Genomic DNA, 121,896 nt, shown 5'->3' on the forward strand with positions numbered 1-121,896 from the left:
GGAGGAAGAGAGGAGGGGAAGGAGAAAGGAAGAGGAAGTAGGGAGAAGAAGAAGGGGGGGAAGAGAAAGTAAGAAGGAAAGAAAAGACAGAGGTGGTAGGTTTGAGGAGAAAGATTGCTGTACAATAAAAAAGATGAAAGGGAAGAAAGCCAACCCCAAACAAATATAAAGATATTAAGATAAAGAATGAATTGTTAAACTTTAAAGAATAAAAGAGAACGAATAGCAATAAATAGCAATAATTAGAAACACACATACAAACATACAGCGTATTTTCTTTGAACAGAGTATTTGGCCGGTCAACAAATTTAAACAGTTGTAGGAGGTTAGCACCCACCCCTTTCCTAGAAGAATGAAATATTTTGGGAAATATTAAAAAGGCAGAATATTATATTTCCCTGGATGAGAAATGGAGAAGCATATTTTACAGACAAAGCAGCTCCCACCTTCCTGCCCCCCACCCTTTGTTAATGGGCCAGAGGCAGAAAGTCAATCCTTTGTCAAAGGACATTTGCAACACAATAGCAACAGAAACTAACACAATGGGCCCCATCAAGCCATGTGATCCTGTCCACCATTAAAACATCTTTCCAAACAGTCTCCATGTTTCCAGTGTCTTTTTCCCCACTTGGAGCAGAACCCAGAAGGATATTTCTTCCAACCCAGTATTTAGTCATTTCAATTAAATTTACAATTTCTATATTTCCTTTTTACCATATTTATTCCTCATCTATTTTTAAAAAAAACCAATATTACCCTTCATCCTCATCTCTAATCTTAATCAAATTCAATTTTCCCCTTCTATTCTATATTATACCCCTTCGCATTGTCATCTATTTTCATATCCATCCTCACATTGGTTAATTATGTAATACAGTTGTTTAATACAAATTCAACATTTTAATATAAATCAATTAGTTATATAACTATCTTTTTTTGTATATTAATCAATATGAACATGAATATTCCAATTATTTCCATGCAATCCAATTTCTTACAAATCAATTAATTATATTTACTAATAATAATAAACCAAATAATTTCCCCCATATATTCCTCCAAACCACAACTTAACCGTTTCTGCTTTCAACACAATATACAATTAATAGTATCTCAATTATTACAATTCCCTAGTTAAATAGAGCTTTTTTTCTTTTGTGTTTTAAAATCTTGAACCTCCTCTTGCCCTAAATTTCCCATTGTTTGCAGTTTTGTACCTACCTTTTTTGGTGAGGAAAAAGAAAAAGAAATCTCTCTGCCTCATTTTGTCACGTTACAGCTAAGACCCTGCTTTCGCTTTCTCTTTTCAGCATAGCTATGGGGGAAAAAATTGCTCCAGGAATTTACCTCTTTGCAGCTAGCTCTTTGAAGCCCCGCGGCAAGAATTTAAAGTTTTTTTTCCCTCTAGCCATCAGCTGGGACTCCGGAGGCAGCAATAGATTGGGAGTGGGCAGGGTAAGCGAACGGCGACCGGGCGATCCAACAGAGGCAGAGGGTGAGGGTGAGTGAAGGCATGGGGGGGGGCGAGAGAGGGCTTTGGCGACCCCTGTGAAATGGCCGTTCGACCCCCAAAGGGGTCGCGACCCCCAGGTTGAGAACCGCTGGTCTAGCCCATCTTAGAATATCAGTGATGTATGGGTTTAGCTCTCTTCTTTTTGCCTTAAAAATCTTAAAACCCAGCAAGTCTTCTTGCAATTATCCATGTGCATAAGTTTATTGACCCATAACATATACAATATAATGTATATAATTTCAATAATCCTTAAGCACCTTGAGGTCTATGTCATGCCCATGTCATGAGCACAAAAACACTGTTAGGTGCTTTCTAGCCAAGTGCCCAACCAAATTACATTGTTTTTCAATTCTTAAAAGAAAACACTGAAAAGCTGACAAGCTGCAGAGCAAAAGTCCAAGCCCTAACATAGTTTCTATATTCAAAAATGCCCCTGGAATTCACAGGAACCCTTAAAAACTAAACATGATATGTAGGTCTAGCTTGGTGCTTTCTTTAAAGAGTGTCAGATGCCCAGAAAAACAATGTACAGTAGATAAATCAGGGTCCTTAAGAACATCCATGAACAACTCCAAACAAGAGGATGGAGTTGTTTGTGGTTGGTCGTGCCAAACAGGGCAGCCAGTTTGGGAAGGTGCAATTCTCCCTGTGGTAACCATTGTGTGAGAACTTCCATGACATCTGCTCAAGTCTCTACATGTGTATATCAAACTCAAAATAATGTCTACTTTTATCTTAAAATAATGATACAACATTGCCCACCATTATTATTTTTTCAAAAATTTGATTTATATGCCACCCTTCTCCAGAGACTCAGGGCGGCTTACAATGCGTTAAGCAATAGCCTTCATACTTTTTGTATATTTATACAAAGTCAGCTTATTGCCCCCACAAACTGGGTCCTCAATTTACCTACCTTAGAAAGGATGGAAGGCTGTCAACCTTGAGCCTGGTGAGATTCAAACTTACAGTAATTGCAGACAGCTGGTGTTAATCACAATGCTATCAGTCTGCTGAGCCACCAGGCCCTTATTTCTCTGTCTTGGATTATAACTATGGGCAAAAATGTACTATAGGTTGTCAGATATGGCTCAAATAAAGCTGAACTTTATGTTTTGAACTAAGCTTTGCTTTTTAACAAATAAATAGGTGGTTTCTTTTCGGTACCAAGTTCACAATTGAAAAGAGATTTTACTAACTAATTCTTTGTATTTTTCCCCCCTCGCAGCCGGCAGTAACATTTCACAATTTCATGTTGGCAAATACTAATAAAGATTACAAACATGACTGTAGCAAAGCTACTTCTTTGGATAAATATTTATAGAAAATGTGAGGTTTTCATACATTAGTCACCTCATTAGCCAACATCATTAGCAGTACAAAAGCATTTATGTAAATAAGAGGCTGAAGGGTAATGATACCAGAGGCAAAAATTTAACAAATTAACCAACTCATTTGATAACCAAATTAAGTTGTACACAACTAGTTGAGAAGGAAAGATTCCTTCCTGCCTATGTTCCACTTAGTGAATTAAAACCTTTTTTAAATGAGGAGCAGTGTCTGTACTTGCATTGATCTTTGATTATTTTGCCAAGAATCTTCTAAAAGTCCATAGCTGAATAATAATGAGCACAGTATAATGCATCTGAAGCCTGGTTCTGTAGCCATTTGTGTCAAGAAAAAGTGGCTGCCATTCTCCCACTATACAACTAAAGCAATTTGTAAACTAGAACTCTTAACAAACATCATTTGAACAATATTGTAGCCCATCTGACACACATAACGTTCCATATAAAGCAAGTGTTTCCACATTATTGACTTCAGATGTATTGAAATTAAACTTTTATTGTTCTATGCTAAAACAGTGATGGTTATGCTAGTTAGGGATTGTAGGAGATGCACACACCTGGAAATCAACAAGTTAGGAGGCACTAATAGAGTTTAACAAATACAGGTACAATATACTATTACTATACTTTGCTGTGCTGTGCTGTGCTTTGTGCTGTGCTGTGCTGTGCTGTGCTGTGCTGTGCTATACTATACTATACTATACTATACTATACTATACTATACTATACTATACTATACTATACTATACTATACTATACTATACCTTAGAGTAGACTCATTCAGTTTCTCATGCACAACTCTTTCCTTTTATATTTAGTTTGTATTAATAAGATTCAAAATCTAGACAATCATTTCACTGTGCCACCAGAAAATCTCAGCACTGGCTGTTGAGACGACCCCAATATGCTTGTCTTTTTACGATACTAGAAAATCTGTTTGCTTTTCAGAAGCTTATGCTATCTCCAGTCTCACAGAGCTGCCCAAATTTTTAAGCCATCCTGTAGGGATGTCCTTTTTTGCACCGACATGTCCAAGGAGTTCATTAGCTCATATGGTCATCATTTTTGTTTATTTACCACTTGCAGGCAGGAGAAAAGATCATAATAGAATGGGCACTTTGGTCACCAGAAAGCACAGCACTATAGCTGTGTTCTTGATTGGATCAGCAAGTATCCCTTCCTTTCTTAGGTAGATAACAGTAGATAAAACAATGATATGCTTATAATTGGCAATAAATTCATTTGCATCTAGCCTCATGTTTGCAAAGTTAGATAGCTTTGTATACCTCCTAGGAAGTGTCTTTTAAACCAAGATAGCCATGAAATGGGTGTAATTGTCCATATGAAACAGGAACATTTTAACTCACTAGATATTATTTCTGTTCTGAATGCAGAATGATTATATGTGTGAGCTAGCTGTAGGTAAGATCTTAGTTGGGTTAAGATTGGACATGATATACCTAGCCTTGTACTTTCAAATATCCATAGGTTGTAAATGTTGGCAACTGTAGTCCCAATTTATCTAAAGCAGGGGTGTCAAATTCGCAGTATCACATTGTCGTCACGTGATGTATTGCGACTTTTTTCCCCTTCACCAAACTGGGGGTGGGTGGCCAGTGATGCGGGCCGCGAATTTGACACCCCTGTTCTAAAGGGCATTTAACTGGGAAAAGTAAATATTGGCTTATTGGAATTCATCCTGTTTCCTCAACATTCTCTGGGAATGAAATGTTGACCTAATGTGTTGATTTCACTGTGTAAAACCTGTGACTTTGTATAATCAGCACAATAATGAAGAACATTTTTCACAGATACTATTTTGTCTTCAAAGGGGACATAAATAGCCAAAGGTCTCTCATTCTGAATAACATTTTAAAATGCAAATTTGTCAGTGTCATCTTGAGAATTAATGCACTGACTGATAAGAAGGTAAAGTCCTCAATTTTGCAAATTGCAGCTCTTGGTATGTAATGTCCCAGGAGAGATGTTCTGAATAGAAAACTGGATTAAACTTTTCTACATTGTAGAAGTGTCTTTGAAAAGAGCTTTATTCCATTTTAAGTGTACTTTCTAAGAAAGGACCAAGTCTGGGTGCTTTGAGTACTGAGGGGGATACATTATTTTAACAAGCACAAAATTGCTTTGGATCCTATTACCTGGATTTCCATAGAATTCACTATACTGAATGCTGGAACCCAGAAGTATTTTGTTACTGACATAATTCTGTTGGTTTTAAAGCTGTACTTACTAGGTCTATCACTAGCCACTCTAAGTAGCAGTATCACCCATATTGAAGAGAGTACATTTGCACTTCAAGTTCTGAAAAGATGACATTAAAGTGTAAACAGAAATATAATGAAGTCCCTGAATGCAAGCTGCCCTTCAAATCAAATGTCAAACTGCTGATCCGATATCTCTTTGCCATACCCATAAGAATGTTTTCATGTTCTACGTCTGTTTGTATATGGCTTTGATTTGTCACACAAGCAACAATCTCATTACAACAGAGATGATAAAGTATTTTTCTATGAATCAGACACAATGCAGTTTCAATCATTTTATTCTGAAGATGATTGTTTTACAACTTTATTTCACAACTTTGTTGTGAAAATCTTAAGGTCAGCACAGCTCTTCAACGTTCAAGTATTTTCTAGATACAGAATTGCTGAATTTCAAGAATGAAAGAAACATGAACAGTATTTATATCACATATCCTGATAGTCAACAAATTCTAGGCAGCTCACACTAAAACAACATAAAGCAACCCCTATGTTAAAAGGTAGCCAAAAAACATAATTAAAATACAAAAAGAAATCTCTTCCATATTTGGGGACTGCTGACATGAACTTTGGTTATTGTAGTGGTACTGTTGTATGCATGTTTACTCAGAGGTAAAGTGTTTACTTCAGTAAAACCCTATTATCAGGATTTGTGGAAGAGTATAGGACTGCATCATAAGAAATATACAGAAAATGAATATTGTGTATGCCTTATTTTTTACATAAAGTACTGTTATATTGCTTTAAAAATATATTTTTAAATATAGCCAATTCCTGAGACAGAAGTGGCTTTTTTGTACATCTTAAACATATAGTTTTGGTTCAAATTTGACATTTTTCTAAAATTATTTTTATTCCTGGCATTAAACACAAACCCACTATTAAATAGTTAATTGACGATCGTTCACCCAATTCCCAGATGTAAACTGATGCAGATTTCATGAACTTGAAAGCATTTTTTGGACCTCACATTATGTGGTAGTGCTGTCCTTTTTTTTTTTTTTTAATAAATCCCAATTCACGACAACTTGCTAGAGAATTAATATTGTAATGTAGAGGCAATAGGTAGCTTGACATTTAATTTGTTTGATTAAATTCCATACTAAAAATGTCTTATAAATAAAAGAAACAATTGAGGCAACTTTTAAATTGCCCCAATTGTTCCAAAATGATGTAGTTAATGATTGCTGAGGGTGGAATTTAAAGTCATTAAAGCTATAAGGAGGCTTTGTGGGGGGGAAGCCATCAATCTAAAAATTGCCATGACTAAGGGCAGCTTTGTTCAGACTACTTTCATTTATTCAGACAAATTCTAAAAGAAAGTTAAAGGGGTGTTTTTTTAGATTGCTATCACTTTCTCCCAATCAAAGCAACAAAGTTAAAAATCTACCTGAAATACTCCCTATCATATTTGCTTTAGAGAGGCATAGGTGATATCACATCCCAAAAGATAACATCTTCTGCTCTCAAAAAAACTTGAGAATTGCAGTGTTTGTTAGGCAAGTGCTAGGTTTCTTCTTTTTCTTTTGAGAAATATTTCACAGGGGGTGCAATGTCTCAGCAGTTAAAGATGCTGGGCTTGTCAGTTGGAAAGCTGACAGCCCAAGTTCGAGACCCGAGTGCCTTGCGATAGGGTGAATTCCCATTACTTGTCCTAGCTCCTGCCCACCTAGCAGTTCAAAAGCATGCAGATGCAAGTAGATACTTTGGTGAAAAGATAATAGCATTGTATGTGCCTCAGGGTATAGTCGTGTTGGCCAAATGACCACAGAATGGGTCTTTGGGCAACCCTGGCTCCCTTGGCTAAGAAATGGAGATAAGTGTCACCCCTTATAGTCATACATGACTGAAAAGGAGAAACCGTTACCTTTAAATGATTTCACATGGAATACCAAAATGGACTAAGAGCAATACTGTTTTGAAGAACGTTCTCCTTTGTTGGCAACATGTCACTTGCTAAATCCTCCTGGTCTGGTGGAACACAAGCATGTAAGGCAGGGGTGAGTTCTACTTACCTTTACTACCGGTTCGCAACAGGAGCGTGCACTCTTCTGCACATGCGCAGATTGTCAATTATGATGTCAGGGCGGGTGGGTGGAGCCTCCCACCGCTTTTACTACTGGTTCTAAAGAACCGGACAGAACCAGGAGCAACCCACCACTGATGTAAGGTCAAAATGGATTTACACTGGCCAATTTGCATGGTGGTAACTTTGAACAGTTCAAAGAGAGAGAGAGAGAATAATGGATCTAGAATCATCGTTCTACTTGTTAGACCATTTATAATGCAGAAGCTCATTTTATATGCCTCTGCATTTGCAAATGTTTCTTTGAAAAAAAAATTCTCTTTGGAGTGTGGTTTAACATAATCACACAGATGAGCTGCCCAATTCCAGACATAGCTCTGCTACTGATCGTTCCGTAATTTCCAAACACTTTATTCCGCAGAAAAAAATAAATTGCTATGAACAAGAGGACATATGGAGATCATACATTATTAAAAATCATCATCAAGATATAAGAGGCTGGAATGTTTCAGCTGGAGGCAACAACTGGCATTCAATGCTTAATTTACCATAGCAGTCATGAGAATTAGATCACAACCCCCATTCACTCCAAATCATGCCTGGGGAACTTTTACTTTCTCCCTTGTCTCCATGACTTTGCCTTCATCTACTTCCTGGCCCATGCGTAAGACAGATGAAAGTCATCTTTAGCTGTACAGGTAGTTGAAGGAGAATTGTTAGCCTCGTTCTAGCTCAGTCCACCAATAACCTCAAAGCATATAAAATCTTTGTCTTCCATTACCTTGAAGGGAAGTTGTGAACCTGGCAGAAGCTGAACAGAAGTAATAAAGGCAAGATAGGCACAAGCAATAAGAAAAGCTCATTTCCTGCTGGTATAAATTTTCTGCCTGGCTCAAGAATGGGTGACAACTGTTTTGCCTCAGTAGTTGGGAAAAGCCCTTAGAGCAGTGGTTCTCAACCTGTGGGTCGGGACCCCTTTGGGGGTCGAACGACCCTTTCAAAGGGGTCGCCTAAGCCCATCCGAAAACACATATTTTCAATGGTTTTAGGAATAATTTTATGGTTGGGGGTCATCACAACATGAGGAACTGTATTAAAGGGTCGTGGCATTAGGAATGTTGAGAACCACTGCCTTAGAGTAATATTTCGTTCCCTTTTCTGGTAAATGATGGCTCCCAAAACTAAACATCCTTGACTTCCAACTTGTTGTGGTCCGCCAGCAGCCTGCGGAGCTGGCAACGGAGTCGGACAGTGAACAGGCTGGGGTGGAACATGGGCCAGTCCTGGAGTCTGGGGAAGGCCCAGACGAGGGCTCTGCGTCAGAGGCAGAGATGGGGCCAGGGCCATCTGGGAGTGATGTGCGGACTCCAGAGCCTCCAGAGTCAGACAGCAGAGAGGTAGAGGAAGAGGAGGAGCCTGTTCCTAGTGCTTGCATGTGCAGAGCTGCCAGAAGGCATGAACAGTTAAAACAAAAGGGACGATTCGGGAGTAAGGCCTGGAGATGATTGGCCCCTTCCATAAGGCTTAAAAGAGGAACAAAGCAGTGGTGAAATCCAAAATTTTTTACTGCCTGTTCTGTGGCTTGGTGGGCGTGGTATGGCTTGGTGGGCATGGCTTGGTGGGCATGGCAGGGGAAGGATAATGCAACATCTCCATTCTCACCCCACAGGAAGGATACTGTAAAATTCCCATTCCCACCCCACTCTGGGGCCAGCCAGAGGTGGTATTTGCCGATTCTCTGAACTACTCAAAATTTCTGTTACCGGTTCTCCAGAACCTGTCAGAACCTGCTGGATTTCACCCCTGGAGCAAAGGCATATGAGCACTTTGCAGGAAAGCAATGTTGTTAATTCTGTTCCCAGTCGGCATCTCTGTTTGATTCTGGAATCCGTGTGGCTTTGCCAAGAAGGTCTTTGGCAGAATGTCAAGGGAGATAAAGGACTTTTTGCAACTAATTGGGACTCAGCTGTGAATGAACGTAATTCACAGCTGTTGCAATAAAAGAGGTTTTGGGGACTACTCTTGTGTTTTAATGATTCAAGAAGCCTAGGTCACAACACAACTGCCATTTGGCAAGATTTATTGCCCTCAACTAAACATAACTTTGTTTATGGATTATGATAAATTGACATTATTAATATTTATGATGCTTGCTAGTTTAATCGTAGAGTTGGCAACATGGTACCAATCTCCAGTTCTGCCTAGTCTTTATAAACATTATTTCAAAATTATAGAAAGAAGAGAGTCAGAGCAGTATGGTGGTGAAGTGGTGAAGACGCTCACTTCCCACTCGGAAGGTTGAGAGTTTAATCCTAGGTAGTGGCAGATGTTTCTCTATTAGGGTGCAAAAGGAAAATATCTGCTGTGAACTCTGTGTAGGCATCACGAAGGGCATCTGGGCAGTACTTGCTCAGCTCCATCCAGTTGTCCCAACTCCAGAAATTACAGGGTCATAAAAAGGGAGAAAGAAGAGACTTGCAATGTAACTTTAAAAAAAGAGATAAGCCTACAGTTACATTTATAATAGCTGTAAAGAACAGAATCCACTTCTTTATATATACACATATATAATTCTTCTACCTTTTTTCTTTTTTATCATTTGCCTTTCTCTTTTATTGCTTTTTCTTTTTCCTTTTTTAATTTTAGCTTGCATTAATTTTTACTTGTTTCTTCAAAGTTTCAATTAAATTACATTAAGAAAATATTAATTTTAAAATTCATGATGGCCAGAATACATTGTTGGCCATTCTTTGGGAAGGAAGGAAGGAAGGAAGGAAGGAAGGAAGGAAGGAAGGAAGGAAGGAAGGAAGGAAGGAAGGATGGATTAAATTGTAGTTTTCTGTTTTAATCCATTGAATACACTTTTATTAGATAATATTTGAAATCCAAAGATTGCTGGCAACAAATCCTGAAATTGAGGCTATTAGCTGCAAAATGACTGTGTAAAAATAGTGTACAGAAAACTGTGCCTTATTGCTGAGTTACATTCTATAGATAAGCAGGAGTCCTTCAATAATGTTTAATGTTAATAGCCAGTCTTAGGCTACTGATTATTTTCCTTCATTCTGTTCTATTTTTCAACCACAGTATCAGTCAGAACCCTCCAGGATTCTCTGGATAGAGGAATAAAGCTGGAAGGTGTAAGTGGCAGTTATTTATATTAATAATCTTGATGGATTTGCAGAAGGCTCTTTAGATTTCTTCACTATTCTTCATTTTATCCCCCTCAAAGAAGTGGATGCTTCTGTGCTCATCCATAGCTTCAAATAATTTACAAATAAAATAAATAAATAAAATATCTGTCCCATTACACCCCTCCACTGAAAAAAAAATACTTCCACTATTTTTTAATTAGATGCTAATTCATAACATAACTCATCCTGTAAGGAACATTTGATTTTTTTTGTCTAATGTTATTTCTAAAGTCCAGACAAACAAGCAAATACTAGCTCATCCTCCCATATATCAAAATCCACAGATTCTTTTTTATTGAAATTTGTCCTTTTATAGGCCTGATCATGTTATTTTTAATGCCGCTTAAACAATTTACTTGGAACAGATACGAAATTCAACTAATCAAAATTTATTTATACCCAGAATCTACCAGAATCCCAGGACTGCTTTTTTAAAAATTAAAAAAAAAACCCACTAGCCACTTTACATTCCTTTGTTAATAATTTTTATAGATACCATGGGGACAATTTGTTTGTTTTCAATTTGCACTAAGCATTATAATAATTTCTTATCATCAGCAGAGACTTCCTAATAAAGCAGACTCTAAACTATATCTCCTACAGTAAATATGGGCACAAAGAATTCATTAATCTCCTCCACAATCTCTTTATTATCCCTTCTTACCTCTTTAAAATTCTTGTCATCTGCCTGTTAATTCTTCATTTCAAATACAATTGTAGCTTTTCTCATAACTAATTAGGGGAAAAAATACCCCATTTTATATTTTTCTACTGAAAGTAGAAAATGCCTTTTCTACTTCTCTTTAATAGGTGTTGTTGTTTTTTTTACATTACCTATTAACCATGCTAATTACAGTGATGGTTTCTTTTTCCTGACCTTCAGTAAAATTCTAACTTAGATTTTCTTATTTTGTTTTTCTGTAATCCCCCTAATATTCTGAAAAGATACAGCTTTCCTTTTGCATTTTCCTTTATACATCCTGATTACTGAATTCAGAAGTGATGGTATTAGACCTCTCTTACAATTCCCACTTATTTGTGTCTTTGGTCCTGGTAAAGTTCAGGGGTTTCTAATCTTGGCAATTTTAAGATGTGTGGACTTCAACTCCAGTTTCCCAGTCAGCCATGATGGCTAGGGAATTCTGGGAGTTGAAGTCTGCATTTTTAAAGTTTCCAAGATTAGAAATCCCTGCTGTGGTATATTCTTAATAAAATGATGTATCTTGAATTCTTACTATCTACTGCACTCTCAATAAATTACCTAGTTCTGTGTTCTTTCTCAATCATTACAGTATAATGAGTTCATTTTGGGGGGGATATTCTCCACTACAATTCCTTTCCGAGAATTTTGCAGCTTTATTTCTTGTTGTTTTTTGGTACAAATCATTTAGCAACCCTCCAAATAAAAAAATTCTCTAACTTATTGCTGTCTGTGTTTCAGAATGGTTTGGAAGAGGTGTCTCAGAGTGCCCAGGAGCACCTCATTAAGACAGCTCTGTCTTTTAATGCAACCAAATTAATCCAGGTTTATCTTTAATTTGAATCATTAAAACAACAATGTCTTTTATCAAGTTTGCATAGAAGCCTAAAGAAAGATGCAGATACTTTAAAGTTATGTATTCCCATTCTCACCCAGTTTTGAAGCAGGCGCAACCCTTGTTGTCAAACTTTTCAGCCAATTTATGAGAACCAAATTATGTCAGTTTTCACATTGTTAGAATAGATTTGTAATGGGTTTGTTGACATGATCTTGGAGGAGAAATCCTATTATGGCTGAGGAGTCAGTCTCAAGTGTCCTGCTCTGGTCTCAAATGCCCTGCAATATCCAATATCAAGAAAGTTACCATTGATATAGCTGTATAAGAATGAATGAGAGGAAGAGAGATTTTAATAGGGATCATACAGTCAAAATGTTATGTTGCATTGTCCTCACAATCATCTGATCTTTCATTTCCTATCAGCTATGTAAGTAGCATGATTACACATAGTCAGGTCTTGAAATATTGCCCTTTTAGTAATCAGTGCATGTATCAGAAACTATCACCATAATGTCCTCTAGAAATTCAGGGTTACAACTTCGAGAATGCCAATGATCAGAAATTATAGAAGTTTATGTAGGCCCAAGTCCAGAGATGACACAGCAAAATTCAATTGAGTCCAATGCTTTATTCACTTACATCTAATGGACAGAATCTTGCCAAATTAAAAATATACCGTATCTTTTTAACCTACTAGTTATGACCTAAGAAAATCTAGGGTATAGCCATCCTGAAGCTTTTCCTCACTCTCCATCCAGTTCAGGATTGCACAGTATCTTAATCTGAGCCTCTCTCTGGGAAAGCTCTGTGTTGCCAAAATTGTCCTCTGCTGCTCATCCAGATGCACATTCTATCACATCTTAAATCCAAAATATTTGGAAGTCAATCTAATAAAATAAATTCTTTATGTGGCTTCACACACAAAGGGAGAAGATAAAAATCCACAGGCTATTCAATTTCTTTCTAGGACTGTTGCATCCCAAAGCAACTTGGCACCCTTGTACCATGCAACCCATAGAATGGCTATCTCTGAGTGTCATGAGAGGGAGCGCAGTGGCTTACATGGCTTACAACATGGATGCTGGGCTGATGATCAGCAGGCTCATGTTTGAGACCCAGATGCTCTCACTTGGCGGGATAAGCTCCCGTCACTCATTCCAACTCTTGCTGATACAGCTGTTCAAAAGTGGGTGACCCTAAGTAAATAGATGAGTACCATTTTGGTGGGCAACTTAACAGAGACATAAAAAGAAGCCCCACAACTGGACATCCCCAGGGCAATAGTGATGTCACCGGCTGATCGTTTCGCCACGGAAATGTTTCAATGCTTCCAACACAGAAGTATAGAATAGTATTGTGCTATGAGAGGTGGTTTGAGAGATGTCCCAGCTGCTAATGTTTTGCCACATTTTTAGATTGCCTCTCTTCTGTTAAAAGCTGGTAATGAACATAATCAAAAAGACTGATGACAAATGCATAGTATTCAAAACACGATGTCATTCATTCAGATTAAATGCCCATCATTTGGAACAATAAGTCATTAGTGAGTTGATTTTGTAGGAGTTTGCTGTACTTTATGTATGTTGCACTTAAACTACCCGTGGTCTTTGTAGATGCTACCTGGTGAAGCAGGCTAAAATCACATTGCTTAAATTTCACATTTGCCATATCCCATTCGACTTATCAAGTTATTTATAATTAAGCAATGATATTTCTTCCAACATGTCTATTCAAAGACAATCAAGTGAAGCCCATCTGAACAGAAGTGCCAGGTTTGAATGATGGATACACCCAAGGAAATCTCACTTTACTTTGTGAATATTCCATGAGTCGTAAGAAAGGCCACTGTTAATGGGATAAATTATTCATTGTAGTTTATTTGCAATTCTGTTTATCTTAATTTGCATAATACTCATTTTCCCTGGGAAAAAAATTAAACTAGATCATTTGTCTTCTTTCCTCTGCTCACTTAAGGGAGACATTTCAAATGTTTTTTTAATTGCTTTGTGCATATCAAGTGTCATTAGGCATCACCATTGCTTTTGCTGCTTGAGAAGCCAGCAGAACATTGTAGCATATAGGAAAGTAAATAAACCTCATTAGTGTCATTATCTCTGACAATCGCAGAGTCAATAACATCAGAATCACCCATAGAGAGACACCCAACAACACTTGAACACAACTAGTCAACATTTCAGGCCAAATACATCCCAAGTGAAACATCATTACTAGCTTCAATGAAATTATATGAGCCATGAATTTATCACCTGCAACTGTCAAACCTAATACAATCTGAGTATATTTTAGGCATTTTTAAAAGTGAAATTAAGCAGCAAAAGAATTTAAAGGGTATTTAAAATACTCAATAACAGTACTGAGCATTCAGCCCCTAGAGCTTTTTACTAAGTAAACGAGAATTGAGAAATGAAACCAAGTAGAAGCTGAAAGAAAAATTGATCAACTTCCTTTTGTTTCACATTTTCTGGATGAAGTGAAGCATTTTTATGAATGGGGCACCATACAAAACTTTAAGACAGTGAGTTTAAGACTGTTGGAGTTTTAAATCTACTGATACAGAGTCTGTCATTCAAGTCTCACCTATGCTTACTCCTAGACCTATGTTATCATTTTGTATAAAGTTGCTTTAAAAAAAAATCTGTTCACTACCTGGCATATAGTCAATTACATTCCTGTCCCATCATGTAAAGGATCTTCCTGGTAGATCACCTCTTTGAATAAGTGCAAGTCATGAGAAATGAATTAATATCCATGTCTATATGAACTAACTTATTATCCAAACACTTGGTTACGTATGAATCTCTTTCCTTTCTGCAATATTTCCAGAAGATTGGTCCAAGACTTTTCACCATCTAAAATGGAATAGCAAATAATGTTTTCTCTATCATCATTCTCCAATATGAGGTCTATAATATACAAAATTGATTAGGATTTTCCTTAGCAATTCAACAACATCTTCTGAAGAAATGTACTGATAACCAGTCCCAATATTTTGGGGAGGTATGGGCTTTGTTCTGTCAAGAGTTGCTAACTTGCTACTCTTTAATCATCTCTAAAGTGAAAGTAGACAGCCAGTTTGTTACAGTGATTAAAGTAGTGGTGAAATCCAATTTTTTTTACTACCAGTTCTGTGGGCATCGCTTGGTGGGCGTGGTGTCGTGTGGCTTGGTGGACGTGGCTTGGTGGGGATGGCAGGGGAAGGATACTGCAAAATCCCCATTCCCTCCCCACTCCTAGAAGAAAGATATTGCAAAATCTCCATTTCCATCCCACTCTGGGGCCAGCCAGAGGTGGTATTTGCTGGTTCTCTGATCTACTCAAAATTTCCACTACCAGTTCTCCAGAACCTGTCAGAACCTGCTGGATTTCACCCCTGGATTAAAGGCACCAGGCTAGAAACTAGGAGTGTATGAATTCTAGTCTTTAGACACAATGCCAGGTGGGTGCCTTTGGGTCAGTCATTTTCTCTGATCCTAGGAAGGCTATGGCAAACCACTTCTGAAAATGTTGTCAAGGAAACTTCATGACTTTTCAAAGGGTCAAAGTTGGGTCCCAAGTTTCACACACAAAATGTGAAAGTTCTCACGCATTGACCTAGACAACCTGATATTAGATCAAGCACCAAAACAAAGGGTACCTAAAAATTCCCCAAAAAAATCCAAGAGTTTCTTAGAATCTGAGCACTGATCTGTATAAATAGCACTCATATTTGAGATATAGCAGTTACTGGAATTCTGTCATAATGGCTTCATGGTTTTGCTGTAATAATTCTACTTCTGGGAAATATATTTTACACTATTTTATCTTGTTAGCAAGGAAAAGGTCTGATGCACCAAACTATCTTTAGATAAAATCAGCTACTTGCAATATGTTTCCATGGCTGCTATTGATTAAGGAAATGACTTCCAGATAATGCCATGTGAGACAATGAATAATGACAATGAATAGCAAATTACCATTGAAAAGTGAAATGTATTATAATCTCAGATAACATTATGCAGAAGTTATTTCACCAAACTCAAAGTATTTCCATAAAGAGGAAGGAAAGTTTGCTAAGCTTAAGCTTTTCTATAATTTCTGCAAACATCTTAAACAGGGGGAAAAACAAACTGTGCTACCTCATATGTAAAAAGCTTTCTCTTCCTGAAGAAATAGTTTCGTTTATTTAAATCATGCTTGCTTTTCAGTGCATTTGAATCCGATGGCATTGTCTGCCATTCGGAACAGTTCCACTCAGCCATTGACTTTACCCCCAAATCCTCAAAGCCCTTTTGGGTTCCTCTGAAAATATCCCCATCATTTCAGCCCCTGAAACTCTCAGTATTGTCAATGAGCCAATGGAATTTGATCAATGGGAGACAGCACGAATCATATTTTGCCCAGAGTCCTGCTCTCTAATGATACTAACACCTGTGTTGTGGTCTCACTATGCTTCTTTTTAGCAGAGGGGAAAAAATAATCACTCACTCTAAAAGGTTTGATACATGTGTAGAAGAATCTGAGATGATGAAGAAAGCTGCTCAGAGGGGCTCCATACAAATACCAGCCTCAAGTGGAGTTTGGCAGTCAGGCACCTGAAGCTCTGATATGGCTGAGGAACATTTGAGTCAGCTGGAGGTAACAGAAGAAGGGCTGGATTCAAGACTGCCTTCCAGTCCTAGAACGTATAGAAAAACTGCAAACCTTTTGCACAACAAGGGCATTCCAACCCTTGAGTGCCTGCTTTTGACACAGACTCCATTTAAAATTCATCACTGCCCTGCAGTTCTCAGTTGAAAATAATTGCTTTGCTTGCTGGAATTCTGTATGTTTGCCTTCTGAACCTGTTGCCTGTGAAAATCTTGCTCTCTGGAATAGGGACTGACACCTCCTGTCCAAATTTTTGGACTTCTGGATTATCCTATGACCTGAGTATGCATTTGCTCCTCTGCTTTGCCCCCTGACTGTTTGGCTCTCTTTACAGGCAAACTCTCTAGGGACTGGGGCTTTGTGGCTCTCTGTGTGTGTTTGTAGACATGCTTTGCCTCCTGCCTCCTGCGTTTGACAAATCCTAGGTAAAACTCCTTGCAGCTGTTCTTCTCCGTGTGTGTGTATATGTGTGGAGTGCAGGACAAAGCATGATAAAATTATGACTAGGCGCCAGAACATTTTGACTTCAAGGAAGTCAAATCTTATTCATTTATTCTATTTATATTGAAATATTGCAGAAACCTGACTTTTACAGATAAGAACCCAGGGAGCTGGGAGATAAAGCAAGGTGAGATATTTTGCCAATGGAAATCCCCTCTGCCTTACAGCTTGAGAACTGTTACTACACCATGAACCACAGAAGAGACAAAAGTCATCAGCCTTGGCTGATTAGTACAGAAACACAAACACAATGGGCGAGTGTGTGCTACAAGAGAAGGAGCAAACATCAAAAGGTCTTGTTTCCTTAAGAGGCCTGTAGATGCCTGATCTATTATCCTTTCCACAGAGTCTTCTTTTAAGAGAAGGATATGTCAGCTGGTAAGAATGGAAGGCTCCCCTGTCATTGCTGAATGTCATCATTCTTCTGTTAACTGTCTAAGCATTTCAGAAATGCAAAACTGAGCTACAAATGGAAATCCTGATGAAACTGCTCTACAATTGTAGTATTGTTGATTCGTGTCACTTCTCCATAAGTTCCCACCACCACAAGGTAGGAATGGTAAGATGAAAATGAGCTATTCCCCTTCTCAATTACCCCCACAGGTTTGCCAAGATGGTGGCCAGGAGCTACTCTGGAGAGTTGGGTTAGGAGACAAGGTCGATTTAGATAGGAAAACTAGGTTGACCATTTTGCATGCACAGGTCGGGCCAATGTGTTTTTATTTTATTTTATTTTTTAATTTGGGGAATTGTTTGGGTTTTAATTGTAATTTTTTTTCCGCAAACTACATTAAAATTAGGGGTTTTCAGAGAGTGTTCGTAGATTTTTCTTTTACTTCAAATGGCAGCAATTAGAATTGGAGGCAATAGTGGGTTTCAATTTCGGTCACTACTGGTACGCTTACACGCGTACTCTCATTCACGCACACATGCAACACTTTTGTGTGCGTGCAATGCTTCTGTGCATGCGCAGAGACATCCGGACGGGTGGGTGGAGCCTCCCGCCACCACTGCTACTGGTTCACCCGGGATAACAACCCACCACTGATTGGAGGGGCCTGGGGGTCACAAAAGAATATGGGAACCAAATACAGATTTAGAGCTACAGTTCACCTATTTTTGCATGATACACTTTGGATTGGCTCATTGTGCCTGAACATTTCTTTAAATTATCCATGTTTACAAGGTTACTGTAACAAAGAGAAATTGGGCAAACTAAAGAAAGCTGACTGAATTGCTTTTTTTTTTTTTTAGATTCCTTTCTACGAGGAGAAGTTAATTTAATTTCCGAAAACATTTCTATGTTGCCCTTGATTATGTTGGGATTTCAGGGTAACATACAAACAATTACATCACAAAAGAGCCAACAACTTCCTTAACAATTAGAAAGTCGGCCACAGATTAAAATGCTTGAGTATACAAGAGCATACTTGCCTAGAGGTGAAAATATTGTAACATATGTCCTTCTATCCAATGCAGCAAGCTTTCTTAGGCAAAGTATCCCATGGGTGGGTCCTGTGGCCCATTGTCCAAGAAATCTTTTCCTCCACTCTCCCGTGTCCCACTGTCTCCAACAAAATTAAAAAGGTCTTGTAGAGCTCAACAAAGAGGCTGATTGAAATGTGCTCTTTTAGGCATTCATTACTGAACATTTCTCAAAGAAAAAATAAGTCTCAAGAGCCATCACTGAAGGTCATTTTTTGGGGGGGGGGACTCTTTCTCATTAATTTTGCTAGGGGAAATTGACTTAACACCAAGGCAAGGAATTCTGAGAAAGAAACCCTGCTACTTCAGTGCAAAAGATAATAACTGTAATATTTTAGTCATTTGTCTTAGCCTCATGACAGGTGAGCTAAGAAACTCTTTATGTTGATCTTTGCTATAATACTTGACAATGGCTTTGAATATTTCTGGAAATAATCCAAAGTCCTAACAGTTAAAAAGTTTGCCACAAATTAAAATTAAAAGTTTCAACCCCTCAGGGGCTGCCACAAAGAAGAGGGAGTCAAGCTATTCTCCAAAGCACCTGAAAGCAGGACAAGAAGCAATGGGTGGAAACTAATCAAGGAGAGAAGCAACTTAGAACTAAGGAGAAATTTCCTGACAGAACAATTAATCAGTGGAATGACTTGCCTGCAGAAGTTGTGACTGCTCCAACACTGGACGTTTTTAAGAAGAGGTTGGACAACCATTTGTCTGAAGTGGTGTAGGGTTTCCTGCTTAAGCAGGGGGTTGGACTAGAAGACTTCCAAGGTCCCTTCCAACTCTGTTATTCTATTCTAAAATGCTCAAGTAAACAACAGCATGTCTGCCTGGAACTGAAAATATTGTTAACGTATGCATTGGTCCATTTGGAACAGTTTAGTAAGACATTACAAGAATAGGATAAATTCCTATAGTAGAAGTGTGTGGATGTGATGGTAGTTGGCTTTCTGGTCAAGGACCCACCAAAACTTATCTGGGGTCATGAAAAACAGCCTTAGCCATGGAAGGAACATCATTGTCCCTGCCCATTGTAACCCTTGGCTCACATCCAAAGAAATAATGTGAAGCCCTGACCATCAAAAGCACTTTCATGGGCTACAGCAAAAAGACAGGAGGCCCCTCTCTATGGTCTTTCTCATATAGACTTTTATCTAAAACAGGGGTGTCAAACTCGTGTTGTCACGGTGGCATCACATGATATATCGCAATTTTTCCCCTTCGCTAAACCAGGCATGGGCGTGGCCAATCCGTGATGCATCCGGCCACTAGCCGCAAGTTTGACGCCCCTGATTTAAAGTATTTTAAAGCTACACCATTGCCATCCTGAGAACATAACCACTTTTTAAAAAGAAAAACAAGTTTCTAGGCTTTATGGTTTTCATTACAGATGGTTTGGATTCTTAATGGCTCCTTGGTCTTCTCGATGATGCATTAGAGAAAGCCATACAAAGTTTGTACACTTTTGAAAGCCTGCTATTCCACCTGGCCAATTTCACATCAGCTCCCTTTGGTGTGTCTTGCATTGCATTTTTCTTGTATGTCTCCTCTCACCTTTCTACTGACTTGAGTAAAATGCATGTGTGCCTTCACCTATGTGTGTGCATATTTGTGTGTAAGTGGGCCAGTGACTCCACAGTGGTTTTATCAAATTCTTCCACTTTTCCAGCCGAACAAGCACACCTTGAATTGTACTCATTTGTCTTTTGTGCCACCGTGTGGGAGAATCTTGAAAGTGCTAGTCTGTGAAATTATACCTTCTCTTGTGATATAAAAATTGGATCAAACGAAATCTCAAGAAGCTTAAATTGGGTGTTTAAACAAATATTTAAATGTCAGATGAAGTGAAATGAACTAGGGAGACTTAAATATTTATTATAATGGACTATGGAAAGTAGCTAAAAGCCTTAGATGTCTGATCAAATCCTATGGGGGTTTTATTATTCCGTCTATAGAAATACCCTTTGTTGTTGGAATACTTAAAACCGTTTTCTTAAATTATATTTGAAGGAGAAGAAAGTATAATCCTATCTTAAAACAAATCTCATTTTATTGACTTGATCATGTCTTTGCATATAAAGGCAAATCCTGCTGATGTTGCAGATTGCACTATTGTAGAACTTTTCCGAAATAGATTTTGCTAATTACTTGTTTGAGCCAACATTTTAAATATTTTTATTAATTTATTTCTATTTTTTATATCTTTGTTCCCCTGAGTCAAGTCAGGTTAGATTAGGCAAGGCAGTGAAAAGAAAGAAGCAAGTCTCTTTTTTAAAATTTATACCTATTCATCATCTTATCATTTTTATGAGCAAACACAAGTCTAAATTGTAGCCTGCCATATTAGACTGACCAGAGCAGAGCAGAAGTCATGTATGGTACATACTCATATTAACATTTTAAAGCCAAGAATGGTTTCTAGTTTAAAACTGAATGGAATAATTTTACCAGGTAAAGCCAGAGAGTATCTTTTTTTTTTTTCCAGAAAGAAGAACAGTTACCTGAGATATTTTTGTAACTGAAACCATAAGTCCAATACAATGTGTTCTCGGAAGTCCACATTCAAGCTTAGCTGGAAAAACGTGATAACAAATTTGCATTGTTTTATATACAGTTGTGTAGCTCTTTCAAATGTAAAAGTTGTTCAGTTGTATGGAACAAGCGGAGCAAAGTAAAATGAAAAACATTACTCTAAAAACAATGTTTTATCCATTGAAACCTGGGACTTTTTCTATTTTTATAGATGTGCACAAGTCCACACACACACACACACAAACATGTGTGTGTGTGTGATATTCACACATATCTGAACATTCACATCAGTAAGTTTTCCTTGGCTCCTTTATTAGATAGTGCAGAATGAAATGCAAGAGCTGATATGGAAGATTTTGATTCTTATAATTCTCATCAGCAATATTGATCCAGCTTGGTGCTTATTAAAGCAAAAGAAGAATTGGAGGAGCAAGAAGAAACCAGGGCTTGCCTGAAATACTTTGCTGCTTAACACAATGGTGGTGATCTTTCCTCCATTTTAGAATAGAATAGAATAGAATAGAATAGAATAGAATAGAATAGAATAGAATAGAATAGAATAGAATAGAATAGAATAGAATAGAATAGAATAGAATTCTTTATTGTCCAAGTGTGTTTGGACACACAAGGAATTTGTCTAAGGTGTATATGCTCTCAGTGTACATAAGGAAAATAAAATACTTTCATCAAGAATAAAAAGATACAACACTTAGTGATAGTCAATATTACTAATAAGCTATCAAATCGTACTAGGAAACAAATAAAAATAATATAATTGAAAGATACAAGCAACATGGTTATAGTAATAAATGGGAAGAAATAGATACTGTGAAATAACCAGGGGAATGGCATAACTGCCTCCTAATAATAGGGCCGTGGAAGATCAGCAATCCTCACAGCTGAAATGTGGAGTCCTTAGTCCTGAAAGCTACTTAAGGAAGCCAAAACAAAAATAAAAAACAGATCGTCTGCAAAGCAGCAGTTCCTGCAGAAATGATCATCTTTATCAGAGTTGGAAGGAATCTTGTCTACAAAATATGTAATACAACCCCCTGCTCAAGCAGGACACCCTGTACCATTTCAGACAAATAGATGTCTAGTCTCTTCTTAAAAGCCTCCAGTGATGGAGCATCCACTACTTCTAAAGGCAAGCCTTGGTACTACAGTGGTTTAAAGCACCCTGTTATTAACACAGCTGCCTGCAATTTACTGCTGGTTCGAATCTCTCCAAGGCTCAAGGTTGACTCAGCCTTCCATCCTTTCTAAGGTAGGTGAAATGAGGACCCAGTTTGTGGGGGCAATAAGCTGACTTTGTATAAATATACAAAAAGTATGAAGGCTATTGCTTAACGCACTGTAAGCCGCCCTGAGTCTCCGGAGAAGGGCGGCATATAAATCAAATTAAAAAAAAAAAAAAAGCCGTTTTACAGGTTGATTTTTTTTCACTGTTCAGGAACTGTCTCCTTCATTCTAGGTTGCTTCTCTCCTTGGTTACTTTCCATCCATTGCTTCTTGTCTTGCCTTCTGATGTTTTGGAAAATAGATTGACCCCTCTTCTTTGTGGCAGCTCCTCAAATATTGGAATACTGCTATCATGTCACCCCTAGTCTTTCTTTTCACTAGACTAGACATAACCCAATTCCCGCAACCATTATTCATAGGTTTAGCCTCCAGTCCCCTAATCATCTTAATTGCTCTTCTCTGCACTCTTGGCAAACATTGTTCATTAGAAAAAGTGGGCAATTAGCCATTAAAATACACAAATGTCACATGAAAGGAACCCTGCCTTTTTATTTTATTTTTTTAAAATTTTAATAGAGCATTTAAATTTATTTGGACATCTGACAGTTTACTAGAAAATAAAGTTTTCTCATTTTTTAGTTGGGAGGACAAAACTTTTTCTTCTTTGCAAGTTTACTATTCATGTAAACAGAGCTGAATATGGACACATTTGTGTATCTTGAACATTGTTACTTATGTCTGTCCAGCAATGGCTAATCCCACTGATTAGGATGAGGCATGATAAAGCCTTTGTGCCAGGCAGTTCCCAGCTGGCAGCATCTCCATCTGAAAGGCTCCACATCAAACAGTATCTCTTTTATTGTTTGTTGGACATCATCAGAAGGAAAGGCAGATACCAAAAACCCTTGTGAGAAAACATTAGGGAAGTGACGGTATTAAAAAGCTTCCCTTCAGTAGAGATTTCAGTTTCCTGTAGAAATAGTCCAATCATCTTGAATTTTATTTATTCTGTTTCTCTCTGCTTAAAGTTTTTTTCTGAGGATAAGCTGTGTGCATGTAATGTCTCATTGGGTCCTTCCCAGTGTAAGCAACTTTTTCCAAATTAAGCTTCATTTTTCATGGCTTTGGGACATAGCAGTGCAGTTTCATAGCAGGAAAACAAGCAATGATTTTCTCTTACCTTTTGCAACTTCCACTTCTATTTTACAGCCCAGGATTTCCTGGTAATCTCACATCTAAATCCTGACGAAGTCCAACCTTTTTCATTTATTGAGGTCAACCAAGGTTAGCTCGGTACTACAACAATAAAAAAGATATCCTATGGAACTGTTTGTTATCATAATGTTGCTACAAATTTGCCATTTTGATTGCAATTTGCCACTCCGCTTGTGAAAGATTGGAAAAATTGGGAAAATTAGAAGACACCATTGCAAGCATTGCTTTCAATTGAATAAAAAAACCCAGTCTCCCCTCCAACTTGCCCCGAAAGCATTAATGTCAGTGGGATGGAATTCCAGATGTACTGCCAGGCAAGTTAATTAATCTATGCTATAAATCAGAGCCACTATACATTTTCGGCTACCTTGACCAAGAGGGAGCTTCCAAATTGATTTAATCAAGGCTAACCAAAGCCTGATCCACTAGCATAACAAAAGTTTATTCTCAAATTCCATTTTATGTAAACAGTGTGTCAAAAACCAGTGATTTTAGATTTTTTCACGTTAACTTTGTTATTGCTTAACGCATTGTAAGCCGCCCTGAGTCTCCGGAGAAGGGTGGCATATAAATCAAATCAAAAAAAAAAAAGAGGAAAAACATATATTTGGACAATGTTTTGCAGGTTCGTTTTAAAAACATAATCTTATTTCTGCGTTAGATAGGGTTTTTTTTAAAGTCTATTGTATTCTTTAAGTGACTAAATGAACAATTAATGAAGAATGTTCTTCCCCAAATTCTTTTGGAATGATGATCATGCTATTGTCTATATTCACAGTATTTCAACTGTGTTTCTTAAGACTAAACTTTGATACTCAGCTCTATAAATTACAGGAAGAGTCTTGAACAAAGCAAATTCAAAACATCTGGAACACCAGTTAAATACCATTGGCATTGACAAAATCACCACCAGTAAATTGCAAAGGCAGCTTTATTTGGAACATGTTAGATACCTTTAACCATTCAACAATAACATCTGTTTATCCCAGCTCATTGAGAAAGACTTGATAAGTGGATAAAAATGCTAATCCAGTCTTAATGTTTGGCTGACAGTGCAACAAACCATAATAATAAAGAAAAAAAGTGTGGATAATTGATATGGCAATACCAGGAAATAGAAGGCAAAGAATTGGAAAAGTTCACAAAATATCAAGATATGAAAGATTATGGACATGATGGCGAACCTATGGCACATGTGCCACAGGTGGCATGCGTAGCCATATCAGTGGGCACATGAGCTCAGCTCCAGCATGCATGTGCGCACCAGCCAGCTGATTTTCAGGCCTTCTAGGTCCACCAGAAGTAGGAAAACAGGCTGTTTCCTACCTCCAGAGGGCCTCGGTGGGTGGTGGGGAAGGCCAGTTGTTCTCTCTCACCTGGCTCCAGAACCTGAAAACAGCCCATTTACCAACTTCTGGTCCCACCGGAGGGCCTCCAAGGGGTGGGGAAAGCTGTTTTCACCCTCCCCAGACTCCTAGGAAGGCTCTGGAGCCAGGTGAGAGAGAAAAACGGGCCTACCGGGCCATCATGTGCCAGGAGCAGGGGGAGCGGGGGGGTCGTGCGCGCATGTGCAGGGTGCGGTGCATAGAATTATGGGTTTCAGCATGCGTGCATGTGCGCACAACCCTCCCTGCACCCCCTTCCTGGCACACGATGGCAAAAAAGGTTAGCCATCACTGGATTATGGCATCAATGGCCATGATGGTTCTAGTGGTTTTAATATGGCACCCAGTGTGGGTGCCATATCAAAAACTCTTGAACAGCACTTTAAAAATTTGGGCATTGACAAAATTTTCATCTGTCAATTACAAAATGCCACATTGCTTAGATCTGCACATATACTATACTGATACATTAAGATTGCCTAGGTTCTTGGGAAGAACTCAATGTGTATGAAGGCCAGCACCAGCTAAAGAAATGGCAGCTATGACTTCATATTGTTGTGAACAGGTTACAGCAGCAGCTGCAACAATAACAGTATCTGTTGCTCCTATTTCTTGGATCCACCTGGGCCTCCTATTAATCTTTTTTTTCCCCTGTACTAAGTTTATTTTTGTACAAATTCTCTATATTTCTGGCCAATTTAGAAATATTTCTCCATAGCTTCACTGCCACATCCCACACCCAAGTTTCAATCTTCTGAAATGATCTCCACATACTTAAGATCATAGCCCACTTATCAAATTTGTATAATATAATTATTTGCAAGCTGTTCTTCACTTAAAATAAGCCTTTCATAAAAATTAAAAGACGACAAACATAACTGCAAATACACTAATAATAATATACCCGCTTCTGCAAGAGTACGAAATGTTATACTTAATGTGATGCACTTCAGAGTAGAATCATATAAAGTTTCCCTGTTCAGAAGCAATAAAAGACCAATTAGCTATCTATTTTTATACCTTAACTGTACTCTTATATAGCAATTTGCAGAACGTATTTTTTTAAACAGATTTCAAAGAATGGTTTCATGGTATCTGAAAAGGTACTATTATATGGTTAGTTCCTCTACAGTTGAAGTCCTCTTATCCTGGAATAGTTTCAGTGTAATTTATAGATAGATAGATGGATGGATGGATGGGAGGGAGGGGGGAGGGAGGGAGGGCGGGGGAGAGAGAGAGTAAGTAGATTTGTAGCAGCAGCTCAAAACATAGGAGAACATTTACTGACATATTTTGTTTAATTGTAAAGATGACACATGATACCCACGTCAGGAGATTGTAGCCTGATTCCAGCCTTCTGAATTCCTTAGATGGTAGGCATCAGACTTTTCCAGTTAGATGCCCCTCACCCCAGTGGTGAAATCTAAAATTTGTTATTACTGGTTCTGTGGGCGTGGCTTGGTGGGGGTAATGTGACTGGGTGGGTGTGGCCGATTTTTTTTTTTTTTTTACTTTTAAAACCATTTTTTCTACAGCCTCTTTGGCAAAGAGGTTGTACAAAAAATGCTTTTAAAAGCCTTTGACGATCCCAGCTGAGCCGTGCATCATCAAAGACTTTTTTCTTTACTTTTAAAAGCATTTTTTCGGTCAAAGTGGTTGTAGAAAAAATGCTTTTAATTTTTTTCTAAAAAGCCTCTGATGATTGTGCGGCTCAGCTGGGCATGGGGGGGGCAGGGATTTTTGTTTCTGGTTCTCTGAACCACCCGCTTCCATCGCTACCAGATCAGGTGATCCGGTCGGAACCGGGAGCATTTCACCCCTGCCTCACCCTCTGCCAAAAGTGGACCCATTACGCAGAATTTGAATCCAGCATAGTCTTTGAAATATGTGTCAAAATGAGAACTGCTGATATACCCACTGCCTAAAATAAAATAATACTTCATTTTTGTTTTTAAAAAGTATAATTAGTATGAAGTTCTTCACAGTTGGAAAAATGAATATGTTCATTAAATCAAAAATATCACAACATGGAAAACTGAGGAGCATCCCCAATGTCAGGGTTCCGAGTAACACATTGAAAGAAATCAGAACTCTGAGGCAGGCAGGTCCCTCAAAGAACATGCTTATTGGATACATCATATTGGCTAGTGAAAGCCAACTCTGAAGTTTCCCATGCTAATAGCATAGTTACAAGAATAACTGTTTCCCTTCCCAATTGTCCCAGGTCACATTGTCTAATTAAAGCAGTCGACAGGTTCCTCAGTCACTCCCCTCCTCCTTCAACTGCCACCTGTTGCGATGACCTTGGTTCCCATGGGAAGACTCGTTGTTGGGTCTGCAGACTGTCTATCTCTCCCACGCACACACACACACCCTTTAGAGTGTGTGGCAACTATAAAGCAACTATGAAACAGCAAAAGATGGCTTCAGTCAGGTTCAATACAGAGTTGACACCCAAGAGAAAACACAACAATAATAATAACAACAATAATGTTCTAGAGGAGTAGTATTAGCTACACTAGACTGGAGCCCCAAATGGTTCATGTTATGATTTCTAGAGCTTTCATGAGCTAGCGTTCACTTTAGCAAATATACAAAATGTTACTGTTAGTTTATACCTGGATGTGGGGAGAAAAACTATACAAGTTTAATGTGGTTAGCAATAAAAATGAAAACCACTATGTGATTATTCCATCAAAGCTAGCAACATCTATGGGTTGGCAAGGGAGGGTCAGACTGATGACAGTGGCATCAGAGTATCATAATGCAAGGCCTATGTTTTTTCAAAACACCAAAGGAACAGAGCTTGGAGCAGTGTTTCCCAACCTTAGCCGCTGGACGATGTGTGGACTTCAACAACTCCCAGAACTGGGAGTTGAAGTCCACACATCGTCCAGCAGCCAAGGTTGAGAAACACTGACTTGGAGCATGACATCCAAATACTGTTTCCTCATTCTGACACAAATAACACCCCATACATGCTGATGATTACTTTTACACAAGATTAGGGACCATTCAGCATAGCTATAATTGTTAATGTCAGCACCCATCTTTGCCCTGCCAGTAAAGTAACATTACAATGGGAGAGGAAACCGATCTCTCTTCAGACCCAAACAAATAGAATGGAATGTTTGGTTATGCTTATTCCTCCTGTTGTATTATAAGTAATATTAATTGTATTCTTTCTCATCAAACATGGTCCACATTGACCGATTTGTTGTTACCACCATCTTACATGGGTCTCTGGCTTGAACATGGGCTTGGACTAGAAGACCTCTAATGTCCCTTCCAAGTCTATTATTCTGTTATGTAGGCATATTCTTAGAGTTCTTAGAGAGAGAATTGCCCCTTTGCAGAGGAGGGGGAGGGGGAGCAGGGAGGAGGAGGAGGTTGTTTTGAGGGCAGCCTCCAGGGGTGAAATCCAGCAGGTTCTGACAGGTTCTGGAGAACCGGTAGAGGAAATTTTGAGTAGTTCAGAGAAACGGCAAATATCACCTCTGGCTGGCCATCCCTCTGGGGTGGGAATGGAGATTTTGCAATATCCTTCCCCTGCCACGCCCACCAAGCCACATCACACCCACCAAGCCACTCCCACAGAACTGGTAGTAAAAAAAATGGATTTCACTACTGGCATCCTCATTTTGAAAGTTCTCTCCAATAAAAATCTGTAAGCCTTTTGATCACAATTAACAAATTTTCACCATTTCTATAATTCACTATTTCTCTATATGGAATGGAGGGATGGCACAGAAAGGGAACTATAATTCTTCCTTCAATAAACATATTTTTATGTACCCTTCTCCCAAACGGATAATTTGTAATGGATTGGGGACACATCCCTATCTGAAAACACTCCATAGAGCAAACTCACCTAGAAAATGAAATAGTGGACTTCAGTGGGTGGGAGTGTTGTCTTCTTTACCCACCTTCCCTATGGAGATTTAACCTGATTCAGATCTTCCTCAGCTTCAGTACCCTATCTCCTGATTTTATTGGATAGAGTACAATCAATAGGGAGAACCCAGGACAATTTGCTATGAGATTTTTACCACTAGACTATTATAATCTAAAACAATTATTTACCTCTGAAAAGTCTGAAACCTTGAGAGAGGTGGAGGCATCAAAATATACGTCAGCATCAGTTAGTATATTTTTGATATTATTTTTGCAGCCCATGTTTTGCCTATTTCGCTATCTACATTGTACATGCCTGGCACATTTACTTCCTCTCTACATTCTGAAAAGGCTAAGCTTCATAAATTCTTTAGGCAGAGATATCCAAACACTCCCACTCCCACACCTGAGTTACAGCCCCTTTGTTGTTTGGTGTGTTTAGAAGTCTAATGATTTCACAAAAAGGTGAGCTAAACATCATTCACACATTTAGGAATGGGGAAAAGAGTTTAATGTCTCCTCAAGGATCTTCCTTCTGACATATTCTTCGAGTCATTCACTGTAAAGGTTTATTTCCCAATAAACCAAGTTATTTCTACAGGACAAGACATTCCCCTGCCTATATATTTCTATTTCAGAGCCTGTTAAGAGCCAACATTCATATCTACATTTGTCTTGCCTCTCCCTGTATCATTTTTATAAATTTCTCCCTCCCACACTTTTTATAATACATGCCAAAATATGGCAAGAGAGGCTCTGATGTGTGCCCTAACCAATATAAAAGAAAAGGCACCAGTGGTTTCCATTTCACATTGCTATACAATTCATTGTTGCATATTACTCACATTAGAGAGGCTAAAAGTAAAGAATTAAAACATGATACATTCCAAACCATCCTGTAGTCTAACAAAGAATATATTTGCACCAACATAAGATAAAGTAGCATGCCTGCATATGTGCCCACACCGACCCACCAAGGCTTCTGTTTGCATTAGCACTGTAGTGGTTTGCAACACATATTTATGACAATCTATTGAACTAATTGGTCTTCCTCAAATGCTGCTGAGTATGTTGTTTTTCTGCCATGTCCCCTTCATTTTTTCACAGTGAGGCAACCTTAAGTTGTACGGAGCTGGACTTGGGTAAAAACTAGTGTTTTCTCCTTATCTTAACCCCACCCAAGAACAGCATCAAGCAATATAAAATGTGTTAGGCATACTTTCCATTCCCTTGAAGACCTCTGAGAAGAATGGCAGGGAGTGGGAAGAAAGGCATTAGAACATAGAATAATAGAGTTTGGAAGGGAACTTGGAGGTCTTTTAGTCCTCAAGCTGATATGTTTTGATACTGAACTGTGCATTGACAAAAGATACGATGAAGGATATGAAGATATTAGATAGAGAAGGTAAGTTGGTTTTTCATACCCTGTTTCCCCCAAAATAAGACATCCCCTGATAATAAGCCCAATTGGACTTTTGAGCCCATGGCAATAAGGCCAAGCAGTTATTTCAGGGTTCAAAAAAAGATAAAACAGGATCTTATTTTCGGGAAAACACGGTACCTATCAAACAGGCGTGGTATTCACTTACCTTCGCTACCGGTTCGCAAATGTGAGCGCACGAGCCTCCTCCATGCATGCGCAGGGCCTTTTGAGTATGCGCAGAGGATGTGATGACCTCCAGGCGGAGCCTCCCGCCACCAGCACTACCATATATTGCTATCCAGATAGAACCAGCTGAATTTCACCACTGCTATCAAATGTTAGCTAAGTGAATATTGGAATTATTGCTTTTTAGGTAACCTGTGAATCACAATGAATTCTTTCAGATGCTCAGTTCTTTCACAACGCAGATACAATAATTCCACTCTAGGACTGAAATTGGAGGCTGGTAAATGATATACAATTCAGAGCCTTTAAAAAAAAATCAACCCTTGTAAATGACTCTCTTCAGCCTGCCAAGAAGAAAAAGTATGACATTATGGAATTGGGCAGAATATGGATGGTACCACCGGCTATCCTAAAACACAAGAATTAACGCTGAGAATTCAGGCATGCCACTGGCCATTTTCTGGTATTAAAGATTAGGATATTGTGGATTTTTGCTTTGAGCACAAAAGACAGACTCAATAAAAATCACACAGTGTGGTCCACTTTGAAGTTGATATTCAAACTGTATTTTAACCAAGTTATGATGAAGCAGGGAACTTGTTCAATCAGTTCAGTCAGCAAGAACACATTTAAACTTCAAAACCTTTTACACCAAATTAGTTCTACTGTTGCTCAAAGCAAGTGGAACCAGCATGATTTCTCTGAATTTTTTACAATCCTGAACAAAACATTAAATTGCTGACTGGTTTTGCAAATCCAACTTTTCTCACAGCAACTTAACACTCTATTGCCTATTTCTCTCTTACAAAATCACTGAAATTAAGAGTGAAGAGTGAAGGATATGTATCTTACAGATAGCACATGAAAATGGGAATTTAAATTAAAAATCTCCTTCCTACCATTTGGCATAAGATAACTATATATGTCACATAACTTTACAAGGGCTAATAATTGGATCTAACAGAATAATACAATATGAGTTGAAAGGGACCTTGGAGGTCTTCTAGTCCAACCTTCTTCAGGAGATCCTATACCAGTGACGGCTGGTATACCGAGTGTTGAAAAGGAAGCAAGCACATGTATGTGTGGATGGCACTAAGTGCCGAAAAGGGAACACTGTGCGCATGCGCACCTGTCAGGGCTGCAACCAGGAAGAGGAGCTGCCAAGGAGGCATGCGCACACCGGGTAAGATACTTCTGGTTTCCGGCACATGCATGCGCACCGGCCAGCAAGTCTTCTGGTTACTGCCATGCATGCGCATGCGCCAATCAGCTGGCCAGCATGCATGCTCACGCCAGAAAATGGAAGACCAGTTCTTCCGGTTTCCAGCATTGCTGCACACACAAAGGCCAGCTGATCGTCACATGCACGCCACAAACCCAGAAGAAGAATGGATTCACACATGCCATACGTTCGCCATCATGGTCCTATGCATTTCAGACAAATGGCTATCCAGTCTTCTTAAAAACCTCCAGTGTTGGAACACCCATAACCTCTGAAGGCAAGCGGTTCCACTGATTAATTGTTCTCCTTGATAGGAAATTGCTCTTTAGTTCTAATTTGGTTCTCTCCTTGATTAGTTTCCATCTATTGATTCTTGTCTTGCCTACTGTATTTAACATCATCCTTGCCTTATACTAGTGGCAAATCCCACAATTATCAATACGTATAATTGAATATGTATAGCTGAGGTAGGTGACTGTCCCTGCTATATTGCAGAAAGCTATATAGGATTGTGACTAGGCTGGAGAAGGCAGCCAACATTGAGGTGAAGCAGTGCAGACAAATGTATAGCTGCGAAGTCCCACCAAATTCTTCCAGCCAGGAGGCTCTGCAGGGCCGAAAGTCACCCTGCAGGAGTGACGAAGACAGAGGGGATGCTTCGGTGGCCATAAGGAGAGCGCAGTCTCCTTGTTTGACCTGAAGAAAGCCCCTTTAACCAGCAGAAGAGAAGATGGCCATTATGGCTGAACCGGAGCTGTGATAGCTGAAACGGAAGAGAAGAAAGGAAAGATCCTGTAACAGTGTGCTCAATCTGGGTAAGAACTTTCTAACTTTTGCCGTGGAATATCTCCTAAGAAAACACCCCCTTTGGAAAGTGGGACTCAATTGAGGTGAATAGCGGAGACTAAGACCTAAGCTATTGTCAGATTTGGAAAAGAAAGAAAAAAATTGCAGATAGAAACAACCTTAAAGATAAAGGATAGGCTGGGTTGGCCAGTTTTTAGCAATTTAAATCATTTCAAAATATTGGATTATACTTCTATTATCACCTTGATTTGAAGGACTTTGGAAATAATAAGAGATGAGATACGTAAATGGGCAAGAGATGAGGGATAGATGTAGAATACTGTTTAATATAGGAGTTGTATTAAAAATGAGTATAAAGATAGAAACTAGAAATGGGGAAAATATTACTTTTTAACTTGAGAACTATGTTATTAATGGTTAGAAAATAGAAGAAGTTAGAAACTTAGAATCAAGGAGGATATGTAAACAAAGATGAAGTAATTGTAATTAAATAATGAATATTGAATAATTAGGATAAGTAAACATTATGATTAGTGGACTTGGAGAATAATGGTTATAAATGTGATGTTTACATGATGTTTATACTGTCTGATATTATTAATTGATTATAGACAAAACTGAACAAAGCGCTTTATTAAACAATAGAAAATGTTTAAACAAGGATAAGTGAAGAATATAGTGAATAGGTTTTGAGAACAACAGTCATAATTATTGTGTGTATAAGTTTTATTATGTGTTTTAAAAGAGATTGTACCCAGACAGTACACTGATATTGTGAATGTGGAAATTTTATATATAACAAAGAAAATTGTAATAATAATAATAATAATAATAACAACAACAACAACAACAACAACAACAACAACAACTTTTGTGCCAGAAGTTTGGATTTGAGTATAGCAAAAACCACTGGGAACATCAGGTTGAGAAAGTTTTATAGAATGAGAAACTCAAGATCGTGTGGGACTTCAGGATTCAGACTGACAGGCACTTGGTCCACAACACACCTGACATAACAATAGTTGAAAAGAAAAAAGTCATTGACATTGCAATACCTGGTGATGCACAGATTGAAAATAAGCAGCAAGAAAAAAATCACAAAGTACCGGGACTTGCAAATTGAAGTTGAGCGACTATGGAAAAAGAAATTGTGTGTTGTCCCGATTGTAATTGGAGCCCTTGGAGCAATACCCAAAGGGCTACCCCGCTGTTTAGAAATTCTAAATTTGCCGGACTTGAACATTTTGACTATACAAAAAACCACCTTACTCGGAACAGCTTACATCCTCCGATGATACCTTAACAGTTCCTAGGTCCTTGGTTAGGACTCGAGCTGCTGAGCTATTAACCAGCCTCAAAGGCTGTGAATTTCACTAAAGATTAACCAATAGTAATAATAATAGTAAAGGATTGTGACTAGGTTGTAAGCTAGACTGGAAAATCAAATAAAAACAATAGAAGGCAGTATTAAACCACTTTGGTACTGTTGCCAAGATCAATTATATGAATGCATCTGTGAAATCATCAGAAGTTGACTTTGACTAGATATTTTGCTTCTTGCACCATCCTGTCTGGCCTTAGTTACACTATCCCGTTCAGTATAGGATGGATTATACAATGAAAATTGGAAAGGAAATATTCACAACACTTTCAGTTGGACCTAGTTTAAAGCAAAATAAATTTTTGTGCCTGAGATATATTGTTTATTTCTTTTATTTGCATTTCTTATATTGATAGCATGAAGGAGCCTCTGTAGGAGAAAGGAGATGAATTCCCCTAGATCACATCTATACATCTTTTAAATGACAGCCACCCCACTTCTCCAAATAGATTTTGTCTCTCCCGCATAGTAGAGTTCAACGAAGCAAACATGGGAAATTGTTCATATTTATAGTGGACTGTCACAGAGAGTGCTGATCTTCATGAATTAGAAGTTGTTCAGGGACACTATAGATAAACACACAAAGGAGATAAGAATAAAAGAACCTAGTAGTTGGATCAATAAATTGTGGGCAGTTGGTAGTATTAACACCCAATAATTAATGCCAATTGGTTCGCCCAGTAGTTTTATATGTCCAACAACTGAATGCACTGAGCTCTCTTTACACACGCTTTGCATGTGCATGCTTTGTTGATCGTTAGATGTTTCTCTTCTTGATCATGTCAGCAATGACACAGTACTGTAGCAAATGGGCATTGCGCCACTACCTGAGAAAATATCTACTGTGGTTTGGCCACATCCTACAAATAGCACCCCATACCATTGCCTGCATCGCCTTCCACACTTTAACACAGGTTGCAAGACACACAATAAATGCAGACATGAAAAATGCCCAGTTGCGCACAGACACTGCATTTGATTGTGCAAGATGGCATTTGTCAACCCCAAAAGTGGATTCTGTACCTGTAGGAACAATGCTAGGAAGATGATGAGTTGGTAGCATTAACCATGACAGATATATAACAGGGTCCCTTGAAAATCAATGATACTGAAGTGGGCCTGAAAGAGGTACTAGAGAGGATGTGGAAAGTAAAGGCCAAAGATGTCCCACTGGTGGTAGGAGCACTTGGGACTGTGACTCATAAGGTGAGAGAATGGCTCCAAGAAATCTCACAAACAACATCAGAGCTGTCTGTCCAGAAGAATGCAGGGCTAGGAACAGCTAAGATCCTGTGCAGGACCTTCAAACAAGGTCAAGGAAGACACATTCCACCCATAGCAGTGAGAAGGGATTTTTAAAAAAATATGTATGTATCAGGGGTGAAATGCTACCGGTTCAGGCCGTTCACCCGAACTGGTAGTAAAAAATGCTGGTAGTAAAAAAGTAGTTAAAAAATATTAAAAAAACAAGTTCCGACAATCAGCTGAGCAACGCGTGATCATCAGAACTTTTTTTTTTTTTTACTTTTTAAGCATTTTTTTTATTACTGGTTCAGGCGAATAGGTAGTAAAAAAAATGCTTTAAAAAAGTTTTTAAAAAGGCTCAGATGATCGCGCGGAACAGCTGTGATCATCCGAGCCTTTTTTTACTTTTTTAAAGCATTTTTTTTACTACCAATTCACCCAAACCAGTGGTAAAAAAAAATGATTTAAGAAGGTTTTTAAAAAGGTTCGCAAGATCACAGCTGTGCCGCGCGATCGTCGAAACCTTTTTTTTTTTTCTACTTTTTTTAAAGCATTCTTTTACTACCGGTTCGGGTGAATAGGTAGTAAAAAAATGCTTTAAAAAAGTAAAAAAAAAAAAAAAAAAAGACTCGGACGATCGTATGGCACAGCTGTGATCATCCGAGCCTTTTTTTTTTTACTTTTTTAAAGCATTTTTACTACCTATTTGCCCAAAAGGATAGTAAAAAATGCTTTTAAAAAGATTTTTAAAAGGTTCCCAAGATTGTGCGCCACAGCTGATTCCCCACCCCCCACCCCCACCCCGCTGTTCTACTTACCTTCCCAAGCCTCCTTTTAGTGTGTACTGCACATGTGCACGCAGCACACATTTGGTGCAAACTGTGCATGCACACACTCAGCGCGCATGCACAGCCAGCAAACCGGTAGCAAACCGGTTCAGATTTCGCCATTGGTATATATGCGTATATGTGTAGATTTAGATTTAGATATGTACATGCATTCCTTCCAGGGATGAGTTCTAAATTTTTTTACTATCGGTTCTGTGGGCGTGGCTTATTTTGTGGGTGTGGCTTGGAGGTCATGTGACTAGGTGGGCGCGGCTAGCTGGTCAGAGTCATTTCTGGAAGGTCCTCGCACTTACAACCAGTCCTCGCACTTACGACCCAACTCATTTGTTTGCTTTTAACACTGATCAGCTGAAGGACAGCCCTTTGAAGACCCACGGCAAGAATTTAAACAGTTTTTCTCCCTCTAGTCATCAGCTGGGACTCAGGAGGCAGCAATAGATTGGGGGTGGGACCAAATAAAAGGTAAGAATAACGTGGGGGGGGAGGCCGGGGGAGAGAACCGGTTCGGTGACGTCATATTGTCACCGCTACCAGCTCGGCCGAACCGGACCGAACCGGGAGGAACCCACCACTGATTCCTTCATGTGGAGATCTCTCCATCAGGCAGGAGATCCAAACAGATCCAGGATCTATGATTTATAGGTTAATGCTCTGGTCACAAATTTGCTTCTGGCAGGGATGGTGGCTCTTGTTATATTAAGCAGAGCTCAAGCACATAACACTGTCGTCCATAAATGCATCAGATGGTTCAACTGGCTTTTCCTCCCTTCAGTCTCTCAGTATTTCCTTCCCTTTCTGTATTCTGCAGCTTCCATTGAAAGAACAAGGGATTTTTTTACTTTCTATGGGTTGAGAGGAACGTTTTCCCTTTTACATGTTCCATGAAAGGATAATGATGCTGTCAATGCTAGAAGGGAATTATTTCAGCTGGAGAAGAATGAATTGCACCAGAACGGGTGTTTATCAAATCTCCTGAGGCTCATTCAACATCTCTCTCTTGCCAGTCCCCTGGCTGCTGATGCAGATAACTCGAGATGGCAACTTTTCAGTGCAAACTGCTCCCTTGAAAAGAAAAAGACTTATTACTGCTCATTTATTTCATCAGCAGTGCTCTGGACCCATCTGCCATAGCAATGTTTTCAATTCCTCCCTGAGAACAGGAGTCCAGTAAGAATTGACTGTAAAATGGAGACAAAAAGTTGCAAAACAATTCTGATGATTCACTGCGTACACAAACAAAGGATTTGATTACTGTATATTGCTTTGTACAGAAACCCTGACAACAATTTCTTCAGTGAAATTGGTGTGTTTTAAAAAGCAAATGGGTCATTCACCAGCACACTACAATTTTCTTCCAATACCTTATTCGTTTCCTTATATCCTTTATACTTGTCACTTTCCACTCTGCCCGTTAATATCAACATGAAGTTGCTAGTAGTTGTAATCCATACATTCCAGATAAGGTATCATCTGTTGAAGGTTGAAGTGTCCCATGTGTATACAAGTAGTCCTCGACTTATGACCATAATTGAGCCCACAATTATGGTTGTAAATTGTGGCAGTCATTAAGCGGGTCACCACGTGCCCATTAACAACTTTACCATTTTTTTTGTACTGGTCATTAACTGAACAACACAGTCCATTAAATGGACACCGTGGTCATTAAGTGAATGCTGTAGTAAACATGTCTGGCAAAAAATGCTAAAAATTGCAGTATGCTGCAAAGGGCCATAAATGTGGGCTGGTTGACAAGTATCCAAAATGTGATCATGTGACCACAGATGGGGCCAACCCTTGGAACTTCAAACCCTTGTCATAAGTATGGAGTCTGTTGTAACTTCAAACAGAAGTAAGTCAAGGACCATCTGTACATCTGAGCTTTTCTGGCAGTAGAAGTCTCACCTGAGCCATAATTAATGAAGCAATTTTAATAGCTTTAACAAAAAGGAGATTAATTTACAGGGGGGAAGCATGATAGAGTTCATCAAAGCCTTACACCTAGCTAATTATATCTCCCATCAGAGTTCATATGCCCTAAAAACAAAGGCAAAGGATAGGATAGGATAGGGTAGGGTAGGGTAGGGTAGGGTAGGGTAGGGTAGGGTAGGGTAGGGTAGGGTAGGGCAGGGCAGGGTAGGGCAGGGCAGGGCAGAATAGAATAGAATTCTTTATTGGCCAAGTGTGATTGGACACATAAGGAATTTGTCTTGGTGCATATGCTCTCAGTGTACATAAAAGAAAAGATACATTCATCATGAGTCATAAGGTACAACACTTAATGATAGTCATAGGGTACAAATAAACAATCAAATCATATTAGGAAACAGTCAATATAAATCGTAAGGATACAAACAACAAGGTTACAGTCATACAGTCATAAGTGGGAGGAGATGGGTGATAGGAACGATGAGAAGATTAATAGTAGTGCAGACTTAGTAACTAGTTTGACAGTGTTGAGGAAGTTATTTGTTTAGCAGAGTGATGGCATTCGGGGGAAAACTGTTCTTGTGTCTAGTTGTTCTGGTGTGCAGTGCTCTATAGCATCGTTTTGAGGGTAGGAGTTGAAACAGTTTATGTCCAGGATGTGAGGGGTCTGTAAATATTTTCACATCCCTCTTTTTGACTTGTGCAATGGTCCTCAATGGAAGGCAGGTTGGTAGCAATTGTTTTTTCTGCAGTTCTAATTATCCTCTGAAGTCTGTGTCTGTCTTGTTGGGTTGCAGAACCAAACCAGACAGTTATAGAGATGCAGATGACAGACTCAATAATTCCTCTGTAGAACTGGATCAGCAGCTCTTGGGCATTTTGAGTTTTTTGAGTTGGCACAGAAAGAACATTCTTTGTTGTGCTTTTTTGATGACGTTTTTGATGTTAGGTGTCCATTTTAGATCTTGTGATATGGTAGAACCTAGAAATTTGAAGGTCTCTACTGTTGATACTGTGTTGTCTAGTATTGTAAGAGGTGGTAGTATGGGAGGGTTTCTCTTAAAGTCTACCACCATTTCTACGGTTTTCAGTGTGTTCAGTTCCAGATTGTTCTGGTCGCACCACAAGGCTAGTTATTCAACCTCCCGTCTGTATGCAGATTCATTATTGTCTCGAATGAGACCGATCAAAGAGTATTAATCAGTGGTGGGATTCAACTAATTTAACAACTGGTTCTCTGCCCTAATGATTTCTTCCAACAACCAGTTCACCAAATTGCTCAGAAAGTTAATAACCGGTTCTCCCGAAGTGGTGCGAACTGGCTGAATCCCACCACAGGTATTAATCTCTGGTTTGGTTTTGTTTTTGGGAGGTTTTTTTAGCATATGGCACATGTTAGCCAGGGATCACTGAGGTGGCTGGCTGCCTCTGTGAAAGGAATTTTTTCGGGCAGTGTTATCTTTACCTGCAGGATGCCTGAATGCCAGTAGGCAATCAGGGGAGGCTCCTTTCTTGTCCCTACATGGTTTATTTGCTCATGGGAATCAAGTCACCAACCTCAGTGGTGCACAGGCCCAGTGTCTTACCATGTGAGCCACCATGGCCCCAATCTCTGGTTATTTTTTATTATGATAAAGATTCTAATTAGCAAATTCTTAGGTAAAGAGGGAACACAGATCTGAATCTTGACTCTTCATCTATACCACACTGTCTCTTAGCCATTAAGTTATGAGGTAAACTGAAGAGTCAGCAGCACTGAATTCACACTTCTAATATCATCAGGACACTGATAATATCCAGCTATGCCTATCCACTCATGGTAAAGCCTGAGGAAAAAATGTAAGTCTTGACCTAGTGCCTGGAAGTTATGTCTAGGAAAAAACAAGCGAAGACTGAATCCTTAATGTAGTGTTATTTGAGCAAAAACCATATGTCACTTTGCTCTCCCATATGTCACTTTGCTTCTCCCACAGGGAAGCGCTGCCTGTCTCTTGAAAAACAACCTATGAATTGGTTAAACTGATTGGCCCAAAATCATCTGGCACATTTCCATAAGTGAGGAACTTCTATGAGAAACTTAAAGCTGGATCTTCTTATTTCTAATCCAATGACTTTCTCTTTACATCACATTGGCTCCAAAATTACAGATTAATTCCAGGATTATCATTAGAGCAAACTTGGTGAAAGCAGTGGCACTAGTTTATTTACAGGTATCAAACTCAGAAATGTATTTGAGCATGTCTCTAAGCACTGTGTGGGTGAACTCTGCACATTCCACTCTATTCTCACAAAGATTATTGGGTTTTGATCAAAAATAAGAACTAGCCATTGAAAGTAACATTTTTAACTAAACATCGTACCATACAATTCAAAAGAGACATATTTTCACAAGCAGATAATAGGACAACATAACTTAAAGTATGAAGAACTCTTTATTTAAATTAGTGCAATCAAGTTCATTGCTGTGATTCCTCCCCCCCCGCCAATAGAAGAGCCAATCTCTCCTTACTGTAAACTCTCTGCCTTTTTTCATACAAGATGCCAGCAAAATGATTTCCAACAGCTGCCCTGTCATTGCTCTGGTATTCCACAGGATGTCCTCATTTACTCACTCCAGAAATGGCAGAGAGGATTCACGGTTTAAAGTACTGTTTTTACCACTCTTTTTATAAATATTATGCGTATCTCCATAGACATCAGTGCCACTGTTTGCAGTGGGCTATCTTCTAAGTAAGAGAATTCAAGATTCACCCTAGCTGCTCACCATTTAGCTTCTTTTATTTGTTTTAATTTATTTATTTCTTAAACTTATTTGCCACCTATCTCACCCTGGTGACTTACAACAATAAAAAGAAAGAAATGAAAAGAGTGTAAACAGAACAGGGGTAAAGTAATTAAAACAATAACATAAGCAATGGAAAAGAACACCACAAGAATACATCACTACGGTATAATAACATTCTTGTTGCATATATTTAAAATATTCTTTAGCAATATACAATCACATCTTAAAATAACTTTCGTTCTCAAATGGAATAGTTAAGGAGTCCCAAATGCTACCTAATTATCAAGAGCACATATGTGTGGATATTTCTAAAGAAAGAAGCATTCGTAGGAGGGAGGAAAGTAAAATATGTGGAGCTATTTTTTCTCATCAAGACAATATACATTCTTGTGCAAGTTGGCAAAAGCTAATTGGATTGCAGTTCAGTGAGGTTGGTCCCATGAGATTTGTCCATTGGGGGGGTATTTAGGTTTAATCAGCACAATCTTGCAGTAATTAAATTAATGCTTCAGCTCACTTCTTCCATCTTGATGGTAAAAGACTTCAGGCATCTTAAGTAAATGTGATCAAACGTAAGTGGAGAAACTTCATATATTAGGACACTAATTGCCTTTTTCTTCATGGGTCTGAAAACTGAAAATGAATGCCAATGTATCAGTGTCCCTGGACAGGGATGGAAGATCATCAAAAGCTCAGAAAGATGGGAGAGAAAGCATCAAGATACAAGGCTTGCCCCATTGGAATATGTGTTGGTGCACATACAAAAGAGACAACTCTGGCATCATGACACTCCATTCACCATTTTCCTGATTTTACTCCTCGCAATACTCCTGCGCTTCTGTGTTACAAAAACGTGTGCAGGTAGTTCTTGATTTACAACTGTACTTAAGCCAGGAATTATGATCATAAGTCATTGTGGTCATTAAGGGGATCACCATGTAACCGGACTTTATGACTTTTTTTTTTTTGCAGTGGTCGTTAAGCAAACAATGCAATTATTAAATGACTCATTATACCCAATCGACGTGGGGGTTTTTTGGGAAACCAGAAATTAACTCTGGAAACTAGGGGCTGAGTGGGAGGGAAGGATAAAAAAATGTGGACAGATGATTGTGGGAAGGTGCAAATAGTCATAAAGGTGAGCTGGTTGCCAAGTACTCAAAATTGTGTGATCAGGAGGTGCAGTTATCATAATTTCAAATTCGGGTCATTTTTCCGTATCTTTGGGGGGGGGTGTCTGCTGTCATTTTGAACAGTCACTAAGTGAGTCATCATATGTCGAGGACTCCCTATATTCTGAATTGAGTTTTCTAGCTCTGAAAAAAAAAAATCAGAACTGCTATTAAGATTTGAATGCGCTACTAAGGTTTATCCATTGGTAAGTAAGACTCAGTCAGACTGTAGGAGGAGAAAAGGCAAAGCCTGGGGGGTGGAATCAAGAGTGGACTCAGCTTAGAATTGTTATGTGACCACAAACACTTCCTGTCCAGCCCCACCTGTGAATTCCATTGACTGTTGTGCAGTCACTAAGTCATATCCAACTCTTCACAATCCCATAGCATGTCAGATCCCCCATCCTCTGTTATCTCCTGGATTTTGCCCAAATTCATTATATCAGTGACACTATCTAATCATCTCATCCTCTGCCATCTCCTTCTCCTTTTGTCTTCAACTTTTTCCCAACATCAGGGTCTTTTCCAATGAGTCCTCTCTTCTCATTTGGTAGCTAAAGTATTTGAGCTTCAGCTTCCATATCTGTTCTTCCACAGAACAGTCAGGGATGACTTTCTTTAGGATTGACAGTTTTGATCTCCTTGCAGTCCAGGGCACTCTCAAGAGTCTTCTCCACGACTACAATTCAAAAGCACCATTGACTGTAATCTAGCACCAATTTAGTGCTGACTGTTAGTTGACTAGATTCTTGTGTCTAGGCTTGAGCAATAAATTTTCTTAAATGGAACTTAACATATGGTCTTGATTCTTTGTGCCTGACACATGCTGGCTTTTAATTTGTATCCAGTACTGCAGCAAATCTGAGTTAGCTATAGGCCAGGTATGATGAACACAGGTATCTCCAACAAAACCATCCGATAGGAGCCTCAGCATCACAGTAGAGACCAGGGGTGAAATCCAGCAGGTTCTGACAGGATCTGGAGAACCAGTAGCGGAAATTTTGAGCAGTTTGGAGAACCGGCAAATACCACCTCTGGCTGGTCCCAGAGTTGGGTGGGAAAGTGGGTTTTGCAGTATCCTTCCCCTGGAGTGGGGTGGAAATGGAGATTTTGCAGTATCCTTCCCCTGCCACGCCCACCAAGCCACGCCCACCAAGCCACACCATGCCCACAGAACCGTTAGTAAAAAAAATTGGATTTCACCACTGTCAAGCAAAGTGGCAGGATTATGCACATCAGGTAAATTGCTCAAAGTGTGCATTCCTGTGCAGGTAGGTTCACCTGCTTTCAAAGCTAATCTGATTCCCAGATAAGAGGAATATGAAAGAAAATCTGCCCTGAATTGGATTATGCTTCAAAGTCTGCAGGAATGTGTCTCTTCCCCCTCCCCCCCCCATTTCTAAAGTCAAAAATCCTAATACATGACTGGACCAAAAAGGTATGAGCACAGAGGGCTTCCATCAGGGGAATTTACATTTTAAATATCAGTATCAGGAAAATCTGTGTGTTCAAGAATGAAAATGACGGGTGGATTACATGAAACACATTAATAATTTACAGTTATGCAATAATTAAAAATTACATAAATACGGAGAAGATGCCTTGAAAGAGACTGGGTGAACTGACCCTGGTTCTGAAATTTGCTTTTTAATTCATTGATGGAGGGAAATGCAAGACAGTAATATTGGACTTGGATGGTGCTGAACGCAGAATGGTCGGGTAACTGGATTACTGTCTTGAACTAGAAAAAAAAATAAAATATAAAGGTAACCAGTAAATAAATAGATACCACTCACTTAATGTACAGACCAGTGTTTCTCAACTATGGCAAATTTAGAGCCTGGATAGCTCAACAGACAGAGCACTGTAATTTAACACCAGCTGTCTGCAATTAAAGTAAGATCGAATCTCGCCAGGCTCAAGGTTGACTCAGCCTTCTATCCTTTTTAAGGTAGGTAAATTGAGGACCCAGTTTGTGGGGGCAATAAGCTGACTTTGTATAAATATACAAAAGTATGAAGGCTATTGCTTAACGCACTGTAAGCTGCCCTGAGTCTCCGGAGAAGGGCGGCATATAAATCAAATTTTTTTAAAAAAATTTAAGATGCTTCCAGAAATCTGCAGCCAGCATTGCTGCTAGGGATTTCTGGAAGTTCAAATTCCCACATCTTTAAGCTGATGAAGTTAGGAAACACTAGTATAGACAGACAGAAACTTTTATTTCAGACACTGACCACTCAATGTATATGTTCTATAGTAAATAAATACCCATAATGGTCTAAATACTTTTAACAGATATCAGGCCTGCTTTGTCATTGTTCTTCTTATTTTAAAAAAAAACATTACTATGGAAACTGTTGGAGATATGTATAATTTATTAATATTAATATGGTATCAGCATACCACTTTATTTTATTGCCAAATCCAAAGTTAGCACAGACCATCTGTCAAGGCAAAATTGTTGTAGCTTTATTGGATGGTGTATTTCTGCCATGGAAATTTAATCTTTGGTAGAAAGGTGCCAGTAGTTGATAAACACAGTGCCTCTGCTGTAGATATTATACAGAACTGAAGAAAAGAGTCATACATTTAAATTTTGCATAGCTAATATAATTATTTTGAAAGCTCTGTGAAGAGAGATGTCAAAATCCTGTTTATATATCAAGGGTCGCTTTTATTATTCAGCTCACAAGCACTATTGCTCCTTCAATATCAATTATACTGACTTTGCAATCAAGGAAGCACTTATATGGATGGATGGATGGATGGATGGATGGATGGAAGGAAGGAAGGAAGGAAGGAAGGAAGGAAGGAAGGAAGGAAGGTAGTCAGTGCATACCTGTCTAAAAACTGTTTGCATCAAGATGCTTGGGGCAGAAAATTTAGGCATATTCATTTTTTTTCAATAAAAGAGATGGAATGTTGTATTATCTATTGTACAATAAAATAAAGAAAAGAAAGACAGCTGTAATGTCCAAGGAAAAAGAAATCAACAGATGGCTGTAAAAGTTTGCTCTTCTACTGGAGCTGGGGGTGGTAGGTGCTCCTGTTTGACGTATCCTCAGATTTCTTAAACTGTTGAAGATAACTGGCAAAGCACAGCAGGTCAAGACCATGAACAAACAAGGCAGTTGTTCCCCATTTTTTGCTGTTTACAATAGAATCTACAGCTTCAAATGGTGACTATTTTTTTCAGAGGCCATGTGTTCAGGTTTAATTTAGGGAAGGGTTAGAAGTGGCAGCCATCAAATAAATTGTAAGTTGTGTCTCTCTCTCTGATGAAATCCAATTCTCTTTATCAAATCCTGACAATTCACTGCATGATATGTCACTTTTGTTGTTATTCCTTTCCTTTTTGCTGCTGTTTGAACACCCTGACATATGCAATGGAGTAGGGAAGAAGGAGAGAGAAAGAAGCAAGATTCCTTGGAATGACTATACCCAAGGAGTTTGCATGCTACCATTCAACAATAAAGAGGAGAAGAGTGATAATGTAAAAGGGGGGAAAAAGTTCAAAATCTGACTAACTTAAGACTCTGGAAATAGGACAGTATGTTTAAGAGCTAGAGGTCATAGGAAGATGGGCTTCTGCTGCCCACAAGCAGGATCTAAATATTTTGTTTAACAAAATGCAGTTTTGTGAATTTGAATTCTGTTTGTTGTTCTGAGCATAGAAATGTGATCCATTTTGTATTTGCTATTTCCAAAGAAGCAAATACACAGCTTTGCATTGTGGTTAGTGTTGAATAGCCATTTCTCCTGGTTATCTTTGCATACCAAGCATCGTTGGTAGCCACGCTTTACCCATTACAGAAGATGGTCTCGGGTTACCCATGTGTGAGTTATATCCAGAATTCATTCTTGTTTGTATCTCTACTCTGAACTGTTTTAAAAAAAACTTAAATTCAGAAATGACAGAAAGTCCAAAATACAGCTGCAAGAACATTACCATCATTGATCATCCAAACATTTCCAGTATCAGTTTAAACTGCTGTTAATCATCTAAAGCTGGCTTTAAAAATTGCCTTAACAGCTGATTTATTAAAATGTCTTTCCCTGGACATCAAGCTCAGTATTGGAGGACTTGCTTCTCTGGATCATCATTAGCCCCCCGACCCAAAAAAAAATTGTACCAAGGATATATACGCTTCTCATTGGTAACATCAAACTTTTTGGCATTCCCCATCCAGCAAGATAACTTTCCTCTGCTCGTTAAGAAGTGCTTGGAATTTTTTTTTTTTAATTCCGTTCTGTCATCTTGTAATGCTATTGTTTATTTTTTAGTGTTTTATTAAATTTTTAAACTTAATTTTAACAAGAGGGAGTGTGATCCTGTGGTTAAGCAGCTGGACTAAGAGCAGCAAGATTCACATTCTCGTTGCCTTGTAGGCATAGAAACCTAATTAGCATCAGGTTGTGAGACAAACTAACTGAAAAGCAATGTTCTTTTGACCACTTCAATGAAAAACAAAAAATGGTCTAGCTGTGTTTTCACTTGGAACTATTTGTGCTTGAAAAGGATAGAAATAAAACTATATGATATAAAATGAAACTTCAGGGAGCTGATGACAAGACTTTAGATTATTTTTAAAAATGTGTATGGTTATTGTTTATGTTTATGTTCTACATGTTATGCTTTATTTATTTTTTTTGTTTAAATTTAAAGGCTATTTTATTATATATTTGTACCTATACTAAAGAAAGTTGGAAATTACTCTTTTTCTGTATCTTTTTTCTTATATTTCTTTTCTTTCTCTGTTACATCTTTAATTCTTCTTTTTATTTTTTATTTTTAACTTTTCTTTTTCCATTGTTCTGTACTTTATGAGTTTTGGAAATTCAGTAAAGTTATATTTTGTTTTAGCAAAGCTTTTTATTGCATCATTCATTGATAGCTCTCACTACAAAAATTGGAGCAAGGACAGCATGAAAGAAGCAGACCCTCCAATTAATTGAGACAAAGACTAAGAAAATTTAATTCTTTAACCGTTTCCTTGTATTGCTTCTATAAAATAAAAATGTGTGGACATTTGTCTTAATAAAAATAATTGTAGATGTGATCACATGCAAAATGCAGCATTAGCCAAATCTTTCAGTATAAACATTTAAATATAGGCATAGCTATAAACTACCCTAGTTTGGTGTAGTACCGGCATATTCAGCTCAAAACCACATGTGGCCTTGGACAGGTAGTAATACAGCCCCACATGATCATAAACTATTATTGTTGTTGTTGCTGTTGTTAGTTATTGTTACCATATTGTTGTTGTTAATTTATATACATTAACTTTATTATATATTTTATATGTGGCCCAACACAATTTCTCTTCATTCAATGAAGCCCAGGCAAACTAAAAGGTTGGGTATCTATGGTGTAGTGGTTAAGGCAGCAGGCTAGAAACCAGGAGACTGTGAGTTCTAGTGCTGTCTCAGGCACAAAGCCAGCCGGGTGACCTTGGGCCAGTCAATCTCTCTCAGCCTGGGAGACAGACAAGAGAAAATACCTCTTTTGAAATCTTGCCAACAAAACTGCAGGGACTTATCACCGTAAGTCAAATGTGACTTGAAGTCACACACTCACACACACACAGACTAGCCATAAAACATGTGGTGTCCTTAAAATAGGATAAAGGCATTTCTGAATAGAGTGCAATTTCTGATTACTGAGCCCGTGTTGTTTGTTGTAAACAGTGCAGAAGCAGTTAGTAATTCTCTTAATAATATGAGCTCTGGGTGTCTCAAAAGCAGTTGTCTAATTGCTTTTTACTCTGACAGGCAAAAGAAAACAGGCAAAATGGCAGAAATCGTGACAATCCATTTAACACAGTTTTTGACTCAAGCATTTGTCATACGTATGAAGAGACAAGAACAAAGTTTGTGTGACAAGGCCAGTGCTTTTCACTTGAACTGTGAGAAATAAAGCATTTGTCTTTTGGGTTACAGCTGAAAATGTCAGAACGGAGATGTAAATTAATGCATTATTTTCCTGACTTTACCATGTCATTCATCCATTTCACCTTTTCCATGAACCCCATTACTGCTTCAAAGTGTGTGTGTGTCATTTGAATATCCTTCGTTATTCTAGCATTCACTTACTGATGATCAGGGCTAAAATGGGGAAGAGATGTGGCCTATACTCAAAACAACACCCTAAAGCCTTGCACACTTGTATAAATTTCTCCATATTTGTGTGATGCTTGTATATGCATATGTATTTGCATATGCTGATATGCAAATATCAGAAAGGAGGCTGTGAGCCAATTGGCTTGATCATCATGATAAACCTATCCACAGTTATAGGTATACATGTTTATGGGCCTCTCCCAGATTACTTGCAAAGGTTGCTAACAACCACATGGATTCACAAAAAACTGAAAATATCATTTGCATTCAACTTTCATCAATTGCAGCCACCTATATATAGTAGATACAGGTAGACAATTTAATCCAGAGTCCCGTCATTTAGATGAGGGGTTTCCAAACTTAGCAACTTTTAAGACTTGTGCACACTTCAACTCCCAGAATTCCTCAGGTAGCCATGCTGGGAGTTGAAGTTCACAAATCTTAAAATTGCCAAGTTTGGAGATCCTTGATTTATAGTAACAATAGCAATAGCACTTAGACATATATACCACTTCATAAGGCTTTACAGCCCTCATTAAGCGGTTTACAGAATCAGCATATCCCCCCCCACAACAATCTAGGTCCTTATTTTACCCACCACAGAAGGAGGGAATGCTGAGTCAACCTTGAGCCGGGTGAGATTCGAACTGCCAAATTTCAGGCAGCCGGCAGGCAGCAGAAGTAGCCTGCAGTACTGCATTCTAACCACTGCACCACCATGGCTCTTTGCTCTAGTAGCAAAGGTACAGGAGTAAGTAGCAGAGTAGCAGCCGTTGCACAGGGCAAAGAAAATGTAATGGCACACAGCCCCTAATAATTTCATACATCATAAGAAACAATTGAGTCTCTGGCAACTCAGAAGAGGGATGCCAACATCTCTTTCCATTTACCCCACAACACGGGTGGGTTCTACTTAACTTTACCACTGTTTCGCAACAGGATCATGCGTGTGCATGCGCAGAAGCTTCTGCGCATGCGCAGATCGCTGATGATAACATCTGGGGTGATGGGCGGGGCCTCCCGCCTGTTTTACTACCGGTTCTTGAGAATCAATCCAAACCGGGGGCAACCCACCACTGCCCCACAACTATATAGTTTTTGCAATTGTTGTTACAGGTACATAAACTTCTGAATGAACTCAAAAGAGAAATGTTCTATCCATTACCTCTTGCTTTTTTAGCTTGATATCTATATTTAAGGCATCCATCTAAGCCATCCCAAATGCCTTGAAGACTCTATACTCCGTGAGCTAGCCTGAGCAGCAGGGGTCGACTGCTGGGGGTTTGCAGGGGTTTGGGAGAACCTCTATCTAAGATTCTGTGCAGTTCGGAGAAACCCCAAATCCCTGGCTGGCCCCTCTCGCCCCACCCTGCCCCTCCCAGGAGTCCCCACGCAGCCCGTTTTAGATGCAGGTAAGTGCAGGGTGCACGTGGAGGCTCAGGGAGGGCAAAAAACAGACCTACTAGAAGTTTGGGAAGGCTGGAAATGGGCCCATTTTTGGCCTCCAGAGGGCCTCCAGAGCCTGGGGAGGCCATTTTCACCATCCCGGAGGCTTGAGGAAAGCCTCCAGAGCCCAGGGAGGGCAAAAACAGACACACACACACACACACTGTCGCCATGGTGCAGGAGGCCGACTAGGCTATGCCTACCCAGCAACTGGGCAGAGAACCCCTTGCTAAAATTTTTGAAGCCCACCCCTGCTGAGCAGTATCAGGGTATCAAACAAAGTCTGTCTTCAATTTCATTTTCATTTTAAGCAATGAGAATTTGGTCCCCACTTTTAGCAAGGCAAAAAAAGCCTTACGACATGAAGCCTTCCTGCAGATTTCAAAGATCAGTTTCAATCAAAGAGCAGAAAGTGGGAAAACGGTTTGCAGCTCAAAGAATAGAGGCACATCCTGACAAGTTTATGCCCAGAAGGGGAATGCACTTGCTTTTCTTCTGCTTTCACACACTTGGGTAATAAGCATGCCAGTATCAAGGTGGGGTGGGAGAAGCCATGCCATCTACCTCTCCTTCCAAAGATTCACATTTCTCCCTAGCTCTCTCCATTGATCAAAGCTTAATAATGGCTTTGTTCCTACTGTAGAGAAGCTGTTAAGTGAGCAATTTCCTTCTTCGTCCAGAAAATTCAGACTCTGCGTTCTCTATCTCTAGCCAACGACAACAGCCAATGAAAGATTCATAATAGACTGTTAAAGCCAGGAGTGCAAACCACTGTAATCAGTTAGCTTAGTTTGACTGGTAATATTCCACATTCTGTAAAATTATAGTTAAGCATTCATGCTCTGTGCCAGTAATATTCCTGAACAAGCATCCAATTAATTGCTCCAGAGATGAACGGACCTGGTATGTACAAGCTATGAGGAACATAATTCAAATAAATACTTTTTTTTACATGTGGTTCCAAAACAACTAAGAATTGGCTAGAAAAACCTAGAATTTCTCAAGAGAGACCTCCAATTTGAATCGATCATCACTCTTTCCTTGCTCACTGGAAAGATAAAAGAGAGGGAAGAGGATTCCTGGAAGCCATAATAAAATCTAATGAGGTTTGATGGAGTAAACTCTTAGTGGGATTCTCATATGAGAATCCTCCCATGTTACCATTTTTTCTAATGACGATCACAAGCAATTGGTAAGAAAAAAAACTATGACCCATAGGAATCTGCTCATCCTCTGGATGGCAGAAAAGAGGCACCCCATGTGTCTCTGACTTCAGCTGCCTTGAGCCTATTAGCTGAGCAACAGAAGCAGCTGCACACATTCACTTTCACATTGTTTTACACACTTTTGAAGCCCTACGTGGCTAAGTGCCAAGATACTGATCCAATTTATGGTATTCTCCAGCCACTTTTGATCTGCCCAATACATACATGCTGAGAACACTTACTAGTGGCTTCCATTATCATAAAGTGAGAAATCCTAGAGAAGTTGTACCTACACTTCGATTTGATTTGATTTGATTTTTTGATTTATATGCAGCCCTTCTCCGGAGACTCAGGGCGGCTTACAATGCGTTAAGCAATAGCCTTCATACTTTTGTATATTTATACAAAGTCAGCTTATTGCCCCCACAAACTGGGTCCTCATTTAACCATCCTTAGAAAGGATGGAAGGCTGAGTCAACCTTGAGTTTGGTAAGATTCGAACCTGCAGTAATTGCAGGCAGCTGTGTTAATAACAGGGTGCTTTAGACCACTGTACTACCAAGGCCCTTTGGAATAGGCTTCACACACACACACACACACACACACACACATTCCTAAATTTAGTAATTCCTTACATTTCTGTCTTTCTGCAATCTGTTAAAAATTGAGCCTTTGAGGGATAAATTGACATTTGGTAGTTGTAGAGTTCTGCTTGCAAAGTGATTTGTGTTATGTTGTTGTCCCCATATATTTCCAATTGGAGATATTTTATTGCATTGTGGGTTTATTGTAAACCACAAAGACTCTCTTACTGTTTATGGGGAGAAATCCAACAAATAAATAAATAAGAGTTCAAACCTTTTTTCTTCTATTCCTAGAATAGCTCTCTTCTTTCAGTTTTAGAACCCCATTAATCCTTCCCTGCAAGAAGCCACAGGATGGATCAGATGTTGATGGGAGAGACAGTCTTGTAAAAATCCAGTTCCAAAGTCAAAGTGACAATTTGAAGTATAGCTGGAAACAAACCTGGAATCAGTGCAATGACCATATATAGGAGTGGCATATCATTTTCCAATATAAATTTCATATGCTTTCTTGAACAAGAAGACGAAACAACAGCAAAAAAGCAGTTTCACTTTTTACGACCAGTAATTGTCTGTCTTCATCATACCGAGAAATTTTCTAAAAAGGTAAGTAACATGCCTGAGGTTCGCAAATATAATGCAGTTGAAAAAAAATGTTCATCACAGTGAATTCACAGTGCTTATTGGCTGTCATTCTACAGTGTTGTTATTGAATTTCTATTCCATATTGTTGTTGTTGTTAGTTGCGAAGTCGTGTCTGACCCATCGTGACCCCATGGACAACGTTCCTTCAGGCCTTCCTGTCTTCTACCATCCTCTGGAGTCCATTTAAGCTCATGTCTATTGCTTCAGCGACTCCATCCAGCCACCCCATTCTCTGTCGTCCCCTTCTTCTTTTGCCCTCAATCTTTCCCAGCATTAGGCTCTTCTCCAGTGAGTTCTTCCTTCTCATTAGGTGGCCAAAGTATTTGAGTTTCATCTTCAGGATCTGCCTTCTAAAGAGCAGTCAGGGTTGATGTCCTCAAGGACTGACCGGTTTGATCGCCTTGCAGTCCAAGCAGGGCCGGATTTAGATGAAAAGAGGCCCTAGGCTATTCCACTTATGAGGCCCTTTCACCTATAGTGAAAGTGTAATTTTAATTTTGTTAACAATTTGAATGTAGGCCCCTCTTGATCTTGAGGCCCTAGGCTGAAGCCTAGTTAGCCTATAGGAAAATCCGGCCCTGAGTCCAAGGGACTTGCAGGAGGACTTAGATTCCATCTTAGATTTATCCAAATTTGTCTCTTCACAGCAACCAATATCCCCAATGAGAAACCTTTTTACTAGGGTAGGTGAAATGATGATATCCATCACTCACATCTAATACAGATTTAGTGAGACAACTCGTCTCCTTCTAGAATTTAGATGAATTCCTTCTGCTGACCTTTTCAGTCTTGTCACAAGAGGAGGACTGAGGACTAGTCCCTGATTCACCATCCAGACTTTTACTATCCACCTTCTTTTCATCCATAAATGACAGTGATGATAGCCGAATGATGTCTCTCAAAGTCGCTCTCAACTGGGTTGCAATCACGTTAGCTCATCACTTGAAAAGACTGTGACCACAAACATGTTTTACTTGGTTAGCGTTAACCTTAAATTTTATATTTGAAGTTTCATGTATTATTTGAAATTAGGCTATTTAGCTTATGGTAAGTAACAGGAATTACAACCTTGCTTATAAGGGGAGAAGTTCCTTTTCTTATGACCAGAACACTCAAAACAAGTTGAGTTTTGTTCTATATGGAATCCAGAAAACACAAGTCATGTTCAACTTTGTTCCAACAAATAGTCAACTTTAAATGCTTGGAGAGAACAAACAAGCGGGTTGTTTGTTCTGATCTCAAAACAAAAATATTTTTTTCCATTTTATGTAGACTCTTAAATAGCTACTTCATTGAAATATTTTTGGAACTTTCTTAACATTTGCTGAAGCAAATCCAAGAGTGTAATTTTTGCGTATATCCTTGGACCTGCTCTAAATATGCATCAGAGTCTCTCACTCTTGCATAAAATTATTTCTGCGCTCATGAGGTTAACTGAATAGTATGCAAGCAAATCTCTTGGAAATATAATTGCCGTGCTACATCAAACATCAGTCTGCACTTTCTCTCTCATTAATTTCCACATCATTTTTGTCTTGCTATTCACTTCATCATCTAATGTGATTCCCCTAACACTACAAACTATGTTCCAGTCCAGCTAAGGCTTTCAGACTTTAAATGGAAGAAGATTGAAGCAAATCAAACATATTATTGCAATTAAGAATCTCTTGGGATATTTCTCATGTTTTCTTCCTCTCTCAACGTTCAATGTGCTTAGCTGGAAAAATGAAGCTTGTCTTGTAGAGGGGAAAGGTCTAGAATCAAAACTGGTTCACACATTATTTTTTGATGTTCCTTTTTTTTTTTTTGTACATGTAGCTTACATATAAAACCTATATTTAATATGCCAGCCCTACCACTAGACAGTGAGGCAGCTGTATTAGACTGCCTATTTGAGCTATTATGAAAGAAGAGTGAAATATGATTTATTATAGCTATATTTTAGAAAGAGGAAATGGTGTCATATCTGCATTAAGGCCAAATTATGTGGCCTGCTTTAGTTACTATGTTTTGCTTTGGATGTCTTGGTTCATTCCTGTGTACGTCAGGATCTTGGGTCACAGAATTCATGGAAGTTACCTAATGGAACATGGAAAACAAAATGTTTTAAGTTCCCAAGTAGCTCTTCATCCATTAGGTTTATGTCAACCAGAAGCAAATGATTTTAGCATTAAGAACTCGAACATTTCACAGTCTAAATCAGGAAAATATTTTTCTGCACTCTACTTGAAACATTATCTGATAGGTCTCTGCTCTTAAAAACTGCCAACTAATTGTCACAATGTTCTCTTCCACCAAGGAATGAAATCCATAATAATGTAATATTATACTATTAGTTGTGGAGGGATGTGTATATTTTTGCTGTTCTATTTAAAAGCATTATAGAATTTCTCCCTCTTTTTCTATCTTTTTTCAGGTGCTTAAGAAATAATATTAGGGTAGGGGACAGGAGAGAAGGTGAGAAGGAGGAAAAGAAGAGAGGAGTGGGGGAAAGGAAGGGGAAGTAGGATGAGGTAGGAGAGGAGGAAGGAGAAAGTAGGAGAGGAGAGGAGGGAAAGAAGGGAAAGAAAGGAGGAGAAGAAGGTTTGTTGCGAAATGAGGGAAGAAAGGGTAGAAGAGCAACTCCGAATGTAATTAAAATGCCTTATTTTAATGCTTTAAGGAAAACATGTATATGTATGATTAATTATGTATAAGGAAATGTACATTTTATATTATGTGTATAAGAAATAAAAATGAAAAAACTTTTCCAAAAAAAAGAAAAGAAATAATATTACATAAATTATATAAATGAAGATTTTCAAAGAGTTGGACGTTTATCTGATTCTTTAGCAACAGGCCTACATAAAACGTAGTGAAGAAAAAACAACAACCTGCGGTTTCTTTTCTTAAATTGACCATTTATATAAAATCAGCTATGCTGTCCCCTTATACCTACCAAGTTCCTATCAGAGTTGAACTTTATTCCAATCAGAGGTGGGATTCAGCCGGTTCGAACCAATTCAGGTGAACTGGTAGTTGCGACCAGGCCCACCCACCCGGGCGCAATCCTGTCCTATATTGCTGTGTTTTTGATGTTGCACGCATGCGCAGATGGCACATGCAAGCAAATTGCCGTGTTTTGTGACACCGCATGCATGTGTGGATGGCACGCACAAATGAATTGCCATGTTTTATGATGCTGCATGTATGCACGGGTGCTCACATTTCTGGTGCTGGGAGAAATGGTAGCTACAGTATATGAATTCCACCTCTGATTCCAATGGCTATTCCTCTGGGAATATCCAAGGATAAATTACACTTATTTAAAGGAGGGAAACAATAGATGTCTTTTAGACAAGCCTATATACATAAACTGTAAATAAAGTACAAAATCTACAGCAGTAAAACTGATCAAAAGGCACATCAAGGCACTGTTGCAATTTAGGCCAAGACCAAATAATCTCTGATTATTTTCAGAAAACATTTTCATTCCCAGAAGGCAGAGACTGTATTCTATTCTCCACATTGTCAGGAAGTGCATGCTCTACTTCAGCAGGTTGGCTATTTGCTTCCTGTCCATTTTTCCCAATATGGCCATTCTGTTGTAGCCTAAAACACAGCTGCAAAGTTTGGGTCAGCTTCACCTCCGCCATTTCTGGGGAAGCATGGGGAGGAGCTTGCTAGCAACAAGGCAGAGGGGGACAGAATAATTGGGAGAGCAGGTTTCCCTGTGTGTCCTTAACTTCAAGGCATCCTCCACCCAGTCCAGCCAAAGGGGGATCCAGCCAGGATGGCATTGTTCAGGGCACAAGACAATATGGCCACTTTGGGAAAGAAAGGCACAGGCTGAAGGCAAGAGGGTTGAGGCTCTTATAGCAGACCTTCCTGGCAAGGGAATGCACCTCTGGATGCAAAGGGTGTGGCACATATGTTTATGCAGATTCTCAATCATCTAGGTCATGGGTGTCAAACTCGCGGTGCCACGTTGCCGTCATGTGATGTATCGTGACATTTTTCCCCTTCGCAGAGCTGGGGTGGGCATGGCCTGCGTGTGACACATCCGGCATGCAGGGCCCCAGTTTGACACCCCTTATCTAGGCCATGTTTGTCCCAAGGGTGCTTTTCCAAAAGGCAACTGGATTTTCTTGTTTTTCCTTGAAAACATTTCACTTCTCATCCAAGAAGCTCCTTCACTTCTTCAGAACCTTCTTGCATGAGAAGCAAAACATTTTCAAGGGGGAAAAAAAACAACAAGAAAGCTCAGTTGCCTTTTGGAAAAGCACCTTTTAGGACATGTGACAGATATGCACTCCTGATGTCACCTGAAGCTTGAACTCTGGAGAGCTCCCCATCAAGGCTGTTGTTCAACCAGCACTCAGGACCTGCCCTCAGAAGCTGTCTTCAATCAGCATCAGCATTCCATACATTCTTACATCTCCTGCCCAATCTGGCCATCTTCCACCAGAGACAGTGTTAAGAGTGGTGAGTCTTAGCTCAAGTTTGACTTGAAGGCCCCAAATTCTCAGGCTTCTCAATTAATTTTAACTGGAAAAACCAAATGCCAATTCCTTTTTTTTTCCCCTTATTCTTGTAGGGCAGAATGTATTTATTTAATCCATTTTAGCCTGCTTTCCATTAAAATCTGAAGCTGAACTAAATTTGCACTAATTGCAGCTTCTTATAAGAGGGTGGCCTGTGCCAAATTGAAGACAAAACATTTTCCCCCTTTGAGAACTGCCAATATACTGTATGTATTTTTTTTATTTCTTGCCAGAATTGGAAATAATTTTCAGGCATTGCTGCATCTTCCGAGGAGACAGATTCTGCCAAGTTTCAGATGATTAAGTTCAAAGATTTTATGTTGCTATTCCACAACAATCAAACCAAATATTGGTGTTCTCATGAAATGAGAAATGCTGCCCTATTAGTTCTCTGCCACAGGGAAAGGGCAAAAAAATAGTTCTGTTTTATAATAAAATGTGTTTTTATTTCATAAATGTTATGCTTAGTTGCATAATCTAACACTCTTCAGTTTCAACTCGCTAAAGCAGGGGTGTCAAACTTGATTTCATTGAGGGCTGCATCAGGGTTGTGTTTGAACTCAATGGACTGGGATGGGCATGGACAGGGGGCATGGCTACCACAGGAGTGGGTTCTACTTACTTTTACTAACGGTTTGCAGCGGGGCCACGCATGCGCTCTTCTGCGCATGCACAGAAGAATTTTGGTGATGTCGGGGTCGGTGGGCGGAGCCTCCCGCCGGTTTTACTACCGGTTCTATAGAACCGGTGCGAACCGGGGACAACCCACCACTGGGCCACCATGACATCACTCATGTTGGAGGTGCCTGTGGTAGCCTGAGTGCTTTACCAGCAAAAACGGGCGCCTGGGTCCCGTTTTCAGCCCCAACAGTCTCCTGCAGCCTCTGCCAGTGAAAACAAAGCTTGGGGGGCTTTGTGCCCCCACCCCACAGCTCTGTTTTTGCTGACAGAGGGCTGCAGGAGGCCATCACAGCTAAAAACAAAGCCTGGAAGGCAGCACGCAGCCCTCCTGAGCTCCATTTTCACTGACAGAGGCACCATGGGCCGGTCCTTTGCTGTATCCAGGGAGGTCCCGTGGGCCAGATCTCAGCACCCCGCAGGCTGGATTCAGACCACGGGCCTTGAGTTTGTTACCCCTGCACTAGAGGCTTTTGAATCAATGGAATGAAAAGATATCAGTGTTTCAGCCTTTGGGTTAATGAACTAGTGACAAGCTGAGTTAAGACCGTGGTCTAAATATGTGAAGGTAATCAGACACCAGATCAACTTCCCTAAAGTATAATGTCATTAAAGCCAAGTAGCAACATTCTTTTTGAAAATTGTTGTGCCACAGTCTACCAAGTATAGAAGAAGAGGAAGAAACAGAGGCAGAGTCAAGAGAGGAACAAGCCTAGAAAACTATGTTCCCACAAGTGGTCCAACTCCAGCCCCCTTGAATTCTGTTGACTCTTATCTAATTTAATGGTTGGCCAATTTAGTACTGACTATTACTTGACTAGATTCTTGTGTATAGACTTAAGCAATAAATCTTCTTAACTGGCACTTAACATATAGTCCTAATTCTCTGCATGTGACATCAAGAGGTTTTTAATTCTGTATTTCACTTAGATTGACTATAACTACCACAGAAAGCCTAGAAATTTTATCTGGAAGCATTCATAAGCTCTGACATTACTGTGTTTAATAAGCCACAATTGGCTGGATTCAAATATCATACTAAACCGTCCATTATCATACCATTATTTTAAAACATAGTATATTGACCCAAACCAAACATACCATATAATTGATTTAGCATGATGTCTTCCCATTTAATAGGTAGTATAAGATCAGGCCTCAGGTCAAGGTGAGTTCTTTCACAGATTATATTAAGATGATTTTCTTGGCAATAGTGTAATTCCTATCACCATCTTTCAGAGGTTTTTTTTTCCAGCTTCCCAGTCTAGTCTATATTTCAGAGATTTCCTAATGTTATCATATCCAGGTTTTTTTTTAAAAGAAATTGGTTGATTGAGTGCTTCCACTTGTTTATATAAGTTTATGAGGAGTAGCTACTGATAATTAGCCCCACAGTTAGGCCATTAGCATTATTCTCACATGATGGGGAATTAGGTGAATAATATATTGTTGTCATATCTAAGGCCATTTCATAAGATCATGGTTAGGATATCATTTAAATTAGGTATTTAAAGAGACATTAAATGGATAATCCCAGTGCCATAAACCAAATAAAATTTTATTATAACCCCATTGCTTCTTCCTCATTAGTAGCCTCATAGCAAGAAACCGAAAAAAAAATCTTTGTTTCCTGGTAAGGAGAAAAGTGCCTAGACTTCAACTTCAATCGTTCCCACACTCTTCTTTTATAATACAGGCAGTCATCGACTTACAACTGTTCACTTAGTGACCATTTGAAGTTACAACAACACTGAAAAAAGTGACTTATGTCCATTTTTTTACACTTATGACTGTTGCAGCATCCCCTTGGTCACATGATTTACATTCAGATGCTTGACCACTGACTCACATTTATGACGGGTGTAGTGTCCTGGGGTCATATAATCACCTTTTACAACCTTCTAACAGGCAACATCAATGGGGAAAACCAGATTTACTTAACAACCATGTTACTAACTTAACAACTGAAGTGATTCACTTAACAAATGTGGCCAAAAAAAGTCATAAAATGGGGCAAAGCCCATTTAACAAATTTCTCACTTAGCAACATAAATATTGGGGTCAATTGTGGTCATAAATTGAGGACTACCTGTACAAAAGAAATTAAGGATAGGACGTTCGTGCTAGATTCCCAGCCTGAAATAAAACCCTGATTTGGAACAATAACGCCAACTTCAACAGAGCAGAGCTGTGAATATTTGGCTTCGGTGTTACTCTTTGGCCTTCATTAATATCCTTCCTGATCATTAAGGCAGGATGGCCAGGCAATCACCGCATCTTATCAACGCAAAGGTTGCGCCTCACCTTAGAAGAAAAGCAGATGTCCCTCGCTTACAAACCCTGCTTGACAAAAGCCTTCACCCAGCCCACGTACCAACAACCAAAGAGGGGGCTCCTTTGAACAAAGAACCCAAATCGCCTCCGAAGCTGCAAAGCTCGTGAAATCCATCTTAAAATCGGGCAGGCAGGACTGAACCATTTTCTTCAAAAGAGGACGATCTGCTCTTTTGTGGGTCCCGTGGGGGGGGGGGTAAAGAGAGGGACGGAGGGAATCATGTAATTCACTAATGCCCAAAGCACCATCGCCTCCTCCCTCCTTTACAATAAGCCCGCTCGGAAAAGAAAACCAATCTATTCCCCCCCCCTCCTCCCGCCTCCCGTACCCCGTTCTTGGGGGGCGCGGCGTTATGGATAAACAGCCTTGGGCTACAATTTGCAGAGCGCTTCTTGCTGAGCCGAGGATGCTGCGGCTTTAAGAGAAGCCAGCAAGGCTGATTGGACCTAAAGGAGAGGAGGAGGAGGAGGAGGGAGGGAGGGAGAAGGGGAGGAGTGAGCGGCGACCGCGGGGGAGAGAAAAATGGGCATCTTTTCTGGGCTTCTCCGAAGGGATGGATGCGATTTAGAAGAAAGAGGCGCCCGCTGGAGCTAGGCGGGGGCTCGTCCCTGGGACCGGCAAGCAAGCTTGGCCAAAGCGAGGGTGAGTAACACGCGCTGTGACATGAAAGAACTTCGCTCGCGTCCGTCCTGCTCGTGTAAACTGCCTCTCTGCTTCTCCCCTTGCACTTTGTTTCCCTTTTTTTTTTTTTTTCCCTCTTCAACTCTGGTACGATCTTGAGAAATCTAAGAAAACCTACATTTCGCAACTCTTCCGCAACTTCTTTCGGAAATAAGTCTTCGAGCTTGCGAGTTGATCCTCTCTCCCCTCTCCCTCTCTCCCTTTTCCCCTCCCTCCCTCTCCCCATATCCCTCTTCCCCTCTCCCCCCTCTCTTTCTCTCCCCCTCTCTGCCTCCCTCCCTCTCCCCCTTTTCCCCTCCCTCCCTCTCCCCATATCCCTCTTCCCTCCCCCTCTCTTTCTCTCCCCCTCTCTGCCTCCCTCCCTCTCCCCCTTTTTCCCTTCCTCCCTCTCCCCATATCCCTTTTCCCCTCTCCCACCTCTCTTTCTCTCCCTCTCTGCCTCCCTCCCTCTCCCCCTTTTCCCCTCCCTCCCTCTCCCCATATCCCTCTTCCCCTCCCCCCTCTCTTTCTCTCCCCCTATCTCCATGCCTCCCTCTCCCCATATCCTTCTTCCCCTCTCACCCCTCTTTATCTCCCTCCCTCCCTCTCCCCTCCTCCCTCTTCTTCCCCCCTCTCTCTTTTCACGCGCATTCCTGCGCTTACTCTCCCGTAAGCGTGATGCCTTCCGCAGTATTCTCGAGGCAACCCCATTTCGGCCACCGGTGCTGGGCAATGCCGATCTTTCGAGCTGCACTTTTTCGAGAAAAGGCATTTGTTTTTAGAGAGAGAGAGAAAGAAAGAGAGAGAGAGAGACCCCTATGCAATAGTGCCTCAGAGGACAAAGCCTCGGAGGGGAGCGCGCTGGCTGTAAAGATGCAAATAATAATAATAATAATAATCAGCCTTTCGAAACGGCGCTTCGTGGCATAAAAACAAATTCGAATTCAAGAACGGTCATTTTAATCCATGGTGGTTCGTATGATGACTAGGTTTGGAACTTGGGCAGGAGACTGAAAATCTGAACCTGCTCAGGTGCGAAGGGAGAAGAATAGACTTGGGAAGAAAATATATATATATATATATGCCTAACAAGTGGCAAGCTGATGAGAGTAAGCTGGTCAAATCCTTACAAATTTAGTCAAATGAGGGGATTAGGATTTATGCAGGTAAAGAGTTGGTGGTAGAAGGTCAAGCCATTCGATTTCTTGCTGTAAGTTTAAGGGAAAAGTTAATGCTGATTACAGACAATTGAAAAGTCAGATATTTCTATGATTATTCTATGAAATATCTATAGAATAGATATTTCTATTCTATTCTACTTCTATGGTTAATGATATATAAAAGAAGCAAAACTGATCCTCTGAAGATCCTCTGACATAGTGGAGCCCTAATCCTTACGCCACGGTTATCTGTTATTCCTGAAGGTACCGACATGATTCTTGTGCATTTGTGGACCAGTTGTGAACCTAGCATAGCCAGCCTAGCTGAACATTTTAAGAAATGAAAGCAAATCTTCTCGTCTCAGGATGAACTTTGCTTCTCCAGAGGTTGCCTGCAACTTGGCTCTTGAACATGATCATGTGATACCTTTGCCACATAGCTAGCTTGCAACACTGGGGGGGGGGTTTGCTTTACATGTGACAACTTTCCAGCACCAAGACAACTTTCATTTCACAAGGGAGAACGTCGTGTTCTGTCAAATCTGTGTGCTTTCGTCACCTGTGGGGCTGTTGGATCCAGGGTGGGCAAGTTGTCATCAGGCTGTTAAATGCATTTCAGCCTGTTTGTGATAGTGCAGCACAGTGTGAAGGGTGCTGCGCCTGGAAAGTGTGGTTAAAAAAATAAAAATAAAAAAAGCATGCAATTGCCATACACCATGTAATGAATTATGCAGGGATTTACACCCTCCAAATTCTCAGCAGATGTGTTCAACTTGCAAACTGTCACTGAATCCGTGTTGACATAATACTAAAAGAACGCTGGAAATGTTCTTTCTTCCTTGGCTCTTGGTGGTGCAAAGTGTTGGGAACGGCAAAAAGGAGATGAATTCTGTGTTTGTATTATGAAGAGATAAGATTCAGTATATTTTTCACGCTTCTCCATTAACTCATGCTGAGTACATCTTATTATGAATCTTAGTAAGCAAACTCGTAGGGAGTTGGAAGAAGGAAAGTTATTGATGCTATTGTTGTGTGTTTTGCGTTACACGCTTTCACCATGTAAAATATTGAATGTTATTCTAAGGGACGGGAAATAGATGGTGGAGTATACAAGTCACATACGGTAAAATGGCTTGCTTCATTCTAGTGTTTTTTCCCGAACGCCATCACTCTGCTAAACAAATAATTCTCTCACCACTGTCAAACTATTTACTAAGTCTGCATTACTATCAGTCTTCTCATCATTCCTATCACCCATCTCCTCCCACTTATGACTGTATGACTGTAACCTTATTGCTGGTATCCTTAAGATTTATATTGACTGTTTCCTAATATGATTTGATTGCTTATTTGTTCTCTATGACTATCATTAAGTGTTGTACCTTATGATTCTTGACAAATGTATCTTTTCTTTTATGTACACCAAGAGCATATGCACCAAGACAAATTCCTTGTGTGTCCAATCACACTTGGCCAATAAAGAATATTCTATTCTATTCTATTCTATTCTATTCTATTCTATTCTATTCTATTCTATTCTATTCTATTCTATTCTATTCTAGTGTAGCTGCTTCTGCAAACCCAGGCATTGTGATCTATAAACCAGGTTTGCATCTTACTATGTTTCAGACTAGCAAACTGGTTTTATTAATAACAATGATCAAAAAGCCATGGTTTAATAAAATGTGCAGATCTAGTCCTCGTGGGGCTCCAGGAGTATAAATTATTGCCATTATAACAATAACAGATTAAGTGTGTATTAAAGAATACAAGAGGAGAGGGTCCTAAATGAAACTTTGGATTCCCAAGACCTCTTAAATAGACTCAGAGAGAATGACTTCCGAAATACCATAGTAAGACTGCATATAAGTCCTTTTCTATGCAAATATTCTGTCATTGATTTAATGATTCTGTAATTTAATGATTCTGTAATTTATTTATAGTCCTATAGTTATTCCTTCCTATTCATTATTTATATGTAAATGGGCAGAATTTTGGTTATGTTCTATAGTAGACCAGTTCTTAAACAGGGGAGATCAGCCCCCAAGGGGTAATTTGAGCATATCCTAGGTCTAATGGACTAATGTTTAATTGCTTGTCTGTGAGTTGAGGATCCAGTTTGGGACTGCTATGCTTGAATAAAACAACATTCTGGGTTTTGAGGCTTGGGTTGGTGATGATATTATTTGAGACTGAGGACAGGAGTAATTGAGTCAAACAGTTTAAGATAAGAACCTTTGTTCTATATTAAGCTTTGACTTTCCTGAATTGCACATTCAAATCATAATTCCTGTTCTATGCATTACTTTGTTGAGATACAAGAAATTCGAACCTGGTGCCTTTGTCAAAGAAATTCATGTTTCATTCAGACATTATTATTGTTATCTTTGGGGACATCTGACCCAGGAAGAGTCTGCCCCTCTATTCCACAGAAGCCAAGGTGGGCTGAGAATATCTCCCCTGGGAGAGCTTAAGGGGGACCAAATCAAAATTCAAAGTTCAGAAAGCATGTTCTTTTAAAGGTATGGCGGGGGGGTGGGGGCTGGGAATGCAATTTAGCAGCCAATCCATGAAAAAGTATTTACTTAGCTGAGAAGTCATGTGGTTGGTGTTAACTTTGTTGATTTTAATGTTTAACTGTTTATTGTGGTATGTGATTTTTACCATATTGTGAACAATCTAGAGTCATCCACTGGAGGTAGCATACATGTTCTGGAATGTATAAATAAACATTTATGCCTAAATCCAATCCAGCGTGAAAACCAGTATGTTTTAGGTAGCAATTGAGGTGGGAGACTGAGATCAGGGACACTCAGATTCAAGTCTGTACTCAATCACAAAATCCACTGGATAATTTGGGCCAGTTATTTTCTCCAACCTTCCGTTTCAAACATCATTAGTAGTTCAATCATAAATAGCCAAAATAGTCAAGGCATATGGCTAAATTGATAAGGCTGAATCTGAATTCCCTCCCATTCAAAAATGAGGGATTTTTTTCCGAGCTCCAGTTGAATTCTGTTACTGTATAAACCCTGTTTTAATTATGATGTGCTACATATTATTAGCTGGATTCACTCATAATGCTTAGGGTGTAAACTATGGTTTTCCAAATTGCAGCGGCTGGGATCATGCTAAGCCAAAACCAAAGAAACCTACAGTAGGACTTACCAAGATGTTTCATTATCAAGTATGCAATATATTAGAAATTACTTAGAAGTACATCTTAATTTCATACCAGTGTTATGGGTATTTCCTTAGAGAAGGAATATTTTGTCTTTTTTTTTTTTTTTTTTGCTTTATTTCTTCTTAGCGGTAGGAGGGAGTTCTTTTTCACCTTATCTCCTCCCTTGGTTCTTCCCACCAAAAATAGAAGTCAGGTAGCCTAAGCGATTCAGCCTCTTTCCAAATAGAGATCCCTATTTTAGATCTCTATTTTAACTATGATCACTCCCTAAGTCTAAAATGATAAAACGATCTCTGTGGTCATAGTTTCAGTGATTATTAGTACTAGAGCTTTGGGCTTTTGGAGAAGTCTTAGGTGGATATTGAAATCTTCTAAAGTAAGTGAGTCATATTTTTAGGAAGTCTCACCCATCTGAGTCTTAGTAAAATAGAGCTTTAATTCGGCGTAATGGGACTCTGCATTAATGTTCCAAATAAACAAGCTGTGTCCTAGACAGTACAAACAACAACTATCAGGTCCTGACCCTGAAATTGTACTTGTCTGTACTTCCTTGAAATCAATAAGCTGTTTGCAGGGTGCAAAGAACCCACGTGGGCATAATTGGGACTTCGGTTGAATGCTATTTAGAGGAACTGGCAAGAGGGGAGAATGAGAATGTGTGTGTAGCAGCTTCGTTTCATTCACTGTCTTGATGCTCACTTTCAAAATCAAATCAGAAAGCAATGCTCTGTGTTCATTAAATTGTGTCTTGCACAACTGTGCCTCCTGCCTGGGGTCAGCGGGGTCAAATATTCCATAATACTGGTAAATAGGAACAGTTTGCATTAAGGGTAGGCCAAAAAAAAAAGGTCAACCCTACTGAACAATGTGGCTGTGAACATTACACTGGACACTGTAAGGTGTCCATTATAAGGTCGCTAGAGGCCAGGACTCTGGAGAATAAAATTTGGAATGCAAATCAGGTTTGGAAGAAGCATACTTTATTTTGCAATTCTGAGTTGCATATTGCCTTGTCACCCCAGTATTAATTTGGGGGGGGGTGAGCCACCTATGCTTTGTCTGGCTATTTTGATACGTTGTCTTAGATCAAGGAATGGATGCATCACGACAATTACAATGCGCACAAATCAAATCATGCTGCAGTGGAGAAATGAGCCAGACTGTTGGTCCATCTCTGCTTGTGCAGTCTGTTGTGATTAAAAATATTTGTCCCAAATCTTAGGTTAACAGTTCAACAGTATAAGACTCTCTTCAATAAGTAGATTTAGGATCACCTGCATGTAACCCTCTTTCATCAAAGTAATGTATGCATATTGATGCTGCAAGCCTTTCACTCATAACACGTGACATTACAACACATGTAGAACATAAGTTAGTTTTGCATCAACTAACCCCCATCTCCTCTGGTACACCACTGCATTCAACACATTCTCTTTTCCTGAGAAATCAGCACTGGAAATTTGGATTCCTCCCCAGGGGGAAAATGAGCAATATAAATAGGATAAGAGGATTCCAAAGCTGTGTGAATAATGCTGAAACCATGGAATTCTTCTACTTAATCATATTTCTTTACACAATGATTTATGGAGAAAGACTACTCCATTAAAGCTGATCCTCCTCACCCCCTCAAATATCTGGCAACTAAATAGTTTGCCAACTGTTCTTAAACCTTAATCTCTCCAATATGAGTAGGAGATTATGAAATTCCAAGATCTGAAGGCTTTCCGAACAGTAAATTCTTTAGATGTTTCCTTGTTTCTCAGCCTTCTGAACATTGGGTCTTTTATTTATATGTATTAATTCTAATAAAGTAGATGAAGTTGTTACATTCCCATGTATAAAGAAGAGATTACTTAGGGATGGTTTGAGTAAGGGATGGGTCAAAGACCAACTCGGATGAGAATGTTCAGACAGGAAGGGCTGGTAAAGCTTAAAGTTCCATGTGCACATGTTTGAAGACTGAATGTTGACATGAACACCTGTGGGACCTGCATGTTAATCAGCTCCTTCGGATGCAGGTATAAGGCTTGATAAATCCAACGAGCAGAGTCTCCAGAGTGGGCATTCAGTATGCAGCCCTCACAATACTAAGTCAGTATTCTCCTAGTATCCCATATGATTGGCTGCCATGCTGGCTAGGACAGCTGGCAACTGAGGTTTCCGCAACATTTGAAGTATCGCACATTGTGTGCACTTCTTCCAGAATAAACCGTGTCTCATATTTGAGAATCCAAAGGAGCTACTCTGATTCCATAATCAACACTTTGTATTTTCTAACTGGTCATGATTTTATTCTGTATATTTTGTTAATACTTAAAATAGGAATCACATACAGGAACAGTAACCTACTATATCAACAGTGGCTCTAATGATTCTCTACACATTATTCTCTCTCTCTCTCTCTCTCTCTCTCTCTCTCTCTCTCTCTCTCTCTCTCTCTCTCTCTCTCTCTCTCTCTCTCTCTCAGAGAGAGAAAAACTGCATAAAGTTCTTTTTCTTGATTTATTTGTAACAAGATAGAACTACACAACTGCCCCTTTTCTCCCAATCTGCTCATGCACACCAAAAGAAGCTTCCTTCTAAAAGTCTCAACCTAACAATGTTAACAATGCAAGGGTGGGGCTGCGAGAGAGGCACAACATAGACATTAGAAAATCAAAGCTGATGAGTTCCGTCTGCCCAAGCAGTTGGACGCTTGCCCCGTCACACGTAGACTTGCACTTTTATTTGGCAGTGAACCTTTGTGATGTAAGTGGATAGCATGATATGATGAATAATCATCTGAGCTGGCACTGTGCCTTGTGGATTTCCCTGCAGAAGATATGGCAAGAAAGAGGGGGGAATGCTGTGAAACACAAATTGTTGAAAGTTTCTTTAGACCTTTCTAACATTCTCTGGGACATAAGCCACAAACGTGGGTGCTCGGATCACCCAATCTGTTTTTGAAGCTCAATCCAGAACTAGGGAAATAAACTGATTTGGTATTGATTATTCTTGGGCACTGGGATCCCACTTCATGCTCAGATTTATTTTGAGGTTTGGAATAAAATAAAGAATAAGTCTATCACATTTCAGCATTCTTTATTTTTGTTTTATTTTCCATCAGAATAGGAAGAGATTTACAGTCAAACTAGAGCAAGGGTGTCAAACTCAAGGCCCAGAGGCCAGATCTGGTCCACAGGGTGCTTAGATCTGGCCCATGGGGCTGCGGAAACAGCAAAAAACTGGCCCACAGTGCCTCTGCCAGTGAAAATGGAGTTCGGGAGGGCTGCGGATGGCCCTCCCAAACTCCATCCTTGCTGGCAGAGGGTTGCAGGAGGCCATCACAGCTGAAAACGGAACTTGGGAGCCCGTTTTCGCTGGCCGAGCACTCAGGCCACCCCAGGCGCCCCCAACCCGAGTGACATCAAGCTGGCCATGGCCACCCTGGCCACACACAGCCCCCGCCACCCCCTGAGGTCAAACACAACCCTGATGCACCCCTCAGTGAAATAGAGGTTGACACCCCTGAACTAGAGCATTTATTGGTGAGGCTGCAATAAAAGTCACTTTCTATATTCTGGCATAAATTTAAATTTAATGGGTGAGCTGCCACAAAACCACCATCATCAAATCCACTAAAACCTCTGACCACATTTGAAAATCTCTAATGATAATCAGTCCACTGTCCTTGGCCATCTACATCTTGTCTTGTCTTTCTTTTAGTTGGGATATTTTTTTCTGCTATTCAATCTTAATTTCTCTCTCCCCCATATCTCCCCCCTTTTTATTTCAACCCATTTCACCTTTGGCTTCTGCAAAGAGCAGATCATTCTATTCAGTTGTATAGATCATTTATAAATATATTGAATAGTATTGGGCCAAGGATGAAGCTCTTGGGAGCCCTCCGGGTCAGAGCAGAACCATTTCCTAGCATTCTTTGAGACATCTGGGCTACAGAACCCTCCAACCCACCTTTATCTTGTCTGCATAATTTTTATGAGGTGCTTTATCAAATACCTTACTAAGATTAAGATATGCTTCATCCAGTAGCATTCCCTTGCTCTACTGAATTAGTTACTTTGGTGTAAAAGAAGAGGTAAAAGTCTGACAAGTCCAGGCTGCTTCCTGATAATAGTAGCAATCCTTCTAATTATTTAAAGACAGTCCATTCCATTACTTTGCCCAGTTTTCTTTTCTCCTTTTCATATATTAGGGCCATTTTTGCTTTCCTCCAGTCTTCTAGCGTGTCATCTATTCTTCAGGAGTTTTGGGCAATTACAGTCAGAGGATCTGAGATCACTTCTGCCAGCTCTTAACACTTGCAGTAGTGGCGAATATCTGTAGCTCGAGAGTAGGATGAGGGTGAAGGTTCATTCTCCAAGTTTGTGGGTTGGTTTCCGAACGTTTCATTACCAGGCTAGGTAACATCTTCAGCAGAATTTAGGGGATGTCCGGGTTCTTCTGATTATAAGGGCTTCAAGTGCAGGTGTGTCAAGTATGGTTCTTGTGATGGGTCTTGTGATGGACCTGAAGCCCTAGAAGAAATTGACACTGACACCCCGTAAACTCCGCTGAAGATGGGTTCTTTTTCAACTCTAAGCTATCGGACATATTAGGAAGGGCCTTCTTCTGAGAGAAGAGAGACACAGATCCTAAGCAATTCCATCTTCTCCCTATTCCTCATTATTATTTCCCCAAGCAACAGATCAACAGCATCTTTGATTTTCATTTTGAACATAACTCTCTACTCCTTCCCCATTCCTTGATCATCTTAATTTCATTCTGGTCTTTTATATTACCCCTGTGCTGTCCACCTTTCATCTGAATTCTTAAAAATTGCCTTCCTGAAGTCCAGGATACAGACTGATTTCTCTTTAAGCATCTTCTTCCTCTAGTCACCTTGTCCATCTACCAGTTCCAGAGTAGCTGATCACCTTGACCTTTCATCTACCTTCTGAAAAATGAAATTGCAAACAAGAGAGATGAGTAATCTATTAAGAGTCCTAGCTGAGGTAGTTTTCCAGGAGATATCAGGGTCAGTTGATGTCTCACTTTGTTGCTATTATCTGCTGTTTGAGAACTTAGTGATTTGATTTAGAAAGGCATTGTCTGCATCTTCTTAATGGGGGAATGGCTTACGGTAAACTCCTACAATAATATCACTTTTGTTTCTAGCCTCTTTTAATTTTACTCTAATGCTTGCAACATAACTGTGGTATTTAGAGAAATTGTTTCAGAGGCACATAGCTTCTTTACATACAAAGCCACATTAGATCCTTTAAATATTATATCCTTCATTCTCATCCCATCGGGTTTATGTGATGCAAAAGCACAATCATGTTTGGCCTCCTCCTGTTTATTATCCATATTCTGGGCACAAACAATTGTACAAACAATTGGCCCTAAAGATGTCACAATTAATCTCCATGCTACATACACTGGACCTTTCCATGTCCCCTTTCCTGCCTTAAAAGTTCCTTGACTGTCCTACCATGTTTCTAATGGCCAGGGCTTTTCTATCTGAGTCTAGGTCTCTTTTTATCTCTTCTTTCTGAATTAGGTTAAAGCTCCCTTGATTAGATTTTTTAAAAAATCCTGCCAAACCTATTTTTCTAGCAGTGTTGTTTGTGCCTGGTTAAGCAGGAATGGAGAACGATCAGTCCATTTTATGTGCCTGATAATCTTTTCATTACAGCCTGGATACATGCATTAGGAAGAGAGCACACATCTACCTTATCTGTTCTTTCTGTCAGTGAGCTTCTCACCATTGCCTTTCTTATTTTGCATCTCAGAGGAGAACTTTGTTTTTGTGGGTCCTTGCAGAATTTGAGAATCTTTTCCATTGCTTTGGAAAGGTTGAGTTGATATATTTTGGGGATGGTCTGAGCTTGCTTTCCTTGTTAGTTTTCCAAAACCTGACATCAGTTGGTCAATTTCAAGGATATAGACTTCATCTTGACTTGTGTGTTTTCTTGCCACTTAGCTCTCACCTCTCCCTTCCAGGTCTTTTCCCTACAGAATCTTCCTTTCACCACCTCTGTTCCTGTACAGCATCTTACATGCTATCCTTGCTTTAGGTTGGCCTTAATTGTGTGCCCTTTGTAACTTACTTTCACTTCTTCACTTTCTGTGATGAGTCCAAAAAAAAGAAAGATTGAGTGACTCCCACTCCTTTCCTCCCACAAAGCCACATTCTTATGCTTCCAGTGTAATTAGTATACTTCGATACAGGCCTATCTTTTTTTTTTCCCCTCAAAAGTGCTGTCAGAAATTGACTTGCGAGCTGAGGGATATGAACAGTTCCATCTGTTCTCTGATCATCAGATTGGTCAGGTGCTACATAACCATCTTCTTTTCAGACCGTGCATTTAAGACCATTTGCTCAGTAAGTAAGAAAATGAATACATGCAGGGGGAAAAAACAGAGGCCGGTACAATCAGTTAAACAAAGTTCTCCCCAAATTCTGCAGATTATCTCCACAATTCACCAGCTCCCTCTCAAAGCTCTCCTGTCCTTATTGGCTTTCCTAGTCACATATTCTCAGCTGCCTGTCCTATTCTAAAACCAAAATGGTTTGATTCAAGTAGAGCAGGGGCGTCAAACTCAAGGCCCGGGTGACAGATCCAGCCCATGGGGTGCTTAGATCTGGCCCACAGGGCTGCCCTGGAAACAGCGAATGACTGGCCCGTGGTGCCTCTGCCAGCAAAAACAGAGCATGTGGCCCTCCTGAGCTCATTTTTTGCTGGCCGAGGGTTGCAGGAGGCCGTTGCAGCCAAAAATGGAGCTCAGGGGCCCATTTTCTCTGGCAGAGCGCTGGGGCCACCACAGGCACCCCCGACACAAGTGACCTCGAGCTGGCCACGCCCGCCCCAGCCCCCTGAGGTCAAACACAACCCTGATGTGGCCCTCAATGAAATTGAGTGACACCCCTGAAGTAAAGTATAGGATAACTTAGGACATGAAGTCCACGAACATGAGGGAAGCTTCATGTGGCCAAGTGTATGCTACCAAACTGAATTTACTGGAGTCACTTCCATGGAAGAGCATCTCAAAAAGTACCATGGCATGTACACAAACATAGAGATTTAGCACAGGTGGTCCTTGACTTAACAACAGTTCATTTAGTGACTGTTCAAAGTTACAACGGCACTGAAAAAAAGTTATTTTGGGCTTATTTTCAGCTTCCAACAGTTGCAGCATCCCCAAGGACACATGTTCAAAGTTCGAATGCTTGGCAACTGGCATGTATTTATGACGGTTGCAGTGTCCAGGGATCATCTGATCCCCTTTTGCGGCCTTCTGACAAGCAAACTCAATGGGGAAGCCAGATTCACTTAACAACCGTGTCACTAACTTGACAACTGCACTGATTCACTTAGCAGCTGTGGCAAGAAAGGTCATAAAATGGGGCAAAACTCACTTAACAAATGTCTCACTTAGCAACAGAAACGTTGGGCTCAAATGTGGTTGTAAGTCGAGGACTGCCTGTACTTAAAGCTACTTGAAAAAAAGTGTAACTTTTTTTTAGGGTAAATGCTCGTGAACAGTGAACAGTTCTTATGTGAGACACAACTACTAGCAAACCATGAATGTAGAAGGGTGTTTATAGCTCCCTTCTTTGCCAATTGGTGCAATCCATTGCATTTTGTACTTTATTTTGACAAATTAATTTGAGCTTGGTGTAGGGGCTGGAGGTGGGAGAGACAGAAGTGTTTTTCCAATCTGCCTTATAACAACAAATGAGCAAGCCCAGCAGGAAAGCAGATCTGATGATGAATTCAGGTTCCAAGGCTGAAAGAGGAGTATATTATTAGCAAGAGCAATAACTTAAAAGGTTAAGGAAACACCCCTCAAAGTACTTCTTTAAAGATCAAAGAGTGCTCAGCATGGTGGTGGCCAACGTGAGGGATTGTATTCCAGTTTGAAATAGAAGTGGTGTCAACTCATGAGATGGGAGAAAAGCAGAGATGGAATGTTTGGGCCATGGCTTTGCTGCTGGGCTTCTTTCAGTGAGTGGCTCTACCTGTTCAAACTGTTTGAGGCTCATGGGAGATGGAGGTGGATAGGCACAGCACTCTTCTCTAGAATGATCAGTGGTGGGATTCAGCTGGTTCTGTCCGGATCGCGCGAACCAGTAGCGGCGACTGCGGGAGGCTCCGCCCACCCACCCGGACATAATGCACGACTACTGTGCATGCACAGAGGTGGCACACGCGAGCGAAGCGAGCGTGTGCGTGCGCTCACATTTGTGAACTGGTAGGGAAGGTAAGTGAATTTTATTTATATATATAAAAAGTGTTTTTCTGTCGAAGCACCTGGTCTATCCCAATATGGTGTTGGAAGAAACATCCTTTTAGGTTCTGCTCCAAGTGGGGAAAAAGACACTGGAAACATGGAGACTGCTTGGAAAGATGGTTTAATGGTGGACAGGATCACATGGCTTGAGTTCCTGAACAGAAAAGGGCAGATACAGTAAATCCTCAGGTTTTTATGCTCTCTCTGGCTCTGCATTTCTTGGGGCCCCAAAAGAGTACTCTGATTGGTTGTCAGACTCTCAGGGGGTGGGGGTCTTAGCTAGCCTTGCTGTCTGATGGTCACATGTGCTTCCCAGGTCACATGTGGTGAGTTTCTGCTGCTATTGTGTAGAGGGCTAATCCTATCTTTGTTGGATCTTTGGCAATTCCTACTATGGCTCTGCCTGAAGGAGGCAGATCTTTGTTATGTAGAATAGACTGGCCCAGGCCTTAATGGCCCATTGACAAAGGGTGGGGGGCAGGAAGGTGGGAGCTGCTTTGTCTGTAAAATATGCTTCTCCATTTCTCATCCAGGAAATATAATATTCTGCCTTTTTCATATTTCCTAAAATATTTCACTCTTCCAGGAAAGGGGTGGGTGCTAACTTCCTACAATGGGAGGGAGCATATTGCTTCCCTTTTCGCCTTTCAGCTCCAATCCAGGAGCCCTCAAGCAGTCGCATTCACGACAAACCATTTTATACCAAATTTATATTTGCTGATAAAGAAATAAAGGGAGACTAGTATAGTTCAATTTCAAGCTATTTAGCTCTCATCAGCTAGCCATACCCTTACTCGGATTCGAACTTGGTCTGCCTGCATACCAAGGCAGTTGTTTCTTTATCAGCAAATATCCCTTTATTTCTTTATCAGCAAATATAAATTTGGTATAAAATGGTTTGTCGTGAATGCGACTGCTTGAGGGTTCCTGGATTGGAGCTGAAAGGCGAAAAGGGAAGCAGTATGCTCCCTCCCATATTGGGGTAGACCAGGTGCTTCGACAGAAAAACACTTAATCTCTCCCCTAGCTCAAGATGATAAAGGGAGGAGAACTTGTGGCTCAGAGGTTAATACAAACTGCCTAATATGCAGGCAGCCCAAGTTCGAATCCGAGTAAGGATATGGCTGGTGTGGCATCCTCTGAGAATAGGAGGAGATGAGAGGTAAATAACCTGAAGTAAAAAAAAAAAAAAAAAGACTAAGCACCCTTCCCTTAGTTTTCCTGTAGCAAATTGCCAACCTCAGGCAAAGTTCATGATGTATGCATATACAGTGTAATTTCTTTTTCAATCTGATATCTATTACACATGTAATACTGGATGTGTTCTGGAGCTGAGGAAAGCTCCCAGATGGAAATGATCTTTTATCCATAAAATAGGTGGACCTGAACATCATCTCCCACAAGGCTCAACTTTCCTATCATAATAGTGACTCAGGAATGGCACAGTAAAAAATCAACTTTATTTATAGGATTTATCCTTCCTTTTTTGCCCTAAATTGTATCCCGGAACACCTTAGCAGGGTCTTTAAAATAGAAGAAATAAAATGTCTAATGGTGCCTTTTAAAAAATGGTGTTTTGCAGGCACAGAGGGAAAGCTAAACCATTAGGAGGAGGTGAAGTACCCAAATTTCACCAAACTCAATCCAGGAAATTTCAGATCACATGGTCTTTGGATGGCAACAACCAGATACTTCAGTTGTTTCTGCAACGTTCCCTAGAAATCAGTTTGCAGCTCACAAGAGTACTTATTTATTTATAGCAATTTATATGACTGCTCAACTCACAGCTGTGAGAATGCCATATCAAATAGAGCCTGAGATCACTTCAGATTCCTGGACAACAATAAGGTATTGTTGAAGCCAAAGCAATCCACATACCATCTTGCTCACCACATAAAACACTCTCCCTGGGCATCTGATTGTGTGGGATCATTCTGATTGGAGCATGGCTTTGTCAATCCCTAAATCCACTACTTCCCCCATACACACACACGCCCACGCCCGAAACAATCTGTACAGTGAGCATTTGTTGGTTTTGGTTTGGTTAAATAACATACACCTGACTATGGGAGAAATTGTCCCAAACAAATATTGCTCTATCTGATTGTACAAAATGCCATGTTCAGTGTAAATCTTGGTAACATATTACAGGAAGTTCTCAGATAACATTTCAACTGCAAAGGGGCACAACTATATTTTTTTCTTAGAGCGAAGATTGGCTGTATGTTTTATACAGCACTTTTAATCATCTGAAATATTTAGATTTTTTTCCCCTTATGTTTTGACATCCTTCTGTGTATGAGGACAGTGATAAGTGGCTATTAATCTGAATAGTTCGTTATTAATTATGACAAAGTACAGATTATAGATGTTGTGGAAAACCAGGAAAATAAAAGAGAGGAGAATTATAAATGAAAGTCCAGTTGTCAGTTTATATATCTAATGATTATCTCATTCATTTTGTGCTTTTTAAAACTAGATGAAAATGTTGGCCAAACATGAAATTAGTTTATTTTTATTTTGGCAAACAAAGTATGTTGATTCTGCCTGCGCTTAATGATTTACAGTCAAAACCAACAGGAAAGTTACTCCTTGCAGTATAAGCATAACCCTAACTTGGAACAGTGAAATGTTTTATTTTATTTAAAGTTAACATCTGAGGGTGGTATTTTAGATCTCACATGAACTACTTTCCTTGTTAGGAGCTGAAGCTGGCTTGTTGATGTCTTTAGTATGTGGTGGGCTGATAGTTTATTGGAGCTATTATATGGAAATTGTCAAAATCTTACAAAGCTTTAATATCCCACACAATGAGTGGGTTTAATTATTCACCAAGGTGATAGCCTTGATAGAGTTTTTGTCTGATTATCTGTTCTTTTTTTCTTAAGTCAAGGAAGAAATAAAACCCCCATGATGAATAAGCGCATTGTGGATTTAGATTTTCGTGACTTGTTGGGCGACATCATTAGACGAGCATTGTGTCCTTTTCTACTAAGTATCAGAAGCTCCCTTCTGTAATGACCCTTCCCCTCTGTGATTACTTTTGGATTGTTCAGAGTGCTTTCCTGGCAGAGTAATGGGTGTTTGTGGATGGTTGCAATTAAAACTCAGGAATATACTTTTTTTTTTTAATAGGCAGAGGTTTACAGCAATGTGGATAGGGAATAAAAAGGACTGAATTGCAAAAAGTAGCATTGCTCTTTCTTCTGATGAATCAGCTCCACATAAATAAGTCAGTCACTTATGCCCAGGTTGCCTAACGGCTTGACTACTGTAATATGCTCTAAATGGGGCTGCCCTTGAAAATCAGAAGTTTCAGCTGGACCAGAATGAGTGGTATAGGAAATGATAGGTATGCCTATATAATACTTTGGTTTTGCCAGCTGCATCAGTTGCCGGTTTGCTTCCATGTACAATTCAAAGTGTAGCTGTCATCTACAAAACCCTACATCGCGTAGAACCTGGTTCCTTGTGGGACCTCCTGTCTCCTATAATAGCTGCTTGGCCAATTTGATCTGGCAGGATTTGTACAATTCACTTCCTTCAGTTTAATGATGCCATTGATCAGGGTCCTGGAAGCATGTCTTTTCAGTAGCAGCACCTGTCCTCTGCAATGAGATGCCCTGCAAGATACAAATGACTTCAACCTACTTAGTGTTTTAAAGGACTTTGATGACCTGGCTCTTCATCCAGGTTTTGCCAAGGGAGAATGAAGCCTTCTTTAGATTATGTGGGTTTGTTCCAGGGGTGAAATCCAGCAGGTTCTGACAGGTTCTGGAGAACCAGTAGCAGAAATTTTGAGCAGTTCGGAGAACTGGTAGCGGAAATTTTGAGTAGTTCGGAGAACCGGCAAATACCACCTCTGGCTGGCCCCAGAGTGGGATGGGAATGGGGATTTTGCAGTATCCTTCCCCTGGAGTGGGATGGGAATGGGGATTTTGAAGTATCTTTCCCCTGGAGTGGGATGAGAATGGGGATTTTGAAGTATCCTTCCCCTGCCATGCCCACCAGGCCATGCCACACCCACTAAGCCATACCCACAGAACCAGTAGTAAAAAAAATTGAATTTCACCACTGGTTTGTTCCGTTTCATTCCTGTCCATTTTTGATTTGTTAATTTTGTTGTATGTACTCTTCTTCTTTGCCCATCACTCTATTTTATTCCTGGTTTTAACTTTTTTTATTTTATTTTTATTCCCAGGTTCATTAGGAATCAGAGGATATATATTATCATAACATTAATCAATAATGTTAATATTCCACTTCAATTTCTAGTTGGCTTTCTGATTATCAATATGATTAAAGATAGTTAGTGAGGGTGGAGACTACTGTGAAGTTATAAATTTGTATAATGATTTATAATTAAATCATATTTAATTATTTTTATATTAATATAAATCATCTTGGACACTACAATACATTACAAATGTTTGAATTATATTCCAAATAGCATATTTTTCCTCATTTGCGCTTTTCTGTTACTTGCCTGGTCTTTGCTAAAACAGAACAGATGTGAGGATTTAATTTGCATTAGATGAAGATGGCAGCTAAATACCTTTTTATTTTAGAAATTGGTAGCATTCTTTTGCCTTGTTCTTTTTTGAGGAAAATAAAGGGCCTGGAGGTGATTGAATTAAGATTGCTGCCCTAATGTGAACAATATGTGGCAAAGCGATATCTATTTAGACTATCTCTTTATGAGAAAAAAAATGGATAATGTTTTTAAGATACAATATTTTATTAATGAACTTGTCTTGAATTTCTAGAAAAAAACTCAATGTGTGAAAAAGAGAGATGGGGAGGCAGATAAGGTGAAGCATATCGATTGAGGGAAAAAGAAAATAAGAGCCAAAGCCACGGTGAGGCTAAATTATGTAACGCTTGAATTCCATTGACTTCAATTGCTGATAATCTACAATCAGAAAAGAAAGCAATTTTCATTAAGGTTGAGACTTAATTCTGCTAGTTCCTGCTATGATCCCAATGAAAAACTCTTCTCCCAAGGCCCTAATTCATATTAACAAGACTTTAAAGTGATGAGCTTCAAGTGATGCATTTAATATGCCACATACATTGTTGCTAAAAAATAAAATTCACTGATTAGAATCTACTTTAAGATCAGGCAACATGTTTAGGATTATAACTGTGATAAAATTACACACACTTTGTAACTAGCAGCATTGTTTACTCTTTAAGGCAGCATTTCTCAGCCTTGGCAAATTTAAGATGTGTGGACTTTAGCTCTGCCTTGTTCTGTTGGCTTGCCTGTTCCTCCCTTCTACAAGTATTCCAGTGGTGAAATCCATTTTTTTTTACTACCAGTTCTGTGGGCGTGGCAGGGGAAGGATACTGCAAAATCTCCATTCCCGCCCCACTCCAGGGGAAGGATACTGCAAAATCCCCATTCCCTTTCCACTCCTGGGGGAAGGATACTGCAAAATCTCCATTCCCTCCCTACTCCTGGGAGAAGGATATTGAAAAATCTCCACTCCCTCCTCACTCTGGGGCCAGCCAGAGGTGGTATTTGCCGGTTCTCCAAACTACTCAAAATTTCCGCTACTGGTTCTCCAGAACCTGTCAGAACATGCTAGATTTCACCCCTGAAGTATTCGCTTTATCTTCAAAACAGTCCCAAGAATTAAATTACGCTAACAGAATAAGTATGATGGTTCAAAATTCATGGCTGCAGAAGAGATTGTACAGGTTTACCTTTTGCAGTCACTGAAACAGGTAAACTACAATGGAAAGCAATCCTACCTTGTTCCCCCAGATCTTCACTCTTGCCACTACAGTAACCAACTCCTGGATAACCTTGATTCTCCATTCCTTAATTTTTCATTCCTCTTTGCCTTCTTTCCTATTGATTGTCATGTCCTTTGAAGGACCAGACAGTCCCTTGATTTCTCTGGAAATACCAAAGAACATTAGTCGGGTTGGAGTTACCTTTTAGGACTCAGTCCTGCACACAGCAGGACATGCAACTACCCATTTAAATAGCTCCTCCTACTCATGATAATGATTATCTTCATTCAAATACCAATGTCCCTGTACTTGGGTACTCCATAATTTTTTTAAAAAGCTAAAAGTAAGTATTTCTCCTATCCAAGACAATTCCATGGTCATGTGGCCAGCATATGCCAAGGTGCACAGAATGTTGTTACCTTCCCATTGAAGTGGTTTCTATTTCTCTACTGCCATTTGCATGCTTTCAAACTGCTAGGTGGGCAGGAGCTGGGGCAAGTAACAGGAGCTCACCCCATCACACGTTGTCAGATCTCTAACATAGGTTTATGTTAGAGCTTTCCAGCTGACAAGCTCGAAATCTTTCAATGCTAAGCCATCATGCCCCCTTCGCATAAATAAAAGCACCTTCATTACAATGGGGAGCAGAAAAATAGCTACATGCCAGTTAGAATTAGTATATGCACCTCTCCCTTTCTGGTTAAATTAGGTCGATAGGAAGAACCATAGTTCTTCATTCTGGAATTAGCAGTCATTTATTCTCAAGACTGGCTGCATTGATACTCCCAATCTTAACTGTTCACCATTTATATCTTTACAACGGTTTAAATTCTCTGCCTGCTTCAGGTATTCAGCAGCTGTGGAATTATTTTCTTCCACACTGCTCTTAAGATAATAAAAACCCTTACTTCTCCACCAAATTTCATTCTTGAAAGTCTGAGAAGTTGGTTCTGAAAATTCTTTCCTAATAGTTGAGGTGTAATTCAATACAACAGTGTCATATCTATTTTTTTTCTTCGCGAAACTAGCGGGGTTTGCTGTAAATTTTGCACAGATGGCCGTATGTGGGAGGACATGCATTTCCAAATATGTTCATGTTCATGCTGGTTTTCGTTTTTTTAAAAAAGAACTAGAAAAATGTTTTATTCTCCTTAAAAAATAGATCTTAGAAAAAGAACCCACAGCTGTTTCTCTTTTTCTTCCATGTTACAATTAAAGGCCTGAATCTCTTTTTTCTCTTTGTTCAGCAATTACAGTATATGTAATATATACTGCAACCCCTCCTACAGCTTGCATGAGATGTCACTTCTTGATTGACTCAAAGTGAATAATCTGGACAATTCAGTTTCTCACAAGCCATTCCTTCTTTCAGATATCTAAGCAGTTCACAAATGTCACATTTTAGCAAGAGAAACATCTATGACCACCAACCCAGAGTCCCTGGGAGTTAGGCTGCATATAAATTTAAACATTTAATAAATTGTTATGATCCTCCACCTGCATCTCAGCAAAATTTGCCAAAACAAAGATTGGAAGAAGGGGTTCTCTCTGCTGTTGAACTTTGTGTGAATAACCATTAGAAAAAGCACAATCAATTTTCCTTCTTCCCTCCAAAACAATTTGGATTTCTCCATGACTGTGGAGTTTTTCAGAACTATGGTGGTCAAACCCTTGAAAGCAAACAATTGGATATTGGTACATGGGTAGGAGCTGTATTTTGATCATTGTGGAACAAATGTGGACTGGAATCACTTTAGTGTAAAGAAATTATATGGCGAGCAGGCTGAGAGGAGCTCAAAACGAGGCTATATAATTTCACTTTTGTCTTAGAAGCAGGGACCTTCAAGATTTCATGAAAAAGCTTCAGGGGAGTGTTTTGTTTCAATTTTCATTGATGTGACACAGCTCTGCTTCAGAGCTTTACACAGCTCTCATGTGCATTGTCAGTTTTATCTCCAAAAGCACAGGATCAGTATACATTGCCTGGATTTCATTCTTCCTGTTTTTTTCTTTGAGAAACCAGAGGAAAGTGTTAATTTCTTTGGGAGAAAGGGTAGGTTCCTTGTTGCACAGCATGTTCCTTGGTATTGCATAGCTCTGTATTCAGAGATTCCAGGGTGTTTTGCTTGTGTTGAAATCAGTTGATTAGTTTTGCTGTGGCTTAATCAGTGAAAAAATAATTAGCTTAACTATGTGTCTTCAGCTAAAGGGACCCATGGTGCAGACAGTCAATAATGTGGAGTGTTCTCTGGAACAGAGAAAGGTCTCAATTTCCCTCTCCCTAATTGCAGATGTTTTTTCTCCAATGACCACCTAGACTCTATCCAGGTGACTTCCAACTGGGCATATCTCAACTCCCAGACAGAGATTGCCCTCAGTGGGAATCTAGTCCTTTGTTGATTCCTCTTCTAGTAGGAGATATGAGTCCAGGAGTACCCCCAAATTACACACCAAGTCTGCCTGGGGCAATGCCACACCATCCAGGACCTGAGGTAGAGGAACCTTGTCACTGGAAGACCCAAATACCACTCAGCCACGCAAGCCACCCAGAGTTGCTTGGGTTGAGTCAAAGCCCATTGCACCCCATCAAGGCTCCTTCAGCTTCCAGGTACTCTGACAGGACATCCATGGCATCACTCAGGTGGCTGAGAGTGGAGACATAAAGATGAGTACCACCAATATATTGAGGATAACTCACTTGAAATCATTGGATCACCTAATCCTAATTTCTTTTTAATGTAAATTTTAATGTAAATTTTAATTTGCTCTTAACCTGGGGTTTTAAATTTGTCTTGGGCTAAATTGATTTAATTCAATTTTACTTTTGTTCTTAATTTCTGTATTTTAGGTGTTTTATTCTGTGCCTGTTCACCGCCCTGAGTCCTTCGGGAGTAGGGCGGTATACAAATTAAATAAAATGAAATGAAATAATCCAGCAACTTCATCTAGGTGTTAAATAGGAAAGGAGAGAGAACTGAGTCCTGGGCACCTTACAAAATAAGGGTCATGGACCAGATCCTCCCCCTAGGGAAGTTAAGGAGAGACCGAGTCACCCAAAGCAGGACTATGGGCAACTATTTGTGGATGCAATCAGGGTGGAGAAATTGTTATATTTTGTTGCCCTTACTGCCACAAGGTAGGCTCTAACAGAGGCTCTAGCTCACCTTCAATCACCTTCAGTCCCTGTTTCTTGCCAATGGTACTTTTGGCATATCTGTTAGAATGTATTTCAGAGATTTTTAACCTCACTGACTATGCTCTGACAACTTATTGGCTTTCTGACTATGAGTCATATTGGTACAATCTGCCCTCCATTCCATAGGAAATGTTTCTGAAATGTCACTTTTTTCATATTAGAGACAGTTTTCTATTCTTAAATCATGCTTATTGTTTCCATACATTTTTTTCAAGATACTTGACTGCATGGTACATATAGATAATCAATTAGCAATAACATAGAGATCTACACTCACCATAAAATAAACATGAAGTAGAAATAAAGGAGAAAAATGATGTTTCTCATCATCACCAACCCAGAATTAGTCCTTTGTGAAAGAAGGTTACCTAAGGTATTTGAACTATAAATACCTCACTACCTTGTTTACTGAAATATAAATTAAAGGCAGAGAGGTGCCACAAGAATACTGAATGAGGATTAAGTGTAGACTAACCTATTTTGCACCCAATTTACTCAGAGAGCATTTATTTTCTCTCAATCAAATTCTACATTGCGGAGGGTGAGAAGCCAAACCTGGCTGCCAATCTGTGGAAGCTGTAAAGCAAAATGTGATTTATTTACTTTTTCTTTTTGCTCCATTTTACAAAACTGTTTCTAATTAAGCATTTGGGGTTAGAATGCCAAAATTACAGCACAGTTTCTGTCCATTGCTGATCTCCTACTAATGTGCCTGCCAGGCTAGTTCTGACCTGCTTTTAAGAGAATCAATACTTCAATCAAAATGGGGATTCATTTCAGTTATGGGGCAAAATCCTTCCCAGATCCTAAAACAGTGCATAGGGCAGTGACTCCAATCAGACTTCTCCAATTATCTCACTTTCCATGGAAAATTCATAGTGAAGTTTCAGTTGCTGAAATCATTTGCCATTTTAACTATTGGTAAGTTGTATTTGATTACTATTCTTCATTTAGATTTGTGAGCTGGAGATTTATTATCTCTGTGACAAAGTCTTACAGAATTAATATTGCTGCATCAATGTTATTGCTGCCTGTACTGTTAATGTGGAAGACAACTGTTAGGGCAGGGAAGTTTTTAGTGGAATTCTTCAGTTTTCTTTGTGACTTTTCTTCCCATTCTACATAGTGTGGTTTGTTAAAGTTTTAACTTTCCCCAAATTGTAGAACAACTTCTGGAGAAGAAATGATATATAGATGAATATCAAGGATGATAATTTAATTGAAATGTTGTGTTATTTGCATTTCCTTTCATTGTAAAGGGGAGTGATGGCTCAGCACAAGGGTGAAATGGTACCGGTTCAGACCGGTTCAGGTGAACCAGTAGCGGAGATTGGGGCTGGTTCACCAAACTGGTAGCAACTGCTGGCTGGCCACGCCCCCAAACCGGTCCACGGCCCGCAGTTCTGCCATGCTTCTCTGCCTTCCATACGGCCTTCCCAGCATCCCCGTGGCCAGCTTGCAAAGGCAGGCAAGCGGAAGGCCATGTAGAAGGCAGGCAAGCATGGCAGGGCTGTGGGGAAGGGAGCTAGCAGCCTACTCCATTCCCCGCAGCCCTGCCATGCTTGCCTGCCTTCCATGCTGCCTTCCCGGCATCCCCGTGGCCAGCTTGTGAAGGCAGGCAAGTGGAAGACCACATGGAAGGCAGGCAAGGAGGCAGGGCTGTGGGGAAGGGAGCTAGCAGCCTACTCCTTTCCCCGCAGCACTGCCATGCTTGTCAGCCTTCCACGCTGCCTTCCCGGCGGTCCCCCTCGCCTGCTTGCCTTCCAAGGTCAGTGTCCAGCTAACCTTAACCTCCCCTCCCCCCACACCCTTGGGGGAGATGCAGCAGCTGCACTGGGGCTGAGAGGGGCGGCAGCACTGAAGAGGAGTGGGCTTAACAAAAAGGGACCAGACACGGCAGGGGCAGACAAATAAAGAAGGGGAGGGGGATCCTCCCTTATTTGCAGCAAAGAAAGTTTTCTACCCACAAACATGTCAAGAATATGAGCAACCCTTCTTGGATTGGTGGTCAAGCTAAACTATGAAATTGAGAATACTGTCTACATCCATTATAGGCAAACAAATCTCTGGTGGCAAAACTTTGTTGCCTTCTGGAAACTTAGAAAGCTTGGTTGATATGGGAATTGCTTGGCGAGAGGCGGATGTTAATAAGCAGGATGAAATAAATGATACATCACTGCACACTATTGGTGCTACTAATCTTGAATAAAAAATTGTGTCTAAATCTAAAAAGGGATAAAAATGTTCAACCTTTAATGAAATAATTGGACAATATAAACATAAATCATCCTATAATTTTTTTTAAAACTGTGGTATTAATCATGGAGAACCAAAAATAATTATTACTACACCAACAGCAAAACAATTACTAATGTAATCTTGAGACCAATTGTTAACTCACAGTCATCATCCTAACGTGGATTTTTTTCTTTTAATTTATAGCCAATTTGCATTTTTGTTAGAAAACATGGTCCTTAGAACTTCAAAGCAGAATTTCCCCCAAAGCCCTCCAAGAAAGAGGATTTTACAGTCTTTAAATCTAGGATATGACCATATTTTTATTTGGGAACTTCCACACAATGCCTATCCCTTATTTATAAAGCAGTTTCATGATGCTTTCTGGCATTTAAAGATTCATCCGGCTGAACAGAAGAAAAATTGTCAAGACAACTTTTTTTAAAATTGTATTTGTTTGTTTGTATTCTGCCTTTCTTATTTTTACAAATAACTCAAGGCAGCGAACATATCCAATATACACCTTCCTCCTATTTTCCCCACAACAACCTTGCAAGATGAGTTGGGCTTTGAAAGAGAGTTATTGGCCCAAAGTCAGCCAGCTGGCTTTCCATGGCTAAAGGATGATTAGAACAATGAAATTGGTCTATAGTTTTTGACTTGTAAATCTGTATTTTCTTGAGGTATAAGTATGACATACGCCTTGGTCCAAGAATCTGGTATCTTTGCCTTCACCAAAAGTTCATTAAATAATTCCAACATTATATTGCTTAACATCTCTTGAAATGATTTATATAGTTCTGCTGGTAATCCATCTGGGCCTGGTGTTTTCCCGTTCTTTTGTTTTTTAATTGCTTCTGTCAATTCCATCATCGATATTCTTTCCTCTAGAGCTTCCTTGTATTATTCAGATATTTTAGGTAGGTCAGATTTCTCTAAAAATTGTTTTATCTTTCCATCAGGTATCATCTCTTGATTATATAGTCTCTCATAATAATTTTGAATTATTTTTTCTTTTCTTCATTTCTATAACATATACTTCCTTCTTCATCTTGTAATTTATTAATTAATTTCTTCTCTTTTTCTTTTTTCATTTTATATGCCAACCATCTACCTGGCTTATTTGCATTTTCAAAGAAATTCTGTTTGGCTGACCTTAATTTACATGCCAAAAATGCTTGTTCAATTAAATTTATTTCATGTTTTTTCTATTCCTTTTTTTTTTTTAGGTTTTCTGTTTTGTGGATTTTTTTGTAATTCTTTCTCCATATATTCCTCTTCCAATTTCTTCTTTGTTTGTCTTGTCTTTTTATTCTTTTTTCCCAAATATGTTATTGCCAGGCCGGATGACTAGAACTCATGGTCTCCCACTTTCTAGCGTGGTGCCTTAACCACTGGACCAGGGGTGAAATGCTCCTGGTTCGGACCGGATCGCCTGATCCAGTAGCGATGGAGGCGATTTGTTCGGAGAACTGGTAGCAAAAATCCCTGCCCCCACCCCCCATGCCCAGCTGAGCCGTGCGATCATCAGAGGCTTTTTTATTATTATTTTTAAAAGCATTTTTTCTACAATCTCTTCAGCAGAAAAAATGCTTTTAAAAGTAAAAAAAAAAAGCCTATAATTATCGTGCGGCTCAGCTGGGATCGTCAGAGGCTTTTAAAAGCATTTTTTCTACAACCTCTTTAGCCAAAGAGACAACCTCTGCCAATCAGGCAACTCAACTGGGATCGTAAGAGGCTTTTAAAAGAAAAAAAGCTTCTGCCGATCAGGCAACTCAACTGGGATCGTCAGAGGCTTTTAAAAGTATTTTTTTACAACCTCTTCGCCGAAGAAAAAATGTGGAAAAAATGGTTTTAAAAGTAAAAAAAAAAAAAGCTGGCCACGCCCACTCAGTCACATTGCCCCCACCACCACCAAGCCACGCCCACAGAACCAGTAGTAACAAATTTTAGATTTCACCACTGCACTGGACCAAATTGTATATAAATAACTCAAGGCAACAAACATATTTAATATACTTCTTCCTCCTGCTATTTTCCCTACAACATCAGCCCTGTGATGTGAGGGAGAGGGATTGATCCAAGGACTGATGGTTACTCTGATGATTTTCACATGTATGGCACTTCAGTTGTGAGGCCAAGGTTATCCTCGTGACTAAAGACTATGCTGTAAACTTCGTCAGAATCCTCCCTTTGGATTCCACAGCAGACCTGATCTTTATCTCTTTCTCATCCAAAATAAATATAAAAGGAGAATTATAACACTCATCAAAGGAAATAAAGAATTTCCCCTTTGGTTTGCCATGCCTTGAGAAGTTTGATCTGTGGGGGCCTGATTAATAATCTGAAGGCATTATTAATTAGGGTATCAGAGGGCTGTGATTTTTAAGAGAGACTTGCCCATTTCCAGGGATTGTGTTAATCGGAAGGGACACATTTTGAGAATTCCAAATCATTTCCTCTTCGGTGGGATGAGAGTCCTTTTTCTATTATATCTACGTGGGCAGGCATCTGAACTTATGGAATATCTGATTTCTTTCTGCTGAATAGTTAATTCAGATTCATTGTTTCTATGCTGCTCTACAATAAGGAAAGCATTCTTCTCTTGAGTGTTAAAAAAAATTAAAGCAATGCTCATAGCTTCTTTTTTTAAAAAAAAATCCTTGAAGGAAATCATCAAGGAATAGTATCTTCTATTTAAAAAAACGAGGGTTCTCAACTCATGCTGAGCAATTTGTCTATAACCTTATTGCAGCTGGAGAAATGGAAACATAAGTATGTTTATGTTTATGGAATTTAAAGGAGCTTCATTAGAGAACCGGTATTGTGTAATAATTAGAAGACACATGCACAATCTTTTATAGGTGGATGGCTTTATTGCAGAGGTGGGTTTCAGCAGATTCTGACCAGTTCTGGAGAACCGGTAGCGGAAATTTTAAGTAATTTGGAGAACTGGTAGTAAAAATTCTGACTGGCTCCGCCCTCATCTATTCTCTGCCTCCCAGCTGATCGGGAGGGAATGGAGATTTTACAGTATCCTTCCTCTGCCATACCCACCAAGCTACACCCACAGAATCGGTAGTAAAAAAATTTGAAACCCACCACTGCTTTATTGGGCCTTTGAGTGGCATATTACACATTTAATTAGAAGTAAATTCAAATTTAAATTCATTAAACATTACAGATTGATGCAACATTTGGAGAGTGGAAGAAGTACCAATAAAGGAGAATGTTTGTAGTTCAGGGTTGATTAGCACTGATGAAGTTACCTAATTTGGGTAACGAAACGTCTGCAAGAAAATAACCAAGCTCAGAAAGCACCAAAGACCCCTCCCTCACTGGAAGAAATAACATATTCATCTGTGACACCTTCAAAATTAACCAGCTTTATTGGGACAGAGGCTTTTTATCAGCAGCAAATTTCTTCATCAGATGCAACATTTCGCTAAATTTTAGAAAGTATCTGGAGGCCGAACCAAAGACTTTGAAGGCTGCAGAATTTATACTCTTGAGCCATACCATTCAACAGGCACTAGAGAGCCATCAGGTGGAATTAAATAAGTCATTGTTTTATCAGTAACCAACCTCATAGATATTTTATAAGAATAAAATAGGAAGTCCCTAAGTGAAATAAAAGTGATAGAGTAGCAGAAACAGCCCAAGTTAACATTAATTTGTTCAACATCGTTGCACCAAGCTAAAAAATCCAACAGTGGAAAAGAGAGTTGTGTTTCTCCCAGTTTACTATTTGCACATGATGATATGCAATTACTAGTCACTTCTATTCCAATATGCATCTTGGAGAAAGGTATTAAACCTGTTGCCTTACACTGCACTATTATATTTAAACATGAGTGGAGCTGAAGGATAAAGGCAGTGTTTAAGTGTTTCTATGTACAGGTAGTCCTCAACTTACAACAGTTCATTTAGCATCCATTCAAAGTTACAACAGTGCTGGAAAAAATGACTTAAGATCATTTTTCACGCTTTTACGACCATTGCAGCATCCCTGGGATCACATGATGAAAATTCAGATACTCGGCATAACTGACTCATATTTGTGACAGTTGCAGTGCCCTGGGGTCATGCGATCGCTTTTTGTGACTTTCTGACAAGCAAAGTCAATGGGGAAGCCAGATTCACTTAACAACCGTGGTACTAAATTAACAACTGCAGTGATTCACTTAACAACTGTGGGAAGAAAGGTCATAAAATGGAGTAAATCCATTCAAAAACTGTTTTGCTCAGCAACAGAAATGTTGGGCTCAATTGTAAGTCAAGGTTGTAAGCCAAGGACTACCTATATACCTCTGCAGAGCCAACTCTCAGTGTAAAGATATTGGACCCTTAGAAGGATATGTTTTTTTTTCTTTCCTTTTTGCTCTTGTTTCTGTAGTTCTTCCCTTCCCAAGGATCAATTATCTAATTCTGTCTTCTCGCTATGGGTCCTGAAATCTACTGATGTTGTTAATCTTTCCAATGAACTTCAGATCGTGAGCAAGAGGTACTCTCTGCTCATCCCTTTAGCTTCAGGATTGCTGAAAGATTGCAGCTCAGCAACATTCTGCTTCTGTCTACACGAGTAATTGACAGTGATGTGAGTTTTATTTGCTGAGGTTATAATTTTGAGACTCCTGACATTACAGCTCAGTGTTCATCAGCTCCTGGCTGCCTTTTTTGTGCAATTCAAGCGCTTTAAGTATATAATGTGAATCATATGGCTTTCCTTTCAGCAGAGATTGAGAAGAGCGGGTATGTAGTTTCACTGCCTTCCCTTGAGGTGAAAATACCTGGCGAGCATCAAACGAAGATCAGAATTGTAGAAAGGCTCTCTCAAAAGCTTCTTGTTGCTTACAGAAGCAGTTTTAGAGAGCATTCGTGTTTGCTGCCAGGTTTACAATAGGACTTTTAGATGGTGTTCGTCAGAGTTGAGTTTCACATAATTTTACCACCAGTTCACCGCGCACCAAAAATGTGAGCATGTGCGCTTTGCTCGTGCGTGCAGCTTGCACGCGTGCGAGCGGCTTAGAAACCATGGCTAAATAGGGTGGCATAGCGCCAGGGCAAGTGGGCAGGCCCACCCACAGGTCACCACTACTGCGCCCACAGGTCGCCACTACCGGTTTGCCTGAACCAGTCCGAACTGGCTTAATACCACCACCAGTGTTCATATTGAGGGACAGATCTGAGATTTTACTTGTAAAAAATGCAGGCCCTATATCAGGAGTGTCAAACTCAATTTCATTGTGGGCTGCATCAGCATTATGGTTGCCCTCATAGTTTTGCAACTGGCCCTTTGAGGGCAACCATAATGCTGATGCAGCCCTCAATGAAATTGAGTTTGACACCCCTGTTTTAGAGAGTCATTGAGGCCACTTAGAGGATGATCTACATCAGGGGTTCTCAAACTTTTTAAACAGGGGGCCAATTCACGGTCCCTCAGACTGTTGGATAGCCGGACCAGCTGTGTGGGTGTGGCTAGGTGGTCATGTGACTGTATGGGAGTGGCCAATTTAGCAGTCCATTAAACAATACTCATAAATTAAACTTTAATTTGTTACGTTCCTGGGGGTGGAAAGCAGGTTAGTGAAGGGATGTGGCTGCCTTGGGGTGTGTGTGTGACTTCTGTTTGTGTGTGTGTGTGTGTGTGTTTGTGTGTGTGTGTGTCCCTCCCCCCTCTCTCTCTCTGTCTCTGGGGCGCCTCCAGAACCACTCTGCCACCCAAAAATGGGCCTGTTTTTGGTCTCCTGAGGCCCCCACGCATCCCACCTTTGGCCTCATCAGCCTCCAGAAGGTGGATGGGGTCTGGTGGGTGGATGGAGCAATGTGGGAGGGGCAGCCTCATGGTCCCTCGTGGGCCGGATTAATGCCTTCGGTGGGCCATATCTGACCCGTGGGCTGTAGTTTGAGGATCCCTGATCTACATGAATAAAGTCCTATGGGCCAGGGCTGAGGTGGTGGGGGCCAGCCCCTCAGCATTTTCAGGGTGGCCCCGTGTGCCAGATCTAATCACATTGTGGCCCACATCTGGCCCGCGGGCCTTGAGTTTGACAAGTCTGCCCTACATAGTCTTCCTCAGTTCTTGGTGCTCTGCAAAAGGCTGTAGCCAGCATGGCCATTGTTGAGACAAGAACTTTGATGGTCATACAGGTAGTTCTCAACCTATGACCACAACTGAGCTCAAAATTTATGTTGCTAAGCAAGACATGTGTTAATTTGTGAATAAGTGAATTTGGCCCCATTTTACAACCTTTCTTGTCACAGTTGTTAAGTGAATCACTGCAGTTGTTAAGTTAGTAGCATGGTTGTTAAGTCTGGAATCTGGTTTCCCCATTGCTTTCGCTTGTCAGAAGGTTGCTAAAGGGATTCACATGATCCCGGGACACTGCAACAGTCATAAATATGAATCAGTTGCCAAGAGTCTGAATTTTGATCACATGACCAAGGGGGAAGCTGCAGCGGTCGTAAGTGTGAAAAACGGTCCTAAGTCACATTTTTTCAATGCTGTTGTAACTTTGAACTAAATGAACTGTTGTAAGGCGAGGACTACCTTTCTCACTGTCCCATGGGTTTTCTGTGGGGCAAATTAAGGCAAGGACAGACTTTGTTCAGTGTAAGCTAAACACGCTTCACAATCTGAAGGGGCCTCCCAAAATTTCAGTTTTTTTTTATTATTATTTTAATCAGATACAGTTTTATTATTTCATACATGAAAATCTCCACAAAAGTAAGCACTCCTCTATAGCTCACATGACCCCCATTACTAGATAAAGATAGGCTTTATTTCTACTTCCATGCATTCAAAATGAGACCTTCCTAATCCTATCATGGCTCTCTTAGGTTTTTCTGGTGGCATTGTTGCCAAATTCAGTTGTTACACAGTCTTATTCTCTGTTAGTGCTTGTCAAGTAGGCTCTCTACAATTTCCCATGGGTTGGGGTCTCACTATGTCTAAATCCTCCACTGGTTTAGGTGCAGTAGTTGGTGGATTTCTCAGTCAGTAGAAAAATCATCAACAAATTGCTGTAAAGTAAATGGTAAAATGTCTAACAGATGACTAAACCTGTCATTCTAGCAGTTAATGTTTGCTTCTTCCCCCAGCCCATGTTTGGAGGTGCAGTTGGTGGATGAGGGTTTTTTTCTTCCACTGAGTGGAAAATTCACTAATTTCTACACCTTAATTTGGCCTAAATTCTGTAGACCATGGGTGTCAAACTCAAGGCCTGTGGGCCGAATCCCAACCTGTGGGCCCACAAGTTTTTTAAATCTGGTCCACAAGGCCACCCTGGAAACAGCGAAGGACTGGCCCGTGGTGCCTCTGCCAGTGAAAACAGAGCTCAGGAGGGCCACATGCGCCCCCCCCCGAGCCCATTTTCTGTGGCAGAGTGCTTGGGCCACCACAGGTACCCCCAACACAAGCTGGCCACACCCACCCTGGCCACAGCCCCCTAAGGTCAAACACAACCCTGATGTGACCCTCAATAAAATTGAGTTTGACACCCCTGCTGTAGACCAATCTTTCTCAACAATTTTATGATGGGGGGTGACTTCAACTTGAAGTTTCCCCATCTTAAAGTTACTGAGGTTGAGAAACATTGCTGTACTGTCTCGCTTGCCTTGACATACTGTCATGGTAAAGCAGACACTGGAAAACGTTGACTGACATACTTCCATTGCCTCACAGACTGAAGTATGCCACCTTATAAATAGGTTCTCTGGCTGTGTCCAGTATTTAGGTCCTCAGAAAAACCATAAGCAGAGAAGGCACAACCAATGCAGACATCAGTATATCATATGCAACTTTAACTGCTATAATGGTATGTGGAAATGACCTTGAGGGATGAGAGAAGGAGATACTGCCTAGGAAACAATCAGACAAGAGAGGGAGAAGCCCCCAGAGGCTTAATAGCCAAAAGAAGAAATTTAGGAAGGACCTCCCCTTAATTGACCAGGCAGTTAAAAGTGGCTGCAGGAGATTTGTTCCTTCACACTTGCTAGATTCTTTTAATATAGTCTTACAATAAAGTAGATTTTGCTCATCTTGTTGCCTTTCCTATCTGGGTTACCTGGAAGGGTTGACAGCTGCATTTCTGAACACTCTACAAGGTGGCTTGTTGTAAAATTTAGTAGGGGTATTTGATGTAAACGTACATAAGGTTGCACTGTCTTTCTAAGACATCAATGAATGGGATGGATATATATAGGTATATCTAGATATATATATTTTCTGTGTGAGGGTCCTACTGATTGTTTTTAAACTGACTAGGAGACAGAAGAGGGCTATACTAAGACAACTCAGCATCTGTTGTTGTGTATGAGTTGTGTTTTTTTCTGAAGGTTTCATAACAGGATTTAGCCATTTGAACGTCACACATGTTACCATGGCTACAGTAAATCATTATCATGCACAGCTTCTGAGTCAGGAAGTTTCTCTCCAAAAAGTCTCCTTTTTTCCATAGAACTTTCTCTCTGTTTTTTTCCATGACTGGATTCTGAACTTCATAATCCCTTTCAAACTGTGAGGATTAATTACTGCTCAGAATGGGAAGCAAAATCACACAACTTTTCTTTCTTTCCTTCCTTCCTTCCTTCCTTCCTTCCTTCCTTCCTTCCTTCCTTCCTTCCTCTTGAATTAATCTAGTGTTTGGAAGTCCAACCAGAAAAAACTAGAGTAGTTCTTTCTGGCTGAACTAGTATTAATGGGCGCTTTTAGGAAATTTAATGCTCACAGAAAATAAAACTGATACTTTTAGTGAGTGGTCTGAGTTGAATGTCTCTGCTCAAAGTACTGTATTTTTGAAGACCTTGCCTAAGTTTAGGGAGGCCTGTCTAATGGGGGCAATAATTAATTTTAACCCAAGCTTTGAAAGTTATATTTGAATGATTGGCTTCAACTTCAGCTAAGGAAACATTCTTGTTTGTGTCTATGGTGGAAATTCAAGCCACATCTTCCTGGTCCTTGGGCCTTTGCAGATCTTGTGAAAAGACCACACTCACAAATCTGCAGGTCTTGGCAAAGTGGCAAACAATATATTTATTACTTCCTGACCAAATCATTCCTACCTTTACTGTATATTTTTCTTAATACAACACAAACAAAGAAGACAGTAGAACAAATTTCCCAATAACAGAATAGCTAGCAGATGGAGATATTTTTAACTCTTCTTTGTGCCTGACTGGTTATTTTGGAGAGCTCCTGATTACTTCTTTTGACTTCTCCTTGATACATGGGCTAGAAAATGATAAGCAAAATGAAACAACATCCAGAGAAGATCATGGTCAGAAGGAAATTGGACTTTGAGGCTTAGTGTTAAGTCTGTTCAGGAAGGGCTGTGTCTTCCTGAAATGGTAGGTGTGGGTAATACTTGATTCTCCAGTGAGAACAAGAAGCACATTTTCACAACTTGGTCTGCCAACCATAACTATTAATGAGCTGGTAGCAGGGTGTGCAACAGTTGTTCAAATCCTGACTGCAGCAATCTAAGCTGAGTATAATGTGTTCCAGAAGAAAGAAAGAGAGGGCTTCTCCTGTTTTACTCCCAAGAGACAAAATTCGCATTTTATGATCCCTGGTCTTTCCACTTTAGCAATAGCAATAGCACTTAGATTTATATACCTCTTCACAGGGCTTTACAGCCCTCTCTAAGTGGTTTACAGAGTCAGCATATTCCCCCAACAATTTGGGTCCTCATTTTATCCACCTTGGAAGGATGGAAGGCTGAGTCAACCTTGAGTCTGGTGAGATTTGAACTGCCAAATTGCAGTCAGCGGCAGTCAGCAGAAGTAGCCTGCAGTAGTGCACTCTAACCACTGCGCCACCACGGCTCAGTAGGCTAATCCAGCTGGTTAGCATTAAGAGCCACCTTGGCTCTTAAGTTGGACTTTTGAAGTATTTTTAAAATAATGTGTCTATGCATTTTTTTAAAGTTTGCTTTGATATTTTATTTCAATTGGATTTGAATGGATGACAGGTTATACATCTTATAATAGCAGTCAACATGCTGTTGCCAATCCACACTGTTTCAAACATGCTGTTTCTGTTCTAGATTTGGCCCATTGGACACCATGGCTACCAGTGCTGTGCCAAGTGAAAACCTGCCCACTTACAAATTAGTGGTGGTTGGAGATGGGGGTGTCGGGAAAAGTGCCCTCACCATTCAGTTTTTCCAGAAAATCTTCGTGCCAGATTATGACCCAACGATTGAAGATTCCTATCTGAAGCACACAGAGATAGATGGGCAATGGGCAATTCTGGATGGTAAGTTACCTTTTCTGGATTTAACTGACTTTTCAATGAAAGTCCCCAGTGTTTTCAGATATAAATTTGTGCTATAGCTTGATATCAAGGAAGCTAAGAGAATTTAACTAGCTCCGTTCAGATTATTTTATCCAAAGCAACCTTTTAAAGAAGTCTGCAAATAATTTACCAGCAAATATTAGTATCACTGTGGCTAATTCATGGAGGATAGTGCGTTTTGATCTTTGGCTCTGTCAGGAACAGACCAAGAGAGACCCTTCCTCTTCTCACAATTCACTTATATAGGTAGTCCTCAACTTGCGACAATCCGTTTAGTGACCGTTCAGAAGATACAACAGCACTGAAAAAAGTGACTTATGACCGTTTTTCACACTTACAACAATTGCAGCATCCCCAGGTGATCAAAATTCAGTCGCTTGACCATTGACTCATATTTACGACAGTTGCAGTGTTTCGGGGATCGTGTGATCTGATAAGCCAAGTCCATGAGAAGCCAGATTCACTTAACACTTAGTAAGACTTCACAGCCACGTTACTAACTTAACGACTGTAGTGATTCATTTAATAGTTGTGCCAAGAAAGTTCATAAGATGAGTAAAATTCACTTAACAACTGTTTTGCATAGCAGCAGAAATTTTGGGCTCAGTTATGGTTGTAAATTGAGGACTACTGTACTGTGTTGAGCCATAAAGGAGATCAAGATGTTCTGTTTCTCTTCAACTACCAGCCATCCTGTGCACTGTTTCTTACATGATAAGTTTAATGGATTGGGGGCATAAGGTAGGATCTTAACATTTTTGGAACATTCTGGCCAGCCACTACACAACTTCAATGGCCAAAACTGATAATTGGGTATAAAAAAGAAATGGGATTAATAATCTTGGGTCATTTTGTTTGTTTGTTTATTATATTTATATAGCCACCATCTTTCAACCAATTCTGGGCTATTTCCAACATAAATTGAATAATGCAGAAACTTTTCTCCTTATGATGTTCCTGAAAGCCTACCCACAGTAATATTAAGAAATGCTCTTGTGCTGGTTCTGGGGATACAAGATGACACAAAGAGATGAAGAATGTTCCTTTACTTGCAATATTATTTTATGGAAGTGCGTCAGTTCTAGCCAATATCCAAGGATGAATGGCAGATAAGACTTTCCTTTTCATTAGAACTGGTGAGATAGAGAGTATGAAATTTTCTGAATGATCTCACAACTGTTATAGCCAAACAGGTATTGAGACCTAGGCCTGATTCAAGATTTTTCATCGCAAAAATGAATGTATTTCTTTTCCAGTCAAAAGTTTTTGTAGCAATGGTTAAATAAATATAAGACATCTCTGAACTCAGCTCAGACGTGGGCTGTCTTTCTGAAATTTCTTTTTCACATTTTTTTTAAAGAACAAGTCCATCTGAAAAAAGAAAAAAAAAGTGTAAAAAGCTATGAAAATGTATAAACAATGGGATGCTTTCTGACAATTACAGCCATTTTGCCTCAAAGTGTTATTTTCATTCTTTCTCCCTTGGAATCAGCATATGCAGTTGCTGGTGGCTTAATATATATGCATATTTAGTGAATTTGCATATACCGCAGCAATCTAAGAATGACAGTTGCTTGACCAATTAGTTTCATTTCAGCATCATCAAATACTCTCCCCCAAAACCTTTAATTTTTCAAAAATTATTAACAGGTAGCTGTGAATTGTTTTGACCCCTGAAGGCAAAGTGAATGGTTTTAATACAAACAGAGTTAAAAAATAAAACAGTTTTTTTTTTCAACTGAGAAGATTTATTAACCCTAGACAGAAGGGCCAATTTTTTTTACCTTTTTTCCCCCCAATAAATGCTAAAGCTTAACTATAGAATGTATGCTCATTATCCGTTAGAAATTTTTATAATTCGGATGTTACAGGTGTACATCTAAAATTCCAACAAAAACAATGGCTTAAGGCTAGGTGCTACTTTAGGAAACCACATTTATGAAAGATATGTTCAAGCAGTCCTCAGTTAACGAGAGTAATTGTACTGAAACTACATTAAGTAACCCAGCTATAAAATGAAAAATTATGTGACTGCGCCAACTTACGATGGAAATTTTGGTGATCTCAGTTGCAGTCATTAAGCCTGCAATGTGCAGTTATTCACTATAACATCACATGACCACAACTTGCAATTTACTGCCCACTTCCAACAAGCAAAATCACTGGGGAAGCTGGCAGGAAGTCAAAAGTCATGCTCATGGCAAGCTTTCCTTTTTAGGCAAGCATGCTTTGTTCAGGTCCCTCTCTTCAGAGGTGGGTTTCAGCAGGTTCTGACCAGTTCTGGTGAACCAGTAGCGGAAATTTTGAGTAGTTCGGAGAACCGGTAAATACCACCTCTGACTGGCCCCGTCTCCATCTATTCTCTGCCTCCCGAGTCCCAGCTGATCGAGACGAAATGGGGATTTTGCAGTATCCTTCCCCTGGAGTGGGGAGAGAATGGGAATCCTTCTCCTACCATGCCTACCAAGCCACGCCAACCAAGCCACACTACGCCCACCAAGCCATGCCCACAGAACCAGAGGTAAAAATATTTGAATCCCACCACTGCCTTTCTTGCATTGAAATGTAACCTCATGGAATCCAATTAGAGCAGGAAAAAAGTATATTTCCCAAGCTTCATCTCATGCTCAGTGGCCTGAAATGCTTGGAAACCTTCTGGTACTCCAGAGGAGAAGTAGGAAAGGGACAACCTGAGCAAGTTTAGTCACCATCTCCTACTCGAAGTCTCAGGCACTGGTTTTCTCTTTGGGAAGAGGGGTGAACCCAGAAACTCTTGCTTGCACCACTGAAACCATGTATCAGGCAAACAGGCAGACAAGACATCTCTCACTGTAGGTGCAATATTTGCTGGCCTGTTTCAGGGGTGAAATCCAGCAGGTTCTGACAGGTTCTGGAGAACCAGTAGCGGAAAATTTGAGCAGTTCGGAGAACCGAGGCAAATACCACCTCTGGCTGGCCCCAGAGTGGGGTGGGAATGGAGATTTTGCAATATCCTTTCTCCAGGAGTAGGGAGGGAATGGGGATTTTGCAGTATCCTTCTCCTGGAGTGGGGTGGGAATGGAGATTTTGCAGTATCCTTCCCCTGGAGTGGGGTGGGAATGGAGATTTTGTAGTATCCTTCCCCTGCCATGCACACCAAGCACGCCCACCAAGCTACACCACGCCCACCAAGCCACGCCCACAGAACCGGTAGTAAAAAAAATTGGATTTCACCACTGGCCTGTTTGTTTCATGGCTTCAGAAGTTACAGGGCTGTCACACCATGTGATACTGCTGCTGCTTTTCCTGGTGGCATTAGAGTGCCTGCAGATCTCTTGGTACACAGCCTGGGTGAGCATGGTGTACACCAAGCCGGACACCAACTGCACAGTGGAGACAGCACTGAAAACAGACCAGGGGTGAAATGCTCCCGGTTCGGACCAGATCACCCGAACCGGTAGCGATGGAGGCGGGTGGTTCGGAGCACCAGTAGCAAAAATCCCTTCCCCCCCCCCCATGCCCAGCTCAGCCGCACAATCATCAGAGGCTTTTTCTTTTAATTTTTAAAAGCATTTTTTCTACAACCTCTTCGGCCGAAAAAATGCTTTTAAAAGTTAAAAAAAAGCCTCTGATGATCGCGTGGCTCAGCTGGGATCGTCAAAGGGATCGTCAGCTGATGATCCCAGCTGAGTTGCCTGATCAGCAGAGGCTTTTTTTCTTTTAAAAGCCTCTGACAATCCAAGCTGAGTTGCCTGATTGGCAGAGGGGTTTTTTTTCTTTTAAATGCCTCTGATGATCCAAGCTGAGTTGTCTAATCGGCAGAGGCTTTTAAAAGAAAAAAAGCCTCTGCCGATCAGGCAACTCAGCTGGGATCGTCAGAGCCTTTTGAAAACATTTTTTTACAACCTCTTCGCTGAAGAGGTTGTAGAAAAAATGGTTTTAAAAGAAAAAAAAAGTTGGCCACGCCCACCCAGTCACATTACCCCCACCACCAAGCCACGCCCACAGAACCGGTAGTAACAAATTTTAGATTTCACCACTGAAACAGACACTATGGGAACAGCTTACCCACGAACAATTCGCAGGGCCCAGTAGGCAATCTCTGTGGTGGAACAGCCCCCCACATAGAAGGCTGCAACCCAAAGGTGGAGTAGAAGTTCCCCACGTCACCCACCCAGAGGCTTTTTGGCAGAAAAAGCAGCAGGAGTGAGTTGTGACTTCCTGCCGGCTTTCCCATTGACTTCGCCTGTGGGAAGTTGGCAGTGAAGGTTGCAAATGATTGCCATAAAAAGGATTGAGGAACACTGCAACCATCATAATTACAAGCTAGTTGCCAAATGCCCAAATTGTGATCATGGAGATGCTACGTTGGCCACCACTTCAAAGACTGGTTGTAAGTTCCCTTCACTGTTATATGGTTGTTAAATGAGGGGTCACTAAGCCAGGACTACTTCAGGGGTGGGTTCCACTTATCTTTACTATTGGTTCGCAGCGGGAGCGCACACACAGATGATGACATCATGGTGGGTGGGCGGAGCCTCCTGCCGGTTTTATTACCGATTCTATAGAACCGAGAGCAACCCACCACTGGACTACTTGCATTGTCTCCTTCCATCCAGCCTGTTAGCCACCGAAGAGTAGAATTGAGATACTTGTATTCTTGTTTGTTCCGAAGCAACATCCATTTTCTTCAGTGGCAAGCAACTGTATTTCAAGTTTTAGCTTAAAAATCTTCCCACGAGCTTTATTAGCCATTGCTCGCAATGTTTTGTTTGGACCACTACTAGATGCATTATTACTTCATTTAAAAAAGCATATTTTTTCAGCTGTCTACTTTTTGCATGAAGAGCCAAAGTAGCTTGAGAGTGAATTGACCAGATGCAAGTGTCAATGGTGATTTTGAAAAGCACAGGAAGTCCTTGACTTATGACCACAATTGAGCTGAAAATTTATGTTGCTCAATGAGGCATTTGTTAAGTGAGTTTTACCCCATTTTACAATGCCACAGTTGTTAAGCGAATCATTGCAGTTAACTTAGTAACACAGTTGTTAAGCAGATCTGGCTTCCCTGTTGACATTGCTTGTCAAAAGGTCTCAAAAGTTGATCACAGGACCTCAGAACTGCAACCCTCATAAATATGAACCAATTGCCAAGTAGCTGAATATTGATCACATGACCATGGGGATGCTACAATGGTCGTGAGTGTGAAATATGGCCATAAGTCTCTTTTTTCAATGCCATTGTAACTTTGAACAGTCACTAAATGAACTGTTATAACTTGAGGACTGCCTGTATTCAGTCTTGCGTGGTTGGTTAAGGCGCTTATTGTTTCCTTTAAATAATAAGGTGGTTTTTTTTAGTAAGCATTATTTCCAGTCACCATTATGTTACAGGAAGAACTAGGGGAGACATGATAGCAGTGTTCCAATATCTCAGGGGTTGCCACAAAGAAGAGGGAGTCAAACTATTCTCCAAAGCACCTGGGGGTGGAACAAGAAGCAATGGGTGGAAACTAATCAAGGAGAGAAGCAACCTAGAACTAAGGAGAAATTTCCTGACAGAACAATTAATCAGTGGAACAACTTGCCTCCAGGAGTTGTGAATGCTCCAACACTGGAAATTTTTAAGAAGATGTTGGATAACCATTTGTCTGAAGTGGTGTAGGGTTTCCTGCCTGGGCAGGGGGTTGGACTAGAAGACCTCCAAGGTCCCTTCCAACTCTGTTATTCTATTCTATTCTATTCTATTCTTCTATTTTAAAGAAATAGAAGTTTCTTCTATTTCTATGGTTGTGAAAAGTAACTATCCTTTTAAAACAAAAAAGTTAGAAAAGAGAATGGAATGAATATCAAAGCAAGATTAAAGTTGGATACCTAGAAGCCTACATCGGAAAATGCCAGTGTTATCTCAGTCCTAATATTCATGAAGCAATATGGAATATGCAGTGAATTTGAATTTGTACCCCAGGTCTAAGCATAACCTGGGATCATGCTTAATGATTATTAAGCATAATCCCAGGTTATGCTTAGAGTAAGCATAACCAGTGCTGAAGAAAACTCCTGTTCGGCAAGATCCAGGAGAACTCATTCTGGTTTTATCATTTGAACTTCATTAACATGAGTTGCCCTGCTCACTTCAAAAGCCTTTGGCAGGAGAATATCCCAGCAATAGGAGTCTTCTTACCCCGTTGCCTTTCGGATTGGCTGATTGCTGATCTTGAGCCAGTCGTTAAATGTTTCTCTCTCCTCATAGAACAAGAGGGGCTGTTTTGAATGCCGACTTTTACTTTGGTAGAAGGACAGATGTTCTTTCCACCCTCTTTCCACCCTTCAAAGCAGTGGGTGGTTTCTCTCTTTGTATTTCTTTCCCAAGTCATCCTTTAAAGCTACAAGCCCCTCATTCAGGACTTCTTAACTCTGTTTGTTTCCTATGAAGAAAAGATTACAGCATATTTATTTACACAAGCAAATGTCTTGCCAGAATATGCTATAATATACCACAACGTGTTAATATAACAGTATATAACATACAGAGAGAGAGAGAGAGAGAGAATGTGTGTGTGTGTGCGTGTGTGTGTGTGTGTGTGTGTGTGTTACATAACCAGATAACAGGTAGTCCTTGAGTTATGACCACAATTGAGCCCATAATTTATGTTGCTAAGTGAAACATTTGTTAAATGAGCTTTGCCCCATGTTATGACTTTTTTTGCCGCCGTTTTTAAGTGTATCACTGCAGCTGTTAAGTTAGTAACACGCTTGTTAAGTGAATCTTGCTTCTCCCCCCCCCCCCCCCCCGTTGACTTTGCTTGTCAGAAGGTCACAAAAGGGACTCATATGACCCCCGGGACACTGCAATCATCATAAATATGAACCAGTTGTCAAACATCCACGTGCAAATCACGTGACTGTGGGGATGCTGTGACGGTCATCAGTGTGAAAGACAATCGTGTCACTTTTTCCAGTGCTGTTATAACTTTGAACGGTCACTAAATGAATTGTTGTAAGTTGAGGACTACCTGTACATGAAGAGCCAGTTTGGTGGGGTGATTAAGGAGCTGAGCTAGAAAGTGGGAGATTGTGAGCTCTAGAGCTGCCTTAGCATGAAGCCGGCAGGGTGACTCTGGCCCTATCCCTCTCTTTTCAACCCCATTCAAAGAGATGTTTGTTGTTGTGGGGAAAAAATAGATGAAGGGAGCCTTGAAGGGAACCTTGAACCAATAAACCAGTGATGGTGAACCTTTTGGAACACCGAGTGCTCAAACTGTGGGCGCGCACATGTCCAAACTAAAAGGTTTGCATGGTGGCACAGACACACGCATGCATGGGCACGTGTGAACATGTGCATGAGTGGACATGTGCACATGCATGTGCGGACATGCGCATGAATGGGTATGCGTGCATGTGCAGCAGAAACCTGGAGACCAGCTGGCTGGCTGGAGGCTGGGCATCCCAACACCAGCAGCGTGGCAAGAGGTAAGATCTTTTTCTTTTGTGAGCTTCAGTTTTGTCATTTGAAAGGAAACAGAAGCTCACAAAAGAAACGCCACGGAGATCTGACCTGGGGCGATGGTGCGCGTGCCAGCAGAGAGGGCTCTGCGTGCCACTTCTGGCATGCATGCCATAGGTTCGCCATCATGGCAATAGGCGATATTGGTGGAATGATATAATCATCCCCACCATTGTACAATATTGTATTAGGAGCATGCTCCTGTTTGCTAAGCAAAGCACATGAGAAGCAGGAGCATGAGAAGCATTCTTTTCTGATATTTATTTATTTATTTATTTATTGGTTCAATTTATATGCCACCCTTTTCTGGAGACTCAGGGCGGTTTACAATGCATTAAGCAATAGCCTTCATACTTTTGTATATACCTGCTTAGTAAGGCTTTCGCCCCCCTCCCCCAAGTGGTGTTCTTTTTTATACAAAGTCAGCTTATTGCCCCCACAATCCAGGTCCTCATTTTACCTACCTCGAAAGGATGGAAGGTTGAGTCAACCTTGAGCCTGGTGAGATTTGAACTTGCAGTAATTGCAGGCCGCTGGCAGCTAAGTACTACTCTAACAGCACTTAGTCGACTGCGCCACCAAGCTCCTTGTTCTTTCTGGATGCAAAGAAAGGAATGGGCCCCGTGTTATGAGTCACGTAATTTTGGGGTACCTACCCGGGGATGGGATCTTACCAGTTGAACAACCGTTTCGCTGAGCGCACACAGTTTCCATAAAATTGAACCTCCGCGTTGCAAACAAGGAAAGGAGCAAGGAAAATAGCTGAGGAGGGCCAATTCAATCTGCCGCCCCCTGATCAGCTGGGCTTCAGAAGCAGAAATAAAAGTCAGTATAACCCGGGGACAGGCGGGCAGGCACACTTTTACAGCAACAAAGAACCGGTTTGCTCTCGGCAGGAAGTGGGAACTACCAGTTCAGGAGAACCAGTCCGAATCAGTAGAATCCCACCCCTGTACCTACCTTAGTGGTTGACGCTTTCTACCTAGAGTTGCCATCTGTGAGTGCACAAGTGACATAAGATATGTGATAGTTACGGGTATTGCAGCTGCATTTTTTTTTTATTTTTTTTTTGTCTGTCACTGTTGTGCGGCTGAATTGCTGCTTTCTAGATGTAGGAATGCTTCTGTTACTTTTGTCATCAGGAGCGATCTTCAAGCAGCCTGATTCCCAGGAGCACTGTAATGGTTACACTGCTATGCAGTTGAGTGATGTCAGAAGAGAGTAATTGCAGCTTTTTGTGGTAGCCGCGCTGCCACTGCTGGTTTTCGTTACTTCCCACTATTCCCAGTAAGAGGAAATTCAGTGGTTTTAGATGCAGTATTCAGAAATGCTGGAAGAGGAGAGAATAGTAATTAACTTTCAAAACCAGAGGTGTGTCCTTGCCACAGTTTTTGATCATGCTGGTTGTGGATATCCAGTGGAGAAGGACAATTTTTTTCTGTAAATGCTTTGAGACATTCCTGTCTTTATTTGTCACATCCTTAAACCAAGTCCTACTCTTGCAGACAAAACCCAGGATGGGTGGGAGAGTAGCCTTCATTCAGATTGAAAACTGCCCTCAGTCTGTCCTATCTTAGACTGCAAGTGGTGAGTCATTCATTTGAAACCATAAGTCACATCAGACATTTCAGTGATGAGACAAGATTCGGACTAGCCCTTTCCAAGCAGTCATCCTCATATAAGCCATGCTTTGATGTGAGAGACTATCCAGAATGGTCAACGTTCCATGGGATCTTCTTGTGGCTTTGTTTATTCCCCTTCCATTCAATTGTGTCCAATTCTCAGGGACAACCTGGACAAATCCCTGCAGCTTTCCTGGTAAGATTTTCAGAAATGGTTTGCCATGGCCGCCTTCTTCCTAGGGCTAAGACTAGCTCAGGGTCAACCAGCAGGCTTTGTACCTAAGGTGGGACTAGAACTCACGGTCTCCTGGTTTCTAGCCTGATGCCTTAACCACTACACCAAAGTGGCTCTCAAGGCTTAAACCCCCTCAAAAGTAGGTCTTAACAGAGGTAGTCTTTGACTTAACAACCATTCATTTATTGACCAAAGTTACAACGGTTACAAAGTTACAAGTTACAAAGTTACAATGAAAAAAGTGACTTATGACTGTTTTTCACACTTACAACCATTGCAGCATTCCCATGATCATGTAATCAAAATTCAGACATTTGGCAACTGACATATATTTATGGTGGTTGCAGTGTCCTGGAGTTATGTGATCCCCTTTTGAAACCTTCTGACAAGCAAAGTCAATGGAGAAGCCATAGTCACTTAATAATCATATTACTTACCATAGTAATAATCATATTACTTACCTAACAACTGCAGCAATTCACTTAACAACTCTGGCAAGAAAAGTGGTAAAATGAGGCAAAACTCACTTAACAATTGTCTTAACCTAGCAACATAAATTGTGGTCGTAGATCGAGGACTACCTATACTAAAAGAAAAAAATAAATAACTGTACCACCAATATCTCTGCTTACTAGAACATAGTACAGTATGTCTCTTTTTCTGAGATCTTTCTTTTCTTAATGGCCTTAAAATAATTATTTAACAATGGCTGTGTGGTTGAGCTTCCCCCACCAGGTAGTGGAAAGGTCTGCAAAATAATTTCCTTTATAATACAAAGAGAAAGGCTCTTTCTGTGAAGAAAAGTACAAACCTAAAAAGGCCATTATTACACAGCAGGCTTTTATCTGATCACATGGAAACTACAAAACACATGGAGATTTAAGGATAAGAGCAGCCTCCTTTAGACCAGATTGCTGGCTAGGAATTTTTGAACAAGCAACCCAAATGCATCTGGAGTCACCAAACCCAAACCGCTTGCAGTCTGAATCACCAAATTATATGTGCTCACATCTGAAATGCTCATTCTTCTGATGAGCATTTGAAGGAGGGATGGGAGAAAACATTGCATGAATGATTCAAGGGCATTGAATCAATCCACTTAATGCATACCTACACACGCATAATAAACACCTGAGGCAAGGGGGAGTGCTGCTCCCAAGGCACTCTTTTGGAAAGTTTACTACTACTTTACTCATCTCATGTAAAACCTCCTTCATGTTGAGCTTGGCTTCTGGCTGCAGGGCCCCATCTATGCCATTTACTAGGCAGCAGAATGGAAATAATTTGCCCTTGCCTTATTGTGGGATTATTACTTCATTTTTTATTTGCTTTGTTACGGGACCATATAGCAATAGCAATAGCACTTAGACTTATATACCACTTCACAGTGCTTTACAGCCCTCTTTAAGCGGTTTACAGAGTCAGCATATTGCCCCCAACAATTTGGGTCCTCATTTTAACCACCTCAGAAGGATGGAAGGTTGAGTCAATCTTCAGCCTGGTGAGATTTGAACTGCCAAATTGCAGTCAGTGGCAGTCAGCAGAAGTAGCCTGCAATAGTGCACTCTAACCACTGGGCTACCATGGCTCAGTGGGCTAATCCAGCTGGTTATCATTTGCCTAAGACAAAAAGAGACCTATAGCCTATCTACCATTGTGTTTAGGCTGCCTTTGCATGTATCTTCCTCCAAATGTGAACAGTAGGAGAGAGAGCAAGAAAAAGGCCCATCTCCTTTTACATATTTACTATCTGCATAGTGGCGCATCTTTGGATGTAACAGGTCTGATGTAGTTTGGAGAAGTAACTTAAGTGGGCAAGTGATTTCTTTCAATCATTTTCTTTTTTTTCTCCTCTCTCTTCTCACTAGTCCTGGACACTGCTGGTCAAGAAGAATTCAGTGCAATGAGAGAGCAGTACATGAGGACGGGAGATGGCTTCCTTATAGTTTATTCGGTCACAGATAAAGCCAGCTTTGAACATGTGGATAGGTTCCATCAACTCATTCTCCGAGTTAAGGATAGGTAGGTGCCCTCCAGCCTCTAGGTCAAATGGGTTTTGTTTTATTTTTGTATGGCCAGTCCATGGATTCAACTGGCAGTCAATCTATAGAAAATTAGAGGTGTAAAATGTTGTTGAAGTACATTACCTACTAACATATACTAGATGATGTTATTTGAGCGAACATCAGCTATTGTTGATGTATGGAAGGATTTAAAATTGATAATTCCTCTACCCGCTGCAAAGATAAATGTGTACTGATATTTCTCATTCTTCTTTTTGTCTTTCAGAGAATCTTTTCCAATGATTTTAGTGGCCAACAAAGTTGATCTAATGCATTTGAGAAAAATCACCCAGGACCAAGGGAAGGAAATGGCAGCCAAGCACAATGTATGTCCTCTTGGTTTCTTCCCATCCTGTTCTGTGGCTGTGACTTGGAAATGGTCCAAGGGTGGAATAAAAAAATATTTCACAAGGCGGAATAAAAGAATAGTCAGGATGGCGACCACCAGATTGACAAATCACTTAAATCACATGTCACAGCTGCCATCTTGGCTTTTTTCACAATACCCTGCATATATCCCTGATGTGGTCCCTGGCTCAAACTGTCCCCAGGACACCCTTTTAGAATAAAATTGTTCTCAGAGCTGCTCAATTGGGGGATGCCATCAGTGGAATTAGAAAACAAATTATGAAGTGGATTTGGGATAAGCAAGTTGATGGTGGCCAAGTTAAGGCAGACAGAGTAAGTGCCTTTTTCCTTTTCAAAATTATAAATTCATTTTATTTCCACTGCAAAGAAAAATTCCTCAGGGGTTGCATGCCATGGAGTAGATCTGGAATAGGAACTACTGAGGATATTCTGGGTCCTAATCCCCTTTGACCCCTCTCCCACTACTCCCTTTAGCCTGAGGTGGGTTTAGAATCCAGAAAATCCTCAGCTCCATGCTAATACTCTGTAGGAGGATTGTTTGATGTCATATCTGTCAGCCCCATAAAGAAAAGGATCAGAGACCAGTGGAGAAGGAGTAGGATTTGATATTGGATTCTCCTTCTAATATCAAGTGTCTTACTTGGCTCTTTTCCTATATCCATCAGTCCTCTGATCCCTGATCCCTGCGATGATGTTAAATTCCATTGCTGGCCTAGAATCATTTATGTATTGTTCTTACCCACAATCCTGTTCATTTTTCAAATTAAGTTGCAAATATTTGTTTTTTTAAAAAAACTAGTCAACAATGCATTTAATGTCATTATTTAAATGACATTTTGAGCATGTCAAATCTATTAGAAAAGTACAGCAACACTCGGAGATACTGCACTGGTTTACGAAAACCCCTCAGACATTCGTATACTGAGTTCATTAGTTAAAAAGCAAAATGTGAACCGACTATCTAGATGTTGGGCGATTGAAATACTTCCCACTCACGTTTGAAGCTAGCTTGACAACGCTGCAAGTTTTCAGTGTGCAGTTATTGTGAAGAAAGTCTGAGATTTATTAGGCTCTAAAGAACCATTTGAAGGGAGGGGAAGGTGGGCGACATTTCAATCAGACAGAAAGGCTCCATTTTAACAGTACCGTCTCTTAGCATTTGCTATCTTAGTGCCAATATGCAGGATCATAAAACCTCATTTAGAATACCATATATAGTTACGCCTGTCCCTTCTTCATCCCCTCCACCAATCAGAAGAAAAAAATTGAGCAGAACTGGATACAGAACACAAAATATCCTTATAAATGGCCAACCGAAAGAATTGTCTTTAAAATGAGGCATTTCAGCTTGGAAAAGACCATTGAGAGCATATGCACACTGCATCCTTAAACTAGTGCCCTTTTGTGAGGAGACAGGCTTAACTGTAAACCAGTTTAAGAAAATCCTGTCTGGACACTTTGTCAGAGGCTGGCAAGAAATTCAGTCTGGACTGGAAGCTAGCAATGGGCACCCCTTGGTCAATTCTACTGCAGCTGTGCCTTCCCTTTTTCTGTTCCAGGAAAGTAATGGCTAGTTGCTTTCCTTTCCGTGTGCTTTGTTTTGCTGGAAATCTATGCTTTTTTTTTCTTTTAAAAGCCTCTGCCGATCAGGCAACTCAGCTGGGATCGTCAGAGCCTTTTAAAAGCATTTTTTACAACCTCTTCTGCTGAAGAGGTTATAGAAAAAAATGGTTTTAAAAGTAAAAAAAAAAAAGTTGGCCACGCCCACCCAGTCACATTACCCACCACCACCACCACCAAGCCACACCCATAGAACCGGTAGTAACAAATTTTAGATTTCACCAGTGACCGAGTGGTTATTATACTTGTTTGACATGTGGAATTGATATGTAGAATTCTACAGTTCAGAGCCCAATAAAAACATACTTTAATGACTACTGTTCTTCCCCTGAGCAAACTACCGGTACTTTTCTTACTGTGATTTGGTTGGTTGGTTGGTAAGTACTCCCCCTCCCTTTTAGAGGGTACAACATTTGATATTTTTTTTTTAACAGTCATTTAAAGTAGAAATGGAAGAACACCACTCCAGCTCTCAGTATTCAAATAGCACTATTTCTGTTACTCGAGTTCTCAAATCTGGGTATATAAAGGCAGTGGGTAGATATCAACTGCTTTCACTCAACAGCTATTCTTGTATTTTAATTGTGGAGGGAAATCCATGAAAGCGAGACTGCTATGAAAGCTTGTAATGCAACTGTGCCACTAAAAACCACTTCTGCTCTATAAGAACGCATACAAGACTGTAAAGAAACTTTTGAACAATTGTCCATACTTCTTTCCTTATTAACTTTTCTATAGTAAATGATGGCCTCTCTGAATAATTTTATTTTTCTACATCCTAGGAATTCAGAACTAGGGGAGAAAAAAAATAATACCCTAACTTAGCATACAAAACAATCTCTCTTCCTATTTTAATGACATTTGCATTTTGCTTTCCCATATTTCTTATACTCTAAATGTGCATAGTATATATGTAAACATTACTGAGCCTTTGTTTTCCAGATTCCATATATAGAAACTAGTGCTAAGGATCCTCCACTGAATGTTGACAAAGCCTTCCATGATCTTGTTCGAGTAATCAGGTGAGCTATCCCGCTATTAAATCGGTCCACAGCTGATTTGGCTTCCACTCACGTATCATGAATCAAACTTACTTTAGAAAAAAATGTTTATGAATCATTCACTAAGCATTAGTTTTCAGTCTCAGCCTTAGAACCTATTTATTTAAATATTTGTTGATATATTTTTGACTTACCAGGAAATCTGTAACGATCGTTATTTTTAACCCATATTTATCTGGAACAAATAAAACTTTCAAAGAATGACATCAAAACTTAGTCGTCATATTCTATGCCAATATGATTTTTTTTTAAAATTTTAAAATCTTAATAGTTTAAGAAAGTTGAACTAAATAATTCATAAATAATTTAGACATAAGGCAAAACACTTTTGGGGGAGGCGACAAAAACCTCTTTTGAATGAAGGCGAATATATGTGTACCAGGATAATGTTGCAGGATTATCTGGATTGGCCACCAGAGCCAGAGGTTCTGTTTACCGAGCTTTTGGACTCTTATACTAGAGCTCATCCTCATGGAATCTCTCTAACAGAGAGAAGTTCCCTGAAGATGGGCTCCAGCACAAGACTAAAAGTTCAGAAGACAGAACCTCTGGCACTGGTGACTGATCCAGATTGGGATCTTGCAAAAAACCTCTTTGTCCATGTCTGAATAGGTTGAAATCAATGAAGAAATGTCACAGGTTTGATGTCCTGCCAGACATTAAAAGAAGCCATTCCACTGAAAACCAAATAAAATTTGTCTCCTTTTGTGTATGTAAAAAAAGAAAAATAAAATCTAGGAGAACTGATTGACCTATCACTGTTTCACAGTGATTAGTGCTAAGCCAAGCTTTTGAAGCCATGACTTTTAGAATAAGAATTCTTCTGTTCCTCTCATCTGGACTGGATATGAGAACTTCAGGTTCATGTTTCTGGCCACACTAAACCCAACCTACACACACACACACCCGCCCCCCAAAACAGGAAGAAATAGTATTACAGATGAATGTGGTGTACAAAGGAAGCCTGTTTGTTTTCAAAATATTTTGATATTTGTAAGAAGCAAGCAGAAGCTCTAAGAAGCAAGCAAACATTGTGAAAAACAAGCAAAACCACCATAGAAAGCCCAGACAAATTATGAAGTGAGACTGGTTGGAATTTTTTTTTTTTTTAAAAAAAGGAAAGGTGAATATAAGCACTTCCCCCCAAGAGAAGTCTTTTCAGCAGGCTTTTTAAAACCTGTTCGTTGCTGACCTTAGCAGTAAAGGCAAAATTGCCTCTCTTGTCATGACAGCTACCAATTTCATTTTGCTAGATCTCAAGCCACCTCTGATGATCAGCTAGCAAAGATCACATATCTTCTGGCAAACGTAACCCTTCATTGTTCTAAGCAGTTTTGCAGCAACCTCCACCCTGAAATGGGACAGGATGCCCCAGCAATCATGCCCTGACCCATTGCTCTTATTATATAATGAAGAAACTAGTTACCTTTTTCCAAAGGATCACTGTGCTGCTTTCCAAACTTTATTAATCAAAGACTTTAGCTAAAATGGGACATCTGGCACTAGATGCTTTGCATATATACATTCTTATTTTTTGAAAAATGGGCTGGGGGTGGGGGGAAACATGCTAATTGTTTGAACCAGGAAAGTTACACACTCTTGCCTTGCAGTTGTGTTCTCAGCAAGCTTTCCTAGAATAGGAGCTCTCTGACTGCCACATTAGCTACAGAAAATAAGATAGTGTAGCCTTGATTTCTGCAGGATACAGGTTTTTTTTAGTCATTGCAAATTCTTCAGGCTGTTCCTAGTTGGCAGTGAAGGGATGCAAGGGAAGAGAGATTTAGAGGTCAAGAAAGCTTAATAAACACTGCTCGGTTAAAAACAATAATCCCTATTGTAGTTGCATTTTATCGTTGTACAGTTTTGTGTTGTTTTTTCAAGAAAAAGAAAACACAGTAAAGTCCCTACGTGCCTCTTAAACAGCTTTGAGGCACTCTCTTGTTTCTTATGTTCACCAATTTCAAACAGGACTTGCCCATTGAAGTTAGCAGAGATTCGGAGGGGGGGGGCAGTTAGTGAATGGATGAGAACAGAAGGATAACTTTACTGTAGTTTCTTTGGTTTGAGGTTGTGGGTAATTAAGCTGGCAATGAAAACCATCTGCCTGAAACTGGAAAGTACCTCATATGGGCTACAGTTGGTTCCAACAATTTGCAGGATTTGGGGAAAGTTGGAAAAGGCTGCTAGAGATTTCTCGATCAGCGGTCCCCAACTTTTTGAGCACCAGGGACCAGTTCCAGGGGTGAAATCCAGCAGGTTCTGGATTTCTGGAGAACCGGTAGCGGAAATTTTGAGCAGTTCAGAGAACCGGCAAATCTGGCTGGCCCCAGAGTGGGGTGGGAATGGAGATTTTACAATATCCTTCTCCCAGGAGTAGGGAGGGAATGGAGATTTTGCAGTATCCTTCCCCCAGGAGTGGGGAGGGAATGGGGATTTTGTAGTATCCTTCCCCCAGGAGTGGGGAGGAAATGGGGATTTTGCAGTATCCTTCCCCTGGAGTGGGGTGGGAACGGAGATTTTGCAGTATCCTTCCCCCAGGAGTGGGGAGGGAATGGATATTTTGCAGTATCCTTCCTGTGGAGTGGGGTGGGAATGGAGATTTTGCAGTATCCTTCCCCCAGGAGTGGGGAGGGAATGGGGATTTTGCAGTACCCTTCCCCTGGAGTGGGGTGGGAATGGAGATTTTGCAGTATCCTTCCCACAGGAGTGGGGAGGGAATGGGGATTTTGCAGTACCCTTCACCTGGAGTGGGGTGGGAATGGAGATTTTGTAGTATCCTTCCCCCAGGAGTGGGGAGGGAATGGGGATTTTGCAGTATCCTTCCCCTGCCACGCCCACCAAGCCACAGAACCGGTAGTAAAAAAAATTGGATTTCACCACTGAAATCCACTGGTTCCTTGGAGAAAGGTTTTTCCACAGACCAGAGAGGGAGTGGTTTTGCATGCCTACATCGTGTTGGATGGGGCTCCCCTTCTGTGTGTGGCCCGGTTGCTGGCATGCTCTGGACTGGTGTCAATCCACAGACCAGGGGTTGGGGACCCCTGCTTTAGATCTGTACAGACCACATGGTGTTTTTCAAATCCAAAACTGTAGGTAGTCCTCAACTGACAACAGTTTGTTTAGTGACCATTAAAACGATACCGAAAAAAGTGATTGACGATCATTTTTCACACTTATGACCATTGCAGCATCCCCATGGTCATGTGATGGCAATTCAGACACATGGCAACTAACTCATATTTATGACAGTTGCAGGGATCATGGTGTCACCTTTTGTGACCTTCTGACAAGCAAAGTCAATGGGGAAATCAGATTCACTTAACAAACAACCCTGTTACTATCTTAATAATTGAAGTGATTTACTCTACAACTGTGGCAAGAAATAAAATGGCAAAATGCACTTAACAAATGTCTCACTTAGCAACAGAGGTTTTGGGCTCAATTGAGGCCATAAGTCAGGGTATATCTGTAGTCCCATCCATACTCAAGATGAATGAAAAAGCACGGACATCTCATGTAGTTTGAACGATCTTGAGTAATAATGCAAAACGTACACGAAATACTTTGCAATCGCAATATAAAGATTCTACAAGACTACGCATTCTTGCATGTAATTTTGGTGATCTCAATCTAAGTTCTCATGAAATATTAGGAGAGCTAATGGATGGTATTCAGGCTTGAAAATAGTGCTGACTATTAAATGAGTCAGTTTGGTCTTTATAAATCATATCAGAGGAAATTGTGCACAAATTTACCTGGATTTTGTTGAAGTCCATTGAAATTAACACAGTGGAACGGGGGTTAAAAATATATCTTTATAGCTTAAAGTTTAGGTGTTTTAAATAGATAGCGTACATACACTGCCTAACTGCCGAGAAAACTGTAAAAAATAAATATCGTATCTTTGTTTTTGAAGCAGCCACTATTTCCAAACTGCAGAAATAAATTTGTTTGTCCATCCGTCCATCCATTCATCCATATTGATTCTGCATAATCTGAAAATGGCATATTGCCTGTATTTATTTTTCCTTTGGAATATTCATATCAAAATTTTCTTTTGTCTTTCCAAAGTTTTTGTTTAAGAAAATTCATGTTTTAGGCTTTAGAATTCATACAGAAACTTTGGCTCAAATGAGATAGGACATTCAGTCACTTGAGACTAAGTAGAATTATGAGATTCATATTGCACTAAGCCATGTTTACTCTTATCTTTGTATGATATGAACCTTAGGTCAGAGGGGAAAAAAGTGGTTTATTTTAAGACAAGGAACCATAATGTGAATAATGGTTCTTCATTGGTTTATTGGTTCGAACTATTAGCATGAAGCATAAAGAGCAGCAAAAATAATATTAGGGGAAAACGGGGAGTGCTAATCAAACCCATGATAACTTTGACTTAGCTTGATGTGTGAATACAGGGTTTTTCTTTAATCTTTCATCTCCAATTCTTTTGGAGAGGCATAATTTTTCCTCACAACTCCTTTTAGTTTTCTACATGCAAAGGCTGTCACAATTACTGCTTTTAACTTTGAAATCAAAACAGTCAGTTAATGTAGCAACAGTAAGGTCCTTGATTCAGCTGGCTTCTCCGTTCTCTGTTACTCTGAACAAGTTACTCTGTTCCCTCTGCAGGCCTCAAGGATGCCATCTGCTTCATTGTATGATACTGTACTTTTATTCTGTTTTCTTTCTGATTTTTTGAGCTGCCCAGTCTTGTTTTGGAGTCAAGTGGCACCTAAATCCAATAAATGAAAAATAATAAATAAATAATTTATGTGCAAGCTGTTCAGGATAATAGTTTATTCAACTTCAAAGGCTTTCTAATGCTAAAGACAGAAATCTTAAAGGCAGAGCTTGGTGCTTGCCTGCAGAGTCAAGACTCCTGGGGTAGATAGACCACAGGTGTCAAACTCGATCGCGTCACTTGACGTATCGCGACGTTTTTTGCCTTTGCGGAGCCAGGGTGGGCACAGCCTGCATGTGACGCATCCAGCCCTCAGGCCATCAGTTTGACAGGCCTGAGATAGACCATTGGGCTCCATAGTGGGGAATATATATTTAGTTGAGGGTTGAGTTGTTTGGGGGTAGGGTCCTTGCTTCTCTTCCTGCAGATATTTCATTACTAGCCTGGAAATGAAAAGCCTGCAAAAAGAGAGCAAGCTCAGGAACACAAAAAGCCCAAAATCTAATGATCTGGCTCTGTAGATGACAATTCTCAGTGTAGTTAATGTCTATATTTCTAGCTTAGTGGACTTATTTAGCACCATTAAAATGAGGCATCGTATTTTAGCCTCAACTGTAGTGGGTCCCCTTATTGCACCCACTGCTGTATTTTGAGTATAGTTTGTTGAATAAGGCACAGTTGGAAGGTTCACACACCCTGCTGTCATGTAAACATTAGTTGATAAACCATTGTCTGTAGAGATTCTCATTTATCCAGGTCATGGTTGTCCCAAAGATGCTTTTTAAGGAGGCAATTGGACTTTCTTGTTTTTTTCTTTGAAGACGTTTCGCTTCTCATCCAAGAAGTTTCTTCAGTTCTGACAGGATAGTGGGGAATGGAAGGGTTTATATTCCTTGCAGACAGCTGGTCATTTGCATTCTTTTAGAGGGTCGTTGAGGCACTTGGAGGTTCATCCGTGTCCTCACCTGAGTAGTGCTCCTGGTTCCCCTAGTCTGCAATTTTTCCTCTGGAAATCCATTCCTACTCCTACACCATTCAAAGGGTGTTCATCCCAAATTGTACAGCTAAAGGTCTGTAGAGATTCTCAGTCACACTGATCATGCCATTGACAAACCATTGTTAAGACAAAAGCAAACAAAGCACATTTTGGCTCCGCATGCAAAATCAGTCTAAATCATCAGACAAGCATGATATGATTGAAACTTTTCTCACTGGAGGAAAAATGCTCCTTCAAGGAGGGAGGGAGACTGTTCGATTCATTCACCACTTTTGTAATGGAAATCACTCACCGTCACAACTATTGTGTGAATTCTGTGCCGAGGAATTCTTAGCTCCTGATTCTAGTTCTAGCTATAGCTAGAACCAAGAACTAAGATGTCCTGGGCAGATGTCTACTTCTAGTCTATAATATAATAATGTATAACATATTATATATTTTAGTATACCGGTATATAATATTATACATTATAATGTATAAAGCCATGGTGGCACAGTGGTTAGAATGCAGTATCGCAGGCTAACTCACTGCTCACTGCCAAGAATTTGATTCTGATTGGTTCAAGGTTGACTCAGGCTTCCATCCTTCCAAAGTTAGTAAAATGAGGACCCAGATTGTTTGGGGCAATATGCTGACTCTGTAAACCATTTAGAGAGGGCTGTAAAGCACTGTGAAGCAGTATATATAATAAGATGTCTAGTTCTGGTTTTAGAACTAGAGTTTCTGGTTCTAACTAATCCTTCCATCTTAAAAGCAGTACTGATATTTATTCTATGTTCCCAAACAGGCAACAAGTTCCAGAAAAGAACCAGAAGAAGAAAAAGACCAAGTGGCGAGGAGACAGAGCAACTGGTTCCCACAAACTGCATTGTGTGATTTTGTGACTGTCTCTTCCTGTGTTTCTCATTTTTTCCCCATTCCAACTTGAACCAATTGTACAACCTAACTGCAACTGCAACTTTTCAAGAAAACAGTTCCTGCCCAAAAGAACTCAAAGGGAAAAGTTCTGGGTGTTCTTGAGATTCAGTCAGATAATGATTTGGAAATCATGCAGAATTGGTTTACCTTAAAAAAAAGAAAGAAAAAGAAACAAGTTACTCCAAAGCAGGGGCAAAAAAAAAATAATCCAAGTTTTATTACTGCCGGCCATCTCAATAGTCTTTATTTTAAAATTACTTGGGTGACTAAAAATGTTTTATCTGCAAGCGTTCCCAAGGGGAGCTTACTTCTAAACAGTCATTAATGGCTTTACTTAGTACTGAGCGTGTTGTCAATCAGGGTCAATATTTCCTTTCTTGGCAGAATTTCCTTTTGCACTGGATTCCCCGATATGTCTTCAGAGGTGCAAATCGTTTGTGTGCGTGTGCGTGCAGGCGTGCAAAAGAAACTGGTGTGTAACCAGATCTTTATAAGGCAGTGCCAGCAAAAAGGATGAAGGAACGTGAGGGGTGGGTTGTCAGTCCCCATCTGAGTTGTTCATCCTATGTGCCAGGTTGTGTTTTGTCAGTAAAAGGCTACCCTGAAAGAGTGGGAGGGCAGCCATTTTGCTAGTCTGAGGAATATTTAAATTAAATGGTTATTTACAAATAATAAATAGTACTTTTCTTTTGCTTTTGTTATTTTGAAGAAAAGAAACATGGATAAATGTGGATGTAGATATAAACTGAACCCATATGATGCCCGGCTATGAATAATATCAGAAAATGTGCTGATTCTGTGCTGGTTGATAACTTTTGGCTTTTTTGTCTAAGCCTCATAATGTAACACCAGTTTTCCTATTATAGTACTTCTAGGTAGCTTGAATTTCTATTTGGAAACAGAAAATGTCTTCTTCAGTAAAGCAGTTACTGTTCTCATGCCATTAATACATTCCTATATTCGGAAGTTCTTGCCTCTACTTCTAAAACTCAAGGATTACTGTATTTAATGCTCGGAGTTTATGTGAATGTGCAATACAACTGCATGTATTTTTCATATAGGTTCCATCTGAGTCATAATCTTTTTAAAATGGAAAGGATTCCATGTTGTTCTATATTCAGGAAGCCATTTTCATAAACATACTGTCAGGTATCAAGTATACGTGGAGGATAATGGAATTAATTATGTATATCAATCCATATCAAAAGGCAAATAGCTTTGAGTAGATCTGATTTTTACTTGAGCCTTCAAGTCTTTGTTGATTTCTGACAACTGTCTGAAGAAATCCCTGCAGTTTTTTTGGCAAGAGTTTTTGGAAGTAGTTTGCCTTTGCCTGCTTCCCAGGACTGAGATAGAGTGGCTGGCCCAGGGCCACCCAACTGGCTTCATGTCTAATGTGGGAGTAGAACTCATGGCCTCCTAGTTTCCAGCCTGGAGCCTTAACCACTATATCAAACTAGCTGAACATGATCAGTGGTATTCAAACATGATGCACATATCTTTGTGTTCAAAAATGAGAGAACAGAAGGACCACAATGTGCTTGAAAGCAAAGGAACTAGGAAACAGCTTCCAAGGATTGGCAATCATTCTATCAGATGTTTCAGAGACTTAGTTTTATCCAAGAGGCTAAACAGCACTGCATTTCATCCTTTACCAGACTGCATCATAAGGAAATGGGACGCAAATTACAGCAAGGTACGATACCTTAAGCAGTATAGCATAATTAAGATGTCAAGCGGAAACTGGAAAGGTTCAAATTCAGGTCCCCTGTTGAACATAACCTTCACGGCATAATCTTGGGCCAGACAGCCTTTCTGCGTACTCCATATCTCTACTAAAGCAATGGGAATTATTGGCATGTATGTTCTGTTTCAAACCCAGCCTGCTTCATGCCTTCCAGTTATCAGTTGAATTATATGTGCCATACCTCTAGCCTTTGCTAGTGGGAATGATTCTGTGTCTGGCTTTAGACACAAAAAGTTAGCGTACCTTGTTGGGTCAGGCTGAAGCCCATCTTAATCCAGCATTTGGCTTCACAATGGCTTACCAGACACTTCTGAGCTACATGCAAAAGAGTTGGAAACATACCTCTCTTCCACATACTCTACAACAGGGCTGTCAAACTCACGGCCCGTGAGCCAGATGCGTCATGCGCTGGCCACACCCATGCCCGGTTTAGCGAAGGGGGGGAGTCCTGATACGTCACGTGACGCCACCGTGATAACACGAGTTTGACACCCCTGCTCTACAACAAATATTTGGAAAGTAATTATTACCCAGAGGTAATAACGAGTCTTCAACAATCAATAGCCTTGCATAGAACTGTCCTACATGAATGTTTTTTTTTTCAATCTTCTTTTAAAGCCATCCAAATTAGTGGCCATCACCCTGTCTTATGATAATGAATAGATGCTGTGTGGAGGCTACTTTAAAACTGCTTGCACAAGACAGCTCTGGGGAGTCAACTGCTGCTCTAATAATAAATGTTGTGTGAATTATCCCCGTACATATATAGACTTTGGATAAAGTACATAATAGCAGAGGGAAAATTCCAAATATATGCCAAGAGAGGATACAAATATAAGCAGAATTCAGAGTAGAGCTGATGGTCCAGAGAGAAGAATTGTTTCTATGAACTGCAACTCCGGGTTTAGCTGAAGCTGTATTATGAAGAGAGCTTTCAGTATACATGTGAAGAGAGAGGTTCACCCATTCCATGCTGGCTTTTCCTCCTTTAAAACAACTGTTCTGCCAGACGAGAGTAATGAATATGCAGCAGTTCATGGGAATAGCCTCTCTGGCACTTAGGACAAGGGCTAATGTGGAAAGAGGGCAGGCAGACAGACCCTCTTTGCATCTCAACAACGGAAGCACCTCTGCTGTTGTCCCGGCCCCAGTAGCTGAGTGGTGGAAACCAGCCAAGAAGTCTGGCACACACTTCTGATACAAACACAGACTCTTGTATGCCTGTTTCCCAACGAAAGCTGGAGTGGGTGTGGGCATGTGTGTAAAATACAAATGCAAAGCACCGAAACAACTGCAGGAAATTCAGAAAGAGGACTGATACCCCAATCCTTCTCACGCCATTGTGGAGAAGGAACAAAACACAATGATGTGATTTGGAGAACCAGCAGCTCCTTTCTTTCTTTTTTTTTTTGACCTTCCTGTTCTTGGTCACTTGGATTGAGCTGAATTCCCACCACTTCTACATGTTCAAGAAGTATAGGGGGGGTGGTTTTTTTTGCTTCGGTCTTCTCATAAGTTCAGCTATTATAATGGGGGGAGAGCGAAGGAAAGGAAAAGTTCCTTCTCTTTTCTATGTCTCATCATTCCTTTGATTAAATATAAACCATGTGTGAGGAAATAATGTATAAGAAAAATTATGGAAAAAAATGGAAAAGGAAGGGGCTCACTTAAGCTTCTGGAGGAAAGGTGGAGCATCCATTTAGGATAAAATATATTTTCCTGCTGACGCAAGACTCAGGAGTTAGCAAACCTTGTGTTGTTTTTGCCTATGGGGAAGGTTTAATGAGAAATCCCCTTATAAAGCCAAGAAAATCAACATAATTATAAGCAGAATTCAGAGTAGAGCTGGTAGTCCGGAGAGAACAATCAGGATCAGTAAAAAAGTTTATTGGGGGAGAGGAAATAAGGAAACAAGGAAAAGTGGCAATCACATGTACAGAATTACAAATAATTTAGCACAGCCATCTAATTTGTTTGTTCCATGGAATTTGGGTTTCAGGGCATCCTCAGTTCCTCATACAGAAGACGGTTTGAGAGGATGTTGAGACTTCCTATAGCGTAAGTTAAGCAGGATCTCACTACTACTGCTTCTTCCTACTATCCTACTGACTAAAAATGGATGCTACATGAAGAAGCAGCTTTTTCCAAAATCAAAACTGAATTCTGTTTATTCAGGCTTCTTGATCTTCAGTCAACCAATCAGATATTTCAGGAGATGATGCTAAAAATTAGAGATTGTCACATCATCTCATGTTCCAATATCAGGGGGGGTTTGCCACGAAGCATGAATTATGTTTTTGCCCAAAATGACCTTTAAACAAGCCATCATCCACCAAAGAAAGTCTCTTCTAGTGTGCACAACAGATCCTTTGTGCCCTGGCCACTGCTCTGCCATTCAGTGCTTTGAGACTCTGTGGACCAGGGTACCCATAATACAGGGAAGGGTGAGAAAGGATAGGCTACATCTCCATTGTGAAGCCATCAGAAGGTAGCATCTCCATTTGTGAAGCCATCAGAAGGTAGCACTGTTACTGCTCACTCAAGTTTATTAATTGCTATTCACAAATCAGCATGTTTTTGTGTTTTCTTTGTCCCTCAATACATATTAAGAGAAGCCACAAGACATTATCAAGCCTGTTTTTAATATGGTTCATGGGTGGATGTCTTTATATATGCTCCACTAATTTTATTCCTTTCTAAAATGCTTTAACCACCTTATTCTTAAAAGCAGTATGAAAACAGAAACAACCCAATGCAAAAATAAATACATAGAAATAGCAGATATGCTCTGTTTCAGAATGGGGAAATCCACTGCGGCCAACTCGCCATGACCACCTCACCACAGCCAATTCACTGCAGCCAACTTGCCACGGGACAGCTTGCCCCAGCCAACTTGCTATGGGACAAGTCGCTGCGCGACAATTTAACAATTCAATTTAATTATTTAAAATAAATAAAATATTTTAATTTTTGTCATTCCCATTTTATTCTGTCTCTCCTTTTGCATCCTTTCTTTAATGATTCTATTCCATTATTTGTTTGATATTAATATAACTCTTATTCTGCAACAAATTGTCCCACAACGAATTGGCAATGGCGAATTGTCCCATAGTGAGTTATTGGTGGTGACTTGGCTATGGCGAGTTGTTGTAGACACGCTCTGTTTACTTGGATTGGGTGGGCAGAATCTGTTGGGAGAGTCTTTTAGATATGCAGCCCTTGAGCCATATTGGATTTTATAGGTAAGAGCCAGCATCTTGAATGGCATTCAGAAACAAGCTGATACATAAGTCATTACAACTCTCGCTGCAAAGATATTACATAACAATAATAAGAATATCCCACCAGCATTTAAATGTATCTGAGTAAGAATGTGTGCATGTTTGTTATATTGAAAGAAGAAAATAGACCAACCATCTACTGTAAGGAGTCCCTGCAGATTTTACTCCACTAGTGGTTGCCAACTATATGGGGCAATGCTTATCTGAAGGCCATTGACACAGAAATGTCTGAAGAGATTTCCATGGTCATGTGGCTAACATGACATCACAGAGCACTATTACCTTCCCACCGAAGTGGTACCTATTTATCTTCTCGCATTTGCATGCTTTCAAATTGCTATAATAGATGGTATGCCATCTATTATACTTCTATTGAATTACAGGTACATATTTTAGCTCTATGGCATATGTAATCTCAGTACTTTGGTTTATTAGAAGTTTCTGACATGTATTCCTAAGTATCAAGATCAAAAGATCCAGACTTGTGTTAGAGTTTCAAATCCATTTGAATGAAAAATGTGTTTGAGCAAGATTCAGGGGAACCTCTAGCTATTTTGCTTTCTGTTTCAGTTGAGCTAGAAGTGCAAAAACAAAAAAAGGGGGGAAGGATGAATAGAGGAATGTTTTTGGGCTGTTTGGGTCAAACATCAAAATATTTGGCAGTCATATATCCCACACCTCTCTGAACATGATTGGGAGGCATTAATATACATGAAATTTTTAGGTGAATTATTACTTTTTAAGTTAACCCAGAGATAAAAGTATTGCTAATGTCATCCTGCTCACAGTTACTATATCCATGCATTAGTCTTCAGAATCATCTCTTCTACAAGAATATTATAGGTGGTACATCCTCGACTGTCTTCTGGCATCTCTTTACCTTTTCAGATTTGTCCACAATTTTGAAATGGCCTTCATCTCATTTGTACCATTTCAACTCCCCAAATGAAATGCTCGTGTGTCACAATTGACCCCATCAGTAGCCAGAGAAAAGCAGCTGACTTGGGAAGCCATAAACAGGCAGCCATTTTTAAGTATTTAATATATTTGGGGTAGAAAAACATTCTTATGGAATCATCAGCCTCAGGGTTGTCAGAGGTCTTCAAACTTGGCAGCTTTAAGACTTGTGGACTTCAACTCCTGAAGTCCACAAGTCTTAAAGCTGCCAAGTTTGAAGATCTCTGGTCTAAATAATCTGCGTCTGTGAACTTTGGTCGTGGGCTAAATGGAGAGGACATACAAGTAGGGTTGTCTCCCATCAGCACTGATGACAAGTTACACAAGATCCAGATAATATGTGGGGCTTATTCCAAGTTATGTTTCGGTGCTTCATTAACAGATAGCTACCATATAGAAAAGTTGTAAAGATGGCATTAGTATGCATGGAGACACTGCTAAAACTGAATTGGAACAGGATGTTTAGTTTTGCTTTGTTGTTTACTTGTGTATTTTTTTAAACTTTCATTTTGTTACCAACCTCCACTATTTAATGTTTTCCTTCCAGGTTTTTCTGGAGTGAAATCTGCAGTCATGTAAAGCGCAAGAGAGCTATGCCATAAAACCACCAGGGAAACAGATTATTAGCTTGACCTCATGTCATAATAAATCCACTATATGCACAGTCATATTTTCCCCTTTGCTGCTAAGTATGCATTCATTTGGATCTTAGAGGATTAGTCACTGGCAATAAATATATAACCTGGCCTGCTCACCAAATGCATGAAATGT

The 121,896-nt window shown here is 40.0% G+C and overlaps 1 protein-coding gene and 1 long non-coding RNA gene across 3 annotated transcripts; one reads left to right on the plus strand and one right to left on the minus strand.

The window, feature by feature from the left end:
• Window positions 1-53,707: 53,707 nt before the first annotated feature.
• Window positions 53,708-59,638, minus strand: LOC117674611 (uncharacterized). The gene is made up of 2 exons (XR_004593908.2): window positions 59,304-59,638; window positions 53,708-53,877 (listed from the first exon to the last, which is right to left on the minus strand). It is a non-coding gene; the product is annotated as an uncharacterized LOC117674611 (long non-coding RNA).
• A 155-nt stretch (window positions 59,639-59,793) lies between these two features.
• MRAS (muscle RAS oncogene homolog) lies at window positions 59,794-116,196 on the plus strand. 2 transcript variants are annotated; one of them, XM_034422194.3, is made up of 6 exons: window positions 59,794-59,976; window positions 93,835-94,046; window positions 105,297-105,450; window positions 105,718-105,817; window positions 108,423-108,502; window positions 115,010-116,196. In XM_034422194.3, exons 2-6 carry the CDS (start codon window positions 93,854-93,856, stop codon window positions 115,104-115,106), a joined length of 624 nt encoding a protein of 207 aa, XP_034278085.1. In that variant the 5' UTR covers window positions 59,794-59,976; window positions 93,835-93,853; the 3' UTR covers window positions 115,107-116,196. The 2 variants fall into 2 exon arrangements, with proteins under 2 accessions (XP_034278085.1, XP_034278092.1); XM_034422201.3 differs by lacking the exon at window positions 93,835-94,046 and having other exon boundaries at window positions 59,829-59,976; window positions 115,010-116,106.
• Window positions 116,197-121,896: the final 5,700 nt, after the last annotated feature.

This window comes from Pantherophis guttatus, chromosome 1, assembly GCF_059756535.1.
Source record: "Pantherophis guttatus breed Tessera chromosome 1, ASM5975653v1, whole genome shotgun sequence".
Lineage (NCBI taxonomy): Eukaryota > Metazoa > Chordata > Lepidosauria > Squamata > Colubridae > Pantherophis > Pantherophis guttatus.

Excerpts from the sequence above, each read along its gene's own strand:
- MRAS (XM_034422194.3), top strand. The coding sequence starts at position 93,854 with ATGGCTACCAGTGCTGTGCCAAGTGAAAACCTGCCCACTTACAAATTA. Across the intron at positions 105,818-108,422 it reads AAATGGCAGCCAAGCACAAT|ATTCCATATATAGAAACTAG; the intron begins GTATGTCCTCTT and ends TTTGTTTTCCAG. Across the intron at positions 108,503-115,009 it reads GATCTTGTTCGAGTAATCAG|GCAACAAGTTCCAGAAAAGA; the intron begins GTGAGCTATCCC and ends GTTCCCAAACAG.